A 124033-nucleotide genomic window follows, 5' to 3' on the forward strand; every position below is an offset into this window, starting at 1 on the left:
TAAATCCTAAACTCTGAGAACACAGGGCTCTGATCTGTTTTTATTCACCATTGAACCTCCAACAACTATCAATGTTTCCTGATACTTTGTGTTCAAAATTATTTTTAGTGATTAATGAATCAGAAAGAATGAATGGAGAATATCCTGAAATTGCTTTGTGTATAGATGAGATATTTTTAAAAAGCAGTTTTTATTAATTTTTTTCTTTTTATATAGTTTTTATTGATATGTAATTCACATGTAATAAAACACACCCATTTTTAACTACATAGTTTGGCGAATTTTAACAAATGATTATATCCATTATACCACCGATTATACAATATAAGAACATGTCTATTAACCTCTGTAGTTCCTTCTCCACCCACTGATGCACAAAGTAATCACTGATTTACTTTCTGTCACCTACAGATTAGCTTTGCCTTTCTAGAACTTTGTATAAATGTAATAATCCAGTATATTATCTTTTGCATTTGACTTCTTTTATTCAGCATAACATTTTTGAAAGAGATCCATGTTATTGTTTGTAATTGGTTCATTTTTATGTGGAGTAATATTCTCTAGTATGAATGTGTTATAATTGATTTACCTATTTACCTGTTCATGTGTATTCATATTATTTCCAGTTTTTCACTGTTAAGAGTAAAAGCTGAAAAACAGTTTTAATAATAAAATGTTACTGAAAAGTAAACTGATAGCCAGAGAAATATAAATAGCTTTTACATATAGGATAATTAAATCTTGCTGAGATGTGGAAAACATCAAGATAAACTGCTCAACTGCTGATAATCTCAGTTCTGATTTCTTCTTCATCCTCTTAGTTTAAAGAAAAAAATAAACACACATAATTTTCCTAAAATTTTTGACTAGAATTTTTCTTAGATTTTCAATAAGATAGGAAAGAGTTCTCTAGACTTCAGTACTTTTTCCCCTATAGTTTATTGACATTTTATTTTACTTTATGCTTTTATTTATTCATTCAGTACTCACTGTGGCCAGAAATTGTGCTGCCTTATAGAAAATACATTGTATGGTAGGCAAGTGATTTATGGAGTATGACTGAAAATATTTAATAAATAGAAATTTATTGAACCTGTCTGATATAAAGTTTTTTTATTTGAGTCACCACCTTCTCTGATATTTTTTAGCCTATGATGACAACGTGAGCAATCCTAAATATTCAGAAGTCCACAAGGAAGTTAAGAATATGATGCAATCTTCATTGTGTTGCTTCAGAAGTTCCATGGCCCATTAGTTTTGGAAGCTTTAAAATGGTTAAACTCTGTCATGTTATAGTGAGCGTGTTACTATCAACTGTGACATATCAAAATGATCAGAGTATGAACAAAAATTTATTGAACTTAGTTAATGAACTACTATGTACAATCTGTCAAGCACAGCTCCTGGTTCAGTAAATAGTAGCTAGCAATTAGCATACCTTTTTATGATCATTGCTTGGCAGTTAAGAATATGGTCTGAGAAATCAGTCAGATTCTGATTATTGACTTTTTAAAAGAATTATTTTCACTGGAGGCTAATCACTTTACCGTCTTGTGGTGGTTTTGCCATACGTCGACATGAATCAGCCGTGGATGCACATATGTCCCCCATGCTGAACCCCCTCCCACCTCCCTCCCCACCCCATCCCTCTGGGCTGTCCCAGAGCACTGGCTTTGGGTGCCCTGCTTCATACATCGAACTTGCGCTGGCCATCTATTTTACATATGGTAACATACACATTTCAATGCTATTCTCTCAAATCATCCCATTCTTGCCTTCTTGCACATAGTCCAGAAGTCTGTTCTTTACATCTGTGTCTCTTTTGCTGTCTTGCATATAGGGTCGTTGTTACTGTCTTTCTATATTTCAACACACACACACGCACACACACACACATATACATGCATTAATATACTGTATTGGTGTTTCTCTTTCTGATGTACTTCCTTTTGTATTTGTATAAGAAGCTACAGTTTCATCCTCCTCATTGGAACTGACTCAAATGTGTTCTTTTTTATAGCTGAGTAATATTCCATTGTGTATAATTACCACAACTTCCTTATCCATTCATCTGCCAATGGCCATCTAGGTTGCTTCCATGTTCTAGCTATTGGAAACAGTGCTACAATGAATATTGGGATACATGTGTCTCTTTCAATTCTGGTTTGCTTGGTGTGTATGATTACTGAATTTTTAATATGTATGTCTTGACACCTTCCTCTTTCTGTCAATTTCTTCCCTTGGGATAGTAGCAATGCTTATCTCTTTGGATTGTTACAGAGATTACTGCTTAATACGAATCAATTAATATTTACCATTTCTGCCTTTTATTAGAAGGAAAGTCTGTGGACCCATATTTGTGTTTGATGCTACTAAAATTTAACCCCAATCTGGGTAGAATTTTCTAAATATGGAGTGATGTTGGGTTAACTTTTCCCTCTTTTCTTACAGCTTTTCTCCTCCCCTCAATGTAGAATGTACAATTTTTAATAGTTAGTTTATTTTTTACCCCTTAGTTGATACTTGCTTAGCTCATCCAAAGTGTCCTTTTGACATTTACATCAATTGAATCAATATTGGGTTCCAGGTGTATTCATTTGTCAGCTGGAATAACTTACCTACTGCGTAAATTTCCTAATGGTATTTGTCATCTGGGCGTTTCTCAAGGCATAGATTAAGTGATTTAACGTGGGAGCTATGATAGTATATAATACAGCAACTGCTTTATCAATAGGTAAAGTAGCTGCAGGTCTCATGTACACAAGTGTGCAAGGTGCAAAGAGTAAGACAACCACTGGGATGTGGGAGATGCAGGTGGAGAGGGCTTTGCATCTTGCAGCCAAGCTGTAGGTTCTTAGAGACCAAAGGATGGCCAAACAGGAGACTAGCAAAAGAAGGAAGTTTAACAGACAGACTAAACCACTGTTGGCAGCAACAGAGAGTCCTAAAGTCTGGGTATCAGGGAAGACGAGATTGAGCAAAGGGTTCAGGTCACACATAAAGTGATCTATGATGTTAGAGCCACAAGAGGGTAATCAGAAGATGAAAAGGATCTATATGAATCCATGAAGAAAGCCTCCAACCCATGACACTCCCACTAGCAGCCGACACAACCATCAGTTCATGATGGTTGTATAGTGCAAGGGCTTGCAGATGGCCACATAATGGTCGAAAGCCATCATGATGAGCAGGATTATCTCAGCACCTCCGAAGAGATGTTCCCCAAAGATTTGAGTCATGCATCCATTGAATAGGATACTATTCTTTTCATAGAGTGAGTCTACAATCAATTTGAGGGGTACTCACAGAAGAGTAGCTAGCAGGCATCAGTAAAGGAGAGATGGGCCAGGAAAAAGTACATAGGGGACCCCAGGATGGGCTGGCCTTGGTGGCTATCATGAGCCCATTAGCTAACATAATTATAAGTTCAGTTCAGCTCAGTTCAGTCACTCAGCTGTGTCCAACTCTTTGTGACCCCATGGACTGCAGCACGCTAGGCCTCCCTGTCCATCACCAACTCCCGGAGTTCACTCAAACTCATGTCCATCGAGTAGGTGATGCCATCCAACCATCTCATCCTCTGATGTCCCCTTCTCCTCCTGCCCTCAATCTTTCCCAGCATCAGGGTCTTTTCAAATGAGTCAGTTCTTTGTATCAGATGACCAAAGTATTGGGAGTTTAGGCTTCAACATCAGTCCTTTCAATGAATATTCAGGACTGATTTCCTTTAGTGTGGACTGGTTTGATCTCCTTGCACACCAAGGGACTCTCAAAAGTCTTTTCCAACACCACAGTTCAAAAGCATCAATTCTTCTATCCTCAGCTTTCTTTATAGTCCAACTCTCACATCCATACATGAACTACTGGAAAAAACATAGCCTTGACTAGATGGATCTTTGTTGGCCAAGCAATGTCTCTGCTTTTTAATATGCTGTCTAGATTGGTCATAACTTTTCTTCCAAGGAGTAAGCGTCTTTTAATTTCATGGCTTCAGTCACCATCTGCTGTGATTTTGGAGCCCCCCCAAAATAAAGTCTGTCACTGTTCAGATTGGTTCCCCATCTATTTGTAATGAAGTGATGGGACCAGATGCCATGATCTTTGTTTTTTGAATGTTGAGTTTTAAGTCAGCTTTTTCACTCTCCTCTTTCACTTTCATCAAGAGGCTCTTTCGTTCCTCTTCACTTTCTGCCATAAGGGTGGTGTCATCTGCATATCTGAGGTTATTGATATTTCTCCTGGCAATCTTGATTCCAGGAGATTTGTGCTTTGCGCTTCATCTAGTCTGTCATTTTGCATGATGTGATGCACTCTGCATATAAGTTAAATAAGCAGGGTGACAATATACAGCCTTGACATACTCCTTTCCCAATTTGGAACCAGTCTGTTGTTCTATGTCCAGTTCTAACTGTTGCTTCATGACCTGCATACAGATTTCTCAAGTGGCAGGTAAGTTGCTCTGGTATTCCCCCATCACTTGAAGAATTTTCCAGTTTGTTGTGATCCACAAAGTCAAAGATTTTAGCATAGTCAAAGAAACAGAAGTAGATGTTTTTCTGGAACTCTCTTTCTTTTTCGATGATCCAGTGGATGTTGGCAATTTGATCTCTGTTTCTTCTGCCTTTTCTAAATCCAGCTTGAACATCTGGAAGTTCATGATTCACATACTGTTGAAGCCTGGCTTGGAAAATTTTGAGCATCACTTCGCTAGCATGTGAGATGAGTGCAATTGTGTGGTACCTTGACCATTCTTTAGCATTACCTTTTGTTGGAATTGGAATGAAATCTGACGTTTTCCAGTCCTATGGCCACTGCTGAGTTTTCCAAATTTTTCGGCAACTTATATCCTTTTTTTTCTGAGTTATAAAATTATAATAATAATATACACTTCATAGATCACTATGATAATTGATAGAGGAAATATGTACTACACAGAAACAACTTCCAATTGTTTTTGTGACTGTATACACTGTGGGATAGGAAGAATTAACAGTTGGAGCAGTAATACAGAGAACTATTTAATCATGCAATAAGCTCCAAAAGAATCATCACCAATTTTAATCTCAAAGAAGCAAGAGAGACCCATTTTATCCATAGCATTTTTTCCCAGATAGGGTCCTTATATTTATGCTTGATGGGAAGACTGATGATTTATGTCATTAATATTTGTAATTTCCCATTTTGTGTATGTGAAGTATATTTAAATTTTGCTTTAATTGTCATTGATAGTTTTGATTACTAAAGGAGGTGTCTATGGCAAAGCACTGTTGCACTGTTGTTAGTATCAAAGAAGTGCGCTCTTACAGTTTGCTTAAACTCCTTAAGCCTCAAAATTGTCAACTTTCAAGTTAAGTGGATCATATTATTTTTTTGGAAAATTAGAATGAAGATGAGATATTTTATTATTAATATTATATCTGAAAAGTGTTGAAAATATGAATACTATATATGGAAAGTGAGAATCTATAATAAGCACCAGCACTATTGTTAAACTTACCTTAGCTCTGTTAAATGATCTGAGTGATGTTTGGGGAGAAATATCTCATATTCAAAAAACAATCTCATATTCAAAATGACCAATTCTTATTATAAGCAACTTGCAGTATGAAAAATGTCACACTTGGTAAGAGCCTATTCATATAGCTAACTGTCAAATGAAGAGTTGTTAACAAAATTTTTACATTGAACACGTGCACTTGTTTTGGGTAAGTCGATTACATCTCAAAAAACCTGTTAATAAAGGAAGCCTTCTTAGAAATCGAAATCTTCCCACCTAGTATAAAGTCCCAAAATTCTTCACAGAAAACCTGTTTGTAACTCTATTCTTGTTTGAATTTAGAATGGGTTCACTTGCAACACAAAAGAGAAATTATCTGAAATAAATGTCTCTGATTCCACAGGACAAGAGGCAGAGAGTGTGGAGGACGTGTATTTAAATGGTTCACTCTGCTCATGATGAATCTTGCTCTGGAGAAGTGAATTACAAGACCGATCATTTCCACCTGGTTCTTTATTACTATTTAAAGAGCTTTCCATCGAGTCCAGTCTTGCAGCTGCTGTTTCTCTCCCAGGAGTTAATTATCCCTGTTTAATGGAAGGACTTTGCCCTAGAAGCAGACATTCTGGAGAAACATGTTTATGAATCATCCATTCTTGAACAGGCAATTAAATTCTCTGCACTTGGAAACTTAGCATGTGGGAGGTCTCTTTACACGGAACTGAATTGTTAAGAAAACTGAATATCATGTGAATAGCAAGGTGGCATAGTTCCAGTGTGTGGACCTGTGATGTAGTTTCACCATTGAATCAAGTCATGGAAGAATTCCTATTTTCTTATCAGGAATGTAGTCTACTAATATCTCAAAGTGCAAGAGAAAGAACCAATCAGGTGAAGATGTGTTATTCACGAATGGCTTCTTCCAAGTATTTGCTTCTAGGATAAAATCTTTAAAAAATAATTAAGATAATTAATTCCTGGGAGGATAAAACCTTAGATGAAAAGATTTGTCCTTTGATATTCTCATAGTCCTCTCTAAATATTAAGACTGAGGAAGAAGCTGTTTTCTCATTTTAAGAACAGAATAAGAGGAACTTATTAAGTATCAGAAATATTTATGTTTCTTGTTCTGTAGCCATAGACTAGGAGCTCAATATCAGAAGATTTCTCTTAGTTCATAAGAGTTTGGGCTTCAAATTCAACACAGTATTTTCTTTTCCTTTGACTTGACTTTCCAAGGCATTGGAGTTTTGAAATGCTTACTGAATCTATTTGAATAAATTTGTGTCATCTTGACGTTCTCTGCATCCTGTAGAATTGTGCAATCAGTGGGAATTTGAGAAATATACATGACATGACATTACATGCATTGGTTATTTCTTATTCCTGAATACACTGGGCATTCTCCTTAACTGTGGAAGCAACCACAGGAGGTGAACTAGAATTGCTGATTTATAAACCAGTTTTCACATTTCCATGTTCTTCAAGGGGTTGTAATTAAAATCATTAAAGCCTTATTTTCTGACAATTTATGGGAGATTACTTTTTACATGGTTTAGGATATTTTACAGAAATATTTGTCCTTCTCATTGTATATTAACTCAGATTTTAAAAGGATCTGCCTGCCAATGCAGGAGACCTGGGTATGATCTCTGGGTTGGGAAGATGCCCTGGAGAAGGAAATGGCTACCCACTCCAGTATTCTTGCCTGGAGAATTCCAAGGACAGAGAAGCCCAGTGGGCTATAGTTCATGGAGTCACAAAGAGTCAGATACAACTGAGTGACTAATTCACACACACACACACACACACACACATATACACAACATTTTTTCTGTTTTAAAGTTGGGAATATGGCATTGAAACATGTATAATATCATATATGAAATGAGTCACCAGCCCAGGTTCAATGCATGATACTGGATGCTTGGGGCTGGTGCACTGCAACAACCCAGAGTGATGGCACAGGGAGGGAGGAGGGAGGAGGGAGGAGGGAGGGGGGTTCATGATGGGGAACACGTGTATGCCTATGGCAGATTCATGTTGATGTATGGCAAAACCAATGCAATATTGTAAAGTAATTAACCACCAATTAAAATAAGTAAATTTATATTAAAAAAAGAAAAAAATAAAGTTGAGGTATAGTTGATTTATGATGTCCTGTTAATTTCTGATGTACAGCAAAGTGATTCAGTTATATCATACTATTTTCCATTATGATTTATTACAGGATATTAAATATAGTTCCCTTTGCAATACAGTAGGACCTTGTTTTCATCTATTTTATATATAGTAGTTTGTATTTTCTAATATCATTGTATCTCTTTTTATGTTTGTGTCATACTGTTTGATTACTATAGCTTTGTAGTATAGTTTGAAATCAGGAGTGTGCTACTTCTACTTTTTTCTTTCTCAAGACTGCTCTGGCTATTCAGGGTATTTATATTTCATATAAACTTTAGAATTCTAGTTCTGTTAAAAATAGCATTGGCATTTTGGCAGAGATTTCACTGAACCTGCAGATTGCCTTGAATAATATTGTGATTTTAATAATATTAATTCTTCTAATTCATGAACTGATATATATTTTCATGTGTTTGTGTAGTCTTCAGTTTCTTTCATCAGTTTATTATAGCTTACCATGTCCAGATCTTTTACTGCCTTAATTAGATTTATTCTTCGGTATTTTATTCTTTATCATGTGGCTGTAAATTGGATTGTTCTCTTAATTTCTATTTCTGATGGTTTGTTGCTAGCGTGTTGAAGAAATGCAACAGATTTCTGTACATTAATTTTGTATTCTGAAACTTTACAAATTCAGTAATGAGCTCTAGTAGGGCTCAAAGATTTTCAAAGATTTTCTATATATTTTGTATTTTCTGCTTCAGTGACAGTTTCACTTCTTCCTTTCTAATTTGGATTTCTTTTATTTCTTTTCTCTGATTTCTATGGCTAGAACTTCCAGCAAATAATAAGTGTGGCAAGAGTGAACATCCTTGTCTCTTTTCCTTATCTTAGAGGAAATACTTTCTGAATATACACAGTGTGTAACATTATACACTAAGTATGATGTTAGCTGTGGGATTATCATGAATGGCCTTTATTACATTGAGATATGTTTCCTCTTTGCCTCCTTTCTGAAGAGTTTTTGTCGCAAATGGGTGAAGAGTTTTGTCAAAAGCTTTCTTTGCCTATACTAAGATGATTAAATAATTTTTATTCCTCAGTTTGTTAACATGGTATATCACATTGATTGCTTTATTGATATTGAACTATCCTTATATCTCTGGGATAAATCATATTTGATGATAGTATATGATCCTTTCAACTTGTATTGAATTTAGTTGCTAATATTTTGTTGAAGAATTTTGCATCTAGGTTCATCAGTATATTGGCCTATAATTTTCTCTTCTTTTGTAATATCTTTGCCTGATTTTGGGTGATGCAGGCCTCATAGAATGAGTTCAGAACCATCCCATTCTCTCTAAATTTTTTGAAATAGTTTCAGAAAGACAGGTGGTGTTAACTCTTCACTAATGTTTGGTAGAACTTACCTGTGAAGAAATCTGGTCCTGGGCTTTTTTTTTTTTTTTCAAAATTGAAAGTGTGTGTTAGTTGCTCAGTCATGCCTAACTCTTTGTGACCCTATGAACTGTAGACTGTCAGGCTCCTCTGTCCGTGGAATTCTCCAGGCAAGAATACTGCAGTGGGTTGCCATTTTCTCCTCTAGGGGATCTTTCCAACCCAGTAATTGAACCCAAGTGTCCTGTACTGCAGGCACATTCTTTACCATCTGAGCCACCATAGCTTTAATTTTTTAAAAAATATGGATTTAATTTACTTTTAATTTATATGATCATATTTCCTGTTCTTTACTTGTTCAGTCTTGTAGGGTTATGCATGTCTAGGAATTTATCCATTTCTTCTAAGTTGTGTATTTTATTGGCATATAACTGTAGTAATCTCTTATGATCTTTTTTGCTTTCTGTGGGGTTATTTGTAACTTCTCATTTTATAAATAAATAATTATTTTGTTTTTATTGATTTGTGCCTTGATGAGTCTGGCTAAAGTTTTGTCAATTTTGCTTATTTTTTCAAAGAACCAGGTCTTAGTTTCATTATTATTATTATTTATTAACTTTTAGTCTCTTTTTCCATATATTTCTACTCTGATCTTTATGACTTCTTTCTGTCTAGTAACTTCGGGATTTGTCTATTTTCTTTTTCTATTTCCTTTAGGTGAATAGTTAGACTGTTATTTGAGATTTCTCCTCTTTCCTGAAGTAGGCTTCTATTGCTCTAAGCTTCCCTCTTAGAACTGCTTCTCCTACATCCTGTAGACACCCAGAGGAGGGCATGGCAACCTGCTCCAGTACTCTTGCCTGGAGAACCCCCATGAACAGAGGATGGAAGGCCATGGTCCATAGGGTCACACAGAGTCAGACATGACTGAGGTGACTTGGCATGCATGCACAGATTCTAGGTAATTTCACTTTTGTCTTAAGTTGGCTCCAGGCATTTAAAAATTTCTTCTTTCAGTGATTCATTGGTTGTTTGGTATTGTCTTGTCTAGCCTCCACTTGCTTTTTCAGTTTTTTCTTTTTTTCCTATAGTTGATTTCTAGCTTCATAGTCCTGAGGCCAGAAAAATTTTTTGATGTGATTATTCTATTATTACTATTTCCCCCAGTTCTCCATCCACTACCTAGCCATACATTTAAATATAATAGCTGTATCAAGTCAAATAACATGTGACTTAAACCCTCTCCTCTAGGCTTCAGAGTATTTGCTAAAAATGTGTGTTGCACTTTCCTGAGAATAACACATGTGAACAAAATTTGAAAAAATCTGTTTGCCTAGGTAGATTTCTTTTATTGAATGACCAACAGAATTCCCCAAAGTCTAAAATAGTCAGCAAGACGGCATAAGATGATATCTTTCTGTACTTCTACACCAGAAGTGTTGGTAGAATTTTCACCTCCATTTGTTCTCCAGCTGTAGATGTCACACTGCCAGAAAATATGTCAACTCACAAGGTTCCTATAAATAGCATTTGCCCTGATGAGTTTATAGTGCAAGTGAGACGTTGACTCAGAATCTCACCCACTCCTGGTGACTCAGTTAGTGAGGAATGTTTCCAGAGGTATATGCAACCTTGATGAGCCCCATGGAGGTGTTCGCATAGCGTTATACTATCTTTTATGTCTCAGTTCCTGATACCCAAGGGCTTATATGAGAGTGGCTTTCTCACCCAAATTTCCAACCAGGAACGAAAACTGTTTGCTACATTAGTTTCAAGTTCACAGAAAAGAACCAATCAGGTGAAGATGTACTGTTTGTGGACAAATTCTCAATATCTGTTTCTAAGGCAAAAATTAGGAAAAAAAAAAAAAAACAACCCAGAGATAATTAATTCCTAGGGGGACAAAGCCTTAGATATTAATAGAAAAATCAGTCCTTTAACATTCTCAGTATCCTCTCTAAATACTAAGATTCAAAAAGAAGCTGTTTTCTTATTTTAAGAGCAGAATAAGAGGAGTTTATTAAGTAATGAAATATTTGCATTTCTTGTTGTGGAATCACGAACCTAAGTGCTAAAGATCAGAGGATTCTCCTTAGTACCTAAGAAGTTTGGGTTTCAAATTTATCATAGCATTTTATTTTCCTTTGATGTGAATTTCCAAGGCACTGGAGCTTTGCAAATGTGTGCTGAATCCATTTGAATAAATCTGTGCCGTCTTGACATTTTCTGCTTCCTGTAGAATTGCCCGGTCAGTGGGAACACTTGAGGAACTTCCATTACATGACATGGTGTTTGAGCAGCTACAACTAATGATTATTTCTTATTCCTGAGTACACTGATCATTCTTCTTAAGGACAGAGGCCACCACTGTAAGTTAATTAGCACTGTTGATTTTTAAACTGGTTTTTACATTTTCATTTTATTCTAAGGGGTTTAGAGTTAAAATCATTAAAATTTTCCTTTCTGATACTGATGGTTTTAGATGTTTTAGGATATTTTGCAAAAATATTTATTTTTCTCACTGTTTATGGGTTTAACTATAATTATTAAGGGATAGGTTTATGATTTATGTATTCCCATGGAGAATCCATGGGAGAGAGAAGGACAGAATTTGGATTCTATTTTTTTAAATATAAATTTATTTATTTTAATTGGAGGTTAATTATTTTACAATATTGTATTGGTTTTGCCATACATTAACATGAATCCGCCACAAGCCCAGTTCAAAAACCGAGATCCAAAGAGAAAATGAATTAAAATATGGCACTAATTGTCAGTTGCTTCATTTGCTATTATTTTCTCCCATTCTGAAGGCTGACAAACAACTAATCTCAAACATATACAAGCAACTCCTGCAGCTCAATTCCAGAAAAATGAACAACCCAATCAAAAAATGGGCCAAAGAACTAAAATAGACATTTCTCCAAAGAAGACATACAGATGGCTAACAAACACATGAAAAGATGCTCAGCATCACTCATTATCAGAGAAATGCAAATCAAAACCACAATGAGGTACCATTTCACACCAGTCAGAATGGCTGCAATCCAAAAGTCTACAAGCAATAAATGCTGGAGAGGGTGTGGAGAAAAGGGAACCCTCTTCCACTGTTGGTGGGAATGCAAACTAGTACAGCCACTATGGAGAACAGTGGGGAGATTCCTTAAAAAACTGGAAATAGAACTGCCTTCTGACCTAGCAATCCCACTGCTGGGCATACACACCGAGGAAACCAGAATTGAAAGAGACGTGTGTACCCCAGTGTTCATCACAGCACTGTTTATAATAGCCAGGACATGGAAGTAACCTAGATGTCCATCAGCAGACAAGTAGATAAGAAAGCTGTGGTACATATACACAATGGAGTATTACTCAGCCATTAAAAAGAATACATTTGAATCAGTTCTAATGAGGCAGATGAAACTGGAGCCTATTATACAGAGTGAAGTAAGCCAGAAAGAAAAACACCAATACAGTATACTAACACACATATATGGCATTTAGAAAGATGGTAACGATAACCCTGTATGTGAGACAGCAAAAGAGACACAGATATATAGGACAGTCTTTTGGACTCTGCGGGAGAGGGAGAGGGTGGGATGATTTGGGAGAATGGCATTGAAACATGTGTAATATCATATATGAAACAAATCACTAGTCTAGGTTCGATGCATGATACTGGATGCTTGGGGCTGGTGCACTGAGACGACCCAGAGGGATGGTACAGGGAAGGAGGTGGGAGGGGGGTTCAGGATGGGGTACATGTGTATACGAAAAAAATATAGCATTAAAAATGTGCCCTCTACTGTGATTGGAGTCTTTCTTAAACTCCAAGCTCAAAGGCTATTTTATTCTAATTCTATTCAAACTTTGGTGGATCTTGTTAGATCTTATTTTGTTTCAGTGGATGTGGTCCCAGTAGCATGACAGGATTTCTGTATCCCTGAACTGGACTTCGCTGGTGGCTCAGTGGTTAAGAATCCATTGCCAACACAAGAGATGCAAGAGATGCAGGTTTGACCCCTGGGTTGGGAAGATCCTCTGGAGGAGGAAATGGCAACCCACTCCAGTGTTCTTGCCTGGAAAACTCAGTGGACAGAGGAGCCTGGCGGGCTGCAGTCCATGGGGTCACAAAGACCTGGACATGGCTGAACACACACACACACATTACCTTAGACTTACATCTTTTTCTTAGAGAGTCAAAACAGATATTGCTAAATATGAGAGATGAAAGCTAATTCTCTTTGTTACCCTATGGTGGTTTTTTTTTTTCCTTGTATACAGTCACCTTAAGGTGTCTGAACAGAGTAAGATGTGGTGCTGTGGGAAAAAAAAAATACTGTTTTGGGCTTTAGAAGACTTGGATTCTTGTGTACTACTGATCAGTTGGCTGTGTTTTTGTCTGGGTCTCAGTTTCCTCATCTTTAAAGAGGATCATGATATTTGGTCCCATCATTTCATGGCAAATAGATGGGGAAGCAATGGAAACAGCGAGAGATTTTATTTTTTTTGGCTCCAAATCACTGAAGATGGTGACTATAGCCATGAGATTAAAAGATGCTTCCTCCTTGGAAGAAAAGCTATGACCAACCTAGACAGCATGTTAAAAAGCAGAGACACTCCTTTGCCAACAAAGGTCCGTCTAGTCAAGCTACGGTTTTTCCAGTTGTCATGTATGGATGTGAGAGTTGAAACACATTGCAGCACTGTTTACAATAGCCAGGACATGGAGGCAACCTAGATGTCCATCGGCAGATGAGTGGATAAGAAAGCTGTGGTACATATACACAATGGAATATTACTCAGCTACTAAAAAGAATACGTTTGAATCAGTTCTAATGAGGTGGATGAAACTGGAGCCTATTATACACAGTGAAGTAAAACAGGAAAAAAAAACACCAATACAGTATATTAATGCATATATATGCAATTTAGAAAGATGGTAACGATGGCCCTATATGCGAGACAGCAAAAGAGACACAGATGTAAAGAACAGACTTTTAGACTCTGGGAGAAGGCAAGGGTGGGATGATTTGAGAGAATAGCATTGAAACAAATGTATTATCATATGTGAAATAGATCACCAGTCCAGGTTTGATGCATGAGACAGGGTGCTCAGGGCTGGTGCACTGGGATGACCCTGAGGGATGGAATGGGGAGGGAGATGGGAGGGGGTTCAAGATGGGGAACACATGTACACCCATGGCTGATTCATGAGAATGTATGGCAAAAACCACCACAGTATTGTAAAGTAATTAGCCTCCAATTAAAATTAAAACAAACAAAAAGAAACAGCCAGAGACAATATGTAACTGAATAAGCATAGCTGTGGTCCAATTAAATTTTATTTATTGACTGAAAAAAAAAATGCACGAAGTCCAAAAAAAAAAAAAAAAAAAAAGGAGAGAGAGTTGGAACATAAAGAAAGCTGAGTGCCGAAGACTGATGCTTTTGAACTATGGTGTTGCAGAAGACTCTTGCGAGTCCCTTGGACAGTAAGGAGATCAAACCAGTCAATCCTAAAGGAAGTCAGTCCTGAATATTCATTTGAAGGTTTGATGCTGAAGCTGAAACTCTAATACTTTGGCCACCTGAGGCAAAGAACTGACTTATTTGAAAAGACCCTGATGCTGGGAAAGATTGAAAGCAGGAGGAGAAGGGGACAACAGTGGATTAGATGGTTGGATGGAATCACCACCTCGATGGACATGAATCTGAGCAAGCTGCGGAGTTGGTGATGGACAGGGAGGCCTGGTGAGCTGCATGCAGTCCATGGGGTCTCAAAGTGTTGGACATGACTGAGCGAATGAACTGAGCCGAACTGATGAGACGATAAAATGCAGAGTACTGGGAGATTTTTTGTTTACAAAATTCTAGGTCTTGTCCAATATACCCTGGATCCCATTAACATTTTTCACTATATTTCATAGGTTAGCAAAAGAACTGCCATGGATTTCATGTGGTTACTTGTGGCCATGTCTAAACTCTGGCATTGCTGATTCCCAGAAGTAAACTGGGTTCTTCCTGGAGAGGCGCTAAGTGGTAAAGAGCTAGATGCAGGCATCCCGAATTTGAATACAGTCTTCTCTATTAGGGTTTTCATCATTATTACTTTGAGTAAGTCATTTATCTTCTTGTAACTACAGTTTCTTTTTCTTTAAAATACAGTCAATGGTATATCAACCTCACAAGGATCATTTTGAAGACCACATACATGTAAAATATTTAGTATAATGCCTAGTACATTGTGAAACTCAACAAAGCTAACAGTTATTATAGGAATGCCATGGTGTAAAAAATAAGCCTCTGCATTCTATAAAGATTGAGAAAAAGCAGACTTATAGTAAAAGTGCATTAACCAATGTTTGGGTATATTGAATTTAACCAAGTAAACAAAGATTTCCTTGCTTAAGAAGTAGTTTTTCTGCTGAAGTTCTTACCTCTCAATTGTAGTCTGTGTGCCTTTTTATGGAAGGTCAAGATTATTTTGCTGTCCATAACTTTTGTCCATTTCTTATTTTTCCAAAATTATGAGCATTAGAGAATATGAGTGGAAATAGGAACAGAACTGGTCTTTGGATTAAGACAAAAAACAAAGCAAAACTGAAGATTATCCTGTGTTTGGGTCTGTCAGTTAACAGAGGACATCAACAATGTCCACCAGTTTGACATAGGCCATGTTGTTTTGTGAGTTGGTTATTGTGTTGTGCGGGATAAAAAGAGCAGATATAAATTGTAAATGAGAGCTATTTTAAAGCTAACTGCTTCAAAGTTTGCAAGAAGCTGAGGTAAAAAGTGAAATAATGAGAATGAATGAGTTAAGCTTGGGATTTTCTGTCTGATTTTGATCATGAAATCCAACCTTTGGTACAGACCATTGGGAAAGCATAAAACTATATCAGTTGGTTCTTGGTTGTCCCAGGTGTCATGTCTAGAGAAGAGTTGGCAATTAGAAGTGCACTCAGATTTTCTTCTCAAGTGCTCTTGTCCCTGGAAGGATTCTCTGATGCCCTGGGCTATCCAGAAGAGAGCCCACTATCCTGGGGCTTGGAACTCTAAAGCTGTCTTCTCAACGAAGAGTTTGTGGGATCATCTGGAAGAGTTCCCTTGTGCAGAGAATCTGGGGCTCCTCTGGTGGCTCAGACGGTAAAGCATCTGCCTGCGATGCAGGAGTCCTGGGTTTGATCCCTGGGTCTGGAAGATCCCCTGGAGAAGGAAATGGCAACCCACTCCAGTACTCTTGCCTGGAAAATTCCATGGACAGAGGCGCCTGGTAGGCTGCAGTCCATGGGATCATAAAGAGTTGGACAAGACTGAGTAACTTCATTGGAAGAGTTACCTCATTATGTACCTTGTCCACTTGTAACATAGACAATTCATTTTACCCTTCACTGCCTTTTTTTCTTTAAAAATACATAAATATAAAGAGAATAATGAAATCTTGGTTATTGTAAAATGCAAAGATTAATAATGACAACACTTAGTAGTATGCATGCTGCTAAGTTACTTCAGGCATGTCCGACTCTTTGCGACCCTAAGGACTGTTGCCCACCAGGCTCTTATGTCCGTGGGATTCTCCAGACAAGCATTCTGGGGTGGATTGGCATGCCGTTTTCCAGGGGATCTTCCCAACCTAGGGATCAAACCTGGGTCTTGACGTCTTTTGTGTCTTCTGCATTGGCACACAGGTTCTTTACCACTAGTGCCATCTGGGAAGCCCGCTTAGCTGTATATATGACCTTAAAGTGGACTTGACTAATATATATATTCCTCATCAAGTAAATGGAAATAGACTTTGCATTAAAGTGATCTGGTTGATTACTGAGACTTGGCTTATTACCTGTTAGTATTAATGGCATATGTTAATACTGCTGCTGCTAAGTCACTTCAGTCGTGTCCGACTCCGTGCGACCCCATAGATGGCAGCCCACCAGGCTCCCCTATCCCTGGGATTCTCCAGGCAAGAACACTGGAGTGGGTTGCCATCTCCTTCTCCAATGCATGAAAGTGAAAAGTGAAAGTGAAGTCGCTCAGTCATGTCCGACTCTGAGCGACCCCATAGACTGCAGCCTACCAGGCTCCTCCGTCCATGGGATTTTCCAGGCAAGAGTACTGGAGTGGGGTGCCATTGCCTTCTCCAATATGTTAAAACTAGTGACAAATAGTTTTAGATGGTAGACTAAAGACAGTATCTAGGATGATTAAAAGTGGTCCATGGGGCAGCTAGGGCAGACTTACCCCCTGCCCCGATCCTCTAAAAGCTGTTAGAGTCCAGTGAGGCCCTCATTCTATGTTCATTTAGTGAACTGATAACAATAACTTTATGAGTACATTAAAGTGATTTATTCAAATATTAGTATATTCAGATAATATATTTGGGGGTCCCACAATATGCCAGTACACAACTTCCTATGTTTCTTTTCCCATGCATATACCATTAATTAAAAAATTCATTGTTTCAAACTAAGGCCTCCAAGAAAAAAATATGTATTTTCTGATTAAAATTAGTAAGACAAGTTCCAGAATTTTGAGAACTATTAAAAAATGTGAAAAAAAAATCTAAGAGAGTCAACTAAGAGAAATTTTGGTCAATGTGTTCCTAGACAATTTGGGGAAAAGAAGGAATCATTTGTGGTATTGTCAGAGTACTGTTAAAAGGTAGTGTTTTGTAGTAATTCATTCTTTTATATTCCCTTTTTCTTTCTTTCTTTTTTAAAGGTAAAGTGTTCCTTGCCAGAGTTTTTATTAGCCATACCACATAGATGGAGAACGAAAGGAATGTGACTGCATTCATTCTAGTAGGTCTTACACAGAACCCCCAAATGCAAACAATAGTGTTTGTGGTGTTTTTGGTCTTGTACATGGTAACCCTGTCAGGCAACCTGCTCATTGTGGTTACCATTACCACCAGCCAGGCTCTGAACTCCCCCATGTACTTCTTCCTGACCCATCTTTCCTTGATAGACACAGTTTATTCTTCTTCTTCAGCTCCCAAGTTGATTGTGGACTCCCTTCAGGAGATCAAGACAGTCTCCTTTAATGGGTGTATGGCTCAAGTCTATGCAGAACACATTTTTGGTGCTGCTGAGATCATCCTGCTCACAGAGATGGCCTATGACCGCTACGTGGCCATCTGCAAGCCTCTGCACTACACGGCCATCATGAGCCACAGGCTGTGCCTCCTCCTGCTGGGGGTGGCCTGGACTGGAGGGTTTCTCCACGCAACCGTTCAGATCCTCTTTACAGTCCGGCTGCCCTTCTGTGGCCCCACTGTCATAGACCACTTCATGTGTGACTTGTACCCTTTGTTGAAACTTGTCTGTGTGGACACCCACATCCTTGGTCTCTTTGTTGCTGCCAACAGTGGGTTCATCTGCCTGTTAAACCTCCTCCTCCTGTTGGTCTCCTATGTGGTCATCTTGCGCTCCCTAGAGAACTATAGCCTGGAGGGGAGACGCAGAGCCCTTTCTAAGTGTGTCTCTCACATCACAGTAGTGGTTTTTTCTCTTGTGCCCTGTATCTTTGTGTATCTTCGCCCAGCCACCACTCTGCCCATTGATAAAGCTGTTGCTGTCTTTTACACTATGGTGGCCCCTATGTTAAATCCTTTAATCTACACCCTCAGAAATGCTGAGGTAAAACGTGCTATGAAGAAACTCTGGAAAAAGAAAGTGACTGCAGATAGTGATTAAAGAGATTCACTGAGCTTTATAGATAGAAGTAAAACAGATAATCTCCTCCAATCCTCTTGATCTATAGATGAATACATTCACTCTAAAAGGGACTGAATAATAACTGCAGATAGCCACTGAATGACAGAATAGCCTGGCATGCTGCAGTCCATGAGGTCTCAAAGTATTGGACTTAGGGACTGAACAACAACTTAAGCACAGACTTGAGTTTAGACTGGAATCCAGGTTTACTTTCTCCCATCCCACACTCTCCTCATCACAGCTTAATGCTTTTTATTCAGTATTTATTTGATTATCTCAAATGTCTTCAGAAGCTACAAGCTAAGAACCTAGACTACTGGATTGCTATTATGTAATACGGAGATGTTGGTTACTACTGATTATTGAAAATAAAATGTTAAAAATATTCATTTGTTCTGAGCTCAATATAAATTCCTTTGTGGGATTTTCTTGTTCATTGAATCTTTGTTGTACAGTGAAAAGAAATAGTGTTTCTCAAATGCTTATAAGGCTGGCACTGTGTTTGTTATTTTACATATGGTATCAGTTGAGGTCCAGCCAGGAGACAGACCACAGTGCAGTTTGAATAGGAAGAGTTCACATACAATAAATAATTGTATCAGGGTATTAACTACAAAGGGCTTCCCTAGTGGCTGGGTGGTAAAAATTCTCTTCCCAATGCAAGAGACATGGATTTGACCCCTGGGTTGGGAAGATGCCCTGGAGAAGGAAATGACAATCCACTCTAGCACACTTGCTGGAAATCCCATTGACAAAGTGGCCTGATGGACTAGAATCCATCGAGTTGCAAGAGAGTCAGGCACGACTCAGTGACTAAACGAAAACAGCTATTAATTATAACAGGGTGTAATGGGCTCTCTAAAGAAGGACCTGGGGCTGAGAGATGAATTTACAAGGAAGTAACATATTTAGAATGTTGGGATTCTAGTCTTATGGAGAAGTTGTTGCCCATTGAATGGTGGAAAAATTTAACTGGATTGCCTTGTGCAAGAAATAATTCATGATGGCTGAACTGAGGCTGGCAGGCATGAAATGTTTCTGGGACTGGCGAGATGGAGGCTTTCACTGCCGTGTTGGTTGGCTGAGGCTCATGAGCAAGGAACTATGACCTTGAGTGGCAAGTAGAAAAACCCATTTTGGGTGTAGGTGTAGCAAGGTTGGCAGAAAATACAACACACTTCAGTATTCTTGCCTGGAAAATTCCATGGACCAGAGGAGTTTGTGGGCTACAGCCCATGGGGTTGCAAAAGAGTCAGATAACACTGACCAACTAACCAAGTGATCACTGATCTCATTAATCCTTTCAGTAAAGATGCACAAACAGAGATGAACAATCACTTGCAGGTGGTTGTTGTAGAACAGATTTAAGTATCTTTGTTATTTAAACTTTAGCTTTGTAACAGAATTAAAAAAAATGAAAAGAGAATTTATCAGAATCTCTTGCATGCAGCTGAAGCTGCTCAATGCAACTGAATAGAATGTGAAATTTTTAAAAGGTATGAAAATAACGAATGGGTGCTAACATAAAATTTTGGGAATTTGAACAAAATTTGTACTTTAATAATACTGTATCACATGCTAATTTCCTGTGGGTTTTTTTTTTACAACATAGTTTTTCTCAGAATTGGATCAAGTTTCAAGCCTCATTAATTTTTTAAAAAATCACTAAGATAATACACTTTCTAGACTTTTAGTAGTAATACTAGATGGCAGAATAAATGGAACTATTATCAAAATTTTAAGTGAATTATTCTGTTATAATTATTTTCGAATTTTCCTTGTTAGGGACTCTTAGATGGGCTTCCCAGATGGCTCATCAGTAAATTATCCATCTGCAATGCAGGAGACTCAGGTTCAATCCCTGGGTCGATTCCTGGATCAGGAAGATGTCCTGGAGAAGTAAATGGCAACTCACTTCAGTATTGTTGCCTAGGAAATCCCATGAACAGAGAAGCCTCGTGGGCTATAGTCCATGGAGTCACAAAAGACTCGGACACAACTTAGAGGCTATACATCAACAACAACGACTCCTTAGATCCTCCCATCATTTAAAGGTGAACATTCAATTTCCAGAAACATAGGGTTTTTTTAAAAAGAATCTTTGGTATTAATTTCTCATGTAAATGCTTTCTTTTCTGCAATCACCCTCTGTACTTTCTCAGTTTTTTAACTTTTCTGAGGCTTTCAATGGTTAAGTCAAAGATCTCTTGGTGAATGTCACATTGCACTGGCAATTATGTGGGTTATTGTCAAATATCTTTTAATATTGATTTCTAGCATAATTCAACACTGATAAGAGAACAGACTCTGTATGATTTCAATTCTTTTATAGCATGAAATTTTTGCACCTTGTTTTATGCCCCTGGATATGTTCTAATGTCTTCTGGTTTATAGTCTATGGGAACTTGAATAGAATTTGCATTTCATTGTTGTGTGAAAATTGTATAAATCTTTATTATATTGAGTTGGTTAATAGTGCTTTTCAGGTGTACTTAGTCCTTCTACTTTCCTGCCTATTAATTCTATTATGTTTTGAGAGTTTGATGTTGAAACTCCAAATAAAAATCTAAATTTATCTGTTTAAAAATAATTGTAATATATAGTGGAACTATATGTAACTTTGTTCTGTATTTTCTAAGTCTCTTGTAAATATGCTATCATACTTTCATAATTTAAAAAAAAGATAAAGACTAACTGTACCAAATGTTGTTGAGGATGTGAATTAACTGATTCACATTATATTATACTAATTATACATTGCTTCAATGTATACATAAAATGAAAATTGATACAGGCACAAAAATCTTTTAACTCTGAATTGTCATGGATCAGTAAATATGTGTGTGTGCTAAGCTGCTTCAGTCATGTCCGACTCTTTGCTACCCTATGGGCAGTAGCCCATCAGGCTCTCCTGTCCATCAAATTTTCTAGGCAAGAAAGCTGAATGGAGTTGCCATTTCCTTCTCCAGGGGATTTTCTTTTCTTTTTTTTTTTTAATTTTTATTTTTACTTTATTTTACTTTACAATACAGTATTGGTTTTGCCATACATTGACATGAATCCACCATGGGTGTACATGCGTTCCCAATCATGAACCGCCTCCCACCTCCCTCCCCATAACATCTCTCTGGGTCATCACCGTGACCCGCCCCAAGCATGCTGTCAGGGGATTTTCTTGACCCAGGGATCAAACCCATGTCTCTTACATCTCCTGCATTGCAGGTGGGTTCTTTATCTGGGAAGGTAGTGCCACCTGGGAAGAAGTGTAACACTCTTCAAAGTATAAATGAAGGGTCTAGTCTTTTCTCCATTGTCAAAGAGCTTATAGAGTCAGAGTTTGGCACCAGGATGGGAGCAGGGATATCTAGAGAAGGCGAAGCTTTGGAAAGATTTGAAGTAAATAGTATCCAGGGACAAAATCAGAAATAATATCCAAAGGTGAATGAGATTTCAGCATGGCAGAAAGGCAAAATCATACATAAGTCAACAAGATAGATAACAGACACCAAGCCCCACAAGACACTTCAGAGCAGTGGGAAAAAGTAGAACTTGGAGAATTTTATGGGGCAGAACTCTGTGGTGTTTTCCAACTCATTCTATAACTGTAAGGAAATTAATAATAATGCCCAGTTGGTACAGGGACAAGGTCAGTGAAACTGGTGTTATTGGTTATAAACCTTCACGTAGATTCCCCCTGAGCATGATCAAATGGTCCCAGAGATTAGATAAGCAGCCTTGATAAATGGTGTCTCTACTCAGTTCACTAAATGGACATGAGTTTGAGCAAACTCCAGGAGGTAGTGGAGGACAGTGGAGACTGGTGTGCTGCAGTCCATAGAATAGCAAAGAGTTGGACACAGCTTAGTGGCTGAACAACAATAATAAGAACAATCATATACACTTCGTTGCTTTTGTTTAAAACGCTTCATTGACTATGTTAAACATTTTTTCCTTGTAATTCAGTTTCTTATTTCACAGGGAAATTTTAATTCTCATTAAAAATATAAAATGCTGTTATTTTATCAGATATATCTCATCTCCCTTTGCATCTAAGCATCCATGTTTCTCAGGCCATCCTGTTTCCATCATCAACTCATTTCTGCATGTTTTTTGTACTTTGTAATATTGCTAATTATTGCCATCAACAGTCAGAGATAATGTCATTCATGTTTATGATTTTTATGATCAGTCTGGATTTATGAAGATAAAAGTCACAAACACTGGTACTCTAAATATAGACATTATATTGTATAACAATTTTATCATAATTTTCTTCTCACATTTTAAAATGAAAATAATTTTTATATGTGAGGATACATGTATAATATTTATTTTTTCATTAACATAACTTGGAGGCACACATTTCTATAAATCCTTATAGTTCTCATAAGAACTATACCTTTGCATTAAGTTTTGAGATTGAAAGTATGAATCCTCAAACTTTATTCTTCACTTTTCAGATTTTTTTTTTTTTTGGATTATTTGGGATTTCTTGCAATTCCATATGAAACTTCTCTACAATTTCACACAAATTTTAGTATTTGCATTTCCATTTTTGCATAAAATGGCTTTTGATAAAGATTGCATTAAATATGCACTCTAGGGGATATTGTTATCTTAATTATATTAAGGCTACAAGGCTATGAATACAAGATAAGTTTATATTTACCTTTGTTCAGTTGCTTCATTCGTGTCTGACTCTGTGCAACCACACAGACTGTAGCACATCAGGCTCCTTTATCCAAGGGGTTCTCCAGGCAAGAATACTGGTGTGGGTTGCCATTTCCTCCTCCAGGGAATTTTCCTGACCCAGGTATCGAACCTGTGTCTCCTGAGTCTCCTGCATTGTAGGCGGATTCTTTACCCACTGGGTTACCCTATGTCTTCTTTAATTTCTTTCAGTGATTTTTTTTAGTTTTTAGTGTACAATTCACCCACCATTTTGGTAAATTTATTCATAAGTATTTTATTGTTTCTGATGGTACTGTCAACATACTTATTTTCTTAATTTTGTTTTTAGACTATTAATTCTTAGTATATAAAAATATAGTTTATTTTGTATTAATGCTAATAGTTTCTTCGTGTGTGTGAGGATTCCTTGGATTTTTTTTCTACATAAGATCATGTCATTTGTTAGTATAGTTTTACTTCTTCCTTTCCAATTTGTATGCCTTTTATTTCTACTTCTAGTCTAATTTTTTGACATTAATCTTCAGGAAAATATTAAATATAAGTGATGAAAGGGAGAATATTCTGATTTTATGAGGTAAGCTTTCAGCTTTTCACCATTAAGTATGAGTCTTAGTTATGGGTCAAACCTTCCAGATATGTTCAGGACTGGAAAGGGTCAGTTTTCATGCCAATCCCCAAAAAGGCAATGTCAAAGAATGCTCAGACTACCATACCGTTGCACTCATTTCATATGCTAGCAAAGTAATGCTCAAAATTCTCCAAGCCAGGCTTCAACTGTACATGAACCTTGAACTTCCAGATGTTCAAGCTGGATTTAGAAAAGGCACAGGAACCAGAGATGAAAATGTCAACATCTGTTGGATCATTGAAAAGGCACGAGAGTTCCAGAAAAACATCTACTTCCACTTTATTGACTATGCCAAAGCCTTTGACTCTGTGGATCACAATAAATTGTGGAAAATCTTAAAAAGATGGGAATACCAGACCACCTGACCAGTTTCCTGAAAAATCTGTATGCAGGTCAGGAAGCAACAGTTAGAACTGGACATGGAACAACAGACTGGTTCCAAATAGGAAAAGGAGTACATCAAGGCTGCGTATTGTTACCCTGCTTATTTAACATATATGCAGAGTACATCATGAGAAACACTGGGCTGGAAGAAACACAAGCTGGAATCAAGATTGCAGGAGAAATATCAATAACCTCAGATATGCAGATGACACCACACTTATGGCAGAAAGTGAAGAGGAACTAAAGAGCCTCTTGATGAAAGTCAAAGAGGAGAGTGAAAAAGTTGGCTTAAAGTTCAACATTCAGAAAACTAAGATCATGACATCCGTTCCCATCACTTCATGGCAAATAGATAGGGAAACAGTGACAGACTTTATTTTGGGGGGCTCCAAAGTCACTGCAGATGGTGACTGCAGCTACTAAATTAAAAGACACTTGCTCCTTGGAAGAAAAGTTGTGACCAACTAGATAGCATATTGAGAAGCATAGACATTACTTTGCCAACAAAGGTCTGTCTAGTCAAAGCTATGGTTTTCCCAGTAGTCATGTATGGATGTAAGAGTTGGACTATAAAGAAAGCTGAGCACTGAAGTATTGATGCTTTTGAACTGTGGTGTTGGAGAAGACTCTTGAGAGTCCCTTGGACAGCAAGGCGATCCAACCAGTCCATCCTGAAAGAGATCAGTCCTGGGTGTTCATTGGAAGGACTGATGCTGAAGCTGAAACTCCAATACTTTGGCCACCTGATGTGAAGAACTGACTCATTTGAAAAGACCATGATGCTGGGAAAGATTGAAGGTGGGAGGAGAAGGGGACAACAGAGGATGAGAATGTTGGATGGCATTACTGACTCAATGGACATGAGTTTGAATAAACTCCGGGAGCTGGTGATGGACAGGGAAGCCTGGCGTGCTGGAGTCCATGGGGTCGCAAAGAGTCGGAGATGACTGGGTGACTGAACTGTAACTACATAAACTGTTTATCTCAAATGTCATCAGAAGCAAAAAGGTAAGAATCTAGAATATAAAATTGCTATTAAATTGTCTTATTATGTAACACTGAGATCTTGGTTACTGCTTATTATTGAAAAGAGCTTGTTTAATATTTATTTATTTTGGACTCAATATAGATTCTTTTATGGAATTTTCCTGATTATTGCATCTTGGTTGTACAGTGAAAAGAAATATTGTTTCTCATTGCCCCTAAGGCTGGAATTCTTTCTGGTATTTTACGTATTGTATCAGTCAGGGTCCAGCCAGGAGACAGTCCACAGTGTGATTTGAATATAAAAAGTTCACATGCAATTATTAATTATAGCAGGGTATTATCTATAAAAGGGTAATAAGGTCTTCCCTGGTGGTTTGATGGTTAAAAATCTGCCGTGTAATGCAGGGACATTGATTGATCGCTGGTGCCGGAGGATCCCACATGCCTCGGAACAACTGTGCCCGTGTGCCACAGCTACTGAACCCGTGCTCTTGAGCCTGGGAACCACAGCTACTGAGCCCACGCACTGCAACTACTGAAGCCTGTGTGCCCGAGAGCCTTGCTCCACAACAAGAGAAGCCACTGCAATGAGAAGCTCATGTACTGTAACAGAGAGCAGCCCCAGCTGACTGCAACTAGAGAAAGCCCATGCGCAGCACCAAAGACCCAGCGCAGCCAAAATAATCAAATAAATCTTTTTCAAAAAGGAGGGAGGTAATGAGGTCTATAAAGAAGGACTTCCACTGAGAGATGAGCATCCAAAGAAGGAACATTTAGAATGTGAGCATCTCCCCAAACTTGAGATTCCAGTCTTATGGAGAAGGTGTAGCTGCTGTCCATTGAATGGCAGAAAATTTTGACTGAGTTGCCTTGGTCCAGAACTATTTCATGATCGCTGAAGAGGTTGGCAGGCATGAAACGTCTCTGGAACTGGCAAGACAGGAGCCTTCCACTGCAGTGGTGGTTAACTGAAAGTCACGAACAAGGAATTAGGCCTTGAGCGGCAAGCAGGAAAAACCCACTTTGGGTGCAGGTGGAGAAAGGCTGGCAGAGAACACCCCTCTGATAGCACAGATGGTAAAGAATCTGTCTATAATGCAGGAGACCCAGGTTTGATCCCTGGGTGGGGAAGATCCTCTGGAGAAGGAAATGGTAACCCACTCCAGTATTCTTACCTGGAGAATTCTATGGACAGAGGAGCCTGGTGGGCTACAGTCCACGGAGTCACAAAGAGTTGGACACGACTGAGTGACTAACACACACACATGGTACATCTAGACTGAGTTGGAAAATTGATTACCCGGGTGCCTGTGAAATTTATTGGAATCTTCCTGTAGATGGGCCAGTGAAACTCAATGGGAAAGTGTCCGTGGAAGGGTCAGCAAAACTGGAAGGCTGCTGCTGCTGCTGCTGCTAAGTCGCTTCAGTCGTGTCCGACTCTGTGTGACCCCATAGATGGCAGCCCACCAGGCTCTCCCGTCCCTGGGATTCTCCAGGCAAGAACACTGGAGTGGGTGGCCAGTTCCTTCTCCAATGCATGAAAGCGAAGTCGCTCAGTCCTGGCCGACTCTTAGCGACGCCATGGATTGCAGCCTACCAGGCTCCTCCGATCATGGGATGTGTCAGTAAAAGCGAAAGGAAGCGCCAGTGAAAGCCATGCCTCCCGCCTTCCGCGATTATAACACACGCAATGTTGAAAGCTACAGAGCCAGAACAAGATGAAAAAGAAACATATTTAATCCAGAGAAAGATGTCTCTTTGAACACTTCTCCTGATCAAGCTTAACATCATGTCAGGTTAAGGACAGGGAGAAATGCTTACAGGATCCATTTTCATTAATATGGAGTGGGCAATAATCGGTTTATTTGTAGCTGAGAGGCAATTGATAACTGGCATAAAAATTTTATCCTTAATCCTTTGAACCCATTTTCTATACATTGAGGCTCAAATATATAGTGTAATATGACTGAGCCTTAAGTTAAAGTCAGAACTGAGATATATACTGAGATATGACTCTTTATCCTACATACTTTTTGCTTATTATACAGCCTGAAGTAAGACTTCCCTTTTTTTTGTTGGTAATAAGTGACTGCAATAATTTTTTTATTGTAAAACCAAAAAATAAGCAAGCATCTAATTTGTTGAAAGATTCTGTATAACTGAATTTTGATAATTTCATATAATTTCACTATCACTTATGCTCTGGTACCTCATTAATCCTTCACTGATGAGAGCAGGCAGAGATGAGCAGTCACTTGGAGGTGGTATTGTAGAACAGATTTAAACATCTTTGTTATTTAAATTTTTAACTCTGAATTTTCATGGCTCAGTAAGTACGCTGTTGTGGTGGTGGTGTTTAGTCCCTAATTCGTGTCTGACTCTTCTGAGACCCCATGGACTGTACCCTCCAGTCTCCTCTGTCCCTGGGATTTCCCAGGCAAGAATACAGGAGTGGGTTGCCATGCCCTCCTCCTGGGGCATCTTCCCAACCCAAGGTTGGAACCCACCCAGATTCTTTGCCACTGAGCCATGTGGGAAGCCCTTCTATTTACCTAGGTCTTCTTTAATTTCTTTTAGTGATGTTTTCAGTTTTTAGTGTACAATTTATCCACTGTTTTGGTAAAATTTATTCATAAGCATTTCATTCTTTCTGATAGTACTGCCTACATAATTATTTTTTAATTTTTTAAAAATGGTTAATTCCTAATATATTGAAATATAGCTGTTTTGTATTGATTCTAATAGTTTTATTGTATGTGTGGGTTATTTAGATTTTTTCTATGTAAGATAATGCCATTTGGTAGTATGGTTTTACTTCTTCCTTTCCAAATTGTATACCTTTTATTTCTATTTCTAGTCCAATTTTTCTGACATTACTCTTCAGGAAAATATTAAATAGACGTGATAAAAGTGAACATGTTCTGATTTTTTAAGGTAAGCTTTCAGCCTTTCACCATTAAGTATGTCTTCGCTATAGGAGAAACCTTGGCATATGTTTGTTGCTGATATAACACATGTCAGCCTTCAGGAGCACTTTGTCCCAGGTCTTACTATAAACTGTCCCCTATGTGGTTATGTAATTGTTTTCAAAAGGCCATTCCACAATTTTATTCACCAAGTTTCTATTACGTTCTTTTGTCTATAATTTGCAAATATTTCTTGGGCTCTATCTCTCCATGTTAGATGGAGTTCCCTAGATACAGATCCTGAGATGGGATTTTATGGAAGTGATTTATAAGGAGAAGGGATTTAATGAAGCTACTATGGTAGGAGAAGAAAGGACGTAGTCTAAACTAGATTCTGAATTCAGCCTGTAGTCACAAGAGCTCTCGGGTATAATTTTATGGATCCTACACTCTGAGAAGGCAGGACCCAAATCTGTTTTTATTAGTCACTGAAGACCCAACACATATCCATGTGCCTGATTCATTATTTCAGCTCAAAAATATTTACTGATAAATGAATGGACAGAGGAATAATGGAACACATTTATTATGAAATTGCTTTGTATGTAGATGTAGTCACAGATTAAAAAAAAAAAGCTTTTAATAATAAAATGTTACCAAAAGGTAAAGATTAACAGAGAACTATAATATGAATAGCTCATATATATATAAGATAATGAAATCTTGCTGAGACAGGAAAAACATCAAGGTAAACTATTTGCTCATATTGCTGATAATTTCAGTTTTCCTTTCTTTCTTTCTCTCAAAAGAAAGAGTAAAAGAAATTGTGATTTCCCTAAACTGTTCACCTAGAATTCTCAGAATCTGAATTAAATAAAGTTAAATAAAGGTAGGAAAAAGTTCTCTCAAATACAGTGCCTTTTTCCTCTTTATTTTACTGAGATTTTATTTTTCTTTCACCTTTTATTTATTCATTCAGTGTCTATTACTAACCAGAAACTGTGCTACTCTGAAGGTTTTCCCTGTGGTCATGTATAGATGTGAGAGTTGGACGGTGAAGAAGGCTGAGCGCCAAAGAATTGATGCTTTTGAGCTGTGGTGTTGGAGAAGACTCTTGAGAGTCCCTTGGACTGCAAGGAGATCCAACCAGTCCATTCTGAAGGAGATCAGCCCTGGGATTTCTTTGGAGGGAATGATGCTGAAGCTGAAACTCCAGTACTTTGGCCACCTCATGCGAAGAGTTGACTCACTGGAAAAGACTCTGATTCTGGGAGGGATTGGGGGCAGGAGGAGAAGGGGACGACAGAGGATGAGATGGCTGGATGGCATCACGGACTCGATGGACGTGAGTCTGAGTGAACTCTGGGAGTTGGTGATGAACAGGGAGGCCTGGCGTGCTGCGATTCATGGGGTTGCAAAGAGTCGGACACAACTGAGCGACTGAACTGAACAGAAGAAACTATCGTGATATACCAGGAAAGTTTTTTATGGAATATGACTGCATATTTAATAGATAGAAATTCCTATCTGACATCAAGAGTTTCTTTTATTTGAGTCATCACTCTTTTGGATGGTTTTTCAACCTAAGATGGTGACATGAACAATGGTAAGTGCTATGAAACCTACGAGGAAATTTAAAAAAAATCATACAATCTCCATTAAACTATTATAAATGGTCAATGGACAATTTTATTATTAAATATATTTATGTTTAATTGGAGGATAATTGTCCTAATGTGTTCATCAAAACCCAGTATTGTATTGGGCTTTATAATAATAAAATAGTTACATGTTACAGCTAACAAATCACTATCAATTATGATACATAAAGTGAACAGCTGGCAATGAAAAGTTATTGGATTTTTAGTTACAGTAACAAAATGAAATGTACTGTACACAATTTTTCCAGCATAGTTTCTGTCTCAATAAAAGGTAGTTAGTAATTATCTCCCCTTTCTATCATTTCTTGGCTATCTATGAAGGCAGTTAGGATTTTGGTCAGGGAAATGGGTCTGATTCTGATTACTGACTCTTTGGTATATATGCTTTAAAACCTACCATCCCTTTTCCTTCAATTTCACCACTTGTAAAATTGGGATAATAGCAGCGTTATAACAATCTCTTTGTATTGTTAGAGAGATTAGTGGTAAATACCAATCTACTTAGTATTTCTTTCATTTCATTAGATGAAAAATCTATGAATCCATGTACAAGGTTGAAACTAGTAAAAATAAACACCAATTTGGTAGAATTTAGATTCTAAAGATGGAAAGAATGGTTTTGATATATGTTTTTCTCTTTTTCTGGGAACTTATTTCTGTTCCCCTCAGTGCAGAATGTATAGTTTGCAGTGACTAATTTACTTCTTTATTCTTTACATACTCCTTGTTGAGATCATCTAAAATACACTTTGACCTTTGTATCAGATGAATTAACGTTCGGCTCTAAAGCACATTTATAAGACACCTGAAGTAACTGTCCTACTGCACAATTTCCTAATGGCATTTTCCATCTGGGCATTTCTCAAGGTATAGATTAAGGGATTTAACATGGGAGTTATCACAGTATAAAATACAGCAACTGCTTTATCAACAGGTAAGGTAGCTGCGGGTCTCATGTACACAAATATGCAGGGAACAAAGTATAAGACGACCACTGTGATGTGGGAGATGCAGGTGGAGAGGGCTTTTCGTCTTGCTTCCAAGCTGTAGGCCCTTAGGGAACGCAAGATGACCACATAGGAGACCAGCAGGAGAAGGAAGTTTAAGAGACAGATGAAGCCACTGTTGGCAGCAATGAAGAGCCCTAGAGTGTGGGTTTCAGTGCAGGCAAGACTGAGCAAAGGGTTCAGGTCACACATAAAGTGATCTATGACGTTAGGGCCACAGAAGGGTAAGCGGAAGATGAAGAGGATCTGTATGAATCCATGAAGAAAGCCTCCCACCCATGACACTCCCACTAGCAGCCCACACATCTGCCAGTTCATGATGCTTGTATAGTGCAAGGGCTTGCAGATGGCCACATAGCGGTCATAGGCCATCACAGTAAGAAGGCTGACTTCTGCACCTCCAAAGAAATGTTCCCCAAAGATTTGGGTCATGCATCCATTAAATAAGATGGTCTTCTTTTCATGGAGTGAATCTACAATCATCTTAGGGGCACAAACAGAGGAGTAGCAGGCATCAATAAAGGAGAGATAGGCCAGGAAAAAGTACATGGGCGATCCCAAGGACGGGCTGGCGGTGATGGTGAGCATGATAAGCACATTTCCTATCACAGTGGTGACGCAGATGACAAAGAACACAGCAAATACAGTCTTCTGCATCTTTGGATTCTGTGTGAGCCCCAGGAGAACAAACTCTGTCACGCTGTTCCTTTTCTCCATGTGTTTCATGAAATGGTTTACTCACTACCTGAAAGTGAGAGAGTTAATCCTTAGGAAGGCTGATAAGGGCCTGAAAGAGAAAGGGTCCAGGGCCCTGGAGGAGGAGAAAGATATAAACGTTGTTTTTTTCTACATTGCTTTGTCTTAGTCACATAAAATGTTCTTTCTTAAACTGAGCTTTTGTGGCAATAATCTTTAAAATTAACTTTGTTTAAGCCCATTTTTTTTTTCTTAAACTGAGTTTTTGTGACAATAATTGTTAAAATAAACTTTCTTTAAGCCCAGAACTAATGATTATACAACAAAACATCTCATCTCGCTCAAGGGTAGGTTTTTTCTTAAGCTCGTACTAATGATCATGTAACAACAATGTATCTTGCTCAAGGACATGTTTCTCCTTCTTAAGTGAACCTTCTGACTAGTCTTGTTATCTTAAGATTTGTGTTGTGGGAGTGGGTCTGGTAAACGTACATAAGGCCTTGATAAGACCTGATAAGAACAGTCTCTGCCCCCCTTCTGATGTCTATGTTAGAAGCTTTCTCTGCCCTTTTTCACTGTAATAAAACTTCTACCACACAAAGGCTCTGAGTGATCAGCCTGGTCCGTGATTCTGAAGCTAAATCTTCTTCTTCGGAGATCATGAATCCATCGTTCACTGTCCAAAGCTATCAAAAGAAAACATAATTTTAATTTATGCATTTAATGGCACCCCACTCCAGTACTCTTGCCTGGAAAATCCCATGGACGGAGGAGCCTGGTGGCCTGCAGTCCATGGGGTCGCCAAGAGTCGGACATGACTGAGTGACTTCACTTTCACTTTTCACTTTCATGCATTGAAGAAGGATATGGCAACCCACTCCAGTATTCTTGCCTGGAGAATCCCAGGGACGTTGGAGCCTGGTGGGCTGCTGTCTATGGGGTTGCAGAGAGTTGGACGCAACTGAAGCGACTTAGCAGCAGCAGCAGCAGCAAGCTTATTAAACTTCATTATCAGTTCAGTTCAGTTCAGTCACTCAGTCGTGCCTGACTGCGACCCCATGAATTGCAGCACGCCAGGCCTCCCTGTCCATCACCAACTCCTGGAGTTCACTCAAACTCACGTCCATTGAGTAGGTGATGCCATCCAGCCATCTCACCCTCTGTCGTCCCCTTTTCCTCCTGCCCCCAATCCTTCCCAGCATCAGAGTCTTCCAATGAGTCAACTTTTTGCATGAGATGGCCAAAGTACTGGAGTTCCAGCTTTAGCATCATTCCTTCCAAAGAACAGCCAGGGCTGATCTCCTTTAGAATGGACTGGTTGGATCTCCTTGCAGTCCAAGGGAGACTTCTTCATTCTAATAAGTAATAAATACCCAGACTTTACTGAGTGTGAATTCTTTCTTTCTTTCTTTTTTTTTTAAATGAAGAAACGATTCTGAGTTCTTAAGATTATTCCAATTACCTCCTAGGAGAAAATTCTTTTAATAATGTAGATGTGAGGAACTTTTATAAACCCATGGGCGGGAGGCCTTAATCATCTGAAATGGTTCAGAGTCTAACTTGAAGTAGTGTATTTCCCAGATAATGGCAATTAAGTGTAAAAAGAGGTAGAGGATGGATGTAAAGCTTAGGAATTTTCCTTTTACTCTCTAAGAAATGGGGGACCATGGAAGGTCATTGAAAATATGAGTGGAAGGATGAAAGACATTTGATGAAGACGGAATCTTGGATGTTATTCTACTAAAGCTTTTATGTGTCTTGGATGAAGTTGGCAGGGTTTCAGTGAACGGATGGAAGATGGAGATGGAAACCACAATAGCAAAGTACTTAGAATAGTTGAAAAAGGAGTACCACTACAGTGTGCACGTGCTAAGTTGCTTCAGTCATGTCCACCTCTCTGTGACCCCATGGACTCTAGCCCACCAGGCTCCTCCCTCCATGCGATTCTCCAGGCAAGAACATTGGAGTAGGTTGGATTCTTCCCAACAGGTTGTTATTGTTGTTTAGTCGCTAAGTCATGTCTGACTCTTTTGTGACCCCCATGGACTGTAACCGCTCCACACTCCTCTGTTCATGGGATTTTTCTTGCAAGAATACTGGATTGGGTTTCTATTTTCTTCTCCATGGGGATCTTCCTGACCTAGGGATCGAACCCATGTCTCCTGCTTTGGCAGGCAGATTCTTTACCACTGAGCCACCAGGAAAGCCCAAAGAATGGGTACGAGAACTAATTAAAAGTATTCATCATGCATGTTGACTAAACCTAATTACTTTGCAATACGTACAGCAGGTACATTCCAATAATTTTTTGCTATGTCCACAGTATACTATCACATGCTTTCTTTTCCTAGTAATAACAATTTGCAAGGTTGGTATTGTATCATTCATTTGGGGCATGAGGAAACAATCTCACAGACTAACATTAATAGTTTGATAAAAGTGCTAATATTAACTAAAACTACACACTTAGTTGCTTTAAATGTTATGCAGACATTTGGTTTTAATCCTTGATACAAACCTACAAGATGGTTACTACCATCAGTTTTATGCTTATTTTACACATTAAGAAATAGAAGCATAGAGAAATTAAGGATTCTGTTCAAGGCCAAGCAGCTAAAAATTTAGGCAGAGCTAAGATCAGTTCATAGTATGCATCTTTATTTTTTTGCTCCAAATCTTTTTTTTTTCTTTTTTTCTTTTTTCTTTTTTTAAAAATCTTTAATTCTTACATGTGTTCCCAAACATGAACCCCCCTCCCACCTCCCTCCCCATAACATCTCTCTGGGTCATCCCCATGCACCAGCCCCAAGCATGCTACATCCTGCGTCAGACATAGACTGGCGATTCAATTCTTACATGATATTGCTCCAAATCTTAATCCATGCTCTATACTGTCATGTTATAATAAGCAATGGAGAGCTAGTAACCTCCTTTTGAAATGACCATAAGTATTACACTTTCGATTACTTTAATACTATTTGAGAGGCAAGTTTATACTGATAAATTTCATCCACTCACACACACATACACACACTCACACAAGCATTGATATCTCTGAACTCTCAAGTAGTAAGGAAACTGTGATATTGAATTCACTGAATAGCCCTTTCATCTTGACTTTTTCCTCAAACCTAACTCTCCCTTCTCTGATACCACCCCAAAGAATTGGACCCCAGATTTTTCTGCAAAATGTTGAGAAAGTCTCTGCCACTGGTTAAATGGTTTGGTTTGAGAATCAGAAAGACCCAGTTTGAATCCTGGTTCTTCTTCCAATTGCAGCTTCTTTCATCTGAAGTGCATTTCTTTGGCACCTTACATTCTTGTTTTCTCAGCTATAAAGTTAGAATAATAATATCCACTTCATAGATCAATAGTTGAGTCATTATGTATGAACACACCCACCTGCTGTGGACACAGAAAGAACTTTCAGTTACTTTTGTGACTGCGTATACAGCTGTGGGATAGGGAGAGTTAACATTTGGAGCAGTAATACAGAGAACTGTTTAACCATGCTTCAAGCTCCAAAGAACTACTACTAATTTTACTCTCAAAGAAACAACAGAGGCTGATGTTATCCATAGTAGGTTTCCCCAGGAAGGGTCACCATATTTATACTTGATGAAACTACTGGTGATTTATGCTACTGATATTTGTAATTTTCTCTTTCATGTAGGTGAAGTATAATTAAATTTTGTTTTATCCTTGTTATTAGTCCTGATCATTAAATAAGATGTTTCATGGCCAAGCATGGGGCCTGCTGTCACAGAGCTGGGTTCCTCAATTTGTTTAACCTCTTCAAGTCTCAAAATTTTCAAGTGTCAAATTCATGAATATCTTTTGAAAAATTGAAATGCAGATAAAATGATCTTTTACTATATTTGAAAAGTGTTGAAAAAATAATGTTATACATATGAAGTAACAAAATGAGCATCAGCACTGTTGAAAAACTTAGCTTAGCTCGTCACATGATTTTAGTGATGTTTGAATGTGTTCAGGAGCAGTTCCGTATTCAGACTAACTTCTTATAGCAAGTAACTTTCAGTGTAAAAGGTGTGACACTTGAGAAGGGCTTGTTAACTCTGAAATGAACACTTGTTAAGAAATTGTATACATTGAACATGTATAAGTTCGTAGTATATCAATTATATCTCATAAAACCTGTTTTAAAAGATAAAAGGTTCTTAGAAGTTTAAATCTTTCCATCTAGCTTCTTTTTTTTTTAATTTTAGTTTTTTATTTTTTAAATTTTAAAATCTTTAATTCTTACATGCATTCCCAAACATGAACCCCTCTCCCACCTCCCTCCCCATAACATCTTTCTGGGTCATCCCCATGCACCAGCCCCAAGCATGCTGCATCCTGCGTCAGACATAGACTGGCGATTCAATTCACATGATAGTATACATGTTAGAATGTCATTCTCCCAAATCATCCCACCCTCTCCCTCTCCCTCTGAGTCCAAAAGTCCGTTATACACATCTGTGTCTCTCTCCCTGACTTGCATACAGGGTCGTCATTGCCATCTTCCTAAATTCCATATATATGTGTTAGTATACTGTATTGGTGTTTTTCTTTCTGGCTTACTTCACTCTGTATAATAGGCTCCAGTTTCATCCATCTCATCAGAACTGATTCAAATGAATTCTTTTTAACTGCTGAGTAATACTCCATTGTGTATATGTACCACAGCTTTCTTATCCATTCATCTGCTGATGGACATCTAGGTTGTTTCCATGTCCTGGCTATTATAAACAGTGCTGCGATGAACATTGGGGTACATGTGTCTCTTTCAATTCTGGTTTCCTTGGTGTGTATGCCCAGCAGTGGGATTGCTGGGTCATAAGGTAGTTCTATTTGCAATTTTTTAAGGAATCTCCACACTGTTCTCCATAGTGGCTGTACTAGTTTGCATTCCCACCAACAGTGTAGGAGGGTTCCCTTTTCTCCACACCCTCTCCAGCATTTATTGCTTGCAGATTTTTGGATCGCAGCCATTCTGACTGGTGTGAAGTGGTACCTCATTGTGGTTTTGATTTGCATTTCTCTAATAATGAGTGATGTTGACCATCTTTTCATGTGTTTGTTAGCCATCCGTATGTCTTCTTTGGAGAAATGTCTATTTAGTTCTTTGGCCCATTTTTTGATTGGGTCGTTTATTTTTCTGGAATTGAGCTGCATAAGTTGCTTGTATATTTTTGAGATTAGTTGTTTGTCAGTTGCTTCATTTGCTATTATTTTCTCCCATTCAGAAGGCTGTCTTTTCACCTTGCTTATATTTTCCTTTGTTGTGCAGAAGCTTTTAATTTTAATTAGATCCCATTTGTTTATTTTTGCTTTTATTTCCAGAATTCTGGGAGGTGGATCATAGAGGATCCTGCTGTGATTTATGTCTGAGAGTGTTTTGCCTATGTTCTCCTCTAGGAGTTTTATAGTTTCTGATCTTACATTTAGATCTTTAATCCATTTTGAGTTTATTTTTGTGTACGGTGTTAGAAAGTGATCTAGTTTCATCCTTTTACAAGTGGTTGACCAGTTTTCCCAGCACCACTTGTTAAAGAGGTTGTCTTTACTCCATTGTATATTCTTGCCTCCTTTGTCAAAGATAAGGTGTCCATATGTGTGTGGATTTATCTCTGGGCTTTCTATTTTGTTCCATTGATCTATATGTCTGTCTTTGTGCCAGTACCATACTGTCTTGATGACTGTGGCTTTGTAATAGAGCCTGAAGTCAGGCAAGTTGATTCCTCCAGTTCCATTCTTCTTTCTCAAGATTGCTTTGGCTATTCGAGGTTTTTTGTATTTCCATACAAATCTTGAAATTATTTGTTCTAGTTCTGTGAAAAATGTGGCTGGTAGCTTGGGAACATACCTCAACATAATAAAAGCTATCTATGACAAACCCACAGCAAACATTATCCTCAATGGTGAAAAATTGAAAGCATTTCCCCTAAAGTCAGGAACAAGACAAGGGTGTCCACTTTCACCGCTACTATTCAACATAGTTCTGGAAGTTTTGGCCACAGCAATCAGAGCAGAAAAAGAAATAAAAGGAATCCAAATTGGAAAAGAAGAAGTAAAACTCTCACTGTTTGCAGATGACATGATCCTCTACGTGGAAAACCCTAAAGACTCCACCAGAAAATTACTAGAGCTAATCAATGAATATAGTAAAGTTGCAGGATATAAAATCAACACACAGAAATCCCTTGCATTCCTATACACGAATAATGAGAAAGTAGAAAAAGAAATTAAGGAAACAATTCCATTCACCATTGCAACAAAAAGAATAAAATACTTAGGAATATATCTACCTAAAGAAACTAAAGACCTATATATAGAAAACTATAAAACACTGATGAAAGAAATCAAAGAGGACACTAATAGATGGAGAAATATACCATGTTCATGGATTGGAAGAATCAATATAGTGAAAATGAGTATACTACCCAAAGCAATTTACAAATTCAATGCAATCCATCTAGCTTCTAAAGCCTCAAATGGTCTTCACAGAAAACTTGCTTTCTGATTTTGAATTTAGAATGGGTTAACTGGAATACTATGGACAACTGATTTGAATAAATGTCAGTGGTTCAGCAGCACAAGTAACAGAGTGTGAAGGAAGCATATTCAGATGGTTCATTCTGCCCATGATGAATCTTGTTCTAGAGAGGTGAACAGCAACACAAATCACTTCCACCTTCCTCTTGTATATTCATAGATATTCAAAGAGGCTTTGATAAGGTCCAGGGACCTTGTCTTATAGCTGCTGCTTTCTCTCCTAGGAATTAATTATCTCCTTTGATGGAAAGGCTTTGTCCAGAAGCAAGTATTCTGGAATGACAGGGTGGAGAAATACTGTGAAGTGGGGAATAGTTTTCCCTTTGTGTGTGTGCATGGGAGTTCAGTTATGTTTGACTCTTTGTGACACCATGGAGCCTGCCAGGCTTCTTTGTCTATGGAATTTTCCAGATGAGATTACATGAGTGGGTTGCCATTTCCTTCTCCAGGGGGTCTTCCTGACCCAGGGATCAAACCCATGTCTCTTGTGTGTCCTGCATCGGTAGGCAAGTTCTTTTCGAGCTGAGCCACTAGAGAAGCTCAGTATTCCCTTCACTTGGAAACTAAATCTGTGAGATTCCCTCTTTTCTATCAGGACCTGGATTGTTAAGAAAACTGAATGTCTTGTCAATAGCAAAGTGGCATAATTCCTGTGTGTGACATGTGATGAATCCCTGTTGACTCCTGTCATAGGAGAGTTTGTATTTTCTTATCAATTATTAAACCTTTATTGGAAACCATTACTGATTGCCTGAGAGCTAGATCACTGAGGACATACAATTAATGGCAGCCTTTTGAAAGTTCTTGAATCAAAAAGCTGTTTTTCTCCCTTCTACCTCCTCCTCCAGATTTATTGATGTATCACAGACAAATAAAATTTTGTTTTTAAGGTGTATAACAGCATTTAGATATAAGTATACATTGTGAAATAATCACCACAATCAAACTATTAACATATTTATCAATCATGGTGTTACCATTTTTTGTGGTGATAGCACGATCCACCCTCTTAGCAAATTCTCAGTGTACAATGCAATATTGTTAACTATAATCACATTGCTGTATAATATACTTCCAGAAATTATTCATCTTTCAGTTCAGTTCAGTCGCTTAGTTGTGTCCGACTATTTGCCACCCCATGAATCGCAGCACGCCAGGCCTCCCTGTCCATCACCATCTCCCGTAATTCACTCAGACTCACGTCCATTGAGTCCGTGATGCCATCCAGCCATCTCATCCTGGGTCGTCCCCTTCTCCTCCTGCCCCCAATCTCTCCCAGCATCAGACTCTTTTCCAATGAGTCAACTCTTCACATGAGGTGGCCAAAGTACTGGAGTTTCAGCTTTAGCATCATTCCTTCCAAAGAAGTCCCAGGGTTGATTTCCTTCAGAATGGACTGGTTGGATCTCCTTGCAGTCCAAGGAACTCTCAAGAGTCTTCTCCAACACCATAGTTCAAATGCATCAATTCTTCGGCGCTCTTCACAGTCCAACTCTCACATCCATACATGACCACTGGAAAAACCATAGCCTTGAGTAGATGGACCTTAGTCGGCAAAGTAATGTCTCTGCTTTTGAATATGCTATCTAGGTTGGTCATAACTTTTCTTCCAAGGAGTAAGCGTCTTTTAATTTCATGGCTGTAATCACCATCTGCAGTGATTTTGGAGCCCCCCAAAATAAAGTCTGACACTATTTCCACCGTTTCCCCATCTATTTCCCATGAAGTGATGGGACTGGATGCCATGATCTTGGTTTTCTGAATGTTGAGCTTTAAGCCAACTTTTTCACTCTCCTCTTTCACTTTATTCAAGAGGCTTTTTAGCTCCTCTTCACTTTCTGCCATAAGGGTGGTGTCATCTGCATATCTGAGGTGATTGATATTTCTCCCGGCAATCTTGATTCCAGCTTGTGTTTCTAACAGTCCAGCGTTTCTCATGATGTACTCTGCATAGAAGTTAAATAAGAAGGGTGACAATATACAGCCTTGACGTACTCCTTTTCCTATTTGGAACCAGTCTGTTGTTCCATGTCTAGTTCTAACTGTTGCTTCCTGACCTGCATACAGATTTCTCAAGAGGCAGGTTAGGTGGTCTGGTATTCCCATCTCTTTCAGATTTTCCACAGTTTATTGTGATCCTTCCATAACTGAAATTTGGTTTCCCTTCATCAATCTCTGCTCATTTCTCCCTCACTGGTATTATACTCTTTGCTTCTATAGGTTTGACTATTTTAGATTCCATATATAAGTAATGGAGCTTCCCAGGAGGTGTTAGTGATAAAGAACCCACCTGCCAATGCAGGTAGATGTGAGAGACAGAGGTTTGATCCCTGGGTAAGGAAGATGCCCTGAAGGAGGTCATGGCAACCCACTCCAGGATTCTTGCTTGGACAATCTCATGGACAGAGAAGCCTGGCAGGCTACATTCCATGAGGTTGCAAAGAGTTGGACACAACTGAAGTGACTTAGCATACACACACACACATAAGTAATACCATGTAGCATTTCTCTTGTCTATGTGGCTTATTGTATTTACCATAATGTTCTCCAGATTCATTTCATGCTCTTGCAAATGAAATTCCTTTTAGGAAAAAAACTATGTAATATTCTATTATATATAGATGTATATGTGTGTGCTATGTATCCTGGAGAAGGAAATGGCAACCCACTCCAGTATTCTTGCCTGAGAAATCCCATGGACAGAAGAGCCTAGTGGGCTACAGTCCATGAGGTCACAAAAGAGTTGACACGACATAGCAACTAAACACACACACCTGCCACATGATCTACCCATCTATCTGACATATGTTATTTCATATTCCAGTTATTGTGAATGAACATGAGTCCCGGTATCTCTTCAGCATAATTATTTTAATTCCTTTGCCTATCTACCCAGAAGTGAAAGTGCTGAATCAAAAGTAGTTCTAGTTTTAATTTTTTCAGAAATCTTCATTCTACTTTCTATAATTGCTTTGTTAGTTTACAAGGGTTTCCCTTTTTCCACATCTTTACCAACACTTGTTATTTTTGTGTTTTTTTTTTATAATTACCATATAACTGTGATACCTCACTGATATTTTGACTTGCATTTTCCTGATGACTAGTGACATTTAACACTTTTTCATTTACCTACTATTGGAGAAGGAAATGGCAACCCCCTCCAGCGTTCTTCCCTGGAGAATCCCGGGGACGGGGGAGCCTGGTGGGCTGCCGTCTATGGGGTTGCACAGAGTCGGACACGACTGAAGCGACTTAGCGGCAGCAACAGCAGCAGCATTTACCTATTGGCCATTGTAAGTATTCTTTTGAGAAATTTCCTATGCCCATTTTAAAATTAGGTTATTTGTTTTTTCGCTATTGATTTATGCAAGTGACTTATGTGTGGGATATTGACCCCTTACTAGACATGTGGCTGTGGCTGCAAATATTTTCTCAGTTCACTGGCTGCCTTTTTATTCCTGACTGTTTCCTTTGCTGTGCAGGTTTTTTTTTTTTTTAATGCAGCCCACTTTTCTACTTTTACTTGTGGTGTCATATTTAAAAAATCATTACCTAGACCAATGTCAAGATTTTTCTGTGTTGTCTTCAAGTAGTTTTTTGTGTTTGTTTGTTTGTTTCCTGTCTCGTATTTAAGTCTAATCCATTTTGAGTTTTATTTTTTGTATACTGTGAGATAAGGATCTGATTTTTTTCTTCTGCATGTGGTTATCCAGAGTACACAAGCCATTACTGAAGAAACCATTCTTTTTCTTGACATCCTTGTGAAAGTTCAGTTGACTGTATGTATGTGGATGGCTTATTCCTAATTTGGAAATCAGGAATTGGTTGGTCTACAGTTCTATTCTTCTTGCTCAAGGTAACTTGGGATATATATATATTTTAATTGATCTCTATGAGTTTTTATGCAAGCACTGTTTTTTACTTTTCTCAGAGGGCTGTTTAAGTAGCCACAAAACCCAGAAGGCTCCATCTTACAATATTTTTCTTTCTTTGTACATATGAGTTTGTCAGTGTGGAATATTGGCAGTAAAAGTGAGAACATAAATTTAAACACAAGAAAGTTCCAATTGTTCTGCATTCTTTTCATTTGAAGTTATTATCCTTTGAGTAATTCCAAGAAGTATGTCTTGGTACTTTATTGTGGTTTTAATTTCTTGCTTCCCTGTTGCTAATTTTGTTGAGCACTGCTTTTCATGCCCTTATTGACCATTTATATATTTTCTTTAGTGATATTGCTGTTCATGTCCTTTGCACATTTAAAAATAGTTTTAAAATTATATAATACATATATATAATATATACATATATATGTATATGTATATGTATATAATTTTCTCCTTGCTCATGAATTGCCCTTTCACTTTTTAAAGTGGTGACATCTGATAGGGCATGCTCAGTCACTTCTGTCATGTCTGATTCTGAGACCCCATGGACTGCAGCCAGCCAGACTCATCTCTCCATGGGATTCTCCAGGCAAGAATACTGGAGTGGGTTGCCATGCCCTCCTCTGGGGGGGTCTTTGCATCCCAGGATTGAACTCGCATCTCCTGTGTCACAGGCGGATTCTTTACCCACTGAGCCACCTAGATGGAGGTAGGTAGGTGTCTGATATCTCAAGTTGCTACAATATATTATCTAAGGTATCCGATTTTTAGGACTTCCCCTGTAGTCCAGTGGTTAAGAATCTGCCTACCAATGCAGGGGATGCATATTCAATCTCTGGTCCATGAAGATCCCACATCCTGCGAGGCAGTTAAGCCCATGTGCCACCACTACTGAAGCCCAAGCCCAAGCCCAAGCCCTCTGAGCCTGTGTACCGCAACTGCTGAAGTCTGCGTGCCCTAGAGCTGGTGCTGTGCCACAAGAGAAACCGCAGCGACGAGAAGCCTGCACACTGCAACTAGCTCACCACAACTAGAGAAAGCCTGCGGGCAGCAGTGAAGATCTGGCACAGCCAAAAATAAGAATAGGTTACTAAGATAAATAAAATGTCTGCTTTTCATAAAAAATTAGGAGATGTGCTAAAAATGTATGACCCATACCAGGATGAAATACAGGCATCAGAAACTGTAAAAGGTTTAAAATCTTGATAAAGTCCATTTTTTCTTGTTTTCTGCTTATTGGGTCATATCTAACATATATTGGTCTACTCAAACATTTAGAAATAGATATTATTTTAGATTAAGCATTAACTTGTGGGTCTGTGAATCACTTCATATTAATTTTGGGGTGTTGTGTTGGTAGTAGTGTTTTTTTTTTTCTCTTAGATATCCCATTGAAACAGCATAACTTGTTTAAAGTCTATTCTTTAATCATTGGAGTATCTTGACACCTTTGCAAAAAATTAATGCATTTGAGTTTTTCTCTGGATGTTCTAATACGTTTTTGAACATGTGCTCATGCTCAGTCGCTCAGTGGTGTCCAACTCTATGTGACCCCATGGACTATAGCCTGCCAGGCTTCCTTGCCCATGGAATCTTCCAGGCAAGAATACTGAGTGGATTGCTGTTTCCTTCTCCAGGGGATCTTTCCGACCCAGAGACTGAACCCATGTCTCCTGTGTTTCCTGCATTGGCAGGCAGATTCTTTACCACTGAGCCACCTAAGAAACCCATTTAAGTCATGAGTAACTGAAAGTCGCTAAGTCATATCTGACTCTTTGTGACCCTATGGGCTATACAGTCTATGGATTCTCCAGGCAGGAATACTGGAGTGGGTAGCCATTCCCTTTTCCAGGGGATCTTCCCAACCCAGAAATTGAACCCAGTTCTTGCAGGCAGATTCTTTACCAGTTGAACCATCAGGGAAGCCCAAGAATACTGGAGTGGGTAGCCTATCCCTCCTCCAGCAGACCTTCCTGACCCAGGAGTTGAACCAGGGTCTCCTGCATTGCAGGTAGATTCTTTACTGGCTGAGCTACCAGGGAAGCCCCGTTTAAGTCATACTTATGTTTTATTTCTTCATATGAATAATTTATCTCTTCTCTATCGTACTTTCTTATCCTTATCCTTTCCTCCTCCTCCCTTCCTTATAATTCTAGCTAATGCTTTGTCTATTCTATTTAAGATTCCCAAAGAACCAGTTTTTTGTTTCATTGATTTTTCTATTGTTTTTATATCTTCTGTTTCAATGATTTTTGTTCTTAACCTTATTATTTCCTATTTTTTACCTACTTTCTGCTAATTTCCTCTTATTTTTCAAACTCTTTGAGTCAAAACCTTGGATAATTGATTCTAGACATTACTGACTTTTAAAAATTTTATTATTTATTAATTTATTTTTTACTTTACAATATTGCATTGGTTTTGCCACACATCAACATGAATCTGCCATGGGTGTACACGTGTTCCCAATCCTGAACCCCACTCCCACCTCCCTCCCCATACCATCCCTCTGGGTTATCCCAGTGCACCAGCCCCAAGCATCCTGTATCCTGCATTGAACCTAGACTGGCGATTCATTTCTTATATGATATTATACCAATACAGTATACTAATGCAAATATATGGAATTTAGAAAGATGGTAAGGATAACCCTGTATGCAAGATAGCACAAGAGACACAGATGTATTGACTTTCTAATATAGGTATTTTATGGTTCTAATTTCTAAGGACTTCTCATGCTTCCCAGATGGACAAAAACATACAGTATTAGTCTTTTGCTGTCTGGCTTAATTCACTAAGCATGATATCCACTGAATCATCCATATTTTTGCGAATGGCACAATTTTATTTTTAACGGCTCAGTAGTATTCCATCATGTGTGTGTGTATGTATGTGTGTTTCACATCTTCTTTATCCATTAATCTGTTGATGGGGACCTAGGCTGCTTCCGTATGTTGGCTACTATAAGCAGTGCTGCAGTGAACACTGGGGTGTATAGACTTTTTTGAATTCAGTTCAGTTCAGTTGCTCAGTTGTGTCTTCTCAGGTCTTCTGCTCTGAAAATGTCCATTCAGGTCTTCTGCCCATTATTTAGTTAGGCTGTTTGGTTTTTGATGTTGAGTTGTATGAGCCAGTCTGATGGGGAGTATATGAACCAACTGGTGTCTTTTACATTGTTGTTGGAAGTATATACGGGTGCAAACACTTCAGAAATAAGTTTTATCTAGTTTGATCTAAACATTCGCATAACCTCAATTCTTAGGTTCACCTCCTAGATGTGTACCCAAGAAATAGTTGGCACCTGTACAATTGGAATTGTGTACTAGTCCTTATAGTAGACTGTCAGTAGCATATAAAGTGTGGACCCACCCAGAAACCTGTGAACCAACATCAGCTCTGAAGTACCACCGTGAATATTGCCTAAGACCACAGATTTCCCCCCAAATACTGCAGAATTCAGCACTGGTGACCTGCAGGGAGAAAGGGTGACCATATTTGTTGAGTGATAGGAAATAATTTATGAGGAATGTCAGACAAGGTGCATTTCTTTAGTCACTTGAAAACAAGTTTTCAAAATTTTCATGGAAATTTTATCTAGAGTTGGATCCTGGTTTTTTAAGTTAGTAAAAATACGGCTCCCATTTATTGATTTTTAAAAAAATGTTTTTCTGTTTAATCCTTGAAACAATGAAGATGAGGAAAACAGGCTGAGGAAGCTCAAGCAACTCATTTCAAGGTAAAGCTGACAGCACAGCTTAGGTTAGAGACTGGGCCTGTGCTTACCTAACAGCTGTGTGGCTGAGCTAAGCTGTCTTTATTCATATTTCAGTGAGTCACATATAACTGGTTTTTTCAGTTGCTCAATGCTTTCTAACTATTCTGCTTATGTGATTTTCCAGCTAATTGATAGTAATAACGAAAGCAAACAATATACTTGAAAGTGAAGTCGCTCAGTTGTGTCCGACTCTGCGACCCCATGGACTATAGCCTACCGGGCTTCTCTGTCCATGGGATTTTCCAGGCAAGAGTACTGGAGTGGGTTGTCATTTCCTTCTTCAGAGGATCTTCCCAACCCAGCGATTGAATCTGGGTCTCCTGCATTGTAGGCAGACGCTTTACCATCTGAGCCACCAGGGAAGTCAGTGGTATACTTGAAGGATGTTTCAAAAAGTATTGTTGATTGGAATTGGCTCAAAACAGGATGGAATCACCAATGTACTGGGTAGACTCACAGAGATACTTTCTTCACTATCCAACAGTGATATAGTCTGGCTTAATTCTTAAACCTGTCAATATTCCTAAACCCTCAGTTTATTTAAACTAGGCCTTAGGTAATATTTTTCAGCTTCAACTTCAGTATCAAATTTTAAAGAAAACCTTACCTGAACATTTCACTTCCATCCTTCTTGACACACACAGATAGATACACACTTGAAACACACAGATACACACACTTTTCTACTCTCTCTCTTTTAAAATAGTTGAATTCTTGCATCACGATGGCAGGAATATTATTGAGGCTTTGGAGGCAGATTTGTATATACATTTCAGTTCTGCCACCACTCACTTCTGATCTTGGGCAAATTATCTAAACTCATACAGCTCATTTGTAAAGTGGGAATAATAATAGGACCCATCACAAAGTGTACCTCACATAATGTGTTTAATATAGAATCTCACCTTTAGCCCTCAATAGTTTGTTGCTATCATTTTTATTATTGAATAAAACTATCTGGTTCGTTGTAGATATTCCATAAACATTTACTGAAAAAAAAAATAAAATGAAGAATCCAAGGTCTGACTGTAGCCTTGTAATCCCATTCCTACAGATGGATTCTAACACTTGTCGGAAATATCATTCTCTGGTCAGAGGAACCATAGGGGGAAGGGAAAGGCATTTGGTTGTTATTTTGGCAAAGTCTCCCCAAATTAATTACTCTTCCCTTGAGAAAATAACGGAGATGAGTCACCCACGTGAATAAAACTAGTGTCTCTATATTGTAAGAATTGAAGGATTTGAGAAGAACTATGAAGTTTTTTGGTGAGTAAACCACAAAGGCAATGATCTTCTTTGTGGCTAGCCATGGTGTTTAGTGAAATGATGAGAGAGGGCAGGTTGAGTCCCAAGGACCAAAATACCTGACTTTCCATTGAGTGTAGATGCTCTGAAAAAAATTGGAAGAAATGGCTTTGAAAGTTTCTAATCCAAAGTACTTTTTATACTGCTAATTTTTATAATTGGGTTTACATTTTTTTAGTGTTAGATATGTCTATTATGCTCTTAGGGCCTAGAAGACCAAGGTGAAGTTACTTAGTCATGTCTGACTCTTTGGGACCCCATGGACTGTAGCCTGCCAGGCTCTTTCGTCCATGGGATTTTCCAGGCAAGAGTACTGGAGTGGGTAGCCATTTCCTTCTCCAGAGGATCTTTCCAAACCAGGGACTGAACCCAGGTCTCCCACATTGCAGGCAGATTTTTTTACTGTCTGAGCCAAAACTTAAAATATTATAAACATCTATGAGTCCCAAAGAAATAGAAATGTGATACAGCTTCTGAAATCTTTCCTCTCTCTCTCAAACACAAATTCCTTTTAAATACAAAGTGCATGTATCTTCTGTCTGGGCTAGTTTATTATCTGAACAAGTCAGGCCAGGATGAGAAGTCTTCAGGCCAGGATGAGAAGTCTTCAGTTCAGTTCAGTTCAGTTGCTCAGTCATTTCCAACTCTTGGTGACCCCAGAATCGCAACACGCCAGGCCTCCCTGTCCATCTGCAACTCCCAGAGTTCACTCAAACTCATGTCCATTGAGTCTGTGATGCCATCCAGCCATCTCATCCTCTGTCGTCCCCTTCTCCTCTTGCCCCCAATCCCTCCCAGCATCAGAGTCTTTTCTAATGAGTCAACTGTTCACATGAGGTGGCCAAAGTATTGGAGTTTCAGCTATAGCATCAGTCCTTCCAAAGAATACCCAGGACTGATCTCCTTTAGAATGGACTCGTTGGATTTCCTTGCAGTCCAAGGGACTCTCAAGAGTCTTCTCTAACACCACAGTTCAAAAGCATCAATTCTTCGGTACTCAGCTTTCTTCACAGTCCAACTCTCACATCCATACATGACCACTGGAAAAACCATAGCCTTGACTAGACGGACTTTTGTTGGCCAAGTAATGTCTCTGCTTTTTAACAGGCTATCTAGGTTGGTCATAACTTTTCTTCCAAGGAGTAAGTGTCTTTTAATTTCATGGCTGCACTCACCAACTGCAGTGATTTTGGAGTCCAAAATAATAAAGTCTGACACTGTTTCCACTGTTTCCCCATCTAGTTCCCATGAAGTGATAGGACCAGATGCCATGATCTTTGTTTTCTGAATGTTGAGCTTTAAGCCAACTTTTTCACTCTCCTCTTTCATCAAGAGGATTTTTAGTTTCTTTTCACTTCTGCCATAAGCGTGGTGTCATCTGCATATCTGAGGTTATTGATATTTCTCCCAGCAATCTTGATTCCAGCTTGGGCTTCTTCCAGCTCAGCGTTTCTCATGATGTACTCTGCATAGAAGTTAAATAAGCAGGGTGACAATATACAGCCTTGACGTACTCCTTTTCCTATTTGGAACCAGTCTGTTGTTCCATGTCCAGTTCTAACTGTTGCTTCCAGGCCTGCATATAAGTTTCTCAAGAGGCAGGTCAGGTGGTCTGGTATTCCCATCTCTTTCAGAATTTTCACCAGTTTATTGTGATCCACAAAATCAAAGGCTTTGGCATAGTCAATAAAGCAGAAATAGATGTTTTTCTGGAACTCTCTTGCTTTTTTGGTGATCCAGCAGATGTTGGCAATTTGATTTCTGGTTCCTCTGCCTTTTCTAAAACCAGCTTGAACATCAGGGAGTTCACGGTTCATGTATTGCTGAAGCCTGGCTTGGAGAATTTTGAGCATTACTTTACTAGCGTGTAAGATGAGTGTAATTGTGCGGTAGTTTGAGCATTCTTTGGCATTGCCTTTCTTTGGGATTGGAATGAAAACTGACCTTTTCCAGTCCTGTGGCCACTGCTGAGTTTTCCAAATTTGCTGGCATATTGAGTGCAGCACTTCCACAGCATCATCTTCCAGAATTTGAAATAGCTCCACTGGAATTTCATCACATCCACTAGCTTTGTTTATAGTGATGCTTTCTAAGGCCCACTTGACTTCACATTCCAGGATGTCTGGCTTTAGGTGAGTGATCACACCATCACGATTATCTGGTCGTGAAGATTATTTTTGTACAGTTCTTCCATGTATTCTTGCCCCCTCTTCTTAATATCTTCTGCTTCTGTTAGGTCCATACCATTTCTGTCCTTTATCGAGCCCGTCTTTGCATGGAATGTTCCCTTGGTATCTCTAATTTTCTTGAAGAGATCTCTAGTTTTTCCCACTCTGTTATTTTCCTCTATTTCTTTGCAGTGATTGCTGAGGAAGGCTTTCTTATCTCTCCTTGCTATTCTTTGGAACTCTGCATTCAGATACTTATATATTTCCTTTTCTCCTTTGCTTTTTACTTCTCTTCTTCTCACAGCTATTTGTAAGGCCTCCCCAGACAGCCATTTTGCTTTTTTGTATTTCTTTTCCATGGGGATGGCCTTGATCCCTGTTTCTTGTACAATGTCACGAACTTCCCTCCATAATTCATCAGGCACTTTATCTATCAGATCTTGTCCCTTAAATCTATTTCTCACTTCCACTGTATAGTCATAAGGGATTTGATTTAGGTCATACCTGAATGGTCTAGTGGTTTTCCCTACTTTCTTCAATTTGAGTCTGAATTTGGCAATAGGCAGTTCATGATTTGAGCCACAGTCAGCTCCCGGTCTTGTTTTAGCTGACTGTATAGAGCTGCTCCATCTTTGGCTGCAAAGAATATAATCAATCTGATTTTGGTGTTGACCATCTGGTGATGTCCATGTGTAGAGTCTTGTCTTGTGTTGTTGGAAGAGGGTGTTTGCTATGACCAGTGTGTTCTCTTGGCCAAACTCTATTAGTCTCTGCCCTGCTTCATTCCGCATTCCAAGGCCAAATTTGCCTGTCATTCTAGGTGTTTCTTGACTTCCTACCTTTGCATTCCAGTCCCCTATAATGAAAAGGACATCTTTTTTGGTGTTAGTTCTAAAAGATCTTGGAGGTCTTCATAGAACTGTTCAACTTCATCTTCTTCAGTGTTACTGGTTGGGGCATAGGTTTGGATTACTGTGATACTGAATTTTTTGCCTTGGAAACGAACAGAGATCATTCTGTCATTTTTGAGACTGCATCCAACTACTGCATTTCAGACTCTTTTGTTGACCTTGATGGCTACTCCATTTCTTCTAAGGGATTCCTTCCCAGAGTGGTAGATATAATGGTCATCTGAGTTAAATTCACCCATTCCAGTCCATTTTAGGTCGCTGATTCCTAGAATGTCAACGTTTACTCTTGCCATCTCCTGTTTGACTACTTCCAATTTGCCTTAATTCATGAACCTGACATTCCAGGTTCCTATGCACTATTGCTCTTTACAGCATTGGACCTTGCTTCTATTACCAGTCACATCCACAACTGGGTATTATTTTTACTTTGGCTCCATTTCTTCATTCTTTCTGGAGTTATTTCTCCACTGATCTCCAGTAGCACACTGGGCACCTACTGACCTGGGGAGTCACTCTTTCAGTATCCTATCATTTTGCCTTTTCATACTGTTTATGGGGTTCTCCAGGCAAGAATACTGAAGTGGTTTCCCATTCGCTTCCCCAGCGGACCACATTCTGGCAGACCTCTCCACCATGACCCACCCGTCTTGGGTGGCCCCACAGGGCATGTCTTAGTTTCATTGAGTTAGACAAGGCTGTGGTCCATATGATTAGATTGACTGGTTTTCTGTGATTAGGATTTGTGTGTCTGCCCTCTGATGCCTCTTGCAACACCTATCGTCTTACTTGGGTTTCTCTTACCTTGGACGTGGGGTATCTCTTCATGGCTGTTCCAGCAAAGTGCAGCCGCTGCTCCTTACCTTGGATGAGGGGTATCTCCTCACAGCCGCTCCTCCTGACCTTGGACGTGGAGTAGCTCCTCTCGGCCCTCCTGTGCCCACACAGCCACTGCTCCTTGGGCGTGGGATTGCTCCTCTGAGAAGTCTTAGACAGCATCTAATGTGAATTGATATATAAGAGAAGTACAGTTTTCTTTTTTTAAATTTTACTTCATGGTTTTCTTTTCTGGAAACACTTCGATTTTTTTTTCTTTTTTTGCAGTAAATTAACATGTTCATGACTCTGGTGACACACACCTTGGCTTGAAGAAAACCCTGATGGAATTTATTTTAAATATTATTGAGCCTTCAAAGGACCAATTGTTGATAGGTCAGTAGTTTATAACCCTCAGTACTGAACTGGGCAAAAATAACTTTGTAATGCTCATTTGCGTGTAAGAACAACTTATGAACTATTTGTCACTCTCTTTTGTGTGTTGCTGATCTTAGTTTCTACGATAAAAACGTTAAATAGTTTGAATTCAAGTGCAGTGCTTGTTGGGTATATTACAAAGCACCTGCTTCAAAGTGTCTTTCTCGGATCACTCTGCAGCATGCCCTGTTTCTTCTCTTTTTCCTCTACCCTTTTAATCTTTTCCTTTCTTCGTTTCATCCTTTCACCTTTCCCCTCACCTCTCCTGTCTGTTTCTCTCTACATTTCCTGTCTCTCTCACCAAATACTTTATAATACCAAATATTGGCCAAAAATAAATATATCATAAGACTGCATTCTATGAAGTCGTTTGTTTTTTAAAGGTTATATTCCACTTACATTTATTTATTTTTTTGCTTTGGTCTGTATGTTTTCTTTTCCTTTTTTTAAAAAATTAATTTATTCATTTTAATTGGAGGCAAATTACTTTACAATATTGTGGTGGTTTTTGCTATACATTGATGTGAATCAGCCACGGGTGTACATGTGTCCTCCCATCTACAAAGTCTTAATTTGAATAATGAGTTAAGTTTAAAGTTCCTTTTTTCCCAGAAAACTCCTCACCCAGTTATAAGTTGAAACTAGCAGTATTAAATTTCTTATGTATTGGAATATGGCTTTAGCAAGTGAGTTAATGAAACAAATAATGAAAGGAAAACCCACAAAAGTAAAAAAAAAAGCAATAATTAAATCTTTATGTTAAAGATTCTATTAATAGCTTGCTTCAAGTTTTTAAATCTGAGGACATTCCTTTTTGACATTTATCCATGTTCTCCTTAATTTGAATTTTCAGAATCTTTCCCCGTTGGAGATGTTTAGAGAGAATTTTGAAGTTTTCTTTAGTGATAAATTCATGAAAAGAGTTAAATCACACAACAACAACAACAATAATGTTTAAAACCTTGTAACCTTTACAGTAACCCTAAATACAGTCATACGTAACCCTCCTGTAATCGGTGAAAAAATTGAAGAAAAGAGGGATTACATGAATCAATGTTATGTAGCTAATAAGGTGTAAGTTCCAGATTTAAACTAAGGCTTTGGGTTTTTAAGTTCCCCTTTCTTTGCTCTTTAATGTATTTCTAACTTTACCTTTCTTCTTTTTTCTCTCCCACTTTCTCTTTTCCTCTTTTTTATTTCACTTTTTTCTTTCCCTCTCTCAGTAAATGTTAAGTTTTTGACCAGGGGAGGAGAAACAGTTTATGAATAAGATTGCAATTGTAGTAATGCCTATTTTTGCCTTCAGTGGCACACACTGTTGAAAAAAGAGGTATGAGTATGAAGCAGTGTGACCAGTGCTATAATGGACGTTGACTGCAGCCTCTGAGATCTGGAAGAGGCACACTTTCTCAGTCTTGGGGAAGTGGAGAAGCTATCAGACAGGCAAAGTCGGAAAAGATGCGGCTCATGAGGATCTTATCTTTTGAGTCTCTTCGTTTCTCACTGGTGGACATGTCCAGCTTTTCCAGGAACAGAACTCATACATCTCTGGGTGCTTGTGAATGTGCCGCCTATGTGGCCACATCATGGATTGGCTCTTAAAGCTTGATGCAGTTTTCCTTTTCTGATTTTAAAAGTTATACATTTTTTTTTTTGTCACCGAAAATTGAAAACAAATTAGTAAATCATAAAGAAGGAAATAAATACCACCTATATTTTCACTTGAAAGGATATACAAAATAAAAACATTTTTTATGGCTTTGTGCTTGTTTTTGGCTTTTGTAAAACTAAAGAAAATAGGCACTCCGTGAAATTGTTTATCCCTTAAGTAAAAGGGTTATAATTGAGGATGACTGTGACTTTCTTTCCAGTGAAGTGTCTTGTCACCGGAACGGAATTCATGGAGAGGGTGAATAATGTGATGGAATTCCTCCTCCTGGGCCTGACTCAAAATGTGAAGCTTCAGGAATTTCCCTTTGTTGTGTTTTTAATTGTCTACTTGGTCACCTCGGCAGGCAACCTGCTCATCATGGTCACCATCAGTGCCAGGATGACCCTAGGGTCCCCTGTGTACTTCTTCTTGTCTCATTTATCCTTTATAGATGGCTGCTGTTCTTCCTCCATGACCCTTAAGATGCTAGTTGACTTCCTTACTGTGAGAAGAGCTATCTCTTTTAGGGGGTGTATGACTCAAATCTTTGCCAAGCATCTTTTTGGTGCTGCTGAGACTATCCTTCTCACGATGATGACCTATGACCATTATGTGGCCATCTGTGAACCCCTCCACTACATGACCATCATGAGTTAACGGCTGTGTAGCCTTCTTGTGGGCATGGCCTGGGCTGGAGCCTTTTTCCACGCAGCCATTCATATCCTGTTTACAGTCTGCCTGCCCTTCTGTGGCCCTAACATTATAGATCATTTCCTGTGTGTCTTGAACCCTTTGTTGAAACTGGTCTGCATGATCGCTCATATCTTTGGTCTCTTTGTTGTTGTCAACAGTGGGTTCATCTGCCTGTTGAACTTCCTCCTTTTGATGGTCTCCTATGTGGTCATCTTGTGCTCCCTAAGGACCCATAGCTTGGAAGGAAGACGCAAAGCCTTCTCCACCTGTGTCTCCCACATCACTGTGGTCATTCTCTTTTTTGCACCCTGCATATTTGAATATATGTGTCCAGGGATCACCTTTTCCATTGATAAAGCCATGGCTGTGTTTTATACCATGATAACGCCTATGTTAAATCCTTTAATCTACACCCTCAGATGTGAAGAGGTGAAAAATGCTATGAAGAAGCTCTGGATCAAAAGGTGACTTCAACTGAGAAATAATCACAGCAGCAAAAATTACTTTGTCTTTTAAATACAAAGATAATATAATTTCTGTGGTTTAGTGCCAAGTGAATACCATATGTAAAAGTATGTTGGTGTTGGCATATAAATCCTTTAAAGAAAATTTCAGGCAGAAAATTGTTTATCATGTCCAGATACCCTATTTAGATTTATTGAGTGCCCCTTTGGTTGTCAGACTTGGATACACTTTCAGAATTATTTGGAACACATTAAAATGTACATTCTCAGGACACAGCTGTAGAGATTCTAATTCAGTAGGACTGTGGGGTTGGCATGTCTACATTCGAAATAAATTTATACAGATATTTCTAAGTGGGTGATTTATGCATACACTTTGAATAATAGTGCAGTAGATAATATATGCATCCTCAACCGATTAATTGATCACCTGATTAAAGCATATCCTGGGGATTATCTTTCATAACGTATGCTATGAGAATCATGAAACTTTCAGTTCTTCATAGATCATGCAATGCATGCTTACTACCTTTGCAATGCCAAACAAAAAATATAGTATTCTGAGAAAATAGAAATGTGTTGGTCTTTATTCTCCATCTTTTCTTTCAATACTTTTAAAATATTTTGCTACTTATGGTCTGCTTTTTTTTTTCCTCTCTGTGCTTGCAAAGGGAAGATCTATTATCTATTCTTGTTGAGTTATTTAGACTATCAATAAAATTCATTTTTATTGTAATCTCAACTATTCATTCATATTGAGAACATTGCTTTTACAATTTTTCTCTGTGAAAGAGATTTTATGTATCATTTTTATATGCACATTTGGAGGAATGTGTGATAGTGTTTAATATTCTATAATGGTTAAGAGTAGTCTCTGAGTAAGATAGATCTGAGATCAAAAATTAGCTTCACCACATAGAGTATGAGCTTTGGCAAATCACACCTTTCTGAGTTACAGGAGAATGATAGAGGCTTTTCAGGATTAAGTAAATAATCCTCATGGATCTTTTATCACCAATGTGTTCCATAGCTATTAGCTATCACAGATATCATTCCTGGAGTCTCTGTAACTGTGTAGAATCATTCATTCATCTAATGTTTCTGAGCATTAGGAGAGATAATACATGATTTCTCTGCATCTGCTGTGAAGAGTAAGACTCTGAGCTGACTGGCCTTATAGCATTTCTTGGGGGCTCGAGTGATTCCCAACTTTCTTGGCCATCACTGACCACTCTTCCCTGCTTTTCTGATTTCCATTGGCCTCATGTCCCCTTAGGCTTTGGGGCTGATCCACTTATAGGTATGATTTCCCCTAAACCTCTCTGATTGTAGGACCAAAAGGTCCTTTATTAACTTGAGATCAACACAACAGGCAACCAGAATATGACCAGATATTTGTGTAGGGAAGGTAGTATAGCGCAGTGGTAAGAATTGACTCAAGTCAGACTTTCTGAGTTTTCATGTTACTTGGGAAAGTTATTTACCCTTTCTACCTTATAATTTATTTATCTATAACTACAGTAGCTATAATGCCTAGGTTATAATGATATGGGGCCAGTTAAGTGGGTTTACAGATATTAAGTACTTGAAGAGGTTTCTAGCTCATGGTAAATGTTATAAAAACGTTTTTAAAAGGAAAAAAAAATATTGACTGGTGCTGACCCGCCTTCCAGCAAGGCCAGATTTGGGACTGTATCTCTTCTTGGACTGGCAAGAGCATTGTTCCTTCTAGATCAGGACCTCCATGGATCTTACCTTGGTTCCTTAGTTGAAAAAGATGCTTCCTTATATGAGCAATACTGTGTCAGATAACTTTTTCCCTTGAACTAACAGAGCTGGTATTGAATTCTTCCTCATTAGTTTATGTAACACTGCATGTATTTCATAAGCTCACGGGATCTTGTTTTAGTCTCAGTTCATATGTGTGATGGAATGGTAGTTCATTTCATAGGTTTATTTCAAGCATTAGATGAAGACATTGTATACAAAATATCCATGACAGTGCTTTTCACTCAGTGGGTGCTTGACAATTGTCACTATCTTTGCCACTTCCTTCATATCCTCCTCAGTTTCCCATTTATGTCTGACTTAAAAAAAAAGCTGTATAATTTACATTTATTTTTCAAATCTATGTAGTTATTAAATTAGGAGGTCATGAGAAACTTCCAGAATTCTAAGAGTAAAACCCCTTACATTAATGCAAGAAGCATGGGATTCACTTTCTAAACTATCCACCTTAAAATGTGAACGTCTCCAAAGTTAAAATCAGGTTCAGGAAGATCCCAACACTTGATAAACTTTGTATGACAAATTAGAAATCTGTAGTGCAAGAATCAGTGATTGTAGTAAAGGCTATTGTTATTTACTGTGATTTGGCTGGTGCTGCCAAAGCAAGTTTTTATTTAATCTCCATGAAAGCCTTATGAAAATGGATAATGTCATTCCTGCTTTCCAGAAGAATTAACCGAAGCTTGGAAAATTTAAATAATTTATCAGAGATCACAACTAGACACCACCTGAGGTTGGGCTTGAACCTATTTAACTTGGGTTTAGAACTTGCCCTCTTACAGAGTACACTCTGTATCATAGCAATGGCACACATCACACAGCTCACAACACTCTCCAGTGGAGGGAGGTAGGCAGGAAGTAAGAAACCTATAAAAAATTGCAGGTGCGCTGGGATGACCCAGAGGGATGGTATGGGGAGGGAGGTGGGAGGGGGGTTCAGGATTGGGAACACGTGTATACATGTGGCGGATTCATGTTGATGTATGCAAAACCAATACAATATTGTAAAGCAACTAGCCTGTAATTACAATAAATAAATTTAAATTTAAAAATTGCATTCAGAGTGCAAAGTGCTTAAAAAAATGAAATACCTGACGTGATAGTGACTCAGATGGCAGGGACCACTGTAGACTGTGTGTTCAAGGAAGACCCAAGAGCAAGAAGTTATAGCATTTGTCTAACAATGTCCAGGATGAGAGACACAGAGCTGAAGGTCATGGTTAAAACCACTAGAGAGGAATTTGTCCATGTGGGAAGGGAAGTTTTATCTGACCTGGGTGAGTGTCATTAACTTCTTTCTAACTCAAAGATCACCAACAACCTTAATGTTATGATTAAGTAAGTTCCTACTCAAATCAGGAGGAAGTGAAATAAAACATATGTACTCAAGCAACCTCTTTCCCCAGAACTCGTGTTCACTTCCCAGCAGGTGTTCTCTTTAATAGACTCTTTGGTGTAGTCAGCAGCATAGATTTCCCCATTGCTCTTTTTGGCTTCTTTTAATTTCTACAGTGTCTGTCATGTAAAAGCATTAATTTAGAAGCGCTGAGTTAAACTGCTTGGTAGAATGGAAGTTATCCGTTTAATCAAATTTACACTGTAAGTAATTGGTCTTGGTCTATCAGCCTCTGCCCAGTTTCAATCCCCTCACTCCCCTCAAACACACATCTCTTTGAACTTGTCCTATATCATTCTTTACCTGTTCACTAGCTCCAGCTGCAATGGCCTTGCTTTTGCCCATGAATCTTTGAACTAAATCTCTTTATTCCCCCAATACTCTTCCTTGAGACCTCCATCTGGTTGGATCATGGTCCCTGCTCAGACTGTATTTCACCTGTCATCTCCTTAGAAGTATTCTTCAGCCCCCACTATAAAATCATTGTCTATCTCCCCGAATTGCTCTGTATCACATCACTCTATTACCTTTTCTCTACAGCATCTTCATCATCTGATTACTTAATTTACTTGTTTATTATCTCTCTCTTCTAATTACCATGTAAACTCCACGTAGTAGAGGTATTGGCTGTTTCAGTCACTACTGGATGTCCAGTACATAGAATAGACTTGGAATAGAGTAAATGCTTAATAAATATTTTCTGAATAAAAGGCTATCACTTCTAGTTACCCCTTTTAAGAGTAAATGCAGGACTTCCCTGATGGTACAGTGGGTAAGAATCTGCCTGCCAATGCAGGGGACATAGGTTTGATCCCAGGTCCAGGAAGGTGCCGCAACTACTGAGCCTGTGCTCTAGAGCCTGGAAGCCACCATGCTGAGCTTGCGTGTTGCCATCACTGAAGCCCCCATTGCCTAGAGCATGTGCTGTACAAGAGGAGAAGCCACTGCAATGAGAAGCCTGTGCACCACAGCAATGTGTAGCCTTCGCTCATCACAGCCAGAGAAAGCCCGCAAGCAGCAAGGAACCCCCAGCACAGCCTAAACAAATAAAGAGTAAATGCATTTCTAAAAGGGACACTTGCTAACTGGTTGCTTCTGAAATTGATGATGGTGACTTTTATTCTTGTTGGTAAATTGAAATGGAGAAGTTTAGATCAGTTTAGTATAGCAGTCAGGATTCCTAGCTGATGATGGAATCTCCATAGGGAGTTTAAGTAGAAAAGGTACATGATAATCTGATTAAATCTTAAAGAATCTTTGAAAGGGTTAGCTCCTGCTTGGAAGAATGTGTATTCTGCTGTTGTTGGATAAAGTAGTCTATAGATGTCAATTATATCCAGTCAATTGATGATGTTGAGTTTAGCTATGCCCTTACTGGTTTTAAGCCTACAGGATCTGTCCATTTCTAATAGTGGATTTTTTATAGTTAGAAGTCTCAAACTCGAATTACCTTCCTAAGTTGTTCCATTTTTTATTGTCTGACTTTATTATTAGAGTTTTATGTGAATGCAAGCTGAGTTTATCCCGATTTTTTTTGTTTTATTAACTATTATATCCATAGCTCATAGAATAAAACCTGGAAAAAATGTTCAATTTTTTAAAAAAATAATGAATGATTAGATAGCTATTGCAACTACATTGGAGATAAGAATTTCATGTGCTCAACTTCACACTTCTACAGAAAAAAGTTGATTAGGTAAAAGAAAACAAAAAGTCTTGCTATGGCAAAGTAGAGAAAGTGTCAAACTCGTTTTCATTGGAACACAATGACAGGGCTGATATTTTATTTTCAGCTGGCAATATTTCCATAATGGTTTTTAGGCTGTTTGTTTGCTTGCTTGTTTTTCTCTTGTTACATATTCGTTACCCTAGTTATGCGATGCGATTGGTTTAACAGGGTTTTGTTTGTTTTTAATATGTAGATGTTCTTTTAAGATTTGGTGGAAAATCCCATTGAATTTAATTAAACAGCAATCAGATTTGGATACATTCCAATTGCAGGATTCCATGATTAACATCATGAGAAGGTACATTTTCTTGTTTAAGTAGAAGATGTTGTCCTCTTAAGAGCTAATGTAATGAACACAGGAGATGCTTTAGTAGGCTTAAACCATGATATAAAAAAGACACAAGAATGCCATCTCCAAATCTAAAGTAGAACTATTTGGCCATACCAATACAATAGAACAAGACTGGTTAAACATCGGAATGGTAGCTATTCTTTATTGATATTACTAGAACAGAATGAATAAGATAAAAATTTCCCTGGTAGAATAGCTACTGTTATCTTCATATGTAGACACAGGATGACATAGGAATTTTTTTTTTCTTTTTTTTAGTTTCTGAGAAAATTTTCTAATGGGAAATTTTTAGTTTTTCTTGTATCATGATTCCTCTGAAATGAAGCTACAATGTAGGTAATAATTTTCTGAGATACTTGGAAGACCATGGAGAAAATGAACAGACACAGGCATATGAAATCATATATGTCTTCAAAGAACAATGCAGCTTTTTGCCCTCAATGAGTAAAGCAGATGGCCCAGAGACTTCTAGGTCTTCATGAGTGAGATAAAAATCCTCCTTCAAATTGTGAACAAGTTTCCAAAGGTAAGACTTTAACAGTTAATAGTGGAAACCAGGTTTTGCATTTGTATAAATTTCTGCATTACAGTACATAGGAAATCATATCGCTTGAGTTTCTAAGAACTGAAAATTAAAAACAAGAACAAAAACAAATCCAAAAAACCCCCACAAACTGCTGACCATAGAGAAAATGAAATAAATCAAAGTTAGATTCCAATTCCAGGTCTGTCATTTAAAAGCAGGTAACTTTGGGAAAGTTAATTTAAAATTCTGAGCCTCAATTTTTAAAAAACTCTAAATTGGAGATTTTTGTTGTTGTTGTTGTGAACATAGAATGTGATACTTTACATTACATTACAGTACATAGGACATCGCATCGCTTGAGTTTTTAAGAGCTGAAAATTAAAAAAAACCCTGCTGGCCATAGACAAAATGAGATATAATTATATATTATGTAAATATAATTACATATACTTATATGAGTATACATGGGCTTAGGCAAAATGAGATATAATTATATATTATACAAATATAATTACATATACTTATATGAGTATACATGGGCTTCCCTAGTGGCTTAGTGGTAAAGACTCTGCCTGCAATGAAGGAGAAATAGGAGACATGCGTTCGATCCCTAGGTCAGGAAGATCCCCTGAAGGAGGGCATGGCAACCCACTCCAGTACTCTTGCCTGGAGAATCCTATGGACAAAGGAGCCTGGCAGGCTGTAGTCCATAGGGTCACAAAAGGCTGGACATGACTAAAGTGACTGAGCACATGTTTTTATATATGCATGTGTGTATCTGATTTTGTAAATATATATGGATGTAACATTTGAACAAAATTTTACATAACAAGTGAAATTATAGATGTTCTTCTAGTCTTGGTATTTCTTTTCATTAAGATATTTTGGTGTATATTACTGAAAACAGTTGAATAAAAATGATTGTTTTCTCACCATGTTTTACATTTCAGAGGGGTATAAGCTTGCTGATATGCTTAAATTGAATTTCTGATATTTTATTTTATTTTTTATTTTATTTTATTTTTTTTATTTTTTAAATTTTAAAATCTTTAATTCTTACATGCGTTCCCAAACATGAACCCCCCTCCCACCTCCCTCCCCATAACATCTCTCTGGGTCTGATATTTAAAAAAAAAAAAAGTGAAGATTGATTATCCATGTTGGTTCAAGAACTTTGGTACATATGTATATGTAGCCCACTAGATACTCACAAAAACTCAAGTATCTATCAAAATCTCATTTACAATTATGGAAATTATGACTCAGAGTGGTGACTCACTTATTTAAAGTATTACACCTAGATTTATAAAAGTATATGTTCAGTTCAGTTCAGTTCAGTTGCTCAGTCATGTCCGACTCTTTGCGACCCCATGAATTGCAGCACGCCAGGCCTCCCTGTCCTTATGTTACAGGCTTTGAAATATCTTTCATGATAAAAATGATATATATTTTCTAAGAGAAGAATTGTACAGACATTTGATTCACACATATTAATGATGAAGTTCATCTAAAACCCAGTTTCATAAGGCTTTTGGCTTTCATGTCATATAAACTGGTCTCTGGAGTACAAAGAGACATTTATGATCAAATATAACAGTTTGCTAAATGGAAACCTCCTCAAGGGATGTTCAATATCACTGAGTATCAAGTGGAACAAGATCAGAACATGGCTGGTTAAGACTTATATGATATTTGTCATGAAAAGGTTAAAAAATTAAATGAAGTCAGGAGCCATCTTTTAACCTCAAGAGGTATCCTTATCTGGAAAAGAAGGAGAGTGTTAATGAAAAGATGCTTCCACAGTTACACTCCTACTTTTGTTCTCTGATAGTATCACTCCTGGTATAGAGCCTGACCATTAATGAGTTAGTAGACACTCTGAGATGTCTCTGAGTTTACATTATCTGAAAAATGTAACACAAGGTTAAGTAGCTGGTAAACAGTAAGTAGTTGTACCATTCTATAATATGTTCCATCAGCTTAGAGGTAAAATGTTTCTGATCTCTGAAATTACATTCTACAAAAGGATAAACGGAACTATAGAGATGGGAAAGCAACTTGCCTATCTGAGGGCTAATATAAAGTCTTGAGCCGAGTGAATATGGAGAATTGTAATACATGAGCTTGGGGAGGCAATATCTGGAACAGTAATTATTATGGCTTATATGATAGAGCTGAGGACACAGTTATGGTCACTTTGTGTACTCTTAAAATTTATATGTTGGTGTCTTTAATCTTTAAAACGAGAGGATGTGAGCTTATCTGGAAATGGGTTCTTTACGGAGGTAATTTATTTAAAATAAGATCACTAGGGTGAGCCTTAATGCAGCAAGACTGGTTTTCTTATTAAAAGGGGAATTCAGATACAGATAGGCTTACATGGAGAAGACCATGTGAACTTAAATCCGGTCGTCTTTAAGCCAAGGAAAATAAGCAGGGAACAAGTCCTTTTCTCATAGCCGTTAGAAATAACCAATACTGTTGACACCTTGATTTAGAATTTGGTGTAGTGATAAATTTCCATTTTTTAATTCAACCCAGTTTTTGTTTTGTTATAAAAGCTCTAGCAAACTAGTAAAGATATTGATACAAAGAATACACTAAATACCAAAAAATGTGCAAGTGGCTTTGAGATTGGGTAGTGGGTAGATGCTGAGTTTTGGGCTGCCTGATAGAAAAATCCTAAATTGCCTTTAAGCTACAGTTGGTAGAAATACAAACAATAATAGGTGATCTCAATGTTCCAAGAAGAGAACAAGGAGGGCTGCAGAGAAAGCATGTATCATCTGAGAGAAATATATATATGAAACCAGAAATTATATTACATTGCTAGAAATATGATGTTTGAAGTCTCAAATGAAATGAAGAACATCTTACTGGAAGTGGAAGCTGGAAGGAAGGCAATTATTCTTCCGAATAAGCAGGCCTAGCAGTTAATACGGAGAAGGCAATGGCAACCCACTCCAGTACTCTAGCCTGGAAAATCCCATGGGCGGAGGAGCCTGGCGGGCTGCAGTCCATGGGGTCGCTAAGAACGGACACGACTGAGCGACCTCACTTTCACTTTTTACTTTCATGCATTGGAGAAGGAAAGGGCAACCCACTCCAGTGTTCTTGCCTGGAGAATCCCAGGGACGGGGGAGCCTGGTGGGCTGCCGTCTATGGGGTTGCACAGAGTCGGACACGACTGAAGCGACTTAGCAGCAGCAGCAGCAGCATTTTTTAGATTACACATGTAAGTGATATTATTCAATGTCTGTTTTACTCTTTCGGACTTACTTCACTTTGTATGAGAGTCTCTAGGTCCATCCACATCTCTGTGAATGGCACTATTTCATTTTTTATAATATTCCATATTCTTTATCCATTCCTTTGTTGATGGATGTTTAGGGGCTGACATAGTCATGTGAAACCAAATATATTTTTAGGAATAATGCAGAATTTTGTCCTGGGTGTTCACACTGGATTGAAGACATTTCTATGTCTTTACGAAATAGTTGAAAGGGCTACTTGCTGGCTGTGAACAGGAACCCAAAAGGAAAATTTATAACAGTTAATAGTAGATGCCAGATTTTTCAATTGTGTAAATTTATTTACTATGTAGGAAATCGCAAACTTGAATTTATAAGAATTGAAAAGTTGAAAACCTTTTCCAGGAATCACAAGATTTCTGCAGTGAACTAGTTTAAAATTCAGTTTCTCTCACTGAAAAATGTATGATTTTGAGAAAATCAAATATAATAAGCCTGTTTCTTTAAAAAAGGAAGTTAATATTTCTTACTGTGAAGACTAAATTTTATACATTAAATGTGATTTTATAAGTGCACAGAGTATGTGCACTTATACATATGGAGATATGAAACATCAGTGTAAGCATGATTTGTTTATCCCTAAGTCATATCCAAATCTTTGCCACCCCACGGACTGTAGCCCACCAGGCTTCTCTGTCCGTTGGATTTCCCAGGCAAGAATATTGGGGTGGGTTGCCCTTTCCTTCTGGGGATCTTCCCAACCCAGGAGTTGAACCCCTGTCTCCTGCTTGGAGGGAGATTCTTTACCACTGAGCCATCTGAGAGGTCCAAGCATGGAGATAACATCTAACATATAGTTTGGCATAAAAATGATAGGTATTCTTACAATGTTAATATTTCCTTTTATTAAAGTATTCTTTACCACATAATGAGATGGAGAACATTTAGGAAGGAGTAGGTTAATTGTGGAATATCGCAAATGTATTAATAAATATGATTAAAATTTATTTTAATAAAGATTAAATTGATATCTGGATATGTCAATTAGATAGTTGCATACGCATATTTATTCCTAAATTTTCCACTTTGAATGTGTAAGTTACCTTAAGTGATTCTTTACTTAAATATTTCACTTTTGTGATTTTATACCTGGTTCATCTTTTCATGGAGTTCCCTATTTATCTCTTATTATCTCACTTTTCCTATAAAACTCAGCTGAAGTATTGTTTACTTTGAGAAACCTTCCCAGATCCAGAGTTGATTATAGATATTCTGGAAATGTGAACACTTATCCATGAATATATTTATAGTGACACTTATAAAATTAGTTGGTAGGGTCTGACCCCTCATTATACATCTAATCACTGAGACTAGGGAAACATTCTTATTTGACTTTATGATCCTAATGTCAGGTTTAACACATTGAGTGAATAAAGTACATTAAGCTTATAATCAATGTAAAGGTGTTTTTAATTGTTTGATTTGATTTATAGGTAAACTGTTCCTCTTATCTGAAGTCAGCACCTATAAGGAATAGATGGAACCAAGAAGCAATGTGACTCACTTTGTCCTCCTGGGCCTCACACAGAATCCAAAGGAGCAGAAAGTCCTATTTGTTATGTTCTTATTCTTCTACATTTTGACCATGTTGGGCAACATGCTTATTGTGGTGACTGTAACATTTAGTAAGACCCTGAATTCACCGATGTACTTTTTTCTTGCTAGCTTATCATTTATGGATGTCATCTATTCCTCATCTATTTCTCCCAAACTGATTTCAAGCTTGTTCGTGGGGAAAAATACCATATCCTTCCAATCCTGTATGACCCAGCTCTTTACAGAGCATTTTTTTGGTGGATCGGAGGTCTTCCTTCTGCTGGTGATGGCCTATGACCGCTATGTGGCCATCTGTAAGCCCTTGCATTACTTGGTGATCATGAGGCAATGGGTATGTGTTGTGCTGCTGGTGGTGTCCTGGGTTGGAGGTTTTCTGCACTCAATTATTCAACTTAGCACTATTTTTGGGCTCCCATTCTGTGGCCCCAATGTCATTGATCATTTTTTCTGTGACATGTACCCTCTATTGAAACTCGTCTGTACTGACACCTATGTCATTGGCATCTTAGTTGTGGCCAATGGAGGACTGATCTGCACTATAGTGTTTCTGCTCTTGCTCGTCTCCTATGGAGTCATCCTGCACTCTCTGAAGAACCTGAGTCAGGAAGGGAGGCGGAAAGCCCTCCAGACCTGTGGTTCCCACATCACTGTGGTTGTCTGCTTCTTTGTTCCCTGTATTTTCATGTATGTGAGACCTGCTAAGACCTTCCCCTTTGACAAATCACTGAGCGTGTTTTACACAGTCATAACCCCCATGCTGAACCCATTAATCTACACTCTGAGAAACTCAGAGATGACAAATGCTATGGATAAGCTTTGGAGAAGGAACATGGCATTTTATGATAAAAAAGGGCATCGGCCACCATGAAGGGGGGCATTTGACATCAGAGACCACTTCCTTGGAATTCAGTAGCTTTCTCAGATCTGATGCTGATTTCTTTTTCTTCAAAGAATTTATAATTATAATACAAAAAGTTATGCTATAACCATGCAACTGTGCTGTTCATAACATGAATAGTTTCTCTCCATGGTAGAATGTAAGGTCTGTAATATTTTGTTATCACTGTACCTAGAAAGGTGTAAGGCTTATATTGAAGGAGCCAATATCATGTAACAGATTAGTGAGGAAATTTTATATAGTTACACCAATTTTTAACCAATTTATGCATTTTTCCTTTTTAAATTTTTTCCAGACAGTATTTATTTTTAGTTAGATTCTTATCTTTTAAGTTATTCTTTTTATTATGCTATTTAAAGTATTTAATGCTATATACTCTGTGTTGTTTATAAAATTTCAGTTGCATTATATACAAACTTTTCACATAACTCTAATTTTTTTAAACAATTGAAGTGAAATAGATAATAATAAATAGTAAAAGTGAAAATCATACAAAATGGGAGAAAGTGTAGAATACATTTCCTATTTATCTCTCAATGTATTTTCTAGTCTACGTCTGCAGTGGCACTCTATTTCTTAAGATCCATCTGGTAATAATCTATGTAAAAGCAATTGTATTCAAATACATGTTTTTTTTTTTTTTCTGTGTAGGTAAACTTTGCTTTTTTAGTAACAGCTGTGAAGTATTTTCCTAGTAGTCCATTTAGATCTAATCCTTAATTTTTCTCATACTACATCATACTCCTTTATAGAGACATACTGAAATTGTTTCCATTCTTTTTCATGTTGTTCCTAAACTTTTTCTATGAAAAGTAATTTTGCAATAAAAATCTATTTTTGAATGTGTGCCAGTATGAGCTCCTGGAAGTGAAGTTGTTGATATATGTGTTGTGTCTGAATCAATGCTCAGGTAATACACTTATTTAAAATATTGATGGTCATAGCTATTGCCATCTTTGAAGTTGTACAAACAGCTACACTCCTGTCCACAGTCTGTGAGAATATTTTTGTCCACATTCTCAAAATCAGTCCTAATAAATACTGATGGCATATGATAGATTAAATTTATTTTAAATTTGGTTTTATAATTTACCACAAATCCTTTTGATATAATTGGATTTGGACATCTTTTCACTTGTTTGATGTAATTTGTATTTTTTCCCTAGAATTGTCTGTTAATCTCTTTTATCTATTCATTTAATTGTTGATCTTTTCCATGCTGATTTTTATGAAATAATTGTCTAATAATATCATATATGAAATGAATCACCAGTCCAGGTTTGATGTGTGATACTGGATGCTTGGGGCTGGTGCACTGGGATGACCCAGAGATGGTATGGGGAGGGAGGAGGGAGGGGTGTTCAGGATGGGGAACACGTGTATACCTGTGGCGGATTCATGTTGATATATGGCAAAAAATTAACCTCCAATTAAATAAATTTATATTGAAAAAAATGACACTTTTTGCTATTGTACACATATATCTTTCTGGCTAGTCACAAAGCAAGGTGTCCTGGAGCTGGTGTCATTTTGCTGGTTGGTGGAATGGTCAGGCCAGGGTGTCCTGGGTGGTGCTGGCCTGCTGGTGAGTGGGCTGGGATTGACTGGGCTGGCATCAGGGCCACGGTCTGGTGGGTGGGGCTTTGGCCCAGTGGGTCCTGGGGCTGATGCTTGCCCACTGGTGGGTGAGACCAGGACCTGGGTTTAGGGCTAGCCCACTGGTAGTGGAGCAAAGTCCCAGAGTCCCTGGCTGTGGGGTCAGGGGCCCCAGAACTTGTGTTGTTTGAGTGGTTGCAGGTCCCAGAGGGTTCTGAGCTGGTGTCCTTGTTACTACCCAGGGTTCTTGACCTCCTTAATCAATAGAAATTGATTAGAGACCAGACAAGAAATTCAGGCAAGGCTTTGTTGGGGTCCCTGCTGCAGCAGGGGGCAGCAAGGACAAACAACTCCTTAGGTAGTACTGTGTGCAGGGGGCATGCACAGTACCCTACTTTTCTCCAGACCCTCTGCTTTTTGCTCCAGGCTTTTCAAAAGTGGTGTATGTTCATGCCAAGTCTCTTCAGTCTGATCCGACTCTTTGCAGCCCTGTGGGCACTTGCCCACCAGATTCTTCTGTCCATGGGACTCTCCAGGCAAGAATACTGGAGTGGGTTGCCATGCCTTCCTCCAGGGGATCTTCCCAACCTGGAAATTGAACCCGTGTCTCCTGAGTCTCCTGCATTGCAGGCAGATTCTTTACCACTGAGCCACAGGGAAAGCTCCTATTACCTTAGTACTTAAACTTATTTTTAAAATTGTGGTCAAACATACATAACAAAATTTTAAATTTTAACCATATTAAAGTGGCTTTAATTCACCCTGTTATGCAAACAATATCACTGTCTATCATCAGCAGAACATTTCCAGCTTTCCAAACTGAAATTCCACAGCTATTAAATAAAATTTCCCATTTCCACTCAGTGAGCCCCAGGCAATCACCATTCTACTTCCTATGAACTTGACTACTTTAAGTGCCTCATGTAAAGTGGAATCATTTATTTATTTATTTTTGATTGCCTTTTTTCACTCAGTGTAATATCCTTTCCCCATTAAATGCTGTTGGCACCCTTGTTGAAAATTATCTAAGCACATGTAAAAGGTTTATTTCTAGACTCTCTTAATTCCCTTAGTTTGTTGTCTGTCTTTATTCCAAAACTGGTGCTGTGACTACCATTGTTTTGCGTAACGTTGTAGAATCAGGAAATATTGGACTGAACATTTTCTCTTTCCTTTTCAAGATTGTCTTGGAAAAAATTGGAGTCCTTGAGATTCCATATGAGTCTTGGCATGAATTTTTCTATTTCTGCCAAAAACATTTTTGGGGTTTTCATAAGGATTGCACTGAATCTGTAGGTCACTTACAGTCATATTAACATCTTAATGCTATTAAATAACCCAATTCATAAAATTCTTTCCATATATGGGTGTGTGTTCTCTAACATTTTGCAGTTTTCAGTTTACAAGATTTTTGTCTCTTTGGTTATGTTTTTCTTAACTATTTTATTCTTTCTTTTGAAAATGAAAAATGTCTTTTAACAGGGAAAGAGACACAGATGTGTATAACGGACTTTTGGACTCAGAGGGAGAGGGAGAGGGTGGGATGATTTGGGAGAATGACATTCTAACATGTATACTATCATGTGAATTGAATCGCCAGTCTATGTCTGATGCAGGATGCAGCATGCTTGAGGCTGGTGCATGGGGATGACCCAGAAAGATGTTATGGGGAGGGAGGTGGGAGGGGAGTTCATGTTTGGGAATGCATGTAAGAATTAAAGATTTTAAAATTTAAAAAATAAAAAAAAAGAAACTCGAAAAATGTCTTTTATTTATTTTTTAATTTAAATTTATTTATTTTAATTGGAGGCTAATTACTTTACAATATTGTATTGGTATTTTATTCTTTATGACGTGCTTGTAGGTGGAATTATTTTCTTTATTTCTCCTGGTTGTTCATGGCGATATAGATATTCAATACTATTTCACATAAAATCTCAACAAATTGGAAATAGAAGGAGTGTACCTTGACATAATAAAGTTCATATATTTACAGATCACAGCTAACATCATCCTCAACTTTGAAAGACTGGAAACTTTCCCATTAAAATATGGATGAAGAGGGCACACTCTCACAAGCCCTTTTTAACATAGTATTGCCATAAAAATTCTTGTGAAAATTTTAGAGTTTTCTAAGTATAGCTCCTGTCAACACTGAGAGTAAGATAATTTTATTAATTATCTCACTTTTAAAATTTAGTTTTACTTTCTGTAATAGTGCTTCTTTATTTAAAAACTTTTTGTTTTATACTGGTGTATAGCCAATTAATGAGTGTCCCCAGTGGCTCAGTGGTAAAGAATCCACCTGTAGTACAGGAGACTCAGAAGACAGGGTTCAATTCCTGGGTTAGGAAGATTCCTTGACGACATGGCACCCACTCTAGCATTCTTGCCTGGATAATGCCGTGGGCAGAGGAGCCTGGTGGCTATAGTCCATGGTTCTTAAGGAACTGGACGTGACTGAAGTGACTGAAAATGAAGGCACAGCCAGGAACAATGTTGTGATGGTTTTAGGTGGACAGCAAAGGGACCCAGTCATGGAAACATGTATCCATTCTCCCCAAACTCCTTTCCCATTCGGTCTGCCACAAAACACTGAACGGAGTTTCCTATACTGTACAGTGGGACCTTGTTGGTTATCCCCTTTAAATGAAGTGGTTTGAACACGTGGATCTCAGTCTTCCTAACTCTCTCTCCCACATTGCTCTCCGCTGACAACCATAAGTTTGTTCTCTGCGTCTGTGAATCTGTTCTGCTTTGTTCATTGGTATCATTTCTGTAACAGTGCTTCTGATGGTATTCGTTTCTATCCTTTCAATCTCATCTCAAACATATCCTTTAAAGAAAAATCATCTCTGGTTACATTATCCATAGTAGAATTTTCCCTCTTCTTTTCTGCCACACTACCCTATTTCTTAACTTATAAGAAGTGAAAAGGATAAAACTACTTTATTAAACTGTTTCTTTTTTTTTAATTTTAATTTTTACTTTATTTTGCTTTACAATACTGTATTGGTTTTGCCATACATTGACATGAATCAGCCATGGGTGTACATGAGTTCCCAATCCTGAACCCCCCTCCCACCTCCCACCCCATATGTCTTAATCATAAATAAATAACATCCATGCAGGAGAAAAATTTTGCATGATTTTCTGACAGATTTTAGAAATTGCTGGGCCCTCACTCAACGTACAATTTCTGGCATAACACAGGTGTCCTAACCTTTATTTATTTAAAATATAAATTTATTTATTTTAATTGGAGGTTAATTACTTTAAAAATTAATAATTGGATAAATAATTAGCTTTTATCTCTAAAATGCTAACACATTTAGTTGTGTTTTCTGATATAATTTTATATTTCTAACAAAATTTTAAGCTGAGAATAAGTTCAGTTAAGTTCAGTCATTCAGTCATGTCCAACTCATTGCCACCCCATGGACTGTAGCAATCCAGCCTTCCTTGTCCATCAGCATATCCCAAAGCTCACTCAAATTCATGTCCATCAAGTCAGTGATGCCATTCAACCATCTCATCCTCTGTTGTCCCCTCTCCTCCCGCCTTCAATATTTCCCAGCATCAGGGTCATTTCAAATGAGTCAGTTCTTCACATCAGGTGGCCAAAGTATTGGAGCTTCAGCCTCAGTCCTTCCAATTAATATTCAGGACTCATTTCCTTTAGAGTGGACTGGAACTCCATGCAGTGCAAGGAAATCTCAAGAGTCTTCTCCAACACCACAGTTCAAAGGCATCAGTTCTTCTGCGCTCAGCTTTCTTTATAGTCCAACTCTCACATCCATACATGACTACTGGAAAAGCCAAAGCTTTGACTAGATGGACCTTTGTCTGCAAAGTAATGTCTGCTTTTTAATATGCTGTCTAGGTTGGCAATAGTTTTTCTTCCAAGGAGCAAGTGTCTTTTGATTTCATGGCTGCAGTCACCATCTGCAGTGATTTTGGAGCCCAAGAAAATAAAGTCTGTCATTGTTTCCATTGTTTCCCAAATATATTTGCCATGAAGTGATGTGACTGAATGCCATGACCTTTGTTTTCTGAATGTTGAGCTGCAGCCAGCCTTTTCCCTTTTCTCTTTCACTATCATCAAGGGGCTCTTTAATTCTTTGCTTTCTGCGATAAAGGTGGTGTCATCTACATATCTGAGGTTATTGATATTTCTCCTGGCGATCTTGATTCCAGCTTGTGCTTCATCCAGTCCAGCATTTCGTGTGGTGTACTCTGCATTTCAGTTAAATAAACAGAGTGGCAATATGCAGCCTTGACTCAGTCCTTTTGCAGTTTGATCCAGTTCATTGTTCCATGTTCAGTTCCGACTGTTACTTCTTGACCTGCCTACAGATTTCTAAGGAGACCCGTAAGATGGTCTGGTATTCCCATCTGTTAAGAATTTCCCACAGTTTGTTGTGATCCACACAGTCAAAGGCTTTGGCATGGTCAATAAAGTAGAAGTAGATGTTTTTCTGGAACTCTCTTGCTATTTTGGTGATTCAGCGCATGTTGGCAATTTGATCTCTTGTTCCTCTGCCTTTCCTAAATCCAGTTTGAACATCTGGAAGTTCTCAGTTCACATACTGTTGAAGCCTGGCCTGGAGAATTTTGAGCATGGCTTTGCTAGCATGTGAGATGAGTGGATTGGGCGGTAGTTTGAATATTCTTTGGCATTGCCTTTCTCTGGGCTTGGAATGAAAACTGACCTTTTCCAGTCCTATGGCAACTGCTGAGTTGTCCAAATAGCTGGCATATGAGTGCAGCACTTTAACAGAATCAGCTTTTTGGATTTGAAATAGCTCAGCTGGAATTCCATCACCTCCACTAGCTTTGTTCATAGTGATGCTTTCTAAGGCCCACTTGACTTCGCATTCCAGGATATCTGGCTCTAGGAGAATGTCACAAAACCATCGTGATTATCTGGGTCATGAAGATCATTTTTGTATAGTTCTTCTGTGTATTCTTGCCACCTCTTCTTCATATCTTCCAACTCTGTTAGGTCCATACCATTTCTGTCCTTTATTGTGACCATCTTTGCATGAAATACTCCCTTAGTATCTCTACTTTTCTTGAAGAGATCTCTAGTCTTTCCCATTCTATTGCTCTCCTCTATTTCTTTGCACTGATCACCGAAGAAGACTTTCTTATCTCTCCTTGCTATCCCTTGGAACTCTGCATTCAAATAGGTATATCTTTCCTTTTCTCCTTTGCTTTTAGCTGCTCTTCTTTACTCAGTTATTTGTAAGTCCTCCTTAGACAACCATTTTGCCTTTTTTTGCATTTCTTTTTCTTGGGGATGGTCTTGATCACTGCCTCCTGTACAGTGTCATGAACTTCTGTCCATAATTCTTCAGGAACTCTATCAGATCTAATCCTTTGAATCTAGTTGTCATGTCCACTGTATAATCATAAGGGATTTGATTTAGGTCATAACTGAATTATCCTGTGGTTTCCCTCCCTTCTTCTATTTAAGAAGTTTTAACATTAAAATTAAAATTTAATTTAAATTTAAAAGTTAAGAATTTTTTTTTTGTGCTCTGTACAGTCAGCAAAAGCAAGACTGGAAGCTTACTGTGGCTCAGATCATGAACTACTTATTGCCAAGCTGAGAATATTGAGTAGTAAATAAAAGAATGGAAAATCTTCCTCTGCCAGGTGCAGGAAATATATAACAAACAAGTTCACTGGGACAAAATGATTGGATTGATTTATTCTTGATTGGCAGTAGTCTCATAATGATTCTGAAGCTATTTTTCCATGTTGCACCACTATGATATTTAATATGAAGTTTGGTCTAATAATATCTTTACCTATAGATGTTCTTTAACTACTTTGTGGAAAATTCCAGTGTATGTATTAAAGCAAGAATCAGTCTTGGACACATTCCAATTCCAAGACTCCATGATAAATTCAGCTGGAAGGGATGAAATATTCCGTAATCTCACCCTTAACAAGGAGAAGATGCTATCCACTTAGTGACTGTCATACAGTTTTCATGAGGTCATTTCTTACACTTAAATCATGACAAAAAAATCACAGCAGTCTTTCGAAATCTGAAGTCAAGTCAACTAGTCTGTCCATGTTAACGTGAGTGTAAGAAGAGCTAAACATTCAAACGCTATTTTTCGTTTTGATGTTAGTCGGAAATAAGTTGTAAAAAACTTCCCTAGGAAATGGCTAGTTGATATCTATGTTTTCTATGAATATGGAGGATTAGCTGGTCATTTTGATACATTTCCTGATGTGATAAACCATTTTTTTTTCTGTGTGCCATGGAACTCCTTTCAAATAATCTATATTTTATATAAAAATGAACTTCTGAATGATCAGAAGACTTAGTAAAGAAAAAGGACAGACTGCCAAATGAAATAAACTCAAGTAATTAAGGCAGCATTTGGACTCTGTCATCAAACTGGATGAAAAACAATTTCAAGTGTTTATGAATAACTTCAAATCATCCTTAGATTCTGATCAAACCTCCACAAGATAAGACTAACAGAAAATAATGAGAACCAGGCTTACAGTTGTATGACTTTCTTTCTGTAAGAAACTAAATTACTTTGAAGTCAAACAAATGTAGATTCAATTCTAGATATATCAATTAGAAATGTGTGATTTTGGGAAAATAAATGATGTTCTGAGTATTAGATTCTTCAATTATAAAATGGCAATTGCATTTCTTGTTATTGTAAATATTAAATATGATACATTAGACTATGAGTGCATGATTGGAATATACTGTAGCAGTTTTTAGCAATAGAGTGATATCATCAGAATAAAACTGAAAAAGACAATTTGAGCTGCTTTAGGAGGATTAATTTTTGGAGAATAAACACAAGAAAACTTGGTAGGAGGGTACTGCAGCAGACCAGGAAAAAATTAAGAAGGGAATGAAAAATTAGTGATAAATTTTGAAAGTAGAGACAACAGGATTTAATAAAGTTTTATGAGAGTGTCAAGTGTAGAGGACTGCATTTTTTTGTCAGGACAATAGCATGGAAAATGATAATATTTAATGAGATAAATAGAGAATGCCTCTTTAAATTTTGTATAGGAACTGCTTATGTTTTTTCATGGAAAATTTAAAAGCTAGTTTTATAAATACTAAATTGCCAATCAACGGGATGTCAAAAACTAGAGATGTTGCATATATAAATTTGAAAATTAAGGGAGAGAGGTGGGCTGGAGACACAAAATTAGATTGCTGCAGCATTTATTGGTCAGGAAAAGGGAAATATCCACCTGAAGACCTAAGATGTATCACTGAGGTCTGAGACAATTCAAGACAGGGATCTTCTATTCATAGTTTGGTCTACTCATATTGATTATGCAAATTACCTTAAGAGGTGTTACACATTTGTGACTTTATAAATGGTGCTCCTTTTCATGGAATTCTCTTCCCATCTTTTTTTATTCTCTCATTAAAAAAAAAAAAAAAAAAGACCCAGCTGAAGCATTGACTCCTTTGGGAAGTCTTCTCTGATTCTCGTTTGATATACACCTATGCTGTGACTGTTAGCACTGTGTGAATATTCATGAGATGGCTGGGATTGCCTGATTCCTTACTGTGTGTCATGTCACTGAGGGTAGGCGTCTATGGCTTTTTCAAGCTGGTAATTAGAATGTCCTTGACATATTGGACCCGAAATGTACACCATTCACTTTCTTCTCTTGAATGGATAAATTAAAAAATTAAACATTTAATTCTCCCCCCACCCTTGTTTTATAGGTAAACTGCTTCTAATACACAAACTCAGCTCTTGTAAGAACTAGATGGAACCAAGGAAAAATAGATCTTACGTTGTCCTCTTGGGCCTTACAAAGAATCCAAAGGAGCAAAAAATCCTTTTTGTTATGTTTCTGGTCTTTTACATTTTGACTGTACTGGACAACTTTCTCATTATCATTGCTGTAACTGTCAATAAGACCTTGAACTCACCGATGCACTTTTTTCTTGCTAGCTTATCACTTATGGATGTCACTTATTCTTCTTCTACTATGCCCAGATTGATTTCAGACTTATCCTTTGGGGGAAAAAAATCATATCCTTTGAATCTTGCATGACCCAGCTGTTTGCAGAGCAAATTTTGCTGGCTCAGGGGTCTTCCTTCTGCTGGTGATGGCTTATGACCGCTATGTGGCCATCTGAGAGCCCTGCATTATCTGGTGATCATGAGGCAGAGGGTGTGTGTTGTGCTGCTGGTGCTGTCCTGGGTTGGGGGTTTTCTGCACTCAGTAATTCAACTCAGCACTGTTTATGGGCTCCCATTCTGCGGCCCCAATGTCATTGATCACTATATGTGTGACATGTACGCCTTATTGGAACTCGTCTGTACTGACACCTATGTCATTGACCTCTTAGATGCATCCAGTGGGAGACTGATCTGCACTATAGTGTTTCTGCTCTTGCTCGTCTCCTATGGAGTCATCCTGCACTCTCTGAAGAACCTGAGTCAGGAAGGGAGGCGGAAAGCCCTCCAGACCTGTGGTTCCCACATCACTGTGGTTGTCTGCTTCTTTGTTCCCTGTATTTTCATGTATGTGAGACCTGCTAAGACCTTCCCCACGGACAAATCTGTGAATGTGTGCTATACAGTCATAACCCCCATGCTGAACCCATTAGTCTACAGTCTAAGAAATTCTGAGTTGACTAATGCTATGAAGAAGCTCTGGAAAAGGAACATTGTATCTCAGTAAATAAGTGTATCACCCAACATGAAAGGAGTCATTTGACATTGGGCTTAATTTACTTAGAATGCAAAAATCATTTTAAAATTTGATTATGATTTTCCTTTCTTCAGAGACTTTGTGATGATTATACGAATGTTTGCATTTAATACAGCTATGCTATTGTTAACAGTTTACCTTCCTACTAGGATATAAGGTCTATAATTACTTGTTTATTACTGTACTTAGAAAGAGGTAATGCCTATATATCTAGGAATTAGTAATATATATTAAAAAGTAGAGGCATCACTTTGCCAACAGAAGTCCATAGGTCAATGCATAGTTTTTCCAATAGTCATATATGGATGTGAGATGTAGGCCATACAGAAGGCTGAACACCAAAGAATTGATGCTTTTATTTATATATTTTATTTTTTAAAAAATTTTATTTATTTTCATTGGAGGTTAATTACTTACAATATTGTATTGGTAGAATTGATGCTTTTAAACTGTGGTGCTGTAGAAGACTCTTGAGAGTCCTTTGAGATGCAAGGAGGTCATACTAGTCAATCCTAAGAGAAATCAACCCTGACTGTTCATTGGAATGACTGATGCTGAAGCTGAAGCTCTAATACTTTGGCCACCTGATGGGAAGAGATGACTCATTGGAAAAATCCCTGATGCTGGGAAAGACTGAGCACAGGTGGAGAAGGGGGCGACAGAGGATGAGATGGCTGGATGGCATCAGCAGCTCAATGGCCATGAATCTGAGCAAAGACTGGGAGACAGTGAAGGACAAGGAAGCTTGGTGCACTGCAGTCCATGGGTTCATGAAGAGCTGGATATAACTAAATATCAAGAACAGTAATTTAAAATGAATTAAGAAATTATTATGTTTTACTGATTTTTAGCTTTATATATAGTTAACTTTTAAACTTTTTATGTAGAATTTTAACTATTAAATAGCCACCCTGAAATTTAATCAATTCATGCATTTATCTTTTTTACTCTCTTTCAGAGACAGGATACTTTTTATATAGATTCATGTCATTTAATTGGAACATTTTTATGTATACAATTTTATATATTTAATTCTATATAAGTCGCTTTCTTTACTATATTTAAGTTGCATTATTCACAAAATGTTTAACAATGCTTTAACTTTATAAGAAAAATTGAAATCGAAAAATGATATTAATAAATAGTATAAAGGAAAACCAAGTAAACTGGGATGCAATGTCAAATAAACTTCCCATTTTTCTCTCAGTATATTCTAGACCTCATGCTCAGAATTTAGCCCTAAATTTGTTTCTTAATTGATGGCTTAACTGGTGGCTCAGTCAGTAAAAAACCTGCCTGCAACACAGGAGACCTGGTTTCGATCCCTGATTCAAGAAGATCTCCAGGAGAAGGAAATGGCAACCCACTCCAGTATTCTTGCTTGGGAAGTCACATGGACAGAGGACCCTGGTGGGTTATAGTTCAAGGGGTTGCACAGAGTCAGATAAGACTTAGCGACTAAACCACTACCACCAACAATCTTTGAAACATGACATATTAGCCAGTGTATATTTGCTTCTTTCTATGTATGTAACACTTGCTTCAGTATCTGACATATGAGAAATATTTCTATTGTCAATCCATATCTCTTCACTTTTCTTAAGCTACACAATCCTCTGTATAGATTTATGCTAAAATTGACATATCCATTCCTCTTCATTTGGTTCCTAAATATCTCTTATGAGAAATAATTTTCCAATAAATATGCTTTGAATTGTGCAGTTATGAGTTCCTAGGCACAGAATTTTTGATATGATATTTCAATCAATGTTCACATAGTATATTCATTTAAAATGTTGATATTGGTAGTTATTGCTAACCTACCATTCTTGAGGTCAGTGTAACAGCTATAGTCCTGTCCACAGTCTGTGAGAATTCTTTTAACCACATTGTGAATGACCAGTCCCTGAAAGGTATTTATGACATCTTGTTAATGTTATTTTTATATTTTAACCACTACCCTTTTCACGTGATTGAGTTTGGGCATCTTTCCGCATACTTAATTTAGCTGTATTTATTTTCTTCCTGATTATAAATATATAACCTCTTTTTTTTGTTTTTATTTTTATGAGATAATGAGATACTAAAATTTGATATCTTTTACATAATATATATATTTAATATTTTCTGGTTATATGCTTTTAATGTTTTATCTTATGTTGAATGCTTTTTCCTTGTAATTTATTTTATGCTTTATATTCAATTTTTAGAATTTTTTGTATCTTCTTTAGGAAGAATTTTCCCAGTTCACTTGTACCAAACATTCTTCAATTCATTTTTAGGATTTAAGTTTTAAAGCATTTGTGATATCTTATTTATTATATTTGGAGAAGGAAATGGCAACCTACCCCAGTACTCTTGCTTGGAAAATCCCATGGACGGAGGAGCCGGGAAGGCTATAGTCCAAGGGGTCTGCCCTGGTGGCTCAGAGGTTAAAGCATTTGCCTGCAATGCCAGAGATCTGGGTTTGATCCTGGATTTAAAACACGTGATTCATCTTGAATTAACTTTGTTATAGGAATTAAATAGTGATGAAGTCTTAATTGTTTCTCTAAATTTTAGAATTTTTAAAAATATATTCATAAAATTATCTTATTGCCATTGATTTGAAATTTTGACTATGACTATTATATCCTGAAGTCACAATTTGGAACCAATTTGAGATTATTGTTTTTCACTGATCTCTTTATTTGTGTGCAGGTTGACACATAACTGCTATGATATATAATATATTTCAACATGTGAAGAGACTGGGTGAGTGAAAGTCACTCAGTCATGTCCAATGCTTTGCGACCCCATGGACTGTAGCCTACCACACTCCTCTATCCATGGGATTTTCCAGGCAAAAGTACTGGAGGGGATTGCCATTTCCTTCTCCAGTGGACCTTCCCGACCCAGGGATCGAGACTAACTGTCCCTTATTACCATTATCTTTCAGAAGTTTGCCTAGGGTGGTATATTTATAATTCAAAATTATTACAACTAAAATAATAAATTGAATATAAATAAGATAAATAATGTAGTTTAAAATTAAGTTAAAATAAGTTTAGAATAGTTTAGTCACAAAACAATGGTGTTATTATTTTTAATAAAATTCACTTTAAGAAGGTTAGTTTACGAGGAGTTTATATAATTAGAGTATAAAAAAACTGTTGTTCAGGTAAGAATCAGATCAGTTCAGTCGCTCAGTCATGTCCGACTCTTTGCGACCCCATGAATCGCAGCATGCCAGGCCTCCCTGTCCATCACCAACTTCCGGACTTCACTCAGACTCACGTCCATCGAGTCCGTGATGCCATCCAGCCATCTCATCCTCGGTCGTCCCCTTCTCCTCCTACCTCCAATCCCTCCCAGCATCAGAGTCCTTTCCAATGAGTCAACTCTTCACATGAGGTGGCCAAAGTACTGGAGTTTCAGCTTTAGCATTATTCCTTCCAAAGAAATCCCAGGGCTGATCTTCTTCAGAATGGACTGGTTGGAACTCCTTGCAGTCCAAGGGACTCTCAAGAGGCTTCTTCAACACCACAGTTCAAACGCATCAATACTTTGGCGCTCAGCCTTCTTCACAGTTCAACTCTCACATCCATACATGGCTACTGGAAAAACCATAGCCTTGACTAGATAGACCTTAGTCGGCAAAGTAATGTCTCTGCTTTTGAATATGCTATCTAGGTTGGTCATAACTTTTCTTCCAAGGAGTAAGCGTCTTTTAATTTCATGGCTGCACTCACCATCTGCAGTGATTTTGGAGCCCAAAAAAATAAAGTCTGACACCGTTTCCACTGTTTCCCCAACTATTTCCCATGGGGGAATGGGACTGGATGCCATGATCTTCGTTTTCTGAATGTTGAGCTTTAAGCCAACTTTTTCACTCTCCTCTTTCACTTTCATCAAGAGGCTTTTTAGTTCCTCTTCACTTTCTGCCATAAGGGTGGTGTCATCTGCATATCTGAGGTTATTTATTTTTCTCCCGGCAATCTTGATTCCAGCTTGTGTTTCTTCCAGCCCAGCGTTTCTCATGATGTACTCTGCATAGAAGTTAAGTAAGCAGGGTGACAATATACAGCCTTGATGTACTCCTTTACCTATTTGGAACCAGTCTGTTGTTCCATGTCCAGTTCTAACTGTTGCTTCCTGACCTGCAGACAGATTTCTCAAGAGGCAGGTCAGGTGGTCTGGTATTCCTATCTCTTTCAGAATTTTCCACACTTTATTGTGATTCACACAGTCAAAGGCTTTGACATAGTCAATAAAGCAGAAATAGGTGTTTTTCTGGAACTCTTGCTTTTTTGATGATCCAGCTGATGTTGGCAATTTGATCTCTGGTCCCTCTGCCTCTTCTAAAATCAGCCTGAACATATGGAAGTTCACGGTTCACGTATTGCGGAAGCCTGGCTTGGAGAATTTTGAGCATTACTTTACTAGCGTGTGAGATGAGTGCAATTGTGTGGTAGTTTGAGCATTCTTTGGCATTCCCTTTCTTTGGGATTGGTATGAACACTGACCTTTTCCAGTGTTGTGGCCACTGCTGAGTTTTCCAAATTTGCTGGCATATTGAGTGCAGCACTTTCACAGCATCATCTTTCAGGATTTGAAACAGCTCAACTGGAATTTCATCACCTCCACTAGCCTTGTTCGTAGTGATGCTTTCTAAGGCCCACTTGACTTCACATTCCAGGATGTCTGGCTCTAGGTGACTGATCACACCATCGTGATTATCTGGGTCATTAGGATCTTTTTTGTATAGTTCTTCTGTGTATTCTTGCCACCTCTTCTTAATATCTTCTGCTTCTGTTAGGTCCAGACCATTTCTGTCCTTTATCGAGCCCATCTTTGCATGAAATGTTCCCTTGGTATCTCTGATTTTCTTGAAGAGATCTCTAGTCTTCCCCATTATGTTCTTTTCCTCTATTTCTTTGCATTGATCGCTGAAGAAGGCTTTCTTATCTCTTCTTGCTATTCTTTGGAACTCTGCATTCACATGCTTATATCTTTCCTTTTCTCCTTTTCTTTTTGCCTCTCTTCTTTTCACAGCTGTTTGTAAGGCCTCCCCAGACAGACATTTTGCTTTTTTGCATTCTTTTCCATGGGGATAGTCTTGATCCCTGTCTCCTGTACAATGTCACGAACCTAATTCCATAGTTCATCAGACACTCTATCTGTCAGATCTAGGCCCTTAAATCTATTTCTCACTTCCACTGTATAATCATAAGGGATTTGATTTAGGTCATACCTGAATGGTCTAGTGGTTTTCCCTGCTTTCTTCAATTTCAGTCTGAATTTGGTAGTAAGGAGTTCATGATCTGAGCCACAGTCAGCTCCTTGTCTTGTTTTTGTTGACTGTATGAGTTTCTCCATCTTTGGCTGCAAAGAATATAATCAATCTGATTTTGGTGTTGACCATATGGTGATGTCCATGTGTAGAGTCTTCTCTTGTGTTGTTGGAAGAGGGTGTTTGCTATGACCAGTGCATTTTCTTGGCAAAACTCTATTAGTCTTTGCCTTGCTTCATTCTGCATTCCAAGGCCAAATTTGCCTGTTACTCCAGGTGTTTCTTGACTTCCTAGTTTTGCATTCCAGTCCCCTATAATGAACAGGACATCTTTTTTGGGTGTTAGTTCTAAAAGGTCTTGTAGGTCTTCACAGAACTGTTCAACCTCAGCTTCTTCAGTGTTACTTGTTGGGGCATAGACTTGGATTACTGTGATATTGAATGGTTTGCCTTGGAAACGAACAGATGTCATTCTGTCGTTTTTGAGATTGCATCCAAGTACTGTGTCTTCAATTTATAAGTCACCTATTATGGTTGGGTAGAGCTTACAGTTCCTGCCTGTGTTTCTTATCCCTTGTATATAGCTGCTGGTTTTCATCTATGACACCTAAAATGCCAACTGACACTTGATGTAAGAAAAAAATCTCTTTCAGGAAGTACAGGACTCAACTCTTTCCTGAGTATCTTTTGCTACTGAGATCTTCCTGCCCATACTGGTTGCCAAAGAGCTCTATGTGGTCATCTGCAAAACCCTGTACTGTGAAACCATCATGAGTGACAGGGATGTGGTTTCTTTCAAGCGTCACAAGCTAGAGGGTTTGTCTTTGCAACACTGGGTTCTCTTCACAGTGTGACTGCCTGTCTGTAATTCCAATATCATAGACCATTCCTGCGTGCCTGAAACCCTTTGTTGAAACTTGTCTGCTTGGACACTCACACCATTGGACTCTGTTCCTGGCAACTGTGGATTCATTTACCCATTAAAACATTTTTTTCAGAATGGGAGAAAATAATAGCAAATGAAGCAACTGACAAAGAATTAATCTCAGAAATATACAAGAAACTCCTGCAGCTCAATTCCAGAAAAATAAGTGATCCAATCAAAAAATGGACCAAAGAACTAAACAGACATTTCTCCAAAGAAGACATACAGATGGCTAACAAACACATGAAAAGATGCTCAACATCATTCATTATCAGAGAAATGCAAATCAGCACCACAATGAGGTACCATCTCACACCAGTCAGAATGGCTGCTATCAAAAATCTACAAACAAACCCAAAACCTGTGGGACACTATAAAAGCAGTGCTAAGAGGAAAGTTCATAGCAATACAGGCATACCTCAAGAAACAAGAAAAAAGTCAAATAAATAACCTAACTCTACAACTAAAGCAACTAGAAAAGGAAGAGTTGGAGAACCCCAGAGTTAGTAGAAGGAAAGAAATCTTAAAAATTAGGGCAGAAATAAATGCAAAAGAAACAAAAGAGACCATAGCAAAAATCAAGAAAGCCAAAAGCTGGTTCTTTGAAAGGATCAATAAAATTGACAAACCATTAGCCAGACTCATCAAGAAGCAAAGAGAGAAAAATCAAATCAATAAAATTAGAAATGAAAATGGAGAGATCACAACAGACAACACAGAAATACAAAGGATCATAAGAGACTACTATCAGCAGTTGTATGCCAATAAAATGGACAACGTGGAAGAAATGGACAAATTCTTAGAAAAGTACAATTTTCCAAAACTGAACCAGGAAGAAATCGAAAATCTTAACAGACCCATCACAAGCACGGAAATTGATACTGTAATCAGAAATCTTCCAGCAAACAAAAGCCCAGGTCCAGACGGCTTCACAGCTGAATTCTACCAAAAATTTCGAGAAGAGCTAACACCTATCCTCCTCAAACTCTTCCAGAAAATTGCAGAGGAAGGTAAACTTCCAAACTCATTCTATGAGGCCACCATCACCCTAATACCAAAACCTGACAAAGATGTCACAAAAAAAGAAAACTACAGGCCAATATCTCTGATGAACATAGATGCAAAAATCCTCAACAAAATTCTAGCAATCAGAATCCAACAACACATTAAAAAGATCATACACCATGACCAAGTGGGCTTTATCCCAGGGATGCAAGGATTCTTCAATATCCGCAAATCAATCAATGTAATTCACCACATTAACAAATTGAAAAATAAAAACCATATGATTATCTCAATAGATGCAGAGAAGGCCTTTGACAAAATTCAACATCCATTTATGATAAAAACTCTCCAGAAAGCAGGAATAGAAGGAACATACCTCAACATAATAAAAGCTATCTATGACAAACCCACAGCAAACATTATCCTCAATGGTGAAAAATTGAAAGCATTTCCCCTAAAGTCAGGAACAAGACAAGGGTGTCCACTTTCACCGCTACTATTCAACATAGTTCTGGAAGTTTTGGCCACAGCAATCAGAGCAGAAAAAGAAATAAAAGGAATCCAAATTGGAAAAGAAGAAGTAAAACTCTCACTGTTTGCAGATGACATGATCCTCTACATGGAAAACCCTAAAGACTCCACCAGAAAATTACTAGAGCTCATCAATGAATATAGTAAAGTTGCAGGATATAAAATCAACACACAGAAATCCCTTGCATTCCTATACACGAATAATGAGAAAGTAGAAAAAGAAATTAAGGAAACAATTCCATTCACCATTGCAACGAAAAGAATAAAATACTTAGGAATATATCTTCCTAAAGAAACTAAAGACCTATATATGGAAAACTATAAAACACTGATGAAAGAAATCAAAGAGGACACTAATAGATGGAGAAATATACCATGTTCATGGATTGGAAGAATCAATATAGTGAAAATGAGTATACTACCCAAAGCAATTTACAAATTCAATGCAATCCCTATCAAGTTACCAGCCACATTTTTCACAGAACTAGAACAAATAATTTCAAGATTTGTATGGAAATACAAAAAACCTCGAATAGCCAAAGCAATCTTGAGAAAGAAGAATGGAACTGGAGGAATCAACTTGCCTGACTTCAGGCTCTACTACAAAGCCACAGTCATCAAGACAGTATGGTACTGGCACAAAGACAGACATATAGATCAATGGAACAAAATACAAAGCCCAGAGATAAATCCACACACATATGGACACCTTATCTTTGACAAAGGAGGCAAGAATATACAATGGAGTAAAGACAATCTCTTTAACAAGTGGTGCTGGGAAAACTGGTCAACCACTTGTAAAAGAATGAAACTAGATCACTTTCTAACACCGCACACAAAAATAAACTCAAAATGGATTAAAGATCTAAATGTAAGATCAGAAACTATAAAACTCCTAGAGGAGAACATAGGCAAAACACTCTCAGACATAAATCACAGCAGGATCCTCTATGATCCACCTCCCAGAATGCTGGAAATAAAAGCAAAAATAAACAAATGGGATCTAATTAAAATTAAAAGCTTCTGCACAACAAAGGAAACTATAAGCAAGGTGAAAAGACAGCCTGCTGAATGGGAGAAAATAATAGCAAATGAAGCAACTGACAAACAACTAATCTCAAAAATATACAAGCAACTTATGCAGCTCAACTCCAGAAAAATAAACGACCCAATCAAAAAATGGGCCAAAGAACTAAATAGACATTTCTCCAAAGAAGACATACGGATGGCTAACAAACACATGAAAAGATGCTCAACATCACTCATTATTAGAGAAATGCAAATCAAAACCACAATGAGGTACCACTTCACACCAGTCAGAATGGCTGCGATCCAAAAATCTGCAAGCAATAAATGCTGGAGAGGGTGTGGAGAAAAGGGAACCCTCCTACACTGTTGGTGGGAATGCAAACTAGTACAGCCACTATGGAGAACAGTGTGGAGATTCCTTAAAAAATTGCAAATAGAACTACCTTATGACCCAGCAATCCCACTGCTGGGCATACACACCGAGGAAACCAGAATTGAAAGAGACACATGTACCCCAATGTTCATCGCAGCACTGTTTATAATAGCCAGGAGATTGAAACAACCTAGATGTCCATCAGCAGATGAATGGATAAGAAAGCTGTGGTACATATACACAATGGAGTATTACTCAGCCGTTAAAAAGAATTCATTTGAATCAGTTCTGTTGAGATGGATGAAACTGGAGCCGATTATACAGAGTGAAGTAAGCCAGAAAGAAAAACACCAATACAGTATACTAACACATATATATGGAATTTAGGAAGATGGCAATGACGACCCTGTATGCAAGACAGGGAAAGAGACACAGATGTGTATAACGGACTTTTGGACTCAGAGGGAGAGGGAGAGGGTGGGATGATTTGGGAGAATGACATTCTAACATGTATACTATCATGTGAATTGAATCGCCAGTCTATGTCTGACGCAGGATGCAGCATGCTTGGGGCTGGTGCATGGGGATGACCCAGAAAGATGTTATGGGGAGGGAGGTGGGAGGGGGGTTCATGTTTGAGAATGCATGTAAGAATTAAAGATTTTAAAATTTAAATAAATAAATAAATAAATAAATAAAAGGAAAAAAAAAATAAAAAATAATAATTAAAAAAAATAATACAAAGAAAAAAAAATCTACAAACAATAAATGCTGGAGAAGGTGTGGAGAAAAAGGAACCCTCTTCCACTGTTGGTGGGAATGCAAACTAGTACAGCCACTATGGAGAACAGTGTGGAGATTCCTTAAAAAACTGGAAATAGAACTGCCTTATGACCCAGCATTCCCACTGCTGGGCATACACACCAAGGAAACCAGAATTGAAAGAGACACGTGTACCCCAATGTTCATCACAGCACTGTTTACAATAGCCAGGACATGGAAACAACCTAGATGTCCATCAGCAGATGAATGGATAAGAAAGCTGTGGTACATATACACAATGGAGTATTACTCAGCCATCAAAAAGAATACAATTGAATCAGTTCTAATGAGGTGGATGAAACTGGAGCCTATTATACAGAGTGAAGTAAGCCAGAAAGAAAAACACCAATACAGTATACTAACGCATATATATGGAATTTAGAAAGATGGTGATGATGACCCTATATGGGAGACAGCAAAAGAGACACAGATGTAAAGAACAGACTGTTGGACTCTGTGGCAGATGGAGAGGGAGAGGGTGGGATGATTTGAGAGAAAAGCATTGAAACACGTATTTTATCACATATGAAACAGATCGCCAGTCCAGGTTCGATGCATGAGAAAGTGTGCTCAGGGCTGGTGCACTGGGATGACCCTGAGGAACGGGATGGGGAGGGAGGTGGGAGGGGGGTTCAAATGGGGAACACGTGTACACCCATGGCTGATTCATGTGAATGTATGGCAAAAACCACCACAATATTGTAAAGTAATTAGCCTCCAATTTTAAAAAATGTAAAGAAAAATACATATTAAAATGAGAACATATTATAGAATACGTCAAGCTACAGAATTGCAGCATGTACTACAAGAGCTATGATTAATAACTATAATATCTTCTTTAGTTCAAAGTGAGATCGTTTTTGACTTTTATAAGGAAATACAGTTTTTGAATTTGCAGTTTAAAGAACACCCTAATGAGGGTCAGAAATTGTCAAAGTCTTTCTCATATATTTGTTAAGCAAAAACTAAAAATAAAAAATGCTGCTTTAACCTCAAAACAAAACAAAACATTTTCCCTTGATGGCATCCTACATGGACATCTTGCGCTTCATAAAGACTTATAATTTGGAGGGGAGGAGCAAAGTCCTCTCCACCTGTGTATCTCACATCATCATTGCCATCTTAGTCGTTATGTCCTACTTATTTGTTTTCGTGCTCTGTATATTTGCAGCCAACCCATGGCTACATTTTATATCATCATAACTCCTTTGCTAAACTTCTAAACGTGCTTTCTGCACATGCTAAGTTGCTTCAGTCATGTCTCATTCTTTGCGACCCTATGGACTGTAGCCTGCCCTGGCGCCTCTGTCCATGGGACTTTCCAGGCAGGCATACTGGAGTTGGTTGCCATTCCCTCCTCCAGGGGATCTTCCCAACCCAGGGATCGAACTCCCATATCTTATGTCTCCTGTACTGCCAAGCAGGATCTTTACCACAAGCACCACCTGGGAATGCAGCCACAAATTTAGAGGTGAAAATGCTACGAGAAAGCTGTGGGATGAAAAGTGACTTTGAGAAATAATCACAGCAATGAGTTTGTCCCCTAAATGGAGAAGAGAAAATACAATTTTATGGTTCAGGGTCCACTGAACACTACTTATCAAAAGTATGTTGAGTTTTACCTATAGGTACTCAGAGGAACAGTGCAGGTAGGGAATTTTTACCATTATAAAAACTGTATTTAGATTTATGTTGGTAGCTAAACTTCATTTACTTATATCATAAACCATGGCTACTTTACTGTTTCTTTTATGTAATAACTACTTTAATGTTAAAAGACTTTTAATAAAGTAGTTATTGTTTGACTCTATTAAAAGAAAATAAGATCCAGGCATGAAAAAACCTTTTGCCTGATTTTCCCCCTGGTTTTATTAATCTCTGTATCCTTTCTCATAGCATAGTTGCTGGCATAACAGAAGTTACCTAACTTAAAAAATACATACATATCTATCTATCTATATAAAATTAGATAATTTGTTAGTTATTACATCTAAAATTTTGATACACTTAATTAGATTTTTGATGTAAATTTTATTTATTAACCAAAACATAATGTGATTAAATTGAATATTAAACAAAAGAAAAGAAAATCTTCCCATGACAGGTGGGGAAATGCATAACAAGTTCACTGAGACAACATGACTGGATCAATATTTTATATTTGATGGACAATCATCTTATATGATTCTAAAGCTACTTTCTTTGTATGTTGCACCTTTCTGACATTAATTATGTGATTTGCTATAGTAGTATCTTTACATATAGATGTTCTTTAAAAACTTTGTGGAAAATGTCAGTGAATTAATTAAGCAAGAATTAGTCTTGGACACATCCCAATTCCAAGACTCAATGATAAACACAGCTAGAAGTAATGAAATATCCCCTGATCTTCACCACCACCAAGTAATGAAATATCCCCTGATCTTCACCACTAACAAGTAATGAAATATCCCCTGATCTTCATCACTAACAGGGAGAAGATGCTATCCATTTAGTGAGTGATGTGAATTTTTCAGGAGGTCCTTTCTTAGACTTAAAGCATGGCTTAAAAAATTAGAGGGTGTTTTTCAAAATTGCAAGTCAACTAGTCTAGCTATGTTAACATGGCAGAGTGAGAAGAGCTAAACCATCAGGTGGGACTTTTCTATTTGATGTTGGTAAGAAAGTAGTTACTCAGGAAACTTCCCTGGCAAATGGCTAGTTGCTATCTTCTATGTACTTATAAGATGTGCTGGTCATTTTGATACCTTTCCTAAAGTGATAACCTTCTTTTTTCCATGTGAACCCTGGAATTCCTTTCAAATAACCAACAGTGCATATAAAAATGACCTGAGTAATCAGAAGACTTCATGGAGAAAATGGACAGATAGTCAAATTAAATGAATATCCTCAGGTAATAAGGCAGCTTTCTACCCTCAGTTGTCACACTGGGTGAAAAATGATTCCAAGTGTTTATGAGTAACTTAAAGTCATCCTTTAGATTCTGAATAAGACTCCACAAGGTAAGACTACCTATAAATAGTGGGAACCAGACTTACAGTTGTGGGACTGTGTTTATTATGCAAGACATTTAATTACCTTGAAGTCAATCAAACTTAGATTCAATTATAGATATAACACTTAAAACATGTGGTTTGAGCAGTAAATTAGATGTTCTGAACTTTAGTTTCTTCAATATGAAATGAGGATTACAGTTCTTGTTATTGTAAATATTGACTGTGTTACATTAAACTATGAGTTCGTGATTGAAATAAATGGACTCAGTTTTGAGCACTGGAATGATGTCATCAGAATAAGATTAAAAAGGACAATTTGGGTTGCTTCAAGAGAACCAATTTTTGAAGACCAGGATAAACATGGAGAGAATTGGTGGAAGGCTGTTGCAGTGGACCGGTAAGAAATTATTTTGAAAGTAGTGCCAATAGGCTTTATGAAAGAGAATAACTAATTGTGAAGAGCATTGAAATTTTTTGTCCTAACACAAACATGGAAAATGATAGCTTTTAATGAGACAAATAGGGAATATCTCTTTAAATTTGGTTTAGAAAATGCCTATGACTATTGTGGAAAATTTAACAGTTAGTTTTATAAATATTAAATTGCCATTAAACTAGATGTCAAAATTATAGAAGATGCATAACAAGTTTGAAAAATAGAGGAGAGATAGGGGCTGGGGACATGAAATTAAACTGCTGCAAGCATTTATTGTTTAGGAAAAGGGAAATATCCACCTAAAGATCTAAGAAAGTATAAGTGAGGTCTGAGACAATTCAAGACAGGGATCTATTTACAGTTTGATCTACCCACATTGATTGTGTAAATTGCCTTAAGTGAATCTCAAGTATTACTCTTTTGTGAGTAATACTCAAGTATTGCTTTTTATAAATGTTGCACCTTTTCGTGGAACTCTCTTCCCATCATTTGTATTTCATTTTTTAAAAAAATTCAGCTGAATTATTGCTTCCTTTGGGAAACCTTCTCTGATTTTAGGTGATATACTCCTTTACTTGACTCTTAGCACTGTGTGAATATTCATTTAATGCACATATTACCTGGGTCTGGAATTACCTGATTCCTCATTTGGAGTCATGTCACTGAGCGTGGGCTTCTATGGCTTATTCGAGTAAGTAAGTGTTAGTCATGCAGTCGTGCCTGACTCTGAGATCCCATGGACTGCAGCTCACAAGGCTCCTCTGCCCATGAGATTTTCCAGGCAAGGATACTGGAGTGAGTTGCCATTTCCTTCTCCAGGGGATCTTCCCAACCCAGGGACTGAACTCGGGTCTCCTGCATTGCAGGCAGATTCTTTACTGACTGAGCTACAAGGGAAGCCCTGGCTTATTCAAGTTGGTAATTAAAATTTCCATGGCACATTGGAGCCAAAAGATACTCCATTCACATTCTTCTAATGAATGGATAAATAAACAAGTATACTTATAATGCATTTAAATGTTTTCCCCCTTGTATTGTAGGCAAATTGCCTCTACTACCTGAACTCAGCCTCTGTACAGACTAGATGGAAGCCAGGAACAATGTAATTTACTTTGTCCTCCTGGGCCTCACACAGAATCCAAAGGAGCAGAGAGTCCTTTTTGTTCTGTTCTTGCTCTGCTGTATTTTGCCTGTAGTGGGCAAACTTCTCATTGTTGTGACTATAATTGTCAATGAGACTCTGAACTCACTGATGTAGTTTTTTCTTGCTAGTTTATCATTTATGGGTGTAACTTATTCCTCTTCGATCTCTCCCAGATTGATTTCAGACTTGTTCTTCGGAAAAACAACAACAACAACACAACAACAACATATCCTTTGAATCTTGTATGACCCAGCTGTTTACAGAGCACCTTTTTGCTGAATCAGGGGTCTTCCTTCTGCTGGTGATGGCCTGTGACCGCTATGTGGCCATCTGAGAGCCCTGCATTATCTGGTGATCATGAGGCAGAGGGTGTGTGTTGTGCTGCCGGTGGTGTCCTGGGTTGGGGGTTTTCTACACTCAGTAATTAAGCTTTGCAGTGTTTATGGGCTCCCATTCCGTGGCCCCAATGTCACTGATCACTATACATGTAACATGTACCCTTTATTGAAGCTCGTCTGTACTGACGCCTATGTCACTGACCTCTTAGTTGCATCCAGTGGAGGACTGATCTGCGCTATAGTGCTTCTGCTCTTGCTCGTCTCCTATGGAGTCATCCTGCACTCTCTGAAGAACCTGAGTCAGGAAGGGAGGCGGAAAGCCCTCCAGACCTGTGGTTCCCACATCGCTGTGGTTGTCTGCTTCTTTGTTCCCTCTATTTTCATGTATGTGAGACCTGCTAAGACCTTCCCCATTGATAAATTATTGAGTGTGTTTTGTACAGTCATAAGTCCCATGCCGAACCCATTAATCTACAGTGTAAGAAGTTCTGAGTTGACTAATGTTTTGAAGATGCTCTGGAGAAGAAACGTCATACCTCATATTAACTAGGAGCTTCCATGGAGGGAGTCATTTGACATCAGGTTCCATTTCTTTGAATGAAGAAACTATTTTAAATTGGACTCTGATTTCTCTTTCTTCTAGAAAATTATGATAATTATAATTAAATGATACAATCACACAACTATGCATTTGTAACATTTTGCTCCATGCTACAATGTAAGGTCCAAAATTCTTGTTTATCAGTGCACCTAGATAACTGTAAGGCCTATATATTGCTGCTGCTGCTAAGTCGCTTCAGTCGTGTCCGACTATGTGCGACCCCATAGATGGCAGCCCACCAGGCTCCACCGTCCCTGGGATTCTCCAGGCAAGAACACTGGAGTGGGTTGCCATTTCCTTCTCTTTTCACTTCTGAAAGTTGCCATTTCACTTCTGAAAGTGAAAAATGAAAGTGAAGTCACTGAGTCGTGTCCAATTCTCAGCGACCCCATGGACTGCAGCCTTCCAGACTCCTCCATCCATGGGAGTTTCCAGGCAAGAGTACTGGAGTGGGGTGCCACTGCCTTCTCCGAAGGCCTGTATAGCAAGGCATTAATAATAAATGATTTAATGAGGAAAATGTTATATATTTATACTGATTTTGAATCAATTCATGTATCTTTATATTTTATACTTTTTCAGACAGTGCAATTTTTATTTTGATTCTTTCATTTATGTGAACTTTTTATTTACATTATTTAAAATATTTAATTCTATATAGGTTTCCTTTTTTTTTACTATATTTCAGTTGCATTATACATATCAATTTTTACTTTAATACTTTTGCTGTTTAAAAAAATGAAATAGAATAGATAATAATAAAAGTATAAGTGAAACCAAATTTTATGGGATGCAGTGTTGAATAAATTTCCTATTTTCCTTCAGCATTTTCTAGTCCTCATACTCAGAGACTGGCCAAAATTTGTTTCTTCATTTTCACCTGGGAATAATTTTTGTAAATGCAAATGTCTGTGCCATATGTATATTTGTTCTTTTTTATGTATGTAGCACTTACTTTTAGTATGCAACATCTTAAAAATATCTCATGTCAATCCATATATATCTCTTAATTTTTCTCATCCTGCACAATGCTTCTTATAAATTTAAAGTTAGTATATTGATTCCTCTTCATGCAAACCGTCCCCCCACCAAACTAAAAACAAACAAAAAATAGCAAACGAGAAACAGACTCATTAACAAAACTCAAAAACCTTGTTAGATGCGGTTCTTGAGATTTGGGAGTGGGGGAAGGTGGGGTGGAAATACAAACATATTTATTAAGTTGGGCAAAAGTAATTGTGGCATTTGCATTGTTAAAATTTTCCATTTGATATTGGAGTGTACTCTTAAATGTGCTTATATTATATGCATCATTTTAACGCATGCTTTTCACTTTATGTTTTTTGCTAATAACCTATTACTTGCTCTGTATTTTAAATGTATTTTAGACTAGGGAAATGATGTTAGACAAAAAGCAAATTCAAGCTATTTTCTTATTAGAGTTTTAAATAAGTGTTAAAGGAGCAGAGACAATTCACAACTCAGCAATGCATCTGGTCCAGGAACTGCTAATGAACAGTTCCGGGGCAGTGGAGTGCAGTGTTGGTTGAAGGAATTTTGCAAAGGAGGGGAGAGGCTTGAAGATGAGGAGCCTATTGGCTGGCCATCGGAAGTTGACAAAGATCAATTGAAAGCAATCATCAAAGCTGATCCTCTTATAATTATGCAAGAAGTTGCTGAAGAACTCAAAACCAACCATTCTATTGTCAATCAGTGTTAAAAGCAAATTGGAAAGGTGAAAACCTTCAATGCTTGGGTGCCTTATCAACGGACCAATGAAAAACAAATGTTGCTTCAAAATGTCATCTTCTTTTACTCTGTACAACAACAATGAACCATTTCTCCATCAAATTGTGACCTGCGACAAAAAGTGAATTTTATATGACAACTGGCAACAACCAGCTCAGTGGCTGGACTAAAGAGAAGCTTCAAAGCACTTCCCAAAGCCAAACTTGCACCAAAAAACCCCCACAAAAGTCACGGTCACTGTTTGTTGGTCTGCTTCTGCTCTGATCCACTACAGCTTTCTGAATCCCAGTGAAATCATTACATCTGAGAAGTATGCTCAGCAAATCAATGAAGCAAAGTGAAATGAAATGAAAGTCGCTCAGCTCTGTCCGACTCTTTGCGATCCCAAGGACTGTAGCCTGCCGGGCTCCCCTGTCCATGGGAATCTCTAGGCAAGAATACTGGAGTGGGTTGCTATCCCCTTCTCCAGGGTATCTTCCCGACCCAGGGATTGAACCTGGTTCTTCTGCATTGCAGGCAGATTCTTTACTGTCTGAGCCACTAGAGAAGTCCCAGCAAATCAAAGAGATGCACCAAAAACTGCAATCCCTGCAGCCGATATTGGTCAACAGAAGGGGCCCAGCGCTTCTTCAGGATAATGACCGAGTGCACCTCACGCACACAATTTTTCAAAAGTTGAATGAACTGGTCTAAGTTGTACCTCATCTGCCATACTCAGCCTGACCTCTTGCCAACTGACTACCACTTCTTCAAGCATATCCCTTCAACGACTTTTGCAGGGAAGACACTTCGACAACCAGCAGGAGGCAGAAAATGCTTTCCAAGAGCTTGTGGACTTCCCAAGCCCAGATTTTTACATACAGGAATAAACAAATGTATTTCTCATTGGCAAAAATGTGTTGATTGCAGTGGTTCCTATTTTGATTAATAAAGATGTTTGAGCCTACTTATATTGATTTATTAGTCACAGTCTGAAACCACAATAATGTTTGCACTAACCTATTTTATTATGACTCATTGCAATTTCTATTTAAGGTATCAGTGATCCATGGAGCATAAATTATTCCCTGTCACTTTGAGGGTAAACCCATCCCACTCAGTGTTTCATCAGTGACTTTGGTACTCTGTTCGCAAGGTGGAGTTTTGGTTTAATCGATACTGCAAATTCTCATTGCTTTGTAGGCAAGGAAGTTTCCTATTATAAAATCTCATCTTTCCTCTGCAAAACCAGACAATCTGAAGTGCAGAGGAGCACAAAATCCTTCCAAAATATTTGCTAACTTGCTTCTAAAACCTGAGTTTGAAACTCCAAGATAAAGAGTTTGTGTTTCTGTTCCTTCTTTCTCCTTCTTTCTTTCTTTTTCTTCTTCTTTTTTGTCTACTTTCTTTATTGATTCATCCTGAGAACTTAAACAATGCCTGGCCCACAGGAGGTACTCAATATTTGTTGAATTGCTTAGATAAAACTTTGGAATTAGCGTATACAGACTGCTATATTTAAAATTGATATCCAATAAGGATCTTCTGTATAGTACAGGAAGCTCTGCTCAACATCCTATAGTAACCTAAATGGGAAAATAATTTGGAAAAGGATAGATACATGTACGTGTATACCTGAATCACCTTGCAGTACACCTGAACTAACACATTGTTAATCAACTATATTCCAGTACAAAATAAATATTAAAAATAGAGATTTTAATTTCATAGTTTTGCTATTGATTGAGATATTTACCTATTAGAAAGATTGCCTTGGTTCATTTGAAGCCAATGATCTTTGCATATACTTTGGGCTATTGTGCTATAGTTTATACTCACATCATCAACCAGTTAATCAGGTCACCTTAGTTCTTATATTTACTTTAAAAATCGTGGTTTATGTTTGGGATCGCATGTACACCCATGGTGGATTCATGTCAATGTATGGCAAAACCAATACAGTAGTGTAAAGTAAAATAAAGTAAAAATAAAGACAGGAAAAAAATAAAAAAAAACTTGTGGTGAAATATGCATAACAAAATTTACAATTTTGACCTTTTCAAAGTAGCACTAAGTTAATTCCCATTGTTATGCAAACATTACCACCATCCATCTCCAAAACTTTTTCAACTTTCCAAACTGAAATTTCACAGCCATTAAACAAAATTCTTCATATTCGCTCACTGAGCCCTAGGCAGGGAAACCACCATTCTCTTTTCTGCCTATGAATTTGACTGCTTTAAGTGCCTCATGTAAGTGGAATCATACCATTTCTGTTTTTTTTTTTTAAATTTTAAAATCTTTAATTCTTACATGCGTTCCCAAACATGAACCCCTCTCCCACCTCCCTCCCCATAGTGATTGCCTTTTTAACACTTATTATAATTTCTTTCCCCCATAAAATGTTGGGACACTTGTTGAAAATTTATCTAAATACTTATAGGAAGATTTATTTCTAAACTATCTGTCTTACTCCATTCGTCTATCGTCTATCTTTATTTCAACACTGGGGCTGTCATTACCATAGATTTGCACAATATATTTTATAATCAGGAGGTATGAGACTCCCAATCTTCTCTTCTAGATTGTTTTGACAAGTTGGAGTCCTTGAGATTCCTTATGAATTTTAGCATGGATTTTTCTGTTTCTGCAGAAATGATTTTTTGGTTATGATAAGAATTGCACGAAATCACGAGGTATTATTAAGTAATGCTTAAAATATTCCAACTCAGGTTTCAGCAATACATGAACTATGAACCAGATGTTCAAGCTGGTTTTAGAAAAGGCAGAGGAACCAGAGATCAAATTGCCAACATCTACTGTATCATTGAAAAAGCAAGAGAGTTTCAGAAAAACATCTATTTCTGCCTTATTGACTATGCCAAAGCCTTTGGCTGTGTGGATCACAATAAACTGTGGAAAATTCTGAACGAGATGGGAATACCAAACCACCTGACCTGCCTCTTGAGAAACCTATATGCAGGTCAGGAAGCAACAGTTAGAACTGGACATGGAACAACAGACTGGTTCTAAATAGGAAAAGGGGTACATCAAGGCTGTATATTGTCACCCTGCTTATTTAACTTATATGTAGAGTACATCATGAGAAATGCTGGGCTGGAGGAAGCACAAGCTGGAATCAAGATTGCTGGGAGAAATATCAATCACCTCAGATATGCAGATGACACCACCCTTATGGCAGAAAGTGAAGAGGAACTAAAAAGCCTCTTGATGAAAGTGAAAGAGGAGAGTGAAAAAGTTGGCTTAAAGCTCAACATTCAGAAAACGAAGATCATGGCATCCAGTCCCATCACTTCATGGCAAATAGATGGGGAAACAGTGGCTGACTTTATTTTTTTGGGCTCCAAAATCACTGCAGATGGTGATTGCAGCCATGAAATTAAAACACGCTTACTCCTTGGAAGGAAAGTTATGACCAACCTAGATAGCATATTCAAAAGCAGAGACATTACTTTGTCAACAAAGGTCTGTATAGTCAAGGCTGTGGTTTTTCCTGTGGTCATGTATGGATGTGATAGTTGGACTGTGAAGAAAGCTGAGCACAGAAGAATTGATGCTTTTGAAGTGTGGTGTTGGAGAAGACTCTTGAGAGTCCCTTGGACTGTAAGGAGACCCAACCAGTCCATCCTAAAGGAGATCAGTTCTGGGTGTTCATTGGAAGGACTGATGTTGAAGCTGAAACTCCAATCCTTTGGCCACCTGATGTGAAGAGCTGACTCATTTGAGAAGACCCTGATGCTGGGAGGGACTGGGGGCAGGAGGAGAAGGGGATGACAGAGGATGAGATGGTTGGATGGCATCACCAACTCAGTGGACATGTGTAGACTCTGGGAGTTGCTAATGGATAGGGCAGCCTGGCGTGCTGCACTTCATGGGGTTGCAAAGAGTTGGACACGACTGAGTGACTGAGCTGAACTGAACTGTTGAATAGGCCAGCTTATAAACATCTTCTTGTATATGTGTGTGTGTTCTATATGTCTCTCAGCAATATTTTGTAGTTTTCAGAGTGTAAGACTTTATTGTATTCTTTTTTTGATGCTTTTGTAAGTGAAATTTTTTTCTTGAAATCTCCTTGGGTTGTCCATGATCAGATAGAAATTCAATTATCATTTCATAGAAATCTCTCAACAAGTTGGAAATAGAAAGTGCCTTGACATAATAAAATCCATATATTAGAGATCCACAGCTAATACCTTTCTCTACATGAAAGGTTGAAAGCTTTTCCATTAAAATATGGAATAAGACAAGAGGGCATATATTCTCTGGTCCTTTTCAACACAGTACTGCCATAAAAATTCCTGTGAAAATTTTAGAGTTTTCTAAGTATAGCTCTGGTTTTCTCTGAAGTGAGATAGTTTTATTCATTAATTTTATTTAGTTTTAGTTTCTGGAACAGTGCTTCTGATGGTAGCCACTCGCTATCCTTTCAATCTCAGCTGAAACGTCACCTTTGAAGAAAGGTCATCTGTACACTTTCCACAGTAGACCTCTGCCTCTTTTCTTTTGTCACAGTATTCTATTTCTTATAAGCAGTGAATAAGACTGAAGCTACTTTGTTAAGTTGTCTCATTCTTTATTGTCTGGCTCTAAGAAAGAAGATCCATGCAGGAAGAAACCTTTCACGTGTTCTCCCAGGTTTCACTAAGCTCTGTGTCCTCACTCATAGGACAGAAGCTGACATGACAGAGGTGCCCAGACTTTAAAAAAAATGATAATAATTGGATAATTAGCTATTATATCTAAAATTTTTTAATTGTGCTTTTTGGATATAATTTTCATATAGCTAACCAAATTAAGGTGATTAAATTGAGTACTAAACAAAAGGAAAGAAAATCTTGCAATGGCAGGTGGGGAAAGAAATAACAAATAAGTTCACTGGGACAAAATTTTTTTATTACTTTTGATTGACTTTAGCCTCTTAAAGATTCTAAAGCTGCCTTGTTTTGGGTATTGCACTTTCCTGATATTATTTTTGTGACTTTGCCTATAGATTAAAAAAAAAAAACCTCTAGGGAAATCCAAGTGATTAAACAAGAATCAGTCTTGGACACATTCCAGTTCTAAGACTCAATGATAATTGTGGCTGAAAGGGATGAAATACTCCATGATCTTCCCCCCTAACAGGAAGAAGATGTTATCCACTTAGTAACTGGAATCAATTTTTCAGGTGGCCTTTTTATAGACTTAAAGCATGACCAAGAAAATAAAAATATGAGAATGTCTTTCAAAATCTCAGTCAATGAGTCTGGTCATGTTAATATGACAGAATGAAAAGGGCTTAACAGTCAAATCTTATTTTTCTTGTTGAAGTTAGTAGGAAAGACATTACTTGTGAAAAACTTCCCTGCCAAATAACTAGTTGATTTATTCTATGTATATCTAAGACTTTCTGGTCATTTTGATAAATTTCCTAATGTGGTAAACTTTCATTTTTCTAGGAGTACACCAGGGAATTCCTTTGGAAAAATCAACACAGGACATAAAAATGTGCCTCTGAATAATCAGAAGACTCCAGGGAGAAAATGGACAGATAGTCAAATAAAATAAAATGCATCCTCAAGTAATAAGGTGGCCTTTTGTCCTCTGTTGTCAAATTGGATGAAAAATAATTTCAAGTGTTTATGTGTAACTTTAAGTCACCCTTAGATTCTGAACAAGCCTCCATAAGGTAAGATTAGCAGTAAATAGTGGGAACCAGGCTCATTACTGGGGACTGTCTTTATTATGTAAGAAATTTAATTACTTTGAAATCAATCAAACTTAGATTCAGTTCTAGGTATGTCCCTTAGAAACGTATGATTTGGGGAAAATGAATGAGATCTCCTGGCATTAGTTTCTTCAATTATAAAATGAGGATTACAGTTCTTGTTACTGTCAATATTAAACAGTAAACTGTGAGTGTATGATTAGAATATACTCTAGGATTTTTGAGCAGTAGAGTGATGTCATTTGGGCTCCTTCAGGAGAACTGATTCTTGGAGGCTAGAATAAACATGCGGAGACTTGATAGGCGCCTATTGCAGTGGACCAGGAAGAAATTAAGAAGTAAGGAATGATCAAATTTGTGATATATTTTCATAGTAGAGTGAATAGGATTTATCAAGTTTTTTTAGAGTAACGAATGAAGAGTACAGCAATTTTTTGTCTGAACAATAACATGATAAAAGACAGCATTGAATAAATAGATAAATAGGGATAAATAGGGAACACGTCTTTAAATTTTGTATAGAAAATGCTTATGGTTATTATGGACATTTAAAAAGTTTTCAAATACTAAATTGCCATTCGCTTGGATGTCAAAATTAGAGATGTTGCATATCCAAGTTTTCAGATTAAGAGGAGAGGTAGGGGTTAGGGACACAAAATTACTGCTGTAGCACTTAATTGTCAGGAAAAGGGAAATAACCATCTAAAAACCTAAGATGTGTCAGTGAGGTCTGAGACAATTCAGTACAGGGAACTTCCATTCACAGTTTGATCTACCCACATTGATTATGTAAATTACCTCAAGTGGGCCTCAAGCATTAGACTTTTGTGGCTTTATAAATGTTGGACTTTTTGGATTTCTCCTCCTTAAATTTTTATTCATTCAATTCTTTTTTACACTCAGCTGAAGCTTTGCTTCCTCTGGAAAGTCTTCTGTCATGCCTGTTTGGTATGCTCCTGTACTATGACTGTTAGCACTGTTTGAATATTCATTTAATGGCACTAATAGCATGGGTCTGGAGTTGGTTGATTTCTTGTTATGTGTCATAGCACTGAAGGAAAGAAACTCTGCCTTCGACCTGATAATAAAAATGTCCATGACACATTAGACACAAATAGTTGTTCTATACTCATTCTTCCAACAAATGGAAAAAAATTTTTTTCATACATTTTAGCATTTGACCCCTTTAATTTCCCCTCCTTGTTTTGTAGGTAAGTTGCTTCTACTGTATGAAGTCAGCTCCTGTTCAGATTAGATGGAATCAAGAAACAATGTAACCTACTTTGTTCTCCTGGGACTCACACAGAATCCAAAGGAGGGGAAAGTCCTTTTGTTTATGTTCCTGTTTGTCTACATGTTGACTGTGATGGGCAATCTTCTAATTATAGTCATGTAGCTGTCAGTAAGACCCTGAACACACCAATGTACTTTTTTCTTGCTTGCTTATCGTGTATGGGTATTGCTTATTCCTCTTCTATTACCCCCAGATTGATCTCAGACTTGTTCTTAGGAGAAAAAACCATTACCTTTAAATCTTGCATGACCCAGCTATTTACAGAGCACTTTTTTTCTGGATCAGGGGTCTTCCTTCTACTGGTGATGGCATACGACCGCTATGTGGCCATCTGCAAGCCCTTGCATTACTTGGTGATCATGAGGCAGAGGGTGTGTGTTGGGTTGCTGGTGCTGTCCTGGGTTGGAGGTTTTCTGCACTCAGTAATTCAACTTAGCACTATTTATGGGCTCCCATTCTGTGGCCCCAATGTCATTGATCACTTTATGTGTGACATGTACCCTTTATTGAAACTCGTCTGTACTGACACCTATGTCATTGACATCTTAGTTGTGGCCAATGGAGGACTGATCTGCACTATAGTGTTTCTGCTCTTGCTCGTCTCCTATGGAGTCATCCTGCACTCTCTGAAGAACCTGAGTCAGGAAGGGAAGCGGAAAGCCCTCCAGACCTGTGGTTCCCACATCACTGTGGTTGTCTGCTTCTTTGTTCCCTGTATTTTCATATATGTAAGACCTGCTAAGACCTTCTACATTGATAAATCATTGAGCGTGTTCTATACAGTCATAACCCCCATGCTGAACCCATTAATCTACAGTCTAAGAAATTCTGAGTTAATTTATGCTATGAAGAAGCTCTGGAAAAGAAACATCATATCCCATACTAAATAAATGCATCATCCATCATGAAGGGAGTCATTTGACATCAAGTTCATTTTCTTGGAACGCAGAAGTCATTTTAAAATTTGTTCTGATTTCTCTTTCTTCAAAGAGTTTATGTCAATTATAATTAAAGATTACAGTTAAACAACCAGGGTATAATAACAGTTTACCTACCTACTAGCATTAATTATCTTATCAGTGTACCTAGAATGATGTAATGCCTATATAACAAGGAATTAATATGTAATGAATTAGCAAGTAAATTGTTCATAGTTATACTGATTTTTCACCAACTTATGCATTTATATTTTTTATTCTTTTTCAGAGAGTGTAATTTTTATTTAGCATCTTGTCATTTAAGTTAACATTTTTACTTATACAGTTTAAAATACATAATTATATGTGGCTTGCCTTTACTGTATTTCATTCTCATTATACAGCACTTTTACTTTTGTACTTTTAGTGTTTACAATGAAAGTGAAGTAAAATAGATAATAATAAATAGCACAAGTGAAAACTAAATGCTGTGAAGGTGTAGTCACTCAGGAGTGTCTGATTCTTTGCAACCCCATGGACTCTAGGCCACCAGGCTCTTCTCTCCATGGAATTCTATAGGCAAGAACACTGGAGTGGATTGCCATTCCCTTTCCCAGGGGATCCTTCCAACCCACGGGTGAAACCCAGGTCTCCTGTATTGCAGGCAGTTTCTTTACCATCTGAGCCACAAGGAAATCCAAACAATATGAGGTGAAATGTAAAATGAACTCTCAGCTTCTTTCAGTCCTCATTCTCAGAGGTTGACCCTCAACTTGTTTCTTAATTTTCATCTAGTAATAATCTTTGCAGATGCAAGCATATTCTCTACATGGATATGTATTTGTTTCTTTCTATATATGTATCACTTGCTTTTGCTATGCAATGTCTTAAAGATATTTCCATGCCAGTCCATATATATTTCTTAAATTTTCTCATTTTTCAAAACACTATTCACAAATTTATATCAAAATTAATATGCCCATTCCTTTCATGAGATTCCCAAACTTTTCTATGACAGTTATATTGCCAATAAATGTATGTTTTAGAATATGTACAAATATAAGTTCCTAGGTGTAGAATTGTTGATATTACATTTGATTCAATGGTCAAGCAGTATATGCATTTAAAATGCTGATATTGATATTTATTGCCAAACTGTCATTCTCTTTTTTAAAATTAATTTTTAATTGGAGGAAAATTGCTTTACAATCTTGTATTGGTTTCTGCCATACAACAGCCCAGATCAGTTATAATTATACATATGTCACCTTCCCCTGTAGCTCAGTCATCAAAGAATCTGCCTGCAATGCAGGAGACCCGGGTTTGATTCCAGGGTCAGGAAGGTCCCCTGGAGAAGGAAATGGCAACCCACTCCAGAATTCTTGCCTGGAGAGTCCCATGGACAGAGGAGCCTGACAGGCTATAGTCCAGGGGTTGCAAGAGTTGGACACAGCCTCGTGACTGAACCAGCACCACCTCCATCTTGAGCGTCCCTCTCCTCCCCCGACTCCACCCCTGTAGGTCACCACAGGGTGCCAAGCTGGGCTCCCTGTGTTATAGCAACTTCTCACAGTTATCAGTTTTACACAAGGTAGTGTATATATGCCGATGCTACTTTCTCTGTTTATCTCACTCTTTCCTTCCCCTACTGTGTCCACGAGTCCCATCTCTGTATCTGCATCTCCATTTCTTCCTTGCAAATAGGTTCATCAACACCATTTTTCTAGATTCCATACAGATACATTAACATACTATGTTTTTCTCTTTCTGACCTACTTCACTCCAAACTCTTGTTCTTGGGTTGTACTAACAGCTACTGTGTCTGTGCTTAGCTGCTCAGCTGTGTCCAACTCTTTGCGACTCCATGGACTGTAGCCTGCCAGGCCTCTCTGTTCTTGGGATTTTTCAGGCAAGAATACTGCAATGGGTTGCCATTTCCTCCTCCAGGGGATTTTCTTGACTCAGGAATCGAACCTGCGTCTCCTGTGTCTCCTTTATTCACTGAACCATCGAGAAAGCCCCACTAACAACTACTGTCCTCTCCATGCTGCTGCTGCTGCTGCTGCTAAGTCGCTTCAGTCATGTCCGACTCTGTGCGACCCCATAGCCAATGTAATTTTTTTGACCACATTCTCAATGACCAGTACCTGATAAACATTTATCACATCTGATTAAAGTTACTTTTTACTTTAACTGCAAACCTTTTGATATAATTGAGTTTGAGTATCTTCCTACATGTTTAGTTTGATTTGTATTTATTTGTGGATTTTATATATATGTCTTTAGTCTGATTCATTCAATTTTTGATTTTTATGAGAGAATTTTAAGCAAAAGAAATGATCTCTTTACATTGTATATATAGTTAATGTTTTCTGGCTATATATATTTTAACTTTTTATCTTATATAGAATTATTTTGGCATATAAAATTTTTTGTAGTTTATATTAAAAAAATTGTATCTTGCTTAAGAAGAATTTTGTCATTTCATTTGCACCAAAAGTTCTTCAATTTTTTTTTGCATTTAATTTTTCAAGCATTTTTTATATCTTACATCTTACAACATTTGATTCATCTTGAATTTATTTAGGAGTTTAAATAGGGGTTGATTTTATTTGTTCTGTAAATTTTAGAATTTTAAAAAAATATTCACATATTATCTTTTTGCCATTGATTTGAAATTCTGACTATTGTATTTTGAACTCCCAATGTATTTGGGTCCAATTAAAAACTTTAATCTTTTTCACTGATCTCTATTCATGTACACATTGGCACATAATTGCTATGATATCTAAGATATTTTGACATGTGAAGAATCTAGCAGTCACTTATTAGTATTCTTTCTCAGAATTTTGCCTAAGCCTGTATATTTCTATTTCAAAATTATTAAAACTGAAATAATAAATACAGATAAAATAAAACTATTTAAATTAAAGTTAGCTTAAAATTGTTAAAATAAATTTAAAATATGTTCAAAACTATTATTTTCATTAAGATTCCCATTAAGAAGGTTAAGAAGAGTTTATACGTTTAGAGTATAAAAAAACCTGTTATCTAGATAAGAATTGGTGTCTTCAGTTAACAAGCCACCTATTGTAACATTGGGTTGAACTAGCAGTTCCTGCCCATGTTTCTAATCCCTTGTAGATAGCTGCTGTTCTTTAGCTATGACGCCTAAAATGCTACCTGACACTTGCTTTAGGAAAAAATCATCTCTTTCAAGGGAGTTCAGGACTTAAATCACTGCTGAGCATCTTGTGCTGCTGAGATCTTCTTGCCGTGTGCTGTGCTCAGTCGCTTCAATCCTGTCTGACTCTTTGCAGCTGTGTGGACCGTGGCCAGCCAGGATTCTCTGTCCATGGGCTTTGCCAGGAAGAATATAGCCACAAAAAAAAAAAAAAGAAGGAAAGAAAGAAAAAGAAAAAAAGACTAAAAAAAATGTGTTAGGATGCAGTTTTAGAGTTTTTTTTTTTTTCTGAAATGTGAACATGTTTATTTTATTATGACTTATTACAACCCCAGGTGGTGCTAGTGGTAAGGAATCCACCTGCCAATGCAAAAGATGCAAGAGACTTGGGTTTCCTCCCTGGATTGGGAAGATTCCCTGGAGAAGAAAGTGGCAACCCACTCCAGTATTCTTGCCTGAAAAATTCCATGGACAGAGGAGCCTGGCAGGCTACTCAAGTAGATTACATAATACTTGGATATTGACAATACACACTAGTATATTTAAAATAGATAATCAACATAACACAGGTAACTCAATATTATGAATTTCTTTGGGATTTCTTTGGAAGGAATGATGCTAAAGCTGAAGCTCCAGTACTTTGGCCACCTCATGCGAAGAGTTGACTCATTGGAAAAGACTCATGCTGGGAGGGATTGGGGGCAGGAGGAGAAGGGGACGACGAGGATGAGATAGCTGAATGGCATCATGGACTCGATGGAAGCGAGTCTGAGTGAACTCCGGGAGATGGTGATGGACAGGGAGGCCTGGTGTGCTGCAATTCATGGGGTCGCAAAGAGTCGGACACAACTGAGCAACTGAACTGAACTGAACCGAAATGGAAAAAGAATTTGATAAAATAGATACATATATATGTATATCAGTCCCTTTGAATTAGACCTGACACCAACAACACGTTGCTGATCAACTGTACTCTAATATAAAATGAAAATAAAAAATAAAGAATTTACTTTAGTGGTTTTGCCATTGGATTGACATATTTACCTCTTAAATAAGTTACCCAAGTTTATCTGAAGCCAATGATATTTGCATATACTTTGGGCTATCGAGGTACAGTTTATGTTCCTCTCATATTTCAATTAATGAAGTCACCTTAGAATTTTTTTCTTTTTTTCCTTTTAAGAAACTGACTTCATTTTTTTTTTTTTTTTGGATATAGAATGCAACCCACTCCAGTATTCTTGCCTGGGGAATCCCATGGACAGAGGAGCCTGGCAAGCTACAGTCCGTGGGGTTGCAAAGAGTTGGACATGACTGAGCAACTAACACATACATTGTTTTCTTTATTTAGCGGTTGCACTGGGTCTTCGTCGCTGCACGCGGGATTTCTATAGTTGCGGAGAGTGGGAGCTGCTCCCTGGTTGCGGTGTGTGGGCTTCGCATTTCTGTGGTTTCCCTTGTTGAGGAGCACAAGCTCTAGGTGCACGGACTTCAGTAGTTGCATCCTGAGGGCTCAGTAGTCGTGACTTGCTGCCTCTAGGGCGCCTGGGCTCCAGTACTTGCAGCACCGGGCTCATTAGTTGTGGCTAGAGGACCCTGGAGTATGCAGACCTCGGTAGCTGTGGCCTGCGGGCTCTCTAGTTGTACCTCTCAGGCTCTAGAGCGTGTGCTCAGTGCTTGCTGCTGCTGCTGCTGCTAAGTCGCTGCAGTCGCGTCCGACTCTGTGTGACCCCATAGACGGCAGCCCACCAGGCTCCGCCATCCCTGGGATTCTCCAGGCAAGAACGCTGGAGTAGGTTGCCATTTCCTTCTCCAATGCATGAAAATGAAACTGAAGTCGCTCAGTCGTGTCCGACCCCCAGCTACCCCATGGACTGCAGCCTTCCAGGCTCCTCGGTCCATGGGATTCTCCAGGCAAGAGTACTGGAGTGGGGTGCCATCGCCTTCTCCAGGTGGTTGTGGAGCATGGGTTTAATCGCTCTGCAGCACGTGGAATCTTCCCTGACCAGGGATTGAACCCCTGTCCCCTGCACTGGCAGGCGGATTCCCATCCACTGCACCACCAGGGAAGTCCCTTAGTTCGTACATTTATTTTGAAAATTGTGCTCATATATACATAAAGAAGGTTGAGTGTCAAAGAACTGATGCTTTTCAAATGTGCTGGAGAAGACTCTTGGAGTCCCTTGAGCAGCTAAGAGATGAAACTAGCCAATCCTAAAGGAAATCAACCCTGTCTATTCATTGGAGGGACTGATGCTGACGCTGAAGCTCCAATACTTTGGCCACCAGATACAAAGAGCCAACCTATTGGAGAAGACCCTGATTCTGGGAAAGATTGAAGGCAGGAGGATAAGGGGATCACAGAGGATGAGACAGTTAGATAGGAGCAGGAACTCAGTGAGCATGACTTTGAGCAGACTCTGGGAGATTAACAAAGGACAGGGAAGCCTGGTGTGCTGCAGTCCATGGGGTCAGCAAAGAGTTGGACATGGCTTAGTAAAACATACATAACAAAATTTACAATTTTAATCATTTTAAAGTGACACCTACTTGTTATGCAAACATTACCACTATCCATTTGTAAACTTTTCCAACTTCCCAAACTGAAATTTCAGTCATTAAACAGAGTTCTCCATATAAGCTCATGGAGGCCCAGGCAACCACCATTCTACTTTCTGTTTATGAATTTGACTGCTTTAAGTGCTTCATGTAAGTGAAATCATATGATAATTGCTTTTTTGTGATTGCCTTTTTATAACTTGTTATATTTTCCCCACTTTTGGTACCAAGAGTACACATATACTCTTGGTGCCCTTGTTGAAAATTATCTAAAGACATATACAAAGGTTTATTTCTAGGCTTTCTATTTTATTCCATTAGTCCATTGTCCATATTTATTCAAATACTGGTGCTATGATTACTATCACTTTGTTTAAAATGTTTTAGAGTCAAGAAGTATGAGACCCCCCAGCTTTCTTTCTTTTCAAGATTGTTTTGGCAATTTCAAGTCCTTGAGATTTCACATGAATTTCAGCATGGATTTTTCTGTTTCTGCAAAATCAGTTTTGCTATTTTGATCTGTAGATCACTTGAGGTAGTATTAACAACTTAATACCTTTAAGTATCCCAGATCATAAATGTCCTTTCATATTTGTGTGTATTCCATAGTATCTCTTAGTAACCTTTTGTAGTTTTTAGTTTACAGGACTTATCTCTTTGGTTAATTATAGTTAAATATTTTATTCTTTTTTCATGCTTTTGTACATGGAATTACTTTCTTAATTTTTCCTTGAGTTGCTAATTACACATAGAAATTCAACATCATTTCATAAAAAACTCTCAACAAATTGGAAATAGAAGGAATGCACATTGGCATTAAAAAGTCCATATATCACAGATTTATAGCCAACATCATCCCCAGCATAGAAAGGTTGAAATCTTCCTGATTAAAATCTAATAATAAAAAAAATTAAAAGCTAAAAAAAAACTACAAAAAAAAAAAACTAGAATAAGACAAGAGGGCACACTCTCACAAGTCCGTTTATAACATAGCACTGCCATAAAAATTCCTGTGAAAAATTTATATTTTTCTAAATATAGGTCTTGTCATCTCTGATGACAGGAGATAATTTTATTAATTTTTATTTAGTATTACTTTCTGGAACAGTGCTTTTAATGGCAGTCACTTCATACCTTTCAATCACAGCATAAAGATAACCTTTTAAGGGTCTTCTCTGATTATATTATCCACTGTAGAATTCGCCCTCTTCTTTTCTGTCTCATTATTCCATTTCTTGGGCTTCCCTTATAGCTCAGTTGGTAAAGAATCTGCTTGTAGTGCAGGAGACCCGGGTTCGATCCCTGGGTTGGGAAGATCCCCTGGAGAAGGAAATGGCAACCCACTCCAGTATCCTTGCCTGAAAAATCTCACAGACAGAGGGGCCTGGAGGGCTGCAGTCCATGGGGTCGCAAAGAGTCGGGCACGACTGAGCAACTAACACCAACATTCTATTTCTTACCTTATAAGCCATGAATAAGACTATAACTACTTTATTAAATGTCTCCTTCTTTATTGTCTGACCTATTATAATATCCATGCAGGAAAAAAAAAATGTATGTCTTTCCCTCTGGTTTTATTAAGTGCTGTGTCCTAGCTTATAGCACAGTTGCTGGCATAAGAGATATGCCCTGACTTTTTAAAACAACTAATAATTGGATAAATCATTAGTTGTTACATCTAAAACTGCCAGAAAGAAAAACTCCAATACAGTATACTAATTTTGGGGGGGCTCCAAAATCACTGCAGATCATGACTGCAGCCATGAAATTAAAAGACGCTCACTCCTTGGAAGAAAAGTTATGACCAACCTAGATAGTATATTCAAAAGCAGAGACATTACTTTGCCGACTAAGGTCCGTCTAGTCAAGGCTATGATTTTTCCTGTGGTCATGTATGGATTTGAGAGTTGGACTGTGAAGAAGGCTGAGCGCTGAAGAATTGGTGCTTTTGAACTATGGTGTTGGAGAAGACTCTTGAGAGTCTCTTGGACTGTAAGGAGATCCAACCAGTCCATTCTGAAGGAGATAAACCCTGGGATTTCTTTGGAAGGAATGATGCTAAAGCTGAAGCTCCAGTACTTTGGCCACCTCATGTGAAGAGTTGACTCATTGGAAAAGACTCTGATGCTGGGAGGGGTTGGGGGCAGGAGGAGAAGGGGATGACAGAGGATGAGATGGCTGGATGGCATCACTGACTCAATGGACGTGAGTCTGAGTGAACTCTGGGAGATGGTGATGGACAGGGAGGCCTGGTGTGCTGCGATTCATGGGGTCACAAAGAGTTGGACATGACTGAGTGACTGAACTGAACTGAACTGAATGCATATATATGGAATTTAGAAAGATGGTAATGATAACCCTGTATGCGAGACAGCAAAAGAGACACAGATGTATAGAACAGTCTTTTGGACTCTGTGGGAGAGGGAGAGGGTGGGATGATTTGGGAGAATGGCATTGAAACTTGTATAATATCATATATGAAACAAAGCTCCAGTCCAGGTTCGATGCAGGATACAGGATGCTTGGGGCTGGTGCCCTGGGATGACCCAGAGGGATGGTACGGGGAGGGAGGTGGGAGGGGTTCAGGATGGGGAACACGTGTACACCCGTGGTGGATGCATGTTGATGTGTGGCAAAACCAACACAATGTTGTAAAGTAACTAACCTCCAATTAAAATAAATAAATTTGTTAAAGAGATTGTCTTTAATCCATTGTATATTCTTGCCTACTTTGTCAAAGATAAGGTGTCCATAGGTGCATGGATTTATCTCTGGGCTTTCCATTTTGTTCCATTGGTCTATGTTTCTGTCTTTGTGCCAGTACCATACTGTCTTGATGACTGTGGCTTTGTAGTAGATCCTGAAGTCAGGCAGATTGATTCCTCCAGTTCCATTCTTCTCAAGATTGCTTTGGCTATTCAAGGTTTTTGTATTTCCATACAAATTGTGAAATTATTTGTTTTAGCTCTGTGAAAAATACCGTGGTAGCTTGATAGGAATTGCATTGAATCTATAAATTGCTTTGGGTAGTATACTTGTTTTCACTATATTAATTCCTCCAATCCATGAACATGGTATATTTCTCCATCTATTAGTGTCCTCTTTGATTTCTTTCACCAGTGTTTTATAGTTTTCTATATATAGGTCTTTAGTTTCTTTAGGTAGATATATTCCTAAGTATTTTATTCTTTTGGTTGCAATGGTGAATGGAATTGTTTCCTTAATTTCTCTTTCTATTTTCTCATTATTAGTGTATAGGATTGCAAGGAGTTTCTGTGTGTTGATTTTATATACTGCAACTTTACTACATTCATTGATTAGCTCTAGTAATTTTCTGGTGGAGTCTTTAGGGTTTTCTATGTAGAGGATCATGTCATCTGCAAACAGTGAGAGTTTTACTTCTTCTTTTCCAATTTGGATTCCTTTTATTTCTTTTTCTGCTCTGATTGCTGTGGCTAAAACTTCCAAATCTATGTTGAATAGTAATGATGAAAGCGGTCACCCTTGTCTTGTTCCCGACTTTAGGGGAAATGCTTTCAATTTTTCACCCTTGAGGATAATGTTTGCTGTGGGTTTGTCATATATAGCTTTTATTATGTTGAGGTACATTCCTTCTATTCCTGCTGGGAAAATTGGTCAACCACTTGTAAAAGAATGAAACTGGAACACTTTCTAACACCATACACAAAAATAAACTCAAAATGGATTAAAGATCTAAATGTAAGACCAGAATCTATAAAACTCCTAGAAGAGAACATAGGTAAAACACTCTCTGACATACATCACAGCAGGATCCTTTATGACCCACCTCTCAGAATATTGGAAATAAAAGCAAAAATAAACAAATGAGACCTAATTAAACTTAAAAACTTCTGCACAACTAAGGAAACTATAGGCAAGGTGAAAAGACAGCCTTCTGAATGGGAGAAAATAATAGCAAATGAAGCAAATGACAAACAACTAATCTCAAAAATATACAAGCAAATCCTGCAGCTCAATTTCAGAAAAATAAACGACCCAATCAAAAAATGGGCCAAAGAACTAAACAGACATTTCTCCAAAGATGACATACAGATGGCTAAGAAACACATGAAAAGATGCTCAACATCACTCATCATCAGAGAAATGCAAATCAAAACTACAATGAGGTACCATTTCATGCCAGTCAGAATGGCTGTGATCCAAAAGTCTACAAGCAATAAATGCTGGAGAGGGTGTGGAGAAAAGGCAACCCTCTTCCGCTGTTGGTGGGAATGCAAACTAGTATAGCCACTATGGAGAACAGTGTGGAGATTCCTTAAAAAACTGGAAATAGAACTGCCTTATGACCTAGCAATCCCACTACTGGGCATACACACTGAGGAAACCAGAATTGAAAGAGACACATGTACCCCAATGTTCATCTCAGCACAGTTTATAATAGCCAGGACATGGAAGCAACCTAGATGTCCATCAGCAAATGAATGGATAAGAAAGCTGAGGTACATATACACAATGGAATATTACTCAGCCATTAAAAAGAATACATTTGAATCAGTTCTAATGAGATGGATGAAACTGGAGCCTATTATACAGAGTGAAGTAAGCCAGAAAGAAAAACACCAATACAGTATACTAACGCATATATATGGAATTTAGAAAGATGGTAACAATAACCCTGACAGCAAAAGAGACACAGATGTATAGAACAGTCTTTTGGACTCTGTGGGAGAGGGAGAGGGTGGGATGATTTGGGAGAATGGCATTGAAACAAGTATAATATCATATATGAAAAGAGTTGCCAGCCCAGGTTCAATGCATGATACTGGGTGCTTGGGGCTGGTGCACTGGGACGACCCAGAGGGATGGTATGGGGATGGAGGAGGGAGGAGGGTTCAGGATGGGGAACAAGTGTATACCTGTGGCGGATACATGTTGATGTATGGCAAAACCAATACAATGTTGTAAAGTAATTAACCTCCAATTAAAATAAATAAATTTATTGAAAAATGAATTTATATTAAAAATAAAATAAAACAAAATATTTTGAAAAAAGCAAAAAAAAACCATTTAATTTTATTTTTAGTATAATTTTATTTATTTAAAGGGGATGACAGAGGATGAGATGGCTGGATGACATCACCGGCTCAACGGACGTGAGTTTGAGTGGACCCAGGAGTTGGTGATGGACAGGGAGTCCTGGCGTGCTGCAATTCATGGGGTTGCAAAGAGTTGGACACTACTGAGCGACTGAACTGAACTGACTGAACTGAACCAAATTTTCAGGTGATTAAATCTAGTATTGAATAAAAGGAAAGATATTCTTTCCGTGACAGGGGAGAATATATTAATAAGTCCAGTAGATCAAAATGAGTGTGTCTATATTTTATCTCATTGGCAGCAGCCTCATAACGATTCTAAAGCTACTTTTTTTTGCATGTTATACCTTTCTGATATTAATTATGTGATTTGCTCTAGTAATATCTTCACATATTTTTCATTGTTGTTTAGTTCCTAGGTCATGTCCAATTGTTTTGCCACCCCGTGGACTGTAGCTTGCCAGGCTCCTCTGTCCATGAGATTTCCCAGGAAAGGATGCTGGAACGGTTTGCTATTTCCTTCTCCAGGGGATCTTCCCAACCCAGGGCTCAAACCTGCATCTTATGCATTGGCAAGTGAATTCTTCACCACTGAGCCATCAGGAAAGCCCCTGTAGATGTTCCTTAAAACCTTTGTGGAAAATCCTAGTGAATTAATTAAACAAGAATCAGCCTTGGACACATTCCAAGATTCAATGATAATTGCAGCTGGAAGGGATGAAATAGCCCACGATCTTCACCCCTAATAGAAAGAAGATGCTATTCGCTTAGTACCTGGCATAACAATTTCAGGAGGTCCATTCTTAGACTTATAGCGTGATTTAAAAAGTATCATGGGAATGTCTTTCAAAATTTCAGTCAACGAGTCTGGTCATGTTAATATGACAGAGTGAAATGAACTAACAGTCAAATGCTGTTTTTCTTTTTGAAGTTAGTAGGAAAGAAGTTACTTGTGAAAAATTTCCCTGCCAAATAGTTAGTTAATTTCTTCTATGTATATGTAGGATTTGCTTCTCATTTTGATATATTTCCTAGTGCAATAAACTTGTTTATCAGTGTGTCCACCATGGTATTCCTTTCAAGTAATCTATACTACACATAAAAATGATCTGAATAATCAAAAGACTCCATGAAGCAAATGGACAGACAGTCAAATAAACTATATGCTCAAGTAATAAGGCAGCCTTTTGCCCTCTGTTGTCAAACTGGATAAAAAATAATTCCAAGTGTTTATGAGTAACTTCAAGTTATTCTTCAGGTTCTGAATAAGCGTCCAGAAGGTAAGACTGACATCAAATACTGGGAACCAGGCTCATAGTTGTGAGGCTTTCTTTGTTATATAAGAGTAAATTACTTAGAGCAAATCAAACTTAGATTCAATTCTAGGTATATGACTTAAAAATGTGTACTTGAGAAAATGAATTAGATATTCTGAGCCTTAATGTCTTCACTTCTGAAACAAGAATTACAGCTCTTGCTACAGTAAATATTAAGTGAGTTGCATTAAACTATGAATATGTGATTGGAATATACTGTAGGAGTTTGGAGAAGTAGAGTGATGTTATCAGAATAAAATTAAAAAGGACAGTTTGGGCTGCTTCAGGAGAACTGGCTTTTGAGGCCAATATAAATGTGGAGAGACTTAGTAGGAGGCTATTATGATGGACCTAGAAAAAATTAAGTAGGGAATGATCAAATCTGTGATATATTTTGAAAGTAGAGTTAGCAGGATTTATTTAAATTTTATGAGAGTAATGAATGAATAAAGAACACTAAAATTTTGTCTCTGAACAATAACATGGAAAATTATAGTATTTCATGAGATAAATAATGAATGCCTCTTTAAATTTTGTTTAGAAAATGCTCATGTTTATTGTGGAAAATTCAGAAGTTAGTTTTACAAATAGTAAAATGCTATTCAATTTGATATCAAAATTAGAGGTGTTGCAAATAAACATTTGAAATTTAGGGGTTGGAGATGCAAAATTAGACTGCTGCAGTCTAACTTATTGGTCAGAAAAGGGAAATATACACCTAAAGACCTAAGAAGTGTCATTGAGGTTAGAGACAATTCAGGACAAGGATCTTCTACTCACACAGTCATCTACCCATTGATTACATGTATTACCTTAAGTATGTCTCATATATTATACTTTGTGTCTATAAATGCTATACCTTTTCATGGCTTTCTCTTCCTATTTCTTTATACTTTCAATTATTTTATACACTCAGCTCAAGTACTGCTTCCTTTTGAAAGTCTTCTGTGATACTCATTTGATATATTCCTATATTATGACTCTTCAGCACTGTGTGAATTTAATGGAACTTAATACATGTGTCTGGAATTGCTTACTTTTTCATTCTGTGTCATATCACTGAGGTTAAAACAAACAAACAAACAAAAACTATGCCTTATTCAATTAATCAAAATGTCTATGACACATTAGATACAAATGGATGTTCTATACATGTTCTTCCAATGAATGAATTAAAAAATTATTCTTAAACATTTGAGCACCTTTTCCCCATTAAGTGTCTCCCCCCCACCCACCGCCTTGTTTTTCTTAGGTAAACTGCTTTAATATGTGAAGTCAGCTCCTGTACAGTTTAGATGGAATCAGGAAATAATGTAACCTACTTTGTCCTTCTGGGCCTTACACAGAATCCAAAGGCGCGGAATGTCCTCTCTGTTTTGTTCCTGTTCATCTACCTTTTGACTCTGGTGGGCAACCTTCTTATTATAGTGACTATAGCTGTCAGTGAGACCCTGAACTCACCGATGTACTTTTTTCTTGCCAGCTTATCATGTATGGATGTCACTTACTCCACTTCTATTACTCCCAGATTGATTTCAGAGTTGTTATTTGGGGAAAAAACCATATCCTTTGAATCTTGCATGACCCAGCTGTTTGCCGAGCACCTTTTTGCTGGATCAGGGGTCTTCCTTCTGCTGGTGATGGCATATGACCGCTATGTGGCCATCTGTAAGCCCTTGCATTACTTGGTTGTCATGAGGCAGAGGGTGTGTGTTGTACTGCTGGTTGTGTCCTGGGTTGGAGGTTTTCTTCACTCAGTAATTCAACTTAGCACTATTTATGGGCTCCCATTCTGCGGCCCCAATGTCATTGATCACTATACGTGCGACATGTATGCCTTATTGGAACTTGTCTGTACTGACACCTATGTCATTGGCATCTTAGTTGCGGCCAATGGAGGACTGATCTGCACTATAGTGTTTCTGCTCTTGCTCACCTCCTATGGAGTCATCCTGCACTCTCTGAAGAACCTGAATCAGGAAGGGAGGTGGAAAGCCCTCCAGACCTGTGGTTCCCACATCACTGTGGTTGTCTGCTTCTTTGTTCCCTGTATTTTCATGTATGTAAGACCTGCTAGGACGTTCCCTGCTGACAAATTATTGAGCGTGTTTTTCACAGTCATAACCCCCATGCTGAACCCACTAATCTACAGTCTAAGAAATTCTGAGTTGACTAATGCTGTGAAGAAGCTCTGGAGAAGGAACATAATCAGTTCAGTTCAGTCACTCAGTCGTGTCCGACTCTTTGTGACCCCATGAATCACAGCACGCCAGGCCTCCCTGTCCATCACCAACTCCCGGAGTTCACTCAGACTCATGTCCATCGAGTCAGTGATGCCATCCAGCCATCTCATCCTCGGTCGTCCCCTTCTCCTCCTGCCCCCAATCCCTCCCAGCATCAGAGTCTTTTCCAATGAGTCAACTCTTCGCATGAGGTGGCCAAAGTACTGGAGTTTCAGCTTTAGCATCATTCCTTCCAAAGAAATCCCAGGGCTGACCTCCTTCAGAATGGACTGGTTGGATCTCCTTGCAGTCCAAGGGACTCTCAAGAGTCTTCTCCAACACCACAGTTCAAAAGCACCAGTTCTTCTGCACTCAGCCTTCTTCACAGTCCAACTCTCATATCCATACATGACCACGGGAAAAACCATAGCCTTGACTAGATGGACCTTAGTCAGCAAAGTGATGTCTCTGCTTTTGAATATGCTATCTAGGTTGATCATAACTTTCCTTCCAAGGAGTAAGCATCTTTTAATTTCATATCTCATATTAAATAAGTGCATCATCTACCATGAAGGCAGTCATTTGACAACAGGTTCCATATCCTTAGAATACAGAAGTCATTTTAAAATTCGATTCTGATTTAAATTTTTTTCTTTAAAAAGAAAAGATTCTCTGTCTTTAAAGAGTTTATGATCATTGCAATTAAAGATTACAATTATACAGCTGTGCTATTAATAACAGTTTCCTCCATACTAGAATGTAAGGTCCATAATTACTTTATCACTGTGCCTAGAAATGTGTAATGACTATATGGTAAGGACTTAATAATAAATAATGATTAAGTGGGAAAAGCATTATATAATAACACTGATTTTTAGTCAATTTATGCATTTAGCTTTTTTACTTTTTTTCAGAGACAAGATAATTTTTATTTAGTTTCTTGTAATTTACATAAACTTTAATTTTTACAATGTAAAATATTTAATTGTATATAAGTCCATTTGTTAGTATATTTCAGTTGCATTATACACACATGTTTTACTTTACTACTGTTAGTGTTCATAGAAAATTGAAGTAAAATAGATAATAATAAACAACATAAATAAAACCAAATAATATGGGGTGAAGTGTCAAACAAATTTCTCCCTCTTCTCTCAATATTTTCCAATCTTCACTCTAAGAGGAAGAATCCAATTTTTATTTCTTAATTTTCATCTAATAAAAATCTTTGCAAATGCCAGTGTATTTGCCATATATATTTGCTTTTTCTATATATATCACACTTGCTTTTACTATGCCACATCTTAAAGATATTTCAATGCCAGCTCAAACATATCCCTTCACTTTTCTCATGTTTCACAATACTTCTTATAAATTTATATTAAAATTCATATGCCCATTCCTTTTCATGTGCTTTTAAACTTCTTTATGATAAGCAGCTTTCAAATAAATATATGTTTTCGAATATGTGCAAATATGATTACCTAGGCATAAAATTGTTGATTTGACATTTGAATCAATGATCAGGTAACATACACATTTAAAATGTTGGTATTGATAGTTATTGACAAACTATTTTTCTGGAGGTTGTATAACAACTATGGTGTTGTATAACAACTATGGTGTTGTCCACTGGCGGTGAGAATTCATTTGTCCATACTTTCAAGACCAGTACCTGATAAATATTTAAAACAACTGATTAAAGTTATTTTTATACTTTGCTACCCTTTTTATATAATTTAGCTGGTCATCATTCAATACATTTAACTTGAGTTGTATTTATATTTTGGTAGACATTTTATATGTATGTCTTTATTGCATTCAATTTTTGATTTTTATGAGATTATATATTAAAGAAATGATCTCTTTTACATTTATATATTTTCTGGTTATATGTTCTTAAATTTTTATCCTATGTAGAGTGCTTTTGCATGTAATATTTTTATACTTTATACTCAGGTTTTTTGTATATTGCTTATGAAGAATTTTCTCATTTCACTTGTGACAATTTTCAATTCTTTTTTTAGTATTTCATTTTTAAAACATTTTTGATATCATATGGAAACTTTTGATTTGTCTTGAATTAATTTTGCTATTGGAGATAAATATGGATTGAGTTTTTTGTTGTTTCTCCAAATTTTAGGTTTCTTTTAAAAGGTCATGTAAATATACTTTTGCCATTGATTTAAAATCCTGAATATTGTATCCTGAAGTCCAATGTATTTGGATCTAATTCAAGACTCTATTCTTCCCCCCCCCCCCCCAGTCTAGTTTCGATGCAGGATACAGGATGCCTGGGGCTGGTGCACTGGGATGACTATTCTTTTTCAAGGGTCTCTTTAGTCATGTGGAGATTGGCACATAATATAATTGCTATGATATATAACACATTTTGATAAGTAAAGAGACTAGCAGTCCCTCATTACTATTCTTTTTCAGAGGTATGTCTAGGCTTGTATATCTCTGTTCCAATTTATTACAAATAAAATAATAAATTGATATAAATAAGATAAATAATATAGTTTAAAATGCTGCTGCTGCTAAGTCGCTTCATTCAGTTCTGTTCAGTTCAGTTCAGTCACTCAGTCATGTCTGACTCTTTGCATGGATTTCCATGGATTGCAGCTCACCAGGCCTTCCTGTCCATCACCAATTCCCAGAGTTCACTCAGACTCACGTCCATCGAGTCAGTGATGCCATCCAGACATCTCATCCTCTGTCGTCCCCTTCTCCTCCTGCCCTCAACCCCTCCCAGCATCAGAGTCTTTTCCAATGAGTCAGCTCTTTGCATGAGGTGGCCAAAGTACTGAAGTTTCAGCTTTAGCATCATTCCTTCCAAAGAAATTCCAGGGCTGATCTTATTCAGAATGGACTTGTTGGATCTCCTTGTAGTCCAAAGGACTCTCAAGAGTCTTCTCCAACATCACACTTCAAAAGCATCAATTCTTCAGTGCTCAGCCTTCTTTACCTGACTAAGTCCAATTCTCACATCCATACATGACTACTGGAAAAACCATAGCCTTGACTAGACAGACCTTAGTCGGCAAAGTAGTGTCTCTGCTTTTGAATATGCTATCTAGGTTGGTCATAACTTTTCTTCCAAGGAGTAAGCATCTTTTAATTTCATGGCTGCAGTCACCATCTGCAGTGATTTTGGAGCCCCCCAAAATAAAGTCTAACACTGTTTCCACTGTTTCCCCATCTATTTCCCATGAAGTGATGGGACCGGATGCCATGATCTTAGTTTTCTGGATGCTTTTTTAAGTCAACTTTTTCACTCTTCTCTTTCACTTTCATCAAGAGGCTTTTTAGTTCCTCTTCACTTTCTTCCATAAGGGTGGTGTCATCTGCTTATCTGAGGTTATTTATATTTCTCCCGCAATCTTGACTCCAGCTTGTGTTTCTTCCAGTCCAGCGTTTCTCATGATGTACTCTGCATATAAGTTAAATAAGGAGGGTGACAATATACAGCCTTGATGTACTCCTTTTCCTATTTGGCACCAGTCTGTTGTTCCATGTCCAGTTCTAACTCTTGCTTCCCAACCTGCATACAGATTTCTCCAGAGGCAAGTCAGGTGGTCTGGTATTCCTATCTCTTTCAGAATTTTCCACAGTTTATTGTGATCCACACAGCCAAAGGCTTTGGCATAGTCAATAAAGAAGAAATAGATGTTTTTCTGGAACTCTCTTGGTTTTTCCATGATCCAGCGGATGTTGGTAATTTGATCCCTGGTTCTTCTGCCTTTTCTAAAACCAGCCTGGACATCAGGAAGTTCACGGTTCATGTATTGCTGAAGCCTGGCTTGGAGAATTTTGAGCATTACTTTACTAGCATGTGAGATGAGTGCAATTGTGTGGTAGTATGAGCATTCTTTGGCATTGCCTTTCTTTGGGATTGGAATGAAAACTGCCCTTTTCCAGTTCTGTGGCCACTGCTGAGTTTTCTAAATTTGCTGGCATATTGAGTGCAGTACTTTCATAGCATCATCTTTCAGGATTTGAAACAGCTCAACTGGAATTCCATCATGTCCACTAGCTTTGTTCGTAGTGATGCTTTCTAAGGCCCATTTGACTTCACATTCCAGGATGTCTGGCCTAGATGAATGATCACACCATCGAGATTATCCGGGTCATGAAGATCTTTTTTGTACAGTTCTTCTGTGTATTCTTGCCACCTCTTCTTAATATCTTCTGCTGCTGTTAGGTCCATAGCATTTCTATCCTTTATTGAGCCTGTTTTGCATGAAATGTTCCCTTGGTATCTCTAATTTTCTTGAAGAGATCTCTAGTCTTTCCCATTTTGTTCTTTTCCTCTATTTCTTTGCATTGATTGCTGAGGAAGGCTTTCTTATCTCTCCTTGCTCTTCTTTGGAACTCTGCATTCAGATGTTTATATTTTTCCTTTTCTCCTTTGCTTTTCACTTCTCTTCTTTTCACAGCTATTTGTAAGGCCTCCGCAGACAGCCATTTTGTTTCTTTGCATTTCTTTTCCATGGGGATGGTCTTGATCCCTCTCTCCTTTACAATGTCACGAACCTCATTCCATAGTTCATCAGGCACTCTATCTATCAGATCTAGGCCCTTAAATTTATTTCTCACTTCCACTGTATAATCATAAGGGATTTGATTTAGGTCATACCTGAATGATCTTGCGGTTTTACCTACTTTCTTCAATTTAAGCCTGAATTTGGCAATAAGGAGTTCATGATCTGAGCCACAGTCAGCTCCTGGTCTTGCTTTTGTTGACTGTATAGAGCTTCTCCATCTTTGGCTGCAAAGAATGTAATCAATCTGATTTCAGTGTTGACCATCTGGTGATGTCCATGTGTAGAGTCTTCTCTTGTGTTGTTGGAAGAGGGTGTTTTCTATGACCAGTGCATTTTCTTGGCAAAACTCTGTTAGTCTTTGTCCTGCTTCATTCCGCATTCCAAGGCCAAATTGGCCTGTCACTCCAGGTGTTCCTTGACTTCCTACTTTTGCATTCCAGTCCCCTATAATGAAAAGGACATCTTTTCTCGGTGTTAGTTCTAAAAGGTCTTGTAGGTCTTCATAGAACCGTTCAATTTCAGGTTGATTATCTTTTGGTCATTATTTGAAATCATGATTACTATATCCTGAAATCCCCATATATTTGGACATAATTTGACGCTCTTCCGTTTCACTAATCTCTTTATTCATGTGCAGGTTGACACATAATTGCCATAATATGTGACATATTTTGATCTGTGAGGAGACTAGCAGTCTCTAATTTCTATTGTTTCTCACAAATATGCTTAGAGTTACATATTTCTATTTCAAAATTATTAGAAATTAATGATAAATTTATGCAAATAAAATAAATGATATAGTTTAAAACTAAAACTAAAATTAAGTGAAAAGAAATTTAAAAGAGGCTAGTCACAAAACAATGTTCAGGCACTACTTTCAATAAGATTCACCTTCAGTTCAGTTCAGTTCAGTTCAGTCGCTCAGTCGTGTCCGACTCTTTGTGACCGCATGAATTGCAGCACTCCAGGCCTCCCTGTCCATCACCAACTCCCGAGTTCACTCAGACTCATGTCCATCGAGTCAGCACCTTAGGAAGGTGAAATTAGGAAGAGTTTGAAACACTGTTATTTAGGTGCCATAATACACATGTTTAGTCAAAAAGTCACCTCTTGTAAACTTGGGTAGAGTTCCTGTTTGTGTTTCTTGTAGATCGCTTTCTTATCCCTTATAGATCACTGTTGTTTTTCAGCTATGACACCTAAAATGCTGGCTGACACTGCTGTAAAAACAAAACAAAACAAAACCAAAAAACAAAAAAAATACCGCTTCTCTTTCAGTCAGTGCAGGACTCAAATCTTTGCTGAACATCTTTTGTCTCTGCTGAGATCATTCTACCCATCATGATTACAATAAGCACTATGTGGCCATCTTCAAAACCCTGTGCTGTGAAACCATCATGAATGAAAGAGATGTGGCTCCCTCTTTCAAGTAACACGAGCTAGAGGGTTTGTCCTTGGAACCACCCAGATTCTCTTCATAGTGCAGCTGCCTGTCTGTGGTTCCAATGTCATGGACAGTTAATGTGTGACAAATTCTTTATTGAAACTTGTCTCCAGGGATGCTCACACACTTGGTCTCTGTTGCTACCAGCAGTGGGTCCATCTGCCTGTTGAATGTTTTCCCTTGAAGGTCTCCTGTGTGGTCCTCTTGACCTGTTGGAGGGAGAGGCGAAGTCCTCCCCACCTGTGTCTCTTACATCACTCTGGTCATCTTAGCCTTTGTGTTTGCTTATTTGTGTGTCTGTTCCCAAGTCCTGGCTACCTTTCAGATCGTGATAACTTCTTTGCTACATTTCTTAAGCTTGCACACTCAGTAATTTAGAGGTGAAATTGTTCTGAGGAATTTCTGGAATGAAAAAGTGAGTCTATAACAATATACAATGAGTTTTTCTTTAAAATGGAAAAGAGAAAATACAAGTTTATGATTGGGGACAACTGAACACCACTTATCAAAATTATGTTGGTTTTGAAATATAGGCCCTCAGAGGAAAGATCCAGGCTGAGCATTATTTACCATTATAAAGACTATTTAGATTTATGTATTGCTTAACTGTCAGTTGAACTTTAATTTCTATCCGAATTAGTATTTGGGAATTTCCTGCAGTCCAGCGGTTGTGACTACCTGGTTTCATTGACAAGGGTCAGGGTTTCAGTCCCTGGTAAATGAACTAGGATCCCATAAGCCACATGGCACAACCAAAAACAACAAACAAACAACGAATAAAATCTAGTTAACAATCAAAAAAGAGAGAAGCCTTTAAGATACAGTTCTAGAGATTTTGTTCTTTTGAAATACAAACATATTTGTTTATCTCAAGTATTACAGTTTCTATTTAAGTCGTCACTCATCCATGTAGCATAAATTATTCTCTGTTCCTTGGAGGGTAAACTCTTTCCAATCAGTGTTTCATCAGTCACTCGGGCATCTCTGTTTGCAGTGTGGAACTGAAATACAATCTGTAGTGTGTATTCCCACTGCTTTGTAGGGAGGAAAGTTTCATGTCATAAAATTCCCTCTTTCCCCTGCAAAAGCAGGCAATTTGCACTAGTTTGGAGGGGCACAAAAATCCTTGAAATATGTTTGCTAACTTGCATCTAAAATCTGATTTTCAAACTCCAAAATAGTTTGGGTTTCGTTTCCTTCTTGCTCCCCGCTTTCTTCTTCTTTTTGTCTTTGTTTTGTGATGCATCCTGACTTAGAACAATGCCTAGCCTATCGTGAAAGTGTTAGCTCATGTGGGTACTTTGTTGAATTGATTACAAAGAGATTTAAAGTTGATAAATATACACTCCTGCTCATGCTCGGTCATGTCTGTCATGTCCGACTCTATGACCCCATCGACTGTAGCCCATCAGGCTCCTCTGTCCATAGGATTTTCCAGGCAAGAATATTGGAGTGAGTTGCCATGCCCTCCTCCAGGGGATCTTCTCAACTCAGTGATGGAACCCACATCTCCTGTGTCTTCTGCAGGTGGTTTCTTTACCACTGAGCCACCAGAGAGAAGCCCACAGTACATCTGGTAGCTCAATCTGTAGAGAATCTGCCTACAGTGCAGGAGCCCCAGGTTCCATCCCTGAGTTGGGAAGATCCCCTGGAGAAGGAAATGGCAAACCACTCCAGTATTCTTGCCTGGAGAATCCCATGGACAGAGGAGCCTCGTGGGCTGCAGTCCATGGTATCCCAAGAGTTGGACACAACTTAGCAACTAAGTCACCACATGTTTGACATAGATTATAACAAGTCCTACTGGACAGCACGCGGGACCCTACTCAACTTTGCTGTAGACCTGAGACCAGCACATTGTTAAACACTCTAATATGGGCTTACCCAGTGGCTCTGTGGTAAAGAATCCACCTGCAATGCAACAGCTACAGGAGATGAGGGCTGGATCTCTGGATTGGGAACATCCCACGGAGGAGGGCACGGCATCCTCAATCCAATATCCTTATCAGGAAAATCCCATAGACAGAGGAGTCAGGTGGGCAACAGTCCACAGATTTACAAAGAGTGGGACATGACTGAAACCACCGAGCATGCAACCATGCACGCTCCAAACTAAAATAAAAATTTAAAAACAACAATTTTACTTTAGTAGTTTTGTCACTGTATTGACATATTTACCTCTTAAATTACCCAGATGTATCTGAAGCCAGTGATATTTGCCTATACTTTGGGCTATCATGCTATATGCTATGTTCCTATCATAAATCAATTAATGAGGTCACCTTAGTTCATAAATTTACTTCTT

General features: G+C 37.9%; 4 protein-coding genes and 5 pseudogenes across 4 annotated transcripts; 7 read left to right on the forward strand and 2 right to left on the reverse strand.

Annotated features, from left to right (window-relative positions):
• Window positions 1–2618: 2618 nt before the first annotated feature.
• On the reverse strand, window positions 2619–5565 carry LOC138421016 (olfactory receptor 4C13-like; annotated as a pseudogene).
• A 12216-nt stretch (window positions 5566–17781) lies between these two features.
• Window positions 17782–18711, forward strand: LOC138420418 (olfactory receptor 4C12-like). Its single transcript, XM_069553628.1, has one exon. The coding sequence runs from the start codon at window positions 17782–17784 to the stop codon at window positions 18709–18711; it is 930 nt and encodes a 309-aa protein (XP_069409729.1).
• Window positions 18712–30784: 12073 nt separating this feature from the next.
• On the reverse strand, window positions 30785–31723 carry LOC138420363 (olfactory receptor 4C46-like). The gene has a single exon (XM_069553555.1). It carries the CDS (start codon window positions 31721–31723, stop codon window positions 30785–30787), a length of 939 nt encoding a protein of 312 aa, XP_069409656.1.
• Window positions 31724–53445: 21722 nt separating this feature from the next.
• On the forward strand, window positions 53446–54405 carry LOC138421017 (olfactory receptor 4C46-like; annotated as a pseudogene).
• A 10527-nt stretch (window positions 54406–64932) lies between these two features.
• LOC138421018 (olfactory receptor 4A47) lies at window positions 64933–65880 on the forward strand. Its single transcript, XM_069554742.1, has one exon. The coding sequence runs from the start codon at window positions 64933–64935 to the stop codon at window positions 65878–65880; it is 948 nt and encodes a 315-aa protein (XP_069410843.1).
• Window positions 65881–75285: 9405 nt separating this feature from the next.
• On the forward strand, window positions 75286–76209 carry LOC138421019 (olfactory receptor 4A47-like; annotated as a pseudogene).
• Window positions 76210–90712: 14503 nt separating this feature from the next.
• On the forward strand, window positions 90713–91660 carry LOC138421209 (olfactory receptor 4A47-like; annotated as a pseudogene).
• Window positions 91661–100422: 8762 nt separating this feature from the next.
• Window positions 100423–101351, forward strand: LOC138420666 (olfactory receptor 4A47-like; annotated as a pseudogene).
• Window positions 101352–114810: 13459 nt separating this feature from the next.
• LOC138421020 (olfactory receptor 4A47-like) lies at window positions 114811–116945 on the forward strand. The gene is made up of 2 exons (XM_069554743.1): window positions 114811–115712; window positions 116846–116945. Exons 1-2 carry the CDS (start codon window positions 114811–114813, stop codon window positions 116943–116945), a joined length of 1002 nt encoding a protein of 333 aa, XP_069410844.1.
• Window positions 116946–124033: the final 7088 nt, after the last annotated feature.

Source organism: Ovis canadensis, chromosome 15 (genome assembly GCF_042477335.2).
Source record: "Ovis canadensis isolate MfBH-ARS-UI-01 breed Bighorn chromosome 15, ARS-UI_OviCan_v2, whole genome shotgun sequence".
Lineage (NCBI taxonomy): Eukaryota > Metazoa > Chordata > Mammalia > Artiodactyla > Bovidae > Ovis > Ovis canadensis.

Excerpts from the sequence above, each read along its gene's own strand:
- LOC138420418 (XM_069553628.1), top strand. The coding sequence starts at position 17,782 with ATGGAGAACGAAAGGAATGTGACTGCATTCATTCTAGTAGGTCTTACA.
- LOC138420363 (XM_069553555.1), bottom strand. The coding sequence starts at position 31,723 with ATGAAACACATGGAGAAAAGGAACAGCGTGACAGAGTTTGTTCTCCTG.
- LOC138421018 (XM_069554742.1), top strand. The coding sequence starts at position 64,933 with ATGGAACCAAGAAGCAATGTGACTCACTTTGTCCTCCTGGGCCTCACA.
- LOC138421020 (XM_069554743.1), top strand. The coding sequence starts at position 114,811 with ATGGAATCAGGAAATAATGTAACCTACTTTGTCCTTCTGGGCCTTACA. Across the intron at positions 115,713-116,845 it reads GCTGTGAAGAAGCTCTGGAG|CCAAATAATATGGGGTGAAG; the intron begins AAGGAACATAAT and ends ACATAAATAAAA.